The sequence below is a fragment of the Phodopus roborovskii genome, unplaced genomic scaffold (assembly GCF_943737965.1).
Source record: "Phodopus roborovskii unplaced genomic scaffold, PHOROB, whole genome shotgun sequence".
NCBI classification, from domain to species: Eukaryota; Metazoa; Chordata; class Mammalia; order Rodentia; family Cricetidae; genus Phodopus; species Phodopus roborovskii.
Window position 1 is genome coordinate 11,613,225 of NW_026126648.1, and position 144,179 is coordinate 11,757,403.

The 144,179-nt window shown below is 43.6% G+C and overlaps 3 protein-coding genes and 1 pseudogene across 3 annotated transcripts; 2 read left to right on the forward strand and 2 right to left on the reverse strand.

Annotated features, from left to right (window-relative positions):
• Positions 1-515: 515 nt before the first annotated feature.
• On the forward strand, positions 516-82,797 carry Fam184b (family with sequence similarity 184 member B). Its single transcript, XM_051174076.1, has 16 exons — positions 516-662; positions 34,438-35,199; positions 35,963-36,098; positions 37,238-37,368; positions 37,824-38,027; positions 46,929-47,039; positions 60,552-60,661; positions 62,247-62,376; positions 68,475-68,625; positions 69,973-70,136; positions 71,472-71,626; positions 74,099-74,245; positions 77,825-77,942; positions 79,230-79,334; positions 80,325-80,524; positions 82,610-82,797. Exons 1-16 carry the CDS (start codon positions 516-518, stop codon positions 82,701-82,703), a joined length of 2,865 nt encoding a protein of 954 aa, XP_051030033.1. The 3' UTR covers positions 82,704-82,797.
• A 4,059-nt stretch (positions 82,798-86,856) lies between these two features.
• On the reverse strand, positions 86,857-92,935 carry Med28 (mediator complex subunit 28). Its single transcript, XM_051174075.1, has 4 exons — positions 92,744-92,935; positions 91,164-91,230; positions 90,504-90,616; positions 86,857-88,694 (listed from the first exon to the last, which is right to left on the reverse strand). The coding sequence occupies exons 1-4, from the start codon at positions 92,900-92,902 to the stop codon at positions 88,497-88,499; spliced, it is 537 nt and encodes a 178-aa protein (XP_051030032.1). The 5' UTR covers positions 92,903-92,935; the 3' UTR covers positions 86,857-88,496.
• A 5,953-nt stretch (positions 92,936-98,888) lies between these two features.
• On the forward strand, positions 98,889-99,871 carry LOC127213631 (protein Spindly-like; annotated as a pseudogene).
• A 509-nt stretch (positions 99,872-100,380) lies between these two features.
• On the reverse strand, positions 100,381-118,612 carry Lap3 (leucine aminopeptidase 3). Its single transcript, XM_051174073.1, has 13 exons — positions 118,471-118,612; positions 116,673-116,788; positions 115,076-115,130; positions 114,574-114,679; positions 113,410-113,569; positions 111,813-111,977; positions 108,868-109,026; positions 107,567-107,691; positions 106,163-106,251; positions 105,281-105,383; positions 103,138-103,217; positions 101,366-101,475; positions 100,381-100,764 (listed from the first exon to the last, which is right to left on the reverse strand). The coding sequence occupies exons 1-13, from the start codon at positions 118,570-118,572 to the stop codon at positions 100,575-100,577; spliced, it is 1,560 nt and encodes a 519-aa protein (XP_051030030.1). The 5' UTR covers positions 118,573-118,612; the 3' UTR covers positions 100,381-100,574.
• Positions 118,613-144,179: the final 25,567 nt, after the last annotated feature.

Consider the following 144,179-nt stretch of genomic DNA (forward strand, 5'->3'; position numbering starts at 1 on the left):
TTTTCATTCTGACTCACCAGTCTGCTAGGGACTAAGACCAGCATTTTTTTCCTATTAGCCTGGGCAATCCACCTGGGGCTGGATCACTCATAGCGGAGTTAGAAGTCCCCACCCCCACCCCCGTGCCACCCGGCTGCCCACAAAACTACCTCTCCAGGGCATCACCCCCCACCCCGAAACACCCCTCAGAAGCTGTGCTCTTGCGAATGTCACCCGCACCCTCTTGGAAGCATCCGCAGACCGCGAGCCCCACGGGCAGGGCGCTAGCGCCACGCTGCAGGGTGCGGGTGCCCGTGAGCCAGCTAGCCCGCGAACGAGCACGAGCAGAGGAAGGTGGGTGCGCGAGTGGGCCCTGGAGGGAGACACCTCCGGAAAAGGGAGCCACGCGGCTGTGCTGGCAGGACCGCAGTGCCACCTCTCTGGAGAAAGCCCTCACGCCCGCGCTCGCACGCACGTGCACACGGCGGGCAGGGAGAGCAAGAGCCAGAGCCAGAGCTTTTCAGCTCCTTGAAGCGATGGCATCTGCCCTCAACAGCAAAATCCACCCACCGGGAACCTGCGCGAGCTCCAAAGCCGACACCCGGGCTGGCTCCGGGTGGAGAATGGACTGTGATCCTGAGATGCACGTGAAAATGTGCAAGAAGATTGCTCAGCTCACCAAGGTAAGGAGGCGCTGCGGGCGGACCAGCTGTGCGTCAGGGGCACCCAGGTAGGGGTGGGAGTGTGGGCGCACCCCAGGGGAGACATGCACTGAATCTCGACAAACTTTGTCTGGGAGACCAAGGGAAGCTGTCGGGTGAAGTGACCTTCTGGAGATAGCATTTGGAAGCAGCAGGCAGGATCTTTGCCAAGGAAACTCCCGCAGCCAGCTTGCTGGGCAGGTGGGCTGTGCTTTCCCAAGGTTAGAGTATGAGAGGATGTGTGTGCATGCATGCGTGCATGCGTGTGTGTGTGTGTGTGTGTGTGTGTGTGTGTTAGAGTATGAGAGGATGTGTGTGTGTGCATGCCTGTGTGAGTGAGAAAGAGGATGTGTGTGTGTTTGTGTTAGAGTGTGAGAGGATGTGTGTGTGTGTGTGTGTGTGTGTGTTTGTGTTCATGCTCCCCTTACCAGCCCTCTATGCTCTACAGCTGGGAAGATCATGTGAGCCCTATTTAAACACGATTCATTTATTCTTTCATTCAACAAATATTTGAGTCATTTGTTGAGTGCTAGCAGCCTTGTGTGGCATCGTACAAAACCTGGAAGACAGCCGGTAGGACTTACTATCAAACTGACTGCAGTCATGTGTACAAGCATGAAAGAGGAAAGGTGGGATTCAGTATATAATTGAGAACGGAAAAGACCTTGGGAGGTCAGCCAGCCCATCTCCCTACTTCATCTCAGGGTCCTGGTTGAACATATACAGGCTCTGTTTCTGAGATGTTACCAATGTGGGTTGCTAATCCCTTGCAATTTCCCAGTTAGGAACAGTTCCTCACAGATTCCCTCCACATGTTGGGAAAGGGAAAACATCCCTCCCTGACTTTCCTATAGAGTTTGAGTGAATTAAATTAGTTGTTTACTTGGGATTTTCCTTTTGGCCTTAAACTCCTAACCCAACGTCCCCAGTAGAAGAGCAGCTCCAAGTTTTGTCCAGTGTATAACGAAGGACATGTTCTGTATTCTTTCCTAAACATCTTCCTCTCACTTCCCACACCTGCTCTTTGCAGGATGGATAGGCATCCTTCCCGCACTGCCTTGCCAAAAGGAGTGCAACACAGGCTTGAAACAGAGAACCGCTGCTGTCTTCGCTTGCACTGCCATTACCTTCATATTCCTTTCACATGATCCTGTCTCCAAATAGTCATTTCTTGGAAGCCTTGACTTGTACCACTATGTGTAACACACACTTATAAAAATAGCACCAATAATAAACCTTAAGCTTATTATATGAAATTTATTTAAGTACCTGGAAGGGGAATTGGAGTATAACGCACCTCCCCTATCTTCAAAAGGCTAAAAATGTTTATGAAGGGGAGCAAGATTTGAAATAGCAAGAGAACTTTAAAAAGAATAACAATTGCTACATGTGATAGTTCAAATTATGAGTTCTATGAAAGTAAAAATGTAGAGTATGCCACTGTGTGCAGAAGCAAGGAAAATTTTATGAAAGAAATTATCCTTGACCTGATAGTCATGATTTTTAATCATGCTAGGAATGCCTGCTGTATTTAAAATATTTAATCTTTAAAAAGGGTTCTGTTATTTTTAATATATGTGTACATGTGTATCTGTATATATGCTCCATCGGGTGGGTGTCCACGGAAGCCAGAAGAAGATGTGGGCCGCCAAGGAGCTGGAGTTACAGGTGACTGTGAGCTACCCAATGTGGTTGCTGGGAACCAAACTCAGATCCTCTGGAAGAGCAGCAAGTACTGTTATCCACTGAGCCGTCTGTCTAGTCCCATATGCTGAATGTCATAAAACCTAGGCACCGCCCATCCTGGCTAATAGAGTCATTTTGGGAAAGGGACTTTTAATTGAGAAAGTGTGTCCATAAGATTTCCCTGCAGGCAGGTCTGTAGTGCAATTTTTAATTACAGTGGAGGGGCCCCACTGACTGTGGGTGGTGCTACCCCTGGACAGATGGTCATGGGTACTATAATAAGAAAGCTGTCTGGGCAAGGCAAGCCAGTGAACACTCCTCCCTGGCCTCTGCTTTAGCTTCTGCCTCCAAGTTCTTCCCCTGACCTCCTCGGATGATAGACTACTAACTGTTAAGATGAAATAAACACTTCCTTCTTCAAGGTGCTTATGTGATAATGTTTTATCACAGCAGTAGGAATCCTAACTAAGACACAGCCTGTTCCTCTGTAGTGTACTATGATTGTGAAATGATTCTATTCAGTAACACTTACGGAATACCTATTATTTGCAAAGTCACGAAGACCCCGCAGTGTGGAAGTCAGAAACCGCCCCTGGTACATAATCAGCAATGTTTCTTAGAGTACAAATCCATTACAAATCCCTTGATCCTTGCTGTGTCCTGCCTCTCATTACCACTTTCATGCTAATTGGCTGACAGTAAAAGTTTTGTTTCCAATAAAAAAAAAAACACTCTTCTTTTGTCTACTATTTCTACTGTGCACATTTTCCACATTTCATATTTCCATGAGTTTTTTTTTGATAGGTGAATTTAATCCAGGTGATTATTGATACACTTCATCATAATTTGTGGTTTTCCTTTACCATTTTTCTCTTTGCTTCCTTAGTCTCTATCCCATCATTGATGAGATGATATATATTCTATTACTGGTTTGAGTACTTGGGGCTTTATTCAACTCTGTCTCAGAATTGTCTTTAATATTTCAACATAGTTACTTAACTATGATGCTTTCTATTAAAGTTGGCTAAAAGGATTTTCCAAAACAAAACAAAACAACTTTCTTCACCTGTTAGTGAAATTCGACATATTTTTTGGTCAATGATCCATTGACATTGTCTATTTAGAGAAAGTCCATTCCTCATATACATTTGAAGTTAGTTCCTTTTCACACCCATCACTAAGCAACCTTTCTTCTTTTTCTGTCTGTTTCCAAAACTTTTCCTTAAATAATTATTCATTTGTATATGTGTCTGAGTAAGTATATACACACGTTTTCTGTGCACATGCTGATGGCCAGAAGAAAATGTCAGGTGTCTCTGCCCATTCCGATGAAGCAAGGTCTTTCCCTGAACCAAGAGGCTGTCGTTTTCATATGTAGGCAAGCATCCAGGGAAGCCCAGTTATCCTTTTATCTTCACCCATTTCAGAGTTGGTGTTACAGCTCATTGTATGGGTGCTGGAATTTGAATTTGGGTTCTCAGGTTGCTCAACAAACACTCTTAGCCACCGAGCCATCTCTCCAGCTCAGATCTCCAGGTTTGTCTCCTCTGGGCATTTCATACAGATGAAGTCACACAATATCTCATCCTTTATTTCTGGCTTTTCCTTTGAGGACTATCATGTTCTATCTAATCATCTATTCATACCTTTTTATTGTTTATGCATGTATCTCTTGTATAGCTATCTCATGCTTTATTTATCCTTTTGCCAATTGATAATTTTGGAGTCCATTTTTTTTTGTGGCTATCAGAAACAGTATTGCTATGAACATCATATATTCTTATGCAAGTCATTATGTGTCTTGGATACATACTTAATAGTAAAAAAACACAAATTTCTGTTTAGCTCTCTAGGAAACTAGGAAGTTTCCCAAAGTTACTGTCGTTTCTACACTTTGCAGTTCACTTTTTCAGCAAAATTTCCTACTCCACACCCCTATTCCAAATTCTGAACTGACAGTAACATACAACTGCAGGCTTCACTTTGTTCTTATCTCTCACTCTTAATGCTTATTTTTAAAATTTTAATTGATGCATAAAATATGTATGTGTTTGTGAGACACAGTATGATGGTTTGAGGATGTAATATGTAATGACTGTCTCAGGATAGCTAGTATCTCCATCACCCTGTTTCATTGTGGTGAGATTATTCAAACTCTTTTCTAGCTAATTTGAAAGACACAATTTTTTGTTGTCCACCATGGATTCCCCATGGTTCTCTGGAACATTAAAAGGCAGTCTGCCTACCTCAACTGTACCTTTATATTCAGTAACCAGCCCTCCCCTTCCTCTTAACCCTCCTTAGTCTCTGGAAACTACTATTATACTTCCTACCCTCATGAAATCAGCAATTTTTGCCTCATGTAAGTAAGAACATGCAACATTTGTCTTTCTGTACCTAACTTACTTCAGTTACAATAATGTCTACCAGCTCCATTCCTGATGCAGCAAATGGCAGGATCTTATCCTGTTTTATGAGTGGATAGTACACTGTTGTATATAGCTAGCCCACTTTTATCCATCAGAAGACATTTGGGTATATTTCATCTCTTAGCTTCTTTTGTGAATACACATTCATCCCTCTATTTTCCTTTTGTTTTCTTTCTTGAAATGGCTTTGTCTGTAAAAATTAGATCACATTTATCTTTTAAGTTCCCCTTCCTCTCTCTCTCAAAAAATAAGCTAGAAAACCTTTTCATTTTAAATGTGTTTATTATATGGCTATTCATTTTTCTTATCCATCTGCTTCTCCAGCAGTTGACATAGTAACTGGCACAAAATAGAACCTTACTAAGTTTGTTAAATTCTATTAAAATTTCCTCCACATATGGGACTGGAGAGATAGATGGCTCAGCAGGTAAGAGCACTATCTGTTCTTCAGAGGATCCTTGGTTAATTTCCAAACCCATGTGGCAGCTCACAGCCATCTGTAACTCCAGTCCCAGGGAATCTTACATCCTTCTCTGGCCTCTGGGAGTACTCCTCACATGTGGTACACATACTTCCATGCAGGCATAATAGCCACATATATTTTTTTAAAAATTCTTCCCATGTACTTGGTTATGATTTCTTTAATTATACTGATTATATACATATACACCCTAAAATAATAAAATTCTTAATTGTATGTATAGTAGCATAATGCAGGTAGTCTAGTAAGTAAATAATCATGTGATTCAAAATCCAAAATGCACATGAAAACCACCTGGAAAGCTTCTAAAACCATAGCTGACTGCTGGGTATTATAGCACATATCTATAATCCCTGCTACTTGAAAGGTGAGGCAAAGGTATTGCAAGTTCAAATCTTGCCCCAGCTACATAATAAGTTGCCTGGGCTACTTAGTTAGCCTTGTCTCAAATTTGAATTTTTAAAAGTCTGGGGGTGTACATCAGTGAAGTCAATGGTAGTGTGCTTGTCTAGCATATGCAAAGACCCAGACCCTAGATCAATTCCCAGTTACACACACACACACACACACACACACACACACACACACACACTACTAGTTATACACTTTACAACTAAATGCAATGGTGACTCTAAACTGGATTCTACCCTGGTGATTTGTCATGAGTCTTCCTAACATACGAGATTTTACAGTCCAGTGCCAGCCAGATCTTGGGCCTGGCAGCCCTTTGACTTCCCATTCTCAACCTAATGCACTGTAGAGGATGAACACAGCCCAGTAAACTGTTACTCCAGGAAACTGGCGTAAAGCAAGCTTTTCTCTGGCTTTGGAAGCCAGGAAGTAACCACGAGGTTAAGAGTGATGCCTTCTGCCAAAGGCATTGTCTGTCACAGGCTGCCACTTGAGCCGTGTTTTCTTGGCTTAAAGGAGTTACAGATTTTGTTACACCCTGTGGCTTGACTCCATCTACTTCTCTGAAAATATTCTTGTGCTCGTAGAAGCTTGTTTGGGGACAGATGTTTAAGCAGCTCTACTTTGAAAACTACAGATCTGTTTGAACAAGCCCACTCTGTTGGAATCTTCTAATTTAATGTGTAACCCGTGATGTAAACACATCCGTCCCTCACTATCCTTTGCATCATAGCATAAAAGGTATAAAGTGTTCCCTAACCTGAGCGTCCCTGAACCCTACCAAGACGTTTCAGTTTGGCATTACCATGCTAGTCCTCTCTCTCCTTCCCCATCCGCACTCCACAGCCTTCCTTCCGTGTTTCCTCCACGCAGCAGCAGCCCGAGTAACCTCATTGCTGGTAGAAATACAAAATGATGCGGTCCCTTTGGAAAATGGCCTCAAACGTTCCCTAAATAGCTAAACAGAATGTTACAGGATCCAACAACCTCATCCCTGGGTACCCAAGAGAAATGAAAACACCTGTCTCCATAATTTTTTACACGAATGTTCATAGAAACATTACTTATATTGCTAGGAAAAAAAATAGAAATAAACTAAATGTCTGTCAACTAAGTAGTAGGTGGATGAAATATGCAAAATGCATACAAAAACACATATACAAAAATTGACAGGTATAAGTGCTAAGAAGTGCAATTCAAATGTGATATGGAGAGTAACTAAGGGTTTCTTTTTCTTTCTCCTTTTCTTTAAGAGTCTCATTATGTATGCCTAACTGGCCTATAGCTCACTATGTAGACCTGGCTTGTATCAAACCCACAGAGATCCACCTGCCTTGACTCCTGAGTGCTGATATTAAATGCACGTGCCACATCACTCAGCCTAAGGATTTCATTTGAGGACAAAACATGTTCTCAAATTGAACAGTGATAGTTATGTAACTCAATATACTGAATAGTGTTTCACTGTATAAGGATAAGTTGCCTGGTATAAAAATTACATCTTTATAAAACTACTAAAAGCAGAAACAAAAAAATAAATGGAGTTGCGTCTGTCTCCTTTTTAAATGTAGTTCTGAATCAATTCCTTACGACTTTATCCCATATAGAAAATCAGTCTATTCCTGTTCTTTATGTCTATGCCCACACCATGGTCCAGGTTGTCACCTCAACCCCTGCTGTGGCATTCCCTATGATCACTCTCACCCCTCCCATTGTGGCAAGAACAATTTTTTAATGTATACCAAAGCGTGCAACTATAAAATTTAAAACCAAATGATGGCTTGTTTTGAAGTGAAATCCCAGTGTCACTTAGAATGACATTTGTTCATCTATATAAATTGTTTCCCATAATCACTTGAGGTGGCTCTTTCTCACCCCTAAGTGTTACCTTCTGTACTGCAACAGCCTTCCTTCTGGTCTCTGACTGTAAGATAACATCTCCTGTGCATTTGAATGTGAAATGTTGGCCAGAGGCAACCTCCTGTGTTGGAGCACTTGCTCCCAACGTGTTTGGCAAGTAGAGTCTTGTTGGAGCTAGTGAGTCAGTAGGGGCGGGACTTATGTTTTTATAGCCAAGTCCTGCTTTCAGTTTACTCTGTTTCCTGAGAGTGGGTGAAATGTGACCAGATAGCTTCCTGCTTCCTCCTCCATGCCTTCCCTGCCTGCTGCGTAATTGCCTGGATCCCTCTGGATCCAAAATCGACTTTTCTTCCTTTAAGTTACTTTTTCCACAGTGTCTGTCACAGTATTTTATCACAGTCACTTGAAACTAAGATACACGCCATAAAACATCTGTATTGTTTTTCCAATCTTGGTGTCTTTCATATGAAGACTAAGAATATAACACAAATATGAATCAGTCTGAGTTCTTAATACTTTTAAACCGTCTGCACCCACTTGCTAATCTTCTTATACTTTTTAGTAACACATTGATGCTGTATTGGTTTATTTGTTTGTTTGGTGTGTGTGTGTATGTGTGAGTATGTTGTTTTGATATAAGCTTGTCTTTTTTAAAGTCTATCCAAAGCCTACAACAAGGACTTCCTTTTACATAAATATATAATTGATGTAATCTGGCATTAATTTGCATAATTATAATAATAAACGAAGCTAGTATAAACATGCAACTCTGGAGCCAAAAAAAGGATGAAGGGTATCCATTTTTTCTAAATGGGGATTAAACAGCAACTTGTGAGAGATCATTTTTTGCTTGTGTATGGAAATAAATTGTCACATTCACGGTTTACTAAGGGAGAGCTGGGAAAGCCAGAATGATCACAAAGCTTCCTTGAAATAGTCCCTGCCTGCTTTTTGGTTGACTCACTTTCTCCTCACTACAGTCAATAATACAGAGGCTTCTCATTTGACACTCTACCTCTGCATACTTTCCAGAGTCTTTCCTGGAGATCGACTCCTTTAGCAGAGCTCATTTTTGTTTCAGGTAGGTTTATGTGAAGATCAGGAAGTTTAGAAGGAAACAGCCTAGAAAGAGAAATGCTTAATGATGTTTCAAACGATCCAATGGGAAACATGTCCTGGGAGCCTGAATTGTTCACTATAAACCTCACCTTTTCAAAAACATGTTTATTTCAATTCTCTTGTCTCAAAATCTAAACATGAGAACAGGTCTATGAGAGAAATACTCTATAGTTACAGAGGAAATAGCATCATTTTATTGTTGTTGATTTGTTTGGATTTTTGAGATGGGGTCTGTCTATGTATCCCTATTATCCTAGAACTCACTATACCAGGCACCCCTCCAACTCTGGGATTAAATGTGTTTACCACCATACCCAGCTGCCATAATTACTTTCAAACTACTTTGACAAAATCACAACCAGGCTGTTGGTTCACTACGACCCTTTGGAAACTACTTAGTATATTGTGAGCTCCAAGGAAAGAGAATATACCTGGAAACAAATGAAAACAAAAATGCTTTTCTCATATTTCAGAGGCCCATTAAAAGCAAACATACTAGCAAGTACCTGAGAGGTGAGTCATTGATTGACCTAGGTTTCCCTAGACAGCCTTTTTCTTAGCTGAAGAACCTTCAAAGCAAGAAGCAGAAAGCCCCACGCTTGCATCTTTGATGTCATCATTGAGAGCAGTGTTTTTCTCAGACTTCTGCAGAATAACACATGGTTTTTGTTGTCGTTGTTGTTGTTTGTTTGTTTGTTTTTAAAAGAGCACTGTGTATCTTTGCTCTTTGACCTTGAGTCTCTTGCTTTGTTGAGACGCAAGATGGTAAGATCATTCAGTATTCCTTCTCTCTGTGTTCTTTCTTGGTGGGCATTGTTTTTCTTTTGATACTAATGATAGAAGACTAAAATTCTCTCTCTCTCTCTCTCTCTCTCTCTCTCTAGCACACACACACACACACACACACACACACACACACACACACACACATGCACACACACACGCACACTGTCCATGTCAAACCTCTTTGAGTGCTGCATTATTGGGAGAAAAGAGTATTTTTAGATGCAATGAGGAAATGGAATGATACTGACTTGTACTACTTGCCTGGGCCCTGAATTCCATAACGTGCATCCTTATGAGAGAAAGACAGAGGGTGATTTAAGACAGAGTGGGAGAAGGTATAGAGGAGAGGGAGGACATATGAAGACTGGGAAAAGGTTGAGGTGACACACCACAGATGACAGAATGCCTGGAGCCACCAGAAAGTGGGAGAGGCAAAGAGTAAATTGTCCCTGTGAGGCTCAGAAGGGAGCAAATCCTGCAGCCATGTGGGCTTCTGGTCCCTAGAATTTGGGAAGAATAAAGTTGTTACTTTAAACTAGCAAGTGTGGCAACCACAGCGAACAGACAGTCTTCTCCATCTCTCTATCATCATCAAAGATGTCTTCCTTCCTACAACACTACTGAAGTTCTCTGGGAATCCTCAGAATCAGCCATGGTTGGAGAGCTCACATTTTAAGTACGCTCTTACACAACATTACAGACTATAGATGATTTTTTGAGATGATCAAGATTTTTGTTGTTGTTTTAATGTTGGTTTGTTTGCTGTGGTTTGGTTTTGACCCCCTTGCTCTTTAAATTACCCATAGTGGGGAAGTCACTCATTAGTGTGACCTGATGGCTTTAAGCTTCAAGATGAGGACATTTTTAAATACAACTTTAGCACCACCATTGATGCCAGAGCCCAGGGAAGTACCAGTAAGATCCAGATTAAAGAATGGACATGTAAGCAAAATTCTAACCTAAATGGGATGCTAAGTCACTCCTGGGTGCCAGCTCAGTGCAAACACCAGGAGTTGCACAGACAACAGAGGTCCTCACCCATGGATAGTGTGGGTAGTGGGTGTGCTTCAGTGAGATCTCCTTTAGGGGTACAACTTGGAGGTGCCTTGAGTGGTAAGTGATAATAAATATGCTGCTCTGTGAAGAGGGAAATCTCCAGTTAACAACAGGCTTTTTTTTTTTCCTGTGTAAATGTGCAGATTTGGGCCCAGAACTAAGTAGCTCTGGAAGTTAAAAGATTCTCCCCATCTTTCTCCGCTTGTTCTCTTCAAGCTTCGAAATGGGCATTGATCAAACCAGCATGAAGGACGTTAGCTTCTTAGTTTATGTCTCTTGGCCTAGTTTTACATTTTGCCCATGAAACTGATTTATGGCAGAAACATTTGTAGATAATGACACATAGATAGGTGCTAGGGACCAAGGAGATGAGGGCATGGTGCATGCAAATTTCGGAACCTAAGTTTATCTAGATAAGAATTTGGTTAACACCAAGGGAATGAAAATGGACCTGTTTCAGGTTTTGTTCATGTCCCTGCTGGGGCAGTCTGTCCTTGAAAACTATGCCCCTCAAGCATCTGCTATTCCTTGCACTTGCAAGCTCATTAATGACATGTTCCCAGAGACCCAGAAATAGCAAATTCCATTAAAAGGCTTATCATTAACTACAATGAAGCTCTTTATGTAGGGGAAGGATGGCCTGTGAATAGGAGTCCATTAGGGCTCTGGGTTGGAAAAATTAGGTCAGCTTTCTTTTAAGGGAGAAATTAATACAGCAGGCAAGAGCTAGCAAGATTGCCAACATTCGTCTTGCAAAGCTTCGCCTCCTTGTGCTGCGAAAGTGCATTCATCTCGACTTGCTATTCCTGTCCTCAGCCGCTGGGAGCAAGGCCCATTTGTCCTTGGAAGACTATCAGATTATCTGTTAACAGTCTACATAAATATGAGAGGGAGAATTAGAACCGAGTATAGGCTCTGTGTGTGTGTGTGTGTGTGTGTGTGTGTGTGTGTGTGTGTGTGTGTGTGTGTGCTCTCTTAAATGTAATCTAAACCAGGCCATAGAAAAGTAAAATTAGCCAATACCTGACCTCTCTCTCTCTCCTTTGGAAGGTCCTAATGTCAATCTCATTGCCAAATCCAGATATACTGTCACTAGGGAAGACCAATGAGAGATTATTTTCAATGCAGAGCATCAGGGTTTAAAAAGACTACATAGTGTCTAGTTTCCTTATTGACACTTGGACAAACTGAAACAGAGAATGAGGAGACATTGGCAGCCAAGGCCAACTGTCAGGAGGAAAACATACCAAACAGAATGAGAGGTGGGAGTTGGATTTAGAAGTGCCATCAATATAAAATCTCAAAAGTGTAGAAAACACATGAATGAGTCAGGCCTATGCCTGTAGTGGGAGAGCTATCCTGCTATGTCTACCAAAATAGTGGCTTCTGTAAGATGAAATGGACAAAAGTCAAAGGAACTGACAGAAGTAGACAGATTCCAAATTCGGAATGGACATGATGACCCATCTCCACTCTTGGCGAAAGCACAGATAATTAAGGAGATTGTAGACCGGAAAGTTACGCTAGTTTCAATGATCAAGTATTTCCTCCCTCTTACTCCCCTCGCCAGTCCAGAGGCCCTCCCTTCATTCCATTGATGGTAGACTTAATTTGTTCTCTGGGACATTAGAGAGTGTAAACATAGCCAGAGACCTTAAATGGGTTTGTGAAGCTTAACCACTGCCAGGAGAAAAGCACGCTGTGAGTAGCCACACCTGGCCCTACGCCAGCAGATACAGCGAGAATAATGAAAATCCAGAGACAGACATTGGGGTTAAAGGTGAAGACCAGAGAAGCAAAGCAGCCAGCCACTAGATAGTTCTCTCAGACCAAAGGGGCGATGGTGTCCTCTGTTTACATCCCCTCGGACTGCCTAGGCTGCACTGCTGCTCAGACTCACCGAGACTGCAATGCACTCCTGTGTCCTCCTGCCTTATATTCCTCTGTCCACCCAGACGTGTTACTCTTGTGTCTGCCTCCTTAGTGCTGGGGTTAACGGTGCGTACCACTAGGTAGAGAGTGGTACTTACCCAGGGCTCTTTGCCTTTATCTATTTATTATGTGTGACACTCAGCTTTCTCCCCTGCCTCAGGGTTGCTGCAAGAGAAAGTGAAATGAAATTCCTTAACTCTGGACACTTCTTGTTTCCTCGTTGCTGCAGTTGGGGGGGGGGGTCCTTCCCTAGAAGGAGGGTCTCCTACCCTCTGTTGCTCTTGTTCTCCTGGAGAAGGAAGGTATCTGTACCCTTTGACTTGCTGCTGTGTAGTAAAAGCCCTACATGCACTTACTTTCTCAAGTTTCTGAAAGCCCAAGCTGACAGCCCAAGACACCTCCATCTTGAGCGCCCTTGCTGCTGACCTGTGGCCCTGCATAGAGCCTAAGCATCACTCTCCACTTAAGGCAGGAAGTCTTAGCCTGGGTACTTTGATATTTTGAGCCAACTAATTCTTTGGAGTAGGTGCCATCTTGTGTGTGGGAGGAAGTTCAGCACAATTGGCCTGACACTAATACCCACAGCCCTTTCCCAGTGTCTAGAGACACTGTCAGATTTCCCCCTGGGTGGTGAGAACAGCCTATACAAGTCGAATAATGAGAACAAATGACTTAGGGTGAGGTCTTTGTCCATTCAGGGCTAAAATACTCTTGGCATTGACTTTGGATAACCCCCAGTTTCCTACCGCCCAATATGAGTCCCACAGTCCTGTGGAGGCAGGGCGTTTCTCAGGAAGATCACTCAGCTTGGACAATATATGCAGCAGGATGGTGACTCCTGCTTGTTAGCCAGAGCTTCTGAGAAGGACTTCGGGGTGAGTCCCATCTTTCCAAAAGCCCTTCAGGCCTCCGTGTGCTCTGGCAATTAAAAGAACATTTTATGCCTGACTAGCAACAGCAAATAATGTTACAAGAGTAGCCTGTGTCCAGAAAACATGTATTGTTGTTGTTACACATGTATGCACACGTATGCGTTGTTATTTGGAAACGCAGAGAATAGTGACATCCAGGGTACCTCAGATGCCAGGAGGCATGGATTGGGTTGAGCTGTGAAACCTCCACTACCCAAAGACTTTAGTTCTTCACTTCCAAAACGGATTAGGACAGTACTGGATTTCTCTTCACATCCTCCCATCCTCCCTGAGCTGTTTCTAAGCTTAGAAGACAATTGTGCATGAGTTCTTGTGAAGAAACCATTTCACAAAATACTGGGATGTTTAGGGACCCCAAAGAGATCCAAGAGAAGGATTCCAGCTGAATAGTCACACCAGCATTTGCCATGATCTGTCTATCTGGAAACTCTGAAAAATACCCACCAGCTTCCTTTGATTCCTCATCTGACAAGTGTTGGAACTGTAACCCTCTTGGCTGATAGAATAGTAACTAAATGGCATAGTTACCAGCTGTACCGCAGACAAAAGCTGGAGACTTTAAAATGACCTTTAAGAAGCCTGATACCGAGTGTCATTGCTTGTTGAGCTCTGATGGTTTACTGTCACACCCCACTAATAATGCAGGAAGGTTAGAATGATTTTTTTCTTTTTTCTTTTTTTTAGTTCTGCCCATTTGCCTGTGAATTTTAGGATGCCATTGTTTCTTACTGCTGAGTGGTACTCCATTGTGTAAATATACCACATTTTTTTTTTAATCCATTCTTCAGTTGAGAGCCATCTAGGCTGTTTCCAAGATCTGGCTGTTACAAATAATGTTGCTGTGAACATAGTTGAGCAAATGTCCTTGTGGTGTGAATCTGCCTCCTTCGGGTATATATGGCCAACAGTGGTATTGCAGGTTCTTGAGTTTGGTTGATCCCTAATTTTCTGTGAAATCGCCATACTGATTTCCACAGCGGCTGCACAAGTTTGCACTCGCACCAGCAATGGAGAAGTGTTCCCCTTTCCCCACATTCACTCCAGCATAAGCTGTCATTGGTGTTTTTGGTTTTAGCTCTTCTGATTGTGTAAGATGGAAACCCAGAGTGGTTTTGATTTGCATTTCCTTGATGACTAAGGATGTTGGGTATTTCCTTAAGTTTCTTTCTGCCATTTGAGATTGTTCTGCTGAGAATTCTCTATTTAAATATGTACTCCATTTTTTACGGATGCTAAGCAGACACAATTTTCAATCCTGATTTTAGAGTGTGTTGCAGACTGGGGAGCTGAAAATGATATATCTCCCATCCAAGTACTAACCAGGCCCTCTCCTGCTTAGCTTCCGAGATCAGACGAGATCCGGCACGTTCAGGGTGCTATGGCTGTAGACTCAGAACTACTTGCAAATGAATTTCAATTCTGGTCATAAAGTCATTTGCTTCCAGATAAGGCCATTGTTGTTTATATTCCATTTTGCTATGAGATTTAAAGTCTGATAGCATAACATTAGAGAGAGACTTGTAGTATATTCTGCAAGCCCCATTGCTCATCTCCAGAAGTTACCAGTACAGGTATTTGTTGCTTTGTGTCGATTAATATCTATTCCCTATATCTGTTATTTTATTGTAACCTCAATATCATTTCATCTATAAGAGTTTCAGTATATATAATGTGTGTGTGTGTGTATATATATACACAAGTATATACATGTATCTTAAGCATTCATCACATGTCTATAATACTATTACCATATTAAAAAACTAACAGTAAATCATAATGTGTAGTCAGTGTTCATAATTGAACCCATGTCTTCTTCTAAACTTACATTATTTTGTAGTGTTAACCTGTACACTAAGAGTATTCTTTTATTTAAACCAGGATATCTCAATTGGTATCTTTTAATGTATAGTTTCACACATATATAACTACCCATGCACCCTTTTATTTTTCTTATTTAAAAAAATGGAGCCAGATGTGGCATTTAACTCCAGCATTCAGGAGGCCAAGGTCTCCGTGAATTCAAGGGCATTCTGGACCACACACTGAATTCCAGGCCAGCCAGGAATTCATAGCAGCAGAGAACTCACATCTGATCAGTGAGTTGCAGACAGAGGCGAGACTGGGGCTGGCATGGGCTTTTGAAATCTCAAAGCTCACACCCATACTAATAAGGCTACACCTAGTCCTTTTCAAACAGTTCCACTGACTGCGGACCAAGCATTCAAACATATGACCCCATGGGGGTCATTCTCATTCAAATTACCACATTACACTACCAAAATTACCACATTATAACCCCCATGAGCTTATAGCCATACCATAATGCAAAATGCATTTAGTCCAACATCAAAAGTCCTCATAGTCTTTCACAGTCTCAAGACTACTTTAAAGTCCAAAGTTTCTCCTGAAATTCAAGGTAGCATCTTAACTGTGAGCCCCTATAAAATCAAAATTAAGAAGTACGTCATACACTTCCAACCTACAAAGCACAGAATGCACATTACCATTCCACAAAGGAAGAAAGGGGGCCATAGTGAGGAAATGCTGAGCCAGGGTAAGGCCAGCAGAGCAAGTTACCAATTCTGTCTGAGACGGCCCTTCTCATCTCCCATTTCTTCTGGCTTTGTTGATGATAACACTCCTCTGCACCAGCGTGCAGCTCTCTTTGGTAGGTATCCCACAGGTCTGGCTTCTCTACCACGTTGGTACCTCCAACACAATTCAAGTTTCATTTAATGGCTCTCTGGGACTCATGCAGGGACTCCCCTGACATATACCTAGGCTCAGTTGCTTTCCTTAACCACAAAGGAAGGTTTCATAACCCCTTTCCTGCATCCTTCTTGATGAATCCAGAATTGTATAGCTGAAGATACCATGTTCTGCTGTCTGCTGGGGCTGGAACCTGGCCCACTCCAAGTTTGATATTTGCACAAACTTTGTCTTGTTAATAGTTTCCTGTGCTGCATAAGATTTTGCTTTTTACAACTTGTAGGATTAGCTGGGTGGGGTCATACCCTGAGGGCACCTCTCTATTTATTATTCCATTTAACATTAGGCTTTTCTTTAAGCTTCTTATCTCTTTGAATGTAGGACTTAACTCCAACATTATATGCACTGGTGTTCTTTTTCTTTCCAGATTGTGCATTTTGTATTTCTCTTTGTGCTACTTACTTCTTTTTGTTGTAGAACTCCATAAGAGTGATCACTAATAACATGGTCAATATAGTAGGCTATCTTGAATCTCCTCTGCCAACAACATTAGTCCAGAACTCAATTTAGCCTCATGCAAATTCTTAGGACATTGGCCAAAAAGCAGCTGCATCTTTTGCCAAAATAGCACAAGAATGCTCTTCACCCCAGCTGCTATTATTACCCTCCAAAACCTCTTCACTTGAGTCTGCATAGTTCACATTGCTCTCAGCACTACTGTCTTCCAAGCTCATACTAGGATGGCCCATTAATTCCCAATTAAAGTGCTCAACAGCTTTTCTATTCCAAAGTCCCAAGTCTTTCATATTTACCTAAGAAACAGCATGGTCAGTCCTGGCATAGCAATACTGATTCCTGTTATCAACTTCTGTCTTAGTTACTGTTTTAGAACTGTGAAGAGACACCACAACCAAGGCAACTTTTAAAAGAGAACATTTAATTGGGGCTGCACTTACAGTTTCAGGGTTAGTCAAAGACCATCATGATGGAGAGCCTAGAGGCCAGTGGGCACGGCATTGGAGCAGTAGTTGAGAGAGTTCACATCTGATCAGTAAGTTGGAGGTAGAGAGAGAATAAGACTAGGCCTGACATGGGCTTTTGAGACCTCAACATCCCCCCCCCCCCCCCGACACACTTCCTCCAAGGCCACACCTCCTAAACCTCTCCAAACACTTCCGCCAATTGGGAACCAAGCATTAGAACGTACGACCTTAAGGACGTCATTTTCATTCAAACCTCTACAACTTCCTGTCCTGGTTTATCAAACCCTTGCTTGCTGTTCTGCCTCCTGTCTCAGTTATGAGAACATGACATAAGCCGGGCCAATCAGAATCTTTCTTTGGATCAGTCTTCAAACACTAGGAAAGAGGACTTTTCTTTCTCTAGGAAAGAGGAATTTTCTTCCTACTAGACTAGTGAAACTATTAGCAGTTGTCTGTGTTATGTGAAGAGAAGTAAATCGTGAACAGTAAAAGGAGAGGCAGACACTAGCCTCTCCCTGAAGCTCTATGGGCTACTGACAGCTCCTTCTCCTACTCTAGGGGCTTCCTTTGACACTGGGTCAGTATATTACTTTCACTTGGTATAGAAAGGCAATTTCTAAGATGGCCCCAAATTCCCAGCCCTCGGTCTTACACCCACTTTCTTCCAGTTCCTCGGTCACGCTGACCTAGAGTTGTCGTGGGAAGTTGTAATTAAGGTCCCAAATAAACTGATTTGAAGTGGAGCAGATTATCTAGGCCATCCAGCTTAATCACATGAGTTGTTAAAGCTGAACTTAGATATTAAAGACAAAGGAATCAAAGTATGAAGAAAAATTCAGAGAGGGAGATGGCGGGCAGGTCTCACTTTATGTGGCTACACTGGCCATTTGTCAACAGTGGAAAGAATACACTTGAATTTATCTTATTTACACCTGAAGAAGTCCTGACAGACAGAAACTTAAGTTCCTTTTAACTGCTGTGTGAAGACTCTTGAAGCTATTGTTCTTTACTGCTTTCCTTGGCCATGTATCTGCTTCTAGAACATCTACTGTTGACTAGAGTTGAGTTAAGAATCCAAAAATGGGGTCAGGAGAGATGGCTCAATGGTTAAGATCAGTGCATGCTCTTCCAAAGGTCCTGAGTTCAATTCCCAGCAACCACATGATGGCTTACAACCATCTGTAATGAGATGTGGTGTCTTTTCTGGCCTGCAGGCATACATGCAGGCAAAATGCTATATACATAAATAAATAAATCTTTTTTTAAAAAATCCAAAAATATATTTGGAATGGGGCTGAGGGAGCACAAAATGACTGTTGGTTCTGAAGTGGTCTGGGGACACTGAGGAATGAGAGGAGAAAGTAGCTGACTGGAGATCCAAAAGACAGTGTAGCTAATCTCCCACCTCCTCTGTTCTTAACAGCTGATTAAGTGATCAGCATCAATCAGATTCTGTTCTGCCTCAGACACACTGTCCTCCCTATGGAGCCCTAAATGCTCCTTTATACCTTAAGACAGCACCCTCCCCTCTCCCCCATCCCTTTCTTTCTCTCTTGTTTATTTTAAGGTATCATATTGCAGTAAGAACACTTAGCATGGGATCTAACCTCTTAGCAAATTTTAGGTGTATAGTTCATTGTTGGCTCTGTGTGCAAGGTTTACCACAGATCTCTAGAAACTTAACTCTTCTCTCTTGGCTGAGATTTTATATTCACTTCTCTGGATTTCCACCTGCCCCAGTAACCACCTGGTAACCCTGGTAACCACCATCCCACCCTTACTTTCCGCAAATATGACTCTTTTAGATTCTGCATGACTGGAACCATGTTCCTTTTGTCCTTCTGTAACTGGTCCATTTCACTCAGCATGATGTCCACCAGGTCCGTCCATGCTGCCTAGGTCTTAGCTCTTGAACTCTAAGGGCTAATATTTTAGATACTTCATTTCTTACTCTGTCACCTTTGTCAGAACTTCCCTGAAATACTTCTTTCTCAGCAAAGTCCTCCTTGACTGCCCTGTGTAAAAACATCACTCTCTCCTTGAATTATCCTTTCCTGACTCTGTTTGTTGTGTTGGCAATGATTGCTGCCTAGCAAATTGCTTGTTTTACTTCCTTAACTTGTACTTAGTTATTTTCTGATGTCCTCGCAGACTGTCAGCTTCATAGCCACATCAGGGCTCATATTAATTTTAAGCATGCTGTCTCCTCAACACCAAGAAGGACACCTGCCACATGGTGGACACTCAAATGCTTACTAAAGGACTGATCAAAAGGAAGACGTGTGCATAAAGAGAGCTATAGATTTCCTAATGGTGTTACCATCTTTCTTCTTACAAAGACGTTGCAGTGGGTCTATTTTAGAAACATAGTGAGGCCTTTATTTCCTCTAGCTCCAGGAATCCAGGGCAAGAGACAGGGAGGTTTAGAGGCTTGCTTTCTACGCAGAGCTGACAGTAAAGACTGCTGGGCTGGAAAGAGAAATGGTGATACAGAACATAGATCCCCTGTAAGGCTTAATGCTGCAGAGCACCTGGGGGCCTGAAGGTTGGCTCTCGATGACAGTTATCCTTTATAAATATTAAGTAAGGATAACCATAAAACCACTCACTCGCCCTGCCTCCCGTGGAGCAGCTGCCACTCTTTCTTGTCAGTCTATTGCGACCCAAATGATAAGACCATGAGATGATAGATTTCATTTCAAGGAAGAAGTGTAAACAACAGCCCAACCGGGTTTTAAAAGCTACAGTGAAACATCTACTTATGTTTTATACATGTATGCCTACTGTTCATTTTCTGATTTCTCTATTGTCTGGACCACTTGACCGAAACCCATTTGTTTGTTGTTCAGCACATGTGCTTTTTGAAGCATTTGCTTTCGTTGGTCATCATGCAAGGTACAGGAGATGGGGAAAATGAGCAGGATAAAAAAAAAACCTTTTTCATTTTATTGAAAATAGATTTTTTTCTCACTTAATATGTTTCGATTATAATTTCCCCTCTCTCTACTGTTTCCAGTTCCTCCCACCCTCTCCCCTCCAGACCCACCCCCTTTCTGTCTCTCATTAGGAAACAAACAGGCTTTGAAGGGGTAATCAAATATAATATGATGAAGTAGAAATTAACATATAGGAACAGGACCAAACAAAACAAGAGGAAAAGAGGTAGTCTCTGTGCTAAAGGGGTGCGGTTCTCCTATGGACCCAGCTTGGAAAATCAGCTAACCTTGATGGCCAGAGCTTGTGGTCTGTTGTGTCCTGATTATATGTGGATGGCAATGTTTCCTGGGAAAATAAAATAGAAGCCACTCCAGCTCCACCTGTTACGGGATTTTGCATGGCTTCACGGTTAATTGTGTTGACTACTTGTGTAACTTTGAGGTTCTGGATACAGAAGCCATGGACTCTTTGTCTTTGCATTCCCCGGTGCCTGGTGGGGTGCATCTTGGCAGGAAGGACCTTGAGAAGTGGTTGCTGAACTGCAACTAACTGGTTTCTGCCTATGAGTTAGGTTACAGAATCCTAATTTAGTAGATAATGCCCCAGGAGATGGCATGGGGTTTCCTAAAGTTTCTTAGACACTAACACTGAGATCCTTGTCCTTATGGTGAGGGACATTGAAGGGCAATAGAAGGAGCATTAAGAGGCCAGAAATGAAGGCCCAGCCCACATATGGCTCTTCCATGTAGGCTATGTGGAAAGCAGTGACTCGTGGGCAAAAGTCACCTCACCTATGCAATGAGAACGATGATTGGGGGTATCTTTCTGGAACATATTTCTTGCACTTTTGAGCATTTATCAGCTCCCTTTGAGCCTCTGTTGTAATCCGAGCAATATTTCACTCATGTACCGTTTTTATTTTTAAAGGTCCACTGTGTCTGTCTGGCACAATTGATAAGTTTCATGGTTTTCTTTTCAACTTAATGTGAAGACTCAATTTAGAGAAGAAACATTATGCTGAAATTCTTCCCTAACAAAAGGAAGGATGTTAGCAAAATTACCTGGCCTCTCCGCCCCAGCTTCCTCACTGGTACACAACAGAGCTAGCAGAGACTTGGCAAGAGGCTCGTTCTAAGTTTAGCTCTGAGAGGTTCCACAAAGTAACCTTTACTGCCTCAGTTTCCTCCCCTTGAGATGATGACAACCACAGCAGTGACCTTGGTCTCAGTAACAGAAACTTCAGCTTAAGGGTTGGTGAAATGGGGCAGAACAGAGTGGGCACACACTAGAGCTTTATATCTGTTTATGACCACGGCCACAACTTTGGGACTGTTCTGAGAAAGGGAAGAATAAATTTGCACCTTGCTTAACTAGTACAGTTAGCAAAATCATTTCTCTGCCAGTCTTAGAATTAGGAACTGCTTTGACTCAGTACTACGCAGACCACAGAATGACGATTCATTGATGCTTAAGCGGTACTCCTGTTTTCTTTAGCAGTGATTAGGAACCAGGCACTGGAATCACGACAGAACGCAATCTTGGTTTGGCTGCATTCCAGCCTTACATCCTCAGGCACATTACCAGTTTCTCTGATCCTCAATTTGCCTGTCTGTAAACTTGCTAAAATGATGAGACTTACCTGCTGGGGTTCTTATGAGGATCAGATCAAAGAGAATAGATGAATATGTTAGCACGATGTCTTGGAAACCCTAAAGGACTGTGAATTGATAGGATAGTTATTAGCACTGCTATCAGGATCATTATCACTGTCTCGTCACCATGATCTCTTCGAATCTTGTAAAACTGAGTTGATGAACACCCCAGACTTAGGAAGCTCACCATGAGCAGTCACTCATCCTTCCACTCTGGGATTCTCTGGGCATCTGTGAGCCCAGGAGGAGCTTCCTGCCGGGCACCGTCTGTGTTCTAAGGAGACCTACTGCCCTTACATTTATCCTCATGGTACGTCATCATCAAAATGATTAAACACTCCATGTGCCCGTGACATTGCACGTCTGGCATTCCCTGGGGAGCCAGCACACCTGAAAGAAGTCGGAACAAGTGGCAGAAACAAAACTGTTGAAATAAGAATGGATTCTTTCTGTCCACAATTCTCATTTGCATATTTGCTTCCGGATTATGAAAAGAATACCAGTGGGAAGAATGTGATGAAGAAGCCTTAAAAAAATTTAAAGCCCCTCTTTTCATCAGATATATTAGATATAGGCAAACAAAAGCTCTTCATGGTTGATAGTTTTAACTCTATATCATTCAAAATTCATTTTCACACCTCACTCAGTGATTCACCCACCGTCTGTTGAATTCAGGACAATATGCCTGAATAATTGTGGTCTGCTGGGTGAAGAGGCTACACTCCCACTGAGGGCCTACTACAGAACCTGCCGTAGCCTGCTAGTGTATGGCATTTGGACACAGGGAGATTAAGTTCTGCATTTGATGGGTCTCCCATCTGCAATGTTCTGCGTTCAAGTGTGGCTGATGCAAGGTCTTCAGGGAGTGCTAAATGAGAGTGTAGTCAGCCCTTTGCCTTAGGAAGAACACTATAGATAGGCAAGGAATAAAAGGAAGGAAAAGTGAAGTAGTTACACGTAGGGCTTTTTGGAGGAATAATTGCAGAAATTTCGGGGCAGTGTCAAGAGCAGGGTTGCCCTTCACTTTATGAAAGCCAAATGTCCTTACTAAGGCAGCCTAGCTCCTTCCCTGGAGAGGTCTATGTGAGGTCGAGTTCAGGAGCTCATTCCTGGAAGCACAAGGTAGCTGTAGTCAACATGAGCTCCATTATTTGTCTGTGGCCTGTGGTTAAGGAGCATTTTCATGCCTCATTATGTCTCAGCAAGACTCTCTTAATCCCTTCTTTGTGGAACCAAGTGACTTAATGCAAAAGAAAACACATTTACAGTAATTAGACTGCTCAGATCCAAACAGGCCATTTTTGTTTCTCAGCAGCCAGGCGGAAGGCACACTGGAGCCAAATCCTGCAGGTCAGGCCTCAAAACTTGGCCCTTCCTTGTCGGATTCATTTCTCCCTCCTGGACTTTTTTTCTCAGGCATATAATACTCGAAGATTAAGTGACACAAAATGTATGGCCTCAGCTTTAAAAAAAGGGACATTTTCTTCCTGATTGTATTTGAAGTCCATCTATCATAGTGAAACTGAGGAGTGCACAGGAACAAGAGAAGACAGATTAGGCGATAACATCCAAAGATATCTAGTCAAGTTTTGTTGTCTACTTGACCCTTCTGTTATAGTTGACATGCATTCGCAAGGATGAAAGCATGTATTTAGAACTGTAAACTGTATGCCATTGTTAGCATTAGCTTCATATACGTTTAAACTTTTTAACTCAACCTATTCTTGTAGTAGTTTTTTTGTTAGCTTTTTAAGTCCTCATCATAGTGGGCTGGCAAGGACTATATTCCTACAGATGTTCCTGGCAGCCAAAAGATGGCCTGGCCAATGAACTTAACCCAGAGGCCCCTCAGTTTCTGGGATACAGGTTAAATGAGCTGTGCAGCATCTGCTGTTATCCACACATTGAAGTTCTGAATGAGCATTTAGCAGAATTCTCTGCTGTTGCTCTTGGCCTCATGTGGCCAGAGCATATGAATCCAGCATTGACTGGGAAAACAATTTGCGAATGTGACCTGCAGGTCATAAGTGCATTTTTGAGCTTTGTTAAGTGATGTTTGAACAAAGGTATGTAGCTTGAAACATACTGCCTATCTGATGGTTTTGCAAAAGATACAGTAAACAGATTAGACAAATTTTAGAGAAATTGCTCCATGGAATGGTAGAGAAAATAATTTAGGATGAGCATTAACAATATTTATATTTAACAGACTCTGAAATTTGCCTTTAAGCTACTGAAAAAAAAATGCTGTGAAAGGCAATGTTTGCACTCTTCATTGTACCAGTTATATAACTGGAAAATTAGCTATGCATACCTGTTTAAGTATATAAGCAAAGTCTGTGTATCAGTTATTTTCTATTGTAATAAAACACTATGACCAAGGCATCTTATAGAAGGAAGTGGTTGTTTGAGGCTTATGATTCAAGAGGGATGGAGTCCATCACCATCATGGTGGGGATCAACTTCAGAAGCTGAGAGCACATATCTCAATCTACAACAGGAAGCAGAGAGTGATGGGGATATGTTCTTCTGTATGCTGCAAATATACATTTCTCCTATTGGTTGATGAGTAAAGCTGTTTCGGCCAATGGACAGGCAGGATATAGCTAGGCAGGAAGTATAGATGGGGCTACCAGACTAGAAAAAAGTTGGGAGGTGGAACTCAGAGAGTGGGCATCACTGGTAAGCCAAGACCGTGTGGACATACACAGGTTTATAGAAACGGGTTAATAATTAAGAGAGAGCTATCAAATAAGAAGCCCCAGCCATCAGTCAAACAGTTTTTAATTAATATAAGCCTCTGTGTGTTTATTTGGGACTAAATGGCTGTGGGTTGGACAGGACAGAAATTTCTGCCAACCAGAGAGCACAGTGGGAATGGCATGAGTCATTTGAAACCTCAAAGCCCACCCACTAATGGCGCACCTCCTCCAACAAGGCCACACCTCCTAATCCTTTCCAAACAGTTCCACCAACTGGGGACCAAGTATTGAGACATGCTTTTAAAATTTTAAATCTACAAAGTAATGTAGCTAACTGAACGTGAAGAGCTGTTATGTATACTTTTGTGTTTACATTATTATTTTTATAAATTTATTCATCTATTTGCATGTGTGTTCATGCATGCGCGTACATACGTGCCACATTGCACATGGAGGCTTAGAGGACAACTTTCAGGAGTCAGTTCTCACCTTCCAACTTGTTGAGTAAGGTGTCCCATTGCTACTGCTGTGCTATTTATTCTAGGCAGGCTGGCCCTGGAGCTTTCAACCAGTTCTGCTGTCTTTTTGCCTCACTTTTTAAAGGAGTGCTGGGATCACAGATGTATGCCACCATCTCAGGCTTATTACACGGGTTTTAGAGATCAAGCTTGGATAACCAAGCTTGCCCAACTAGCGCTTTCAATTGCCGAACCATATTCTTGGTCCACACAATTCTGTTTCTGTGCTTGTAGTTATAGGTTCTTATGACACTGCTTGGATTTATGGTAAAGGTGTTAACCTTTCTGTTTATTCACAATACAATTATCATTCACACATGTGCATATTGGTTGATCAGGTTGTACAGCCAAGGGCAAGCTATAAACAAGTCATTTGAGATTTGAGATGCACAAGGTGGTCCCTTTCCAGGTCTTACATCTTTTCAGCTTATGAAATCCCATGAAAGGAAGGAAGGCTGTTTCCGGGTATGGGTATCTCAATGGTGCTAATTAAGAGTCTTGCTGAGAGACTGTTCACAACTTGCAACTGAGTCTCATTCTAAATTGGTTTGGGAAGCAGTTGAGTTTCAATTACTGAGAAGCTTATACCTCACAGTCCAATGACATGTATCAGGCACCTAGCAACAGCTCTCTGGTGGATAACAGTGAGACTTTAATTAGCATCTTGGATCCATCTAGAAATTTATTCCAAACTCATTTGCTTGAAGGAGCCCAGCCTTGCCTAGGACCTGTTCCAACCTGTTTTCTCAAAGGAAGGGACAGCAAATTTATGATCTTTGCTTTTCTGAGCAGATCATCACCTAAATTCAGGGTTCCTTCTGGAGGATCGGCTAGTTCTTGTCCCTCAGTTGGTGCCCAGAAAATTCAGGCTTCTGTCTTTGTATGGTGTTATGAGTCAAGGGTTTAGTGACAAGAGATAGAATAGCCTTTTCTGTGATCCTTTGTCCTATAGTACTGCCCTTCCAAGCCGAGGTCACATAGTCATCTCTTCAATTATCAGGACAGCGAATGCTCGGGACACTCCCCTCTCCTCCACATCATGTCTGAGGGTCACAGCACTGTCACTTTTCCATGCTGGGAACTTTTGAACCCATACTTCATTCTTTAACCCTACTAATCTAACTCTCCTTTCCTGCCACCACAGATTCTAGACTGCACACAGCTGGATCACTAGTTCTAAAAACCTATGAAAGAGACCATTTTTGTTTTTCCTGTTCCCATGAGGCTGAGTCTTGTTAGAAAATCTTTCTACATGAAAAATATAGTACAGATCATCAAAGTATGCCCTCATGTGTCTTTCAGAGATCTCTGGCCTGGGAGTCTCTATGTTCACTATTTGCTACAAAAAAATAATAATAATAACAGAATAAAACCTAAGCTCCTTTAGGTGGATGTTGGACCCTATCATAGCTTTTGCTCTGTCGCCATGACCAAGTCTACTTATAAAGGAAACATTTAATTTGGGACTTGCTTACAGTTTCCAAGGGTTAGCTCATGAACATTAAGGCAGGAAGTATCATGGCAGGTAGGCAGCCATGACACTGGAACAGTCACTGCTGAGCTCTCACATTTGAGCCACAAGTTGCAGGCAGAGAGAGGGAGACTGGGCCTGGCCTGGGGTTTTGAAACCTCAATGCTCACCCTGCAAAGATACATCTCCTCCAACAAGGTCACTCCTCCTTCAACAACATCACACCTCCTAGTCCTTCTCAGACAGTTCCACTGACTGGGGACCTAGCATCCCAACATATGGCCTACGGGGGCCATTCTCATTCAAACCACCACTGACCCCTGCCTACCTGTCCGTGTTCTAGTGTCCCCAATAACTCTGGGCCTTACCATTTCACACTCCTTCCAACAATGTATGTAGGCTTCATTTCTTCATTTCCTCACCATCATTTTTTCTCTTTTGATGATATCCATACTATTGGATGTGCAATACCATGACCTTGTATTTTGTGTTACAATTCCCTAATTGTTACAGACATTAAATGTATTTTCATGCGCTTATTGGTCATCTCCATTTTTGTAACATGAAAAGATGAAGGAAAGGAGTTGCCCTGAAACGAGATGGGAGATGTTGCTGAAAGAGCCATCTGTGAAAGCCAAGTGCGCAATTAGATTCAGACGCACGTTGGATCTCTAAATTGAGATATGGCAAGCAACAGGATTCATGAGTAGCAGTTAGGAAGCAAATCCAACAGCATGGCCAAACAAACTGGAGAATCGCTAGCAAATAAAATATGCACATCTCATGAGATTGTTTGGAATCCCGAAGAAGTTTTCTAGAAAAAGGAAACATTTAAATATGGCCTGAGTTCTGGGGGGTGTCACATTTGAAAGATGGGAAATGGGGAGGAATTGACTAGCCCCATAAGGGTTTCTCTAAACTACTGTATTGTGTTGAGAGCTGCCTAGATAGCTCCTGGCTTTCCAAGGATGCTCATACTCAATCTTTCCTACCCTCTCTTTGTCCCACCTATAATGTTACTCATCTACCTACCCATAGATAGGACTCATAACCAAGAATGGTATTTATGCATGCTGTATTTTATATTGCATGTTATGTTTCACCTCATATTTGCATCTTGGTTTTTTGGTTTACTTATTTTGAAAGTCATGTCACTTCTGTACATAAAGAGATTTATCATTTTTGTTTGGATGTTTTGTATTGACTATGCTATAATTCATTTCTGTCTCTAAGGATGAGTTGTTTCTATGAAAATTATTCACATTTATCTGAAAATCGTCATTACAGAAATTTTATTTTATTTTTTGTGTTTCTATTAGTAAATAGAATTGCTTTGCAGCTTATAAATGCTAGTAAAGTATCAGAAATGACCTCAGACAAATTAAATCTTCATAACTAATAGAAGATCCTTAGGAAGAAATGAAAAAGGTATCTTCTCTTGTGGACAGGGGGTGATGGGTCATTTTCCATCACAGAACTATTTTGAGCTGCTCTCACTATTCCCAAAATGTCATTTTCATTGATATCTGCTTTCCTTCTTTGGGCTTAGAACTCTGGTGCATGTCAAGTAGAAGTCGTTTTCCTGAGCAGTAAAAAGCTTGGCTGCTACATATTTTTTTTCTTTTACTTTTGAGATTATAATTACAGATTCTACCTTCCCTTTCTTCCTCTATTAGAGTCTAAAGCTTCCCACATATCCATCCTTGGCCTCTTTCAAATTCATGCCCTCTTCTTTCATTAATTGCTGGTACATGTATATATGCATATATGTATTCCTAAGTACAAGCCTCTCAATTGGTGTGCCCTCCCCTGGGGAAGAATATTTCCCCCTCTCCACATTCCTTAATTGCCTGTTGTTCTTTCTCCACCCACCCTGGCACATCTATTATTGCCCTTCATCAGAGCTTCCTTGGCAGCTTATTTTACATATATCACCACAGCTTCTCACTGAGTGACTTAGCCCCTGTCAGAGGGGACACTTGGAAACTTGCCCTCAGCTTTACCCCCAGGCACCTGTTCCTTAGCTGACTTTACTGCAATAAATCACAGCCATTAGTGTGAATGTGTGCTGAGCTCATGACCCTTCAGTGAGTCACCAAACCTCGGCTAGTCTCTACAACCTCTGCCATACCAGGGGAACTAACAAATGTCATACCAGACAAGACCAGGCTGCCAGTGGATAGGCAGCCCTTTTTGGTCATTCTGGTCTCAGATGCTTTTCATCTTAAACTGGACCTGTAATTCTGAGTTTTATGTTTGTGAATGCCAACAGGAAGGCTAGGAAGGACAGGCACTTTTGGTAAACTTAACACCATTTGTCCCTAAGATGAAACTCATCATCCCATCCACTCAGATTCTACTCAGATGGTCCCACTTTAGTGCTTGTGACTAGGAAATACTGTCTCTCGTGACATCTGTTCCCAGCAGCAATCATTCTCTGTGAGAGGAGAGTATTCATTATTGATGATCTGTTAACAATTCCATTACAGACACTTGTTGTGAGCCTATCCTGCCCTCCTCCTCATGTAAAGTGCTGCGGATCAACACAGAGAAATGGGTTTGTTTCTGTGCATTCAGAAATTGACAGCAAAAGGGGACTTGATCACCTCAAGACTGAAGAGACAGGAAGGCTCACTTTTTTCTGGAAGGTGTTTCCTATCAGATTCCCGTCTCTGTTTCTATAGTAACTTGTAGTCCTCTCATGGGATTTGTCAGCATGTTTTCACACACACACACACACACACACCACATATTTATACTTGAATTTATATATCTTTTGTGTGTCTGTGTATTCTATGTATTGCACTGTGTGCATCAGTATATTCGGAGATTAGAGGTCAATATCAGGTGACCTGTCTCATCATGTAACTGGCTGTCCTGGAACTTTTGGAGATCAGTCTGGCCTGAACTCAAAGAGATCTGCCTGCCACTGACTTCTGAACGCTGTATGCTACCAGGCCTGACTTAACCATTTATTTATTCCTTGTTCTTTGGGATAGGATCTGTCCTTGAACCTGAATCTCACTGATTAAGCTACACTATGCAATGAGACCCAGGGACCCTGCAGTTTTTGGTTTTGTTTTTTGTTTGTTTGTTTTTGTTTTGTTGTTCTATGCTGGGATTACAGGCATGCTACCATACCCAGCTTTTATGTGGGCACTGGGGAGCCAATTTAAGTCCTCATGACAAGCATTTTACCAGCTGAGTCATTTCCACAGTCTGGTAACTATTATTTTTAAGGTTGCAAATTCAATTATGTGTATTTCCAGTGCCCAGTATGGACCCTTCCCAGGTGTGCAGAAAAATCCATAAATAAACGACTAAAAGGATCATTGAAGGATATTGCACTCCTGGGCAGTGAGTGTACATATTCCTGATTATACCTTTTTAAGCTTTCTAAAAGTTGTGAAACTTCTCTGCAACTCAATTATCAGTGGTAGGATAAGAAGAAAAAGTACCATCTTTGTATGGTTATCGTGGGGATTTCCTGAAATGAAAATGTCTATCCAGTACCTACTCATGTAGTAGGCACAAAATGGTCTTATTGTTGACACAAATCACAACCGGTGGGATACCAATTTCAACTGCACTTACTAAAGATACACTGTTAAACAAAAATCACTAGGAAACCAGAGAAACCACCAGAAGTAGGTAAACACTGTGCATAGTACGCAGTGCTATGAGAGAGGAATTAGAGAGACAGTAGCTTCACTTACCGTGGAGTCTTCCCAAGAAGGTACAGCGGGGAAGGGAGGAAGAGAGGCAGAAAGAGGGAGAGAGGTCGAGGACGAGAACAAACACGTAGGATGGTGGTTTCATGGTTTGTAAAGTGGATCTGATTCTAAGACTTCATGATCCAATCAGGCCACTTTACTCTCACTTAGTCATCTAAGAATCTCTTGAGAGTATCTACTTGGAGCCAGGCATGGAGATAGATAACAATGAACAAGAAACCAAATTCCAAAAGAAGAAAAGAAAGAAACCAAATTCCTCGCTCATGGGGCCTGCCTGCATTCTGTTAGTTTAGCAAAGGCAAAAAGTAAGTCAATAGCGCTGTCTTATGGATGTGATCAGATGTGAGCTATGTCCTGGGTACTTGCTTTTTCTTCAAGATCTGTAGTTGCTAGTCAACTCTTATTAAAGCAAGCTATGCTGTCCACCTCTGGTGGAGCATTTTACCTTCTTTATGAATTATCTTGTAATTATGAATATGTGCACACAGAGAGAAAGAGGGTAGCCAAACTTCCTCTCACAGACTTTCTGACAGGTTTTTCTCTATTTAACAAATGTTTCTATTTTAAAAAGAAAAGAAGAAGAAGAAGAAAAAAAAAAAAAAACAATGGAAACCTTTTGGTTTTTTTTTTTTTTTTTTTTTCCTAAGCTTCTAGTGTAAATGCTACTCTCTGCCTGAAGAAAGGGTCCCCATCTGCTTAGCCTCTACCAAGCACGCTGAAATGACACTCTATCTTCAAAAGAATTCAGGAGAACAAGGCCATGGTTCACAAGGCAGAGGTGAAGCACTGTAGGATCCCACTATCTGGCGACCTTGATTTGTTCCTGGCTGAGAATGTAGAAGCCACCTTCTCACTTTTGCATTGTGGCGGCTTCCTCATTCTCCTCTCGCACGGTCTGTGACCCTGTCCCATCTCTCCCTCCCTTCCCTCTCTTGTGGAAGACGCACCTCATCTCTGTGAGAAACCCTTTTCAGGGAATTCGCTCTTGTGCTGCCTTTGTTCCTGGAGCTTCACTTTTGGGTTCCCGGTCAGTCATCCTCGTCTTACACACAGATGTGTTCTGGACTCCTTTACAGCAAACAGCAGCAACTGTGCTTCTTCATTCCGTAGCCCCTCACCTCTAGCTCAGCTTCCGACTCTGAGATCTTGCCTCCGTGTCTTCTCCACCAGTTATATCTAGAGGTGTATTAAATACTGCCAGACACACTTCCCGCTGTTGTTGTTTGTTTTGGGTTTGTTTGTTGTTTTTTGCTTTTGTTTTTTGAGGCAGTGTCACTATGTAGCCCTAGATAGCCTGGAATTTACCAGGCTGGCCTCAAACTCACAGAGGTCTTTCTTTCTACAGATTTTTAAAATTTTGGTAAACATCTATCTGTTTTCCAGGTCATTCTCAATTCCTGGGTTTACACTGGGTTCTAAGCCCCTTCCATACCATTCTCCACTTAGCATGTCAAGCATCCCTTGCCTTGCTTTTAGAAGTAGAATGGACAGGTAATCCTTGCCTTGTTTCTGATCTTCTGAAGAAAATATTCAGGCCTTCTTATTAAGCATGATTATTTTCAGTTTTTTGAAATAGGGTTTCTTAGGTAGCCCTGGCTGTCCTGGAACTTGCTCTGTAGACCAGGCTGGCCTTGAACTCACAGAGATCCACTTGCTTCTGCCTCCAGAGTGTTGGGATTAAAGGCTTGAGCCAGCACTGTCTGACTGAATATGGTTATTAACCATGGGTTTTTATAGATTTGCTCTGTCAAGTTGAGGAGTTTCCCTTCAAGTTTATGGTTCACTGTATAAAACAAAACTGTCTTTTTTAGAACTCACCGCATGGGGGCAGCTGGGGTGGGGTGGTGGTGGTGGTGGTGCTGGTGGTGGTGGTAGGGAGGGAGGCTTGGAGCTGTCACATGTGGCACCAGGTGTGGACCCAGCATTAAGGTGCCTGGTGGCTGCCATGAGCCTCGAGACCATGAGGATCCACAGCAAAGCACCTCTCCCCGGTGACATCCAAGACAAAAATGAAAAGAACACTTCCTCTTTGAAATCCCTGAAAACTGATACTAGGCTGGAAAAAAGCCTCTTTGTGGAAAAATATTTTACCTTGACTGGACTTCCATCACCACATGGGAAAAACTACACAAGGGAGACTCAAAAAGCCTTTTTTTAAAGGTTGGAGATGTGAACCGGTCTTATAGGCCATTCTGCCTTCAGCTGACCAGTATGATTTCTATAAACCACTCTGCCCACAAGCCTTGCAGTCCATTTGACACAGAGAAGCCATCCAGCGTCCAAGAGCGAACTCAGCCTAAACCCAGAATTAATACAGATGGCGGGTGATAAACGTGGTGGGGCCCCAGTTCAATTCTAGATGAAGGAAGGGGGGGGGTATTGTGAATATTGTTTACAGAAATACGAAGATCTCAAAACTCACCTTCTCAGTGAGAAACACGAAAACTTTGCACAGAGTAATCAGTACCAAGTTGTTGATGACGTTGTATCTTGATGTATGTTGATGATATTGTAGTTAGTCTTTGATTTCGTGGAATATGAAAGAGACACACCTAAAAAGGGAAAGGTACTTAGCCTCCCTCTGACATGGTTTTGAAAGGGAGTTCACAATTTTTTTTTTTTTCTGCAAATGTCCTGAAAAACATTGAACCAGAGGAGAAGCTACAGTTGGAGCCCATTTCCCGGAAGGACACGGGAGAAAGTGATGGTCACCTGCTTGAGCAGAATTTTCAGTGTGAAGAAACCCAGAAACCTGAACAAAGGCTTGCGTTTGCTTAGGAACCCATGGCATGTGCTACTTGTCAACTGCATTGAAAGGATGTGATGAGAAAACAGTGGACATGCTAAATGCCAGCGAACCTGACATAAAACAGAATTTTACACAGCTACCACCATGTAACAATGAACAGGAAGGAATTCTTGATGTTTCGGAGTGTAAATTATTAATAGAAAATATTGAAAACAGAGGGTGGGTGCCTCAGTCATGTGTACAAGTTTCTTAGCACAGAAAACAGCAAAAGATTTACAGGAGAAGGCCCTTCATCTTGTGTTTGGCCATGATTCTGACCTGCTGACATAAAATACATCAAAAGAACTCCGTCTTGTGCTCCTCAGGAACCTGACGAATGTGACACAGATAATATGGATAACTTGCCTTGCGGGAAGATCCTGCGGAAAGTGAGACTATTATTAGGGCAGAAGAAAAAAAACAAAACTGTGGACCCAAGTGCTGAATTGGATAAAAAGAGAACTGAGTTTCTTCCTGTGTGTGTAGAAGACAGAACTTGTGGGTCGCCAGTAGCCTCTGCCTGACCTTTTCCAAACGGGGAGGGGGGGTCAGAATGCTGGGGTTCACGAGCTACACTGAAAACAGTGTAAAATGTGATCGTTTAGATGTTTGGGAGGAAGAAAATTCAAGTAGTCTGCTGTCAACATTTTTCTCTTCCCCTCCAGTGCCTACATTCATTGGATTTTAGTGTGTGCTGTGTTTTTTCAGAAGTGACAGTTTTATTCTTGAGACTTTTATGAACGCATATGTAATTCTTAGGAGCTCTGGGTTTTTATTTGGTTTTGGTTTTGTTTTCCTTGCCTGCTTGGTTGATGGAATCATACGTAAATATTAAGATGATGTTTATAACTTTTTACAGACTTGAGTAGCTGTTACAAATCGTACAATAAGATCTTGTGATTTATTTCATTTTTTAAAAAAAAAATTGTCTTTTTTAATCATAGAAAGAAGGACACTGGGTTTTCCAGTCGTGGCGATGCACACCTTTGATCCCAGCACTCAGGAGGCAGAGGCAGACTGATCTCTGAGTTCGAGGCTGCTGTGGTCTGTAGTTCCAGGACAGCCAGAACTACACAGAGAAACCTTGTCTCAAAAAAACAAAGATATTGGGTTTTCTCAAATGCTTCTCTTGTGTCTATTAAGTATATTGCTGAGTTCACTTCTCTAAGATTGTACTGGATTTTTGTATCCCAAAATGTCTTTTTTTTTTTTTCAACAAATGAAATTATGCAATAGCTCCCCTTTAAAACTCTTCTCTGGGTTCCCACTGTACTCAGGGGATTCTTTATACAGTTCCACCAAAAATTCCCTCCCAAATATTTGTGCTTGTCACTCCTTGATCTTGGTCCCACTACCTGCCCATCTGTCTTACTTCGCCACTCTCTACTGGCTTCTCCTGGGAACCAATTCCAAAATGATAAGGCGTTGCCACCCTGGAAATCCTGCTCTCGTGTAGAGCATGTGTGAATGGATCCAGTATCCTGGTGAAGCATCCCTGGTCACCTCACCCTCCCATGTACCACCTGCTTACGCTGACTGACGCTGACTGTGCTCTGTCCACTGTCCTGCAGGTGATTTATGCCCTGAATACCCGCCAGGATGAGGCAGAGGCCAGTGCTGAGTCACTACGGGAAGCCTACCAGGAAGAGCTCCAGGACGCAGTGGCTGAAACCAGGGCCAGACTCCTGCAGGAGCAGGGCTACACCAGTGAAGATGCAGAGACCCTTCTGGAGCGCATCCACACCCTGGAGAGCGCCTTGGAGCTGCAGAAGAGGCTGACGCAGGAGGCCCTGGCTGAGTCAGCCTCCTGTAAGTTAGAAACCAAAGAAAGGGAGCTGCGGGTGGAGGCTGAGCATGCTGAACGGGTCCTGATACTTTCCAAGGAGATGCTGGAGCTCAAGGCTGATTATGAGAAGAGGTTCCAGCTGCTGACTAGCCATGAGGGACCACAGTGGGGCCAGCTATCCCAAGAGAGCCCTGATGCCACCACAGCAGAGTCTGGCCAGCGACCGGAGATGCACCAAGTCCTGTTGGAAGTGGAGCGCTTGCGAGCTGAAAACCAGCAGCTGAGCCAGGATTATGCCCGCAAAGCAGAGGAGCTTCAGGCCACCTATGAGCGGGAAAACGAGGCCATCCGGCAGGCCATGCAGCAGTCGGTCAGCGAGGCCCTGTGGCAGTGGCAGGAGAAAGAATCAGGCCTTCGAAAGAACTTCCAGGTCCAGGAGTCGGCCCTGCAGGCTCGCGTCAGGAAGCTGGAAGGGGACGTGGAGCACAGAGGGCGCAAGATAAGTGACCTGAAGAAGTATGCCCAGAAGCTGAAAGAAAGGATTCAGGTAAAGTCTATTCTTCCAGGGCAGGCGGTAACAGGCAAAGCAGGACACCCACCCCTAGCCAGGCACTGCGCCAAGCGCTCTGCTCCCGCCGCCGGTACTATTGCTAGTTACCAGTTCTCCCACATTCAGTCAGCAAGTATTTATTACGTACTGAATTTGCACAAGGATGCATGGTGAGCTAGAATGTCCCTAGCCTCAGAGAGCACAAAGCCTCACAGTTTACAGATGAAAAGATAATGGGGGTGGGGGTGGGGAAGGGGGGACCGGGCAGAAGAGAGGGGAGGGGGCAGAAGAGGGGGGAGGGAAGGGGATGGTGTTAATTCCTGGCCCAGGTGGCCACACTGTAAAATTTTCAACTCTGGCTAGTCTAATTCTAGATTATATTTCCAAAATTATTTTAGTTTTGTGTGTTTGTCCTATAAAAACATGATGCTCTTAAAATCCCTTAGGACGTTTTTTGTTCAAAGAGAGAAACCCCATTGACAAGTCAGTATTATAAGCCCCACAGAAGCACAGAAACCCATCTCTCAAAGCTACTGCTAACATTTCTATTACTCCCCAAGTATTTTTTTTTCTGCATATTTTTTAACTTACCACACTGCCATTGCAGAGTGGGTAAGGATTTGCCACAGACCCTTGAGCTGCCATTTCTAGGTATCCTCATGACCCCTGCTGTACCCGCACCCCCAACCTCTCAGACCTAACAGCTTGTTCTGTGCACTTGGCGTCTTATTCAGAAAACTAAGAGCCTCCCTCTGTTTAGGACCTGGATGCCCAGCTGAGGGAGGCTCGGCGGGAGAATTCAGAGCTGAAGAGCACCGCAAGAAAACTCAGCGAGAAGTTGGCTGTTGCCAAAGACAGATTGATGCTACAGGAGTGTCATACGACAGGGAAAACTGGCAAGATGCCCCAAGTCGATGCCTTCAAAATGGAGGATTTGCCACCGGGTTAGTCTGGCACCGGGGGACAGTCTCAAGACTGAGGGAGCAGGAACAAGACCATTAAATCTGACCTGCTTAGTGGATGACTCCAAACTGTGCTGGACACAGAAGAGTCTACCTCATCAGCTCGACATCCGGATGGGCACAGGCCAGGCAGCTAAAAGATTCGATGCAAAGGACGCCTTACCCTCACAGTGCTCTCCGGATGCCTGTTTTCACTTTTTCTTCTCCGTGACTGAGCTGGGCTATGCTATTTTTAGCAGCATTTTGCACAGTTCCATTACTGGGTCTTCCCAATCATTTTGTGAGATGGGTGTTGTCATTCTCCCATGTTACAAATGATGACACGGGGGCAAGCAAGGACTGAAGGTTAGCTAAATGTCTGGTGAGAAAAGCTAGCGTTTAGATCAAAGGGCATCTAAGTGTCTTTAACTAGAATCCCACAAGCAAAAGTTCTTGAATGCTTGAACTATGACAGGATTGATGGCAAAGGCAGGAAACATGGGCTCTGCCCTTGGGATGCTTGAGACATGGTTCCATTGCAGCCCATTCATGCTTTGGGATAGGGATTTGGCCCAGGGAGCAGAGGACCAAGATATCTGGGAAAAGGAGAAAAATCCTTAGGCTGGAAGGGTGAAGAGGAGAGGTTTATTTTGAAAATAGAAGGATATCGGGGGTTTAAAACGTAATGTTTAGAAATAGGGTACAGGGAACAAAGAAAAAGGAAGGAAGGAAGGAAAGAAGGAAGAAGTTATAGTTATACTTATTGCTTCTTCTTAAACTCTCACGAATATATATATACATATAATATATATATTATATATTAGAAAGCAGAATCAACTCATTTAGCTCATAGATCATGAAATAACATTTTTTTTTCATTCAGGAAGGCAGATTGTGGCGATTATTTAAGCTCAGGACACTGTTTTGAATGAAGATGAGAATCACATTACATTGACCACACTTGAGGGCTGCAGGGACTTCTTCTAGCAGGGACTACAAAAAGCAGTGGTCAGCAAGATGGTTGAGTAGCAGACCTAACTTCAGAAGGCCTTGGGCATGAGCATCCCTATTGACGAGGAAACTTATACTTGCAGATAACATGAAGACTGAGAACGAAGCCCCAAGGAAAACAAACTACCTGGAAGCCTGCGATCCTCATCCTCAGCAGGACCAAGGCTTTCCCAAGTTGTGCTACTGCAGTAGAAGAGGCTCAGAAACACAGGTAGCTTCCCACAAAACTGGGGGGGGGGGTGGAAAAGTCACAGAAGGCCCGCCTGAGATAGTGGGGATCAAACCTGGGTCCTCTAGAAAAGCAGCTCATGCTCTTAACCACCGAGCCACCGCTCCAGCCCGGGACCAGTTACTTGCCATTTCCAAGCCATTCAAACTTAGGAGAGCAAGAATATAGTGGGATTTCTCCAAATTTGTATCTACAAGAGAAAATGGGCATTGCTTAGATACTATTTCCACTCGAAACAATCTGATCCGGTGACAGCTATGACATTCTAGAGAGCTGTCTTCCAATGGTATACATAGTGAAATCTCTTCCAAGTATCAAATGCGTGGTCTTGTACAATGTTCCACACCGTCTAATACTTGCTGTGAAATCGTATGTAAATGTAGGGAAGAGTCGAGGACCTCATCTCCAGCAATCTCACAAGGTCTCATTTCCCTTCGTAGGTCAAGAAAGAAGCAAGTGGCGAACTAGAACGCGTGAAGCAGAAATACGAAGAAGGCCTTCGTGAAGTCAGACATCAGACCGAAGAGGAGAAGCAAGAGCTCCGAGAGCAGCTAGGGAAGCGCCTGGAAGAGCTGGTGGAGAAACACACGGTGGAAATGAAGTCGCTGCGCTCGACTGTGGAAGTGGAGAGAAAGAAGCTGAAGGTGAACTGCGTTTGCAGATTGATCCAGGCCTGTCCCTTTCACCTACCTCCTTCCCACTTCCCTTTCCTCTTTCCTTACCTGAACTTTTGTTGTGCACGCTCCTACTGTGTGCGCTCCTACCCTACCAGGTGCGCATCTAGGCTGCTCCTCTGATGACTGCCCACAGAGGGTAGAAGGCCACTAGGGGGCGATAATGGGGAGCACCTGATGGAGCGCTCTAGCTTCTGGGGTCGCTGACACAGCGAAGGATTGTGTCCTGTGACATTTAACTTGGGGAAACTCAGTTCTGCTTGCACAATAAAACCAGAAAAAACTCCACTCACTGAGAATCAGGCCGCCAGTGTTTCCTAGACAAGAATCCCAACTCTGCTGCCCACGGTTATTTAGCTGCACCATCCACCTATTCTCAGAAATTCTGCATTGCGGAAGTTCCTCGCAAAGGCCATAAGGGAACCTCTCTGAGTGCTGTGAGGACTGAAGGAGAGAATCCATACGAGGTAACAAAGCATCTACCAGTGCCCTGTTTCAGTGCCTGTGCTGATCTTCACTCCCACACAAATGGGACACTTTCCACACAGAGTATGTGGGACCCTCCTTTGTCCTGTTGCTGGAAAAGGTGTCACGTGTATGTGGACTGTAGGGAAACTGAGGCAGGCGGGTCATGAAGTTCAAGGGCAAACTGGCCTATACACGGAGACCCTGCCTCAGAAAAGGGTGACATGTGAACCAATATTATTATTAACGCTGGTGAAGCCTTCACTTGATTGAGATAGGTGTCTTTGTGGTTTGAGAAGTACCAGTGTTGAGTGCTCACTGAAAGATTATCAGATATCTCTGTGGGACAGTGTTATACAGTGGTTAAAACAGTAAGTATTCAATAGGTATGTACTGAATAAACAAATATGAGCACATGAAACACCCACTGTATTCGTGGGTCTAGGCTTTCAGTCTCCACAAGCTCTCTGACTGTGGGCCTTAACCTCTCTGGAGATAGTGTTTGTTAGGCGCATTTAAATACGGTGTTGCCTATGAACCTGTGTAGTGTGCAGCAACAGTTCAACAGACAGCAACTATTGTTAATTACCATGTACCACTGAGTACCTTTATAATTTATTTTGAGTGTTCACAAACACCTTGAATCTTTCCAGTGTTAGAGAGTAAGAAACTGAGTCCAGAGAGATCAGAGGGATAGTGGGTACAGCAGTTTCAGTTCAGGCTGCAGAGATGGCTCAGAGGTTAAAAGCACTGGCTGCCCTTCCAGAGGTCGAGTTCAATTTCCAGTAATTACATGGTGGCTGACAACCATCTATAATGAGATCTGATGCCCTCTTCTGGTGTGTTCGCATACATGCTGGCAGAACACTGTATACATAATAAACAAACAAATAAGTCTTTTTCTTTTTAAGAGCTTCAAACCCAACAGCCTGTCACCAAAGCCTGTGGCTTCCCACTGTCACATGGAGAAGAAAGTCATTTTGAAAGCATTTTGCTTCTATGAGCTCTATGAGCTGTACATGTCCAGTCTTCAGACAACAGACTAACACTCATCCTAGGTCCCTATTAGCAGGAGGGACAGCTTGCAGGTTGCCCCGGTAACCTGATGGGCAAATCTGACTCACAGTGTACATATCTTACTTCAGTCTTGATCAGGCTTACAAGTCCATTTGGGAAGTAAATCACCCAGAAATAAGCTGTGTTTAGTGCTTGCCATTACTTCCCATATTTAAATCTGGAAATGTAAGTGCTATAAACAAGGCAAAATGTATTAGGGAAAGACAAAGCCTTGAAGAGGCCTCTGATCCAAGGTTTTATGAGCTAAAAATAGGCACAAGTTGTCCCTGTAGCATTAGAATTACTTTATTTCTTTAAGCCTTTAGTGTGGGAAGGATGTGGGCTGGGTTGGCCTGGAAGACTGCATATCTCTCCCGGCCACAGGACTAGAGGACATCATCACGCCATCTTGGCAGATGGAACTTAGTGCATGTCTTCTAATTAACATTTGCACAGTGCTTATTTGGGATGGGGCGTAAACAGATTTACTGAGCTCTCCTAAGATCTGCTCAATATGTCTGCATTTCCTGTTTCATTTGTAGACTGAAGATTCCTCCTGGGACTCAGCTCCATTTTTACAGTTTAGCAGGAAAACAAACTTAGTATATGGTAATAGGTAGCTTTCTGGAGATCCAGGAGACTCCAGTTGGCAGCTACCAAATGAATGATAATGTCCCAAATCCACCAAACAACTTAAGAGATATAGTTGTGTTCTGTTTGCGTGTACAGTTTGGCTATCTCTGCTTAAGCCTACTAACTTGACATTTTTGTTATATTTTCATATTTTGTTATATTTGTTAGCTGTCTCCACTTTTACTGTTTATTTTTGATGCACTGAATTTTTTGGTATTTCATTTTTACCTCCACTTTTGACTTCTTATGTCTCTTTTTTTTTGCAGATAGAAAACTAGTGTTTACTCAAAGATTAATAATAAGCATTAAGAATTTATCAGTCAGGGGCTGGAGAAGTAGCTCAGTGGTTAAGAGAACTGATTGATTGTTCAGGAGGACCCAGGTTCAATCCCCAGAACCCACTTGGCAGTGAACAACTGTCCATAACTACAAGACCTGACACCCTCACACAGATATAAATGCAGGCAAAACATGGATGCACATAAATAAAAATAAATACATTTAAGTCTTCTTCAAATAATATTATCTCTCCACAATGAGAACTATATTGTAATACTTTCCATTTCTTTCTTCCTGCCCTCTGTATGTTTGTTATCATACATTCTATTTTACACATTATAAATCTGATCGTATATTACTTTTGTATCAAGATAAAATTTTTGAGACAAGGTCTTACTATGTCATCCTGACTGGTCTGGCATTTTTTATGTATACCAGGCTAGTCTGAATCTCACAGAGATCTGCCCTCCTCTGCCTTTCAAGTGCTGCTGTGATTAAAAGTGGGTGCCACTATGCCCAGCCTACTGAGGACATCAGATTTTAGATTACCTTGAGCTAGAGTTATAGGTGGTTATAGAATTATAACCACCCAATGGGGGCTCTGGGAACTGAATCCCAGTTCTCTCTAAGAGCAATACATGCTCTGAACCACTGAACTGTTTCTCTAGCGTGGTGTGTGTGTGTGTGTGTGTGTGTGTGTGTGTGTGTGTGTGGTGTGGTGTGTGCATGCATGCATGCGTGTATATGTAGACAAAGAGACAGAAAAAAGGACTCAGTGATGCTCGTGTAGTGCTCCCATTAGCTGCAGGATTTCCTCCATGTAAATTCCTGCTGCTGGGTATGGAGATCAGGAGAGCATGCTGAATTTGATAAATCCTCAGTGCACAGAATCCTCTTCTCAGGGTACATCGACTCATATATTTGAAAACTGTCTCTTTACTCCATATTCTTGACCTTGTGGAAGAAGACTATGAATGCTTCTGTTGAAGTCCCCAAGGTCACTTCACCTGAGCGGGGGATGCCTGTTTCTGCCCTCTGTTCTCCAGCTGACTCAGAGCTCTTTTCACAGTAGCCCACATTACCCTGCACCTTTGAGGAAGCTTATTAATGCTAAGATTTACTGTTGATGTTAGTTATTTCCACTGTAGGGGATTTTATTTTTCACTCTAGGTCCTTCTGTCAAGGCACCAGCTAAAACTGTGATTGATTATGTGTACAGGAAAGTTGTGCTTCATGAAATTAGAAACAGCCCTTTTTTTTTTAATACCAGAAGCTATCATAGAGTGCTTTCACTGGCTGTTACAGTGTGTGACTTGGCAGACTCTGTTTGCACATCAGTGAGCATAGTAAGCTTTTATTCAATAAAAGCATCTGTGGATGAGAAGCTAATTGGTGAAATTAAAAATATTTTTTTTCTGAGTGGCTAAGATGGCTCCTTAATTTATGTCAATGTATTTAGTAGCAAAGGGTAATTTATATATTGTCTTTAGGAAGCGAGAACTCCCCAACAGGAATCCCTGAGGAAGACAGCATAGTTTGACTGGAGAGAAATCGCATACCATGTCACCTAGTCCAAACAATCTAACTGCAGGCTCATTTAGACTCCTTAAAAATGATTGATGCTAGGAACAGTGCTAAGGGATTACCCCAGGGCCACTTCCCTTGGTCCCACAGAAGATCTTATCCAGGTGATAAGTAGCACATGCTTTTAGATGTTCAAATCAGAAACGTGGGATCAAATAGAACTTCTCTCCACCCTTCATGTACAACACAGAAGTATGTGAATTCTGTTCTTCTCTGATGGCCCCGGAACACCTGCATAGATTTCTGTTCTCTCTCTTTTTTTTTAATGCATATAGAGTATTTTTTATTTAATTTTATATAACAAAGTCCAATTAAATGAAAACAAACATTTATACACAATATTTGGGAATTTGGGCGTCGTTCTTTCCAAACTACTTCCTGCTGGTAAGGGGCGCTGTCTTGGGGGATTCAAAGAAGATTCAGATATCCTAGCTGTAGTCTGTAGGGCTGTTTTGTCCAGCTGTTTGGAATGTAGGATCAGCTTGTACTCTGTTTCAGGCGGTCTGGTGTGATCAAACCACATTAGTCTGGAAGGAATCCACATCTTTTCATTTTCTGTGGAAACAAAAATAGAAATAATTTTCCCCAGTAACTTGTTCTTCAACTTAAATTTTGGAGTCAAAGCGGTTTTTTTTTTTTTTTTTAATTTTTTTTTTTATTATTTTACATGTCGATCCCAGTTCCCTCTCCCTCCCTCCCTCCCTCCCTCCCTTTTGCCCTCTCTACCCTCTCCCATGCACTCTAAACACCCTCCCCTCCCAACCCCCCACCACAATACAATATGTAGGGGAATACCATCCAGTTGGGGTCATGTAGATCTGACAGGTCCTGTGAAGTAGGGACTAGGGCTTCTCTCCTATCTCTAGAATAAGGCAGTTATCCCTCCATGGGGGATATGTTTGCAAAGTCCTTTTGTGCACCAGGGATACATCCTGGCTCCACTGTCTGAGGTCTCTTAGACTGCTCAGACCTTCTGGCTGAGACCCATATTCAGGGGGGTCCGAGTCAGACCCCTGTTGGCTTCCCAGCTATCAGTCTAGTGGCCCTTAGCTCCTCCTTGTTCAGGTAAGCTGTCTCTATGTACTTCTACCGCATGGTCTTGTCCTCTCCATCTGCTTCTGGGTTCTAGTTTGACTCAGTGTTTATGTATGGGTGTTTGCTCCTGTTTTCAACAGGCATTAGTTGAGGACTCCATGGAGAAGTTAGTTGTTGATCTCACTCTCCGGGAAGGGCATTTATGATAGCCTTTCCACGGAAGCTGAGATTGTTAGTTGGGAGCAGTCTTGTAGTTCCCCTCGACCTTTCTTTGTGTTCAACTTTATCTTCAAACCAATATTGGCTCCCTCTTTTATGTTCTCTCTCTCTGTCTCTGTCTCTCTCTCTCTTTCCTATTTTCCATTCCTAACCAGGCTCAATCCTCCTGGTCGCACATGCCTTCCTCTCCTCCCTCTCATTTTCTCCTACTTCTCTCTCCATTAGCTGTCCTCCCCCACTATACCTGAGGTCTGGGGGACTTGTCCCTTCCCAGTTCTGTGAGGGACTTTATATGAATCTCTTAGAATACAACTTGTATCCTAGTTCCTCTGGTGATGTGAATTATAGGCTGGTGATCATTTGATCTAGGTCTAAAATCCATATATGAGTGAGTACATACTGTGTTTCTCTTTTTGTGACTGGGTTACCTCATTCAGGATGGTTTCTTCAAGTGCCATCCATTTGCCTGCGAATTTCAAGATACCATTATTTTTTTCTGCAGAGTAGTATTCCATTGTGTAGATGTGCCACATCTTCATTAACCATTCTTCAATTGAAGGGCATCTAGGTTGCTTCCAGGTTCTTGCTATTACAAATAGTGCTGCTATGAACATAGTTGAACAGATGTCTTTGTTGCATTGATGTGAATCCTTTGGGTATATGCCTAAGAGGGGGATTGCCGGATCCTGTGGTAAACTAATTCCCATTTTCCTGAGGAACCGCCATACTGATCTCCAAAGTGGCTGTATGAGTTTGCACTCCCACCAGCAGTGGAGGAGTGTTCCACTTTCTCCACATCCTCTTTTCTGTTCTCAATACTCCAGGTTGACCTAGTCAGCCACCATGACTTGATAGACCATGCCGTAACCTGTCTGTTTCCATCCTGCCCACTCCATATCACCCAGTCCATTGTAGTAGGAGCTTGCGCCAGCTTAGCCTCGGCTAAGCTCCCTTTCATCACAACAGTGAACTTGAGTTCTATCCCACAGTTCTTCAGAGAGACTTCAGTTTGCTCCTCCCACCTGCTTCCAACTCTGCCCTCTGTTTGCTCCTCGTGTGCTCTGTTCTTTCCTTTGGGGCCCCTGTGCATAGATTTCCCTTGATGGGCAACAATTCCCTCCTCGCTCTCAAATCCACCCATGTTGTTCTTACTCATCTTAGCAATCCTGGCTTAAATGTCTATCTCCGCTCAAGTCTTACCCATCCAGCTCTGATATATACAATCACCCTGTCTATACATCAGCACTTATACCAGGGGATAACACGTGAACTGCTATTCGCTGTGTTCCCCTACTCAACTGCCTTATTTTCTAATACCCAGGATGAGTTGTAGCCAGTTCACACTAGCTCAGGAGGCAGCTGTCACACCCTCTTTCCAGTTTCATACATCACTGTACTAATTTGACATTGGTCACAGTAAAGGTACTTATATCATGAAAACCAAGAAATGCGACCGTGGATGTGGTATTAATCAGTTAATTTACATATTTGAGAAGTCAGCTGTTAAACATTTACCAGCATGCACTGACTGTGTCATTGGAATTCACATATTGTAGCTATTCCGTTAGTGTCATTTGCCACCAAGGGGCCTAGCAGCCACCTCCCCCCCCCCAGGAGGCTCTCAGCAGGTCTGAGAAACTGGGGAGAAGATGTGGATAGGCAGACTGTTAGATATATAAGCAAGTTTATCTGAGGGCCAAAACTTAATTCTTCATTTTGTTTTTCTCTCTGCTGGTTGTTTCTGTTCTGTTTCTTCATCCTGGGGTTGTTCTTCTTCTTTTCCTTCCTTTCCTTTTCGTTTCTAGTCCTTTTCTGGTGTTTTTCCTTCTATATCTTTCTTCTCTCTCATTTTTTACTTTTCCCTTTTCTTATAATTCTCTTCTCCCTTTTACACCTCCCAATGCAAAGATTTCTACTCAGAAGAAAAGGTTACCTCGCAACCATAAGTTACGTTTTCCAAGAACAAATTAAAATCTTTATATAACAAGAAATCTGTTCCAGGCTCTTGCTTTTACACCGCCACCAAGTTCCCAAAATCATGACACAAGGGACTTATTTGCAGTTATGAATGCTCAGTCTAGCTCAGGCTCGTTTCTGGCTAGCTCTTTTAACTTAAATTAATCTGTTTATCTACCTTTTGCTTTGGCGCTTTTAACCTTTCTTGCTGTATGTCTACTTGTTTGCTTCCTCCAGTATCTGGCTCACTGGTGCCGCCTGGTTCCTTGCCCCTTGTCCCTCTCTCTCTCTCCCTTGTTCCCTTCCCTCTTTTTCTCTTGAACCCAGATTTCTCCTCCTATTTACTCTTTCTTCCTGCCAGCCCCACCCATCCCCTCCTGCCTACCTATTGGCCATTCATTTTTTTTTTTATTAGATCAATCAGATGCCTCAGGCACATTTATTATGCCAATCCACTCTCAGACCAGAAAGTTCTGTAACCAGCATACAACTTCTGCTCTCCACATTCCCTTCAGATAGAGCACTGTCTTATTTACAGGAAAGGCTGGAGTGACCTGGGACTTGGGTTGGGAACTTCTTATAGTTGTCTTACTTGTTTTTGTTTTAATTTTATTCATTTTAAGGATGTGTGTGTGTGTGTGTGTGTGAGAGAGAGAGAGAGAGAGAGAGAGAGAGAGAGAGAGAGAGAGAGAGAGCACAGAGGCCAGCAAAGGGTGTCAGATGCCCTGGGACTGGAGTTACAGATGGTTGTGAACCACCATGTGGGCGCTGGGAACAGAACACTGGTCCTCTTCAAGAACAGTTAGTGTTCTTAACCACTGAGCCATTTCCTTTCAGTGAGTCCCATTGCCTACATCCCAAATAAGTCCGCTGGAATTTAAGCATGTAAGGGAGTTTTTGTTGTACTCCAGTTTTGAGACCGGTTCCCAGCATATGGCACAACTTAGTAAATATTTGTTTGATGAATGAATGGGGCTATCTAGCCAAAGGCCAGCCGGAAGCCATGGACGGCCTTCTCCTCTGGGTATTTGAGACTTTTTCCATAAAGTGAGCCATATTGGAAAAGCTGGGCATCCCTAGGAGTGACCACGCGCTTATCGTTTACTGAACTGTTGTTGTGCTAAGCATGTAACACAGTGAGCACACACAGGAGGGAACACGCTTAGGATGACAGAGCTAAGACGATGAGGCAGTGCTTCTCACATGGTCTCCAGAATGTTCCATAACTGCTTCATACTGAAGCTGGAAGGCTGTGGGAGGGGCTGTGGAGGAGCCATCATTCCAACTACTGTATAACTCCCGTTAAGATAGGAAGATGCCATGGAAATGTTGCTGGGTGTTCTTTGTTATTTTGATTTTTACTGATGGGACACTTCAGTCATCCCTTTTCTTGTTTGATGCTAGAAAATTTAGAGTTTAGGATCTACCTGCCATTCCCCGGTGGGTCTGTATATGTACCAGGCCGTGTGGTATGAACACAGCGTTTCTTTTCTCTTGATGGGCGATGTGCTCAGACTCCATGTGCTCCTATGGCACTTCTTTTTGCTGGCTTCTTTAAACTCCTTGAGGGATAAGGCAAGGTGTAGATACGTAAGCAGTCTGTTTTCCCTCCTTGTGTAGCTAACCCTTCTCATCTTCACTTAGGAAATGGAAGCTCGGTTGGAAGAAGTAAAGACAAAATCAGAAAGGGAAATAAAGCAGCTGGAAGATGAGAAAGCTGCCCTCAGTGTGAAGCTTCAGAGTTCTCTACTGGAGGTAAATCCCAAAACCGCATGGCTTGTAAATGAAGGCTGTGACCCCTGGGAGTTTCTGGCCAAATGGGATCAGAAGTTCACCACTTCTCTATGTCCTCTGAACAAAATAAAGGGCGTCCAGCCAGGCAGGAAGGCTGTCTGGGGAGGGAGCGGGGAGGGAGGGAGGCATAAATTTAGCTGCAAGTAACAAAGAGTCTGATTTATAGAGTCTTAAACAAAGAGGCCTTTAATGCCTCACATAATGGAAGGAAGCTGGAGGCCACTGCTATTGGTTCCTTAGCTAAGATAACAGGGTGATAAACCTCATATCATTCTACTCCAAGATGCATTGTCACCTTTGTGGGCCCAAGGCACTTTGTGGGCCTTCCTAGGCCCCTTCTGTTATGACAAGTATATTAAAACTGCATTGATAGATACATGTAATCCAAACTAAGGATATTCGTCTTGGGTTTTTTTTAAAAAAAAATCAAAGCACAGGTTTTTCAACAGTATTGAGAATTAGCGGAAGAGGCTGCCAACAGGATCTCAGAGCCATTTTGGAGCCTGGTTGGACCAAAAGTATAGAGAGGCCTCTTTTTCCTTGCTGTCCATCAAACCTCGAAGAGATGCATGTCTCCTAGTGCCCTCAGGGACCTATGAAGCTGGCTTCTCACCCCTACCTTGCACCGCAGCCTCTAGGGCTTTAGGAGGCAAGAGCTAACCTACTCAGCTACACACCCAACACACTTAACAACACTGAAGTGCTTCCTAGAACACAGAGACTGTGTGGGAAATAGTGTCAGTTGCTTAGAACTACATATCCAAGAGGTAGGTTTCAAGAATGCATGAGGTGACAGAGTAAAGTTTGCCATGTTTACGTCTGCGTGTGTGGTATATTATTTCTTCTGACCTGTGAGTGTTCAATCGCTGATCATAATTTTCTCTAGTTCTTTTTCCATCTCCGGAATGGCCATTAAAGAGGAAAACAAAAACAAACCAAATAACTACTGACCATGTGCTGCCTGAGGCCTGTTATTTCAGGATCTCAAGTTGGCTTTGGAAGAATCTCCGCAGGGAGTTTATGTCCTGATGCATTCTAAGGAGCTGCACAGCAAGGAGGTCTCTCTCTTCCGCCTCCCTCCCCTCCTCTGCCTTCTGTGCCTCTGTTTTTCCTTACTCCTTCAGCGCCTCCCATCTTCTCACTGTTCCTATGACTACTCTGCTCCACAGAGCTTACAGTGTGTGAGAGCAGCTAGCGCCATTAAAAAGTGGCTTACTGTCTCCTTAATCAGGGTACTAAGTTGTTTTGCATGTATTACCTTTCCACTCTTATAATACAGATGCTATTATTACCTCTAATTTGGAAATTGAGCAAGCAGAGACAGAAATGGTAACTCCACTTCCCCCCAATGCATAATTCATAAGTAGCAACCGTGAGAGTCATACTCTGGCTGGGTTGGCCCCAGTCTTCATCAGTGTGTCAGGGTTACCTGTGGTGTCAACTCCAACGGCTGAGGATCATCAGGACCTGTTGTGAGCCATGACCATGGGCAGAGCTGCAATCTGTTCTTCGGCTTCAATTCCTTTTGTCATAGGAACGGTGCCACTAACTAATCCCTTGTCACAACTGGAAATGGAAACATTCCCCTGGCCACATCCAGTTCTCCTGGCGGGTGGACTCCACACATGTGCAGTCTCCAGGGAAAGCGGCCACACGGGAAGGGGAGTTTTGGATTTTATTGAGTGGTTTTTGTTAGATGGGAGAATGGCAGAAGAGTACTTAAGGGGAAAGGTATCACTACACACAATACTGCCACTACTAATGACTGTTGTGAGCAAGATTTTTTTCAGGGGACTTCTGGTCATTAGGGTATCAGGATGTTGTGATCAAGCTGCTCCAATGAGATAAGGGTCATATGGTTTGCGAGAAGTGTAGAACATTCAGTTTCCATTTCCCTGAAAAGGCACGTTCCCGCATGGATTGTCCATCTTGGTGTCTTGGGGGACTCCATCTCCCAGATCTCTCGTTATCAGCCTCAGCCCCTTCCTAACCCCACTGTCACAGCCACCCAGGTCCAGCCATGTGGATGCTATGGCTCAAGCCTGTCCAGCTCCTCCCTGCTTTCTACACAATGTCTTGGGCAAGACTCTCAGAATTTTTCACCTCAGTAGGTTACTTAGAGGTGTTACATAACAGTTACAGGCTAGGCATTGGAACCGTGTCTGTAATGCTAGCTACTCAGAGGCTAAAGCATAGAGATTGCTTAAGACCTGGAATTTAAGAGCAACCTGGGCAATATAGTAGCACCATGGCTCTTAAAATAAAGCACAACAAGACAAAACAACAACAATAAAAAGTTGTATATTTCATAAACCTAGAAAGATCCTCTCTAAAGAGCTTCATAGAAAGCAGCAACTTTGCTGTGATACCATCTACATTCTGAAGGAGCATGGTCAGAAGTGTTCTCCATGGACCTATTCATTTTCTAACATCAGATCCTACAATAAGGGCCATCCCGTCTTCCCTAAAATCTGCAATCCCTATCTTTATTCCAGTTTTGGCTCAGCTTAACTTAGCACCATTATTCCACAGACTCCACCCGTCCTGTCTACTCTCTCAGGACACACTCACCAGACAGAACCTTACTTCAATGTCACATTCATCCCATTGTCACTGGAGATGTGGTGGTCCTTCATGGTTGCCAAACGATACAGGGGGAGGCTAGGGTCACCTGCAAAAAACATTCAAAATAGACTCAAATGGAAGCTTGAGGGCAATCTTATTAGAGTTTAAAAGAGGAAAGGCCCAGGGCAGGCAAGCTGCAAAGCACAGAAGCTGCCCAGAGGAGGAGGATGGAGGAGAGAAGGAAAACAGCCATGCCAATTAAATTGGTACAGATGTCAGATGCATGGTAGATAAGCAGCCACACAGCAGGAAAGGGAGCGTTAAAGAAAGAGTAAAGAAGGAAAAAAAAAAAAAAAAAGAAAAGAAAAGAAGAGTAAAGAAGTTGAAAATGTCAGGAAAAAAAGTACTTACAGTTTTGCCTGGCATTCATAAAAAAAGAAACCAGAAAAAGGAGCAGCTGAGCCTTTCGGATTGAGGCCTCTGATGGGCTGAAAAACCCAGCCCCAAACTGTGGTTGTTTGTAGAGACTGCACCATGGGAGAAGGTGAGTGGGAATTCTGGGAAAGAAAATACAGTGTCTCATTGAAGGAAAAATGATTCCATTTAACTCTTTGGTGTGGCTTAATGTGAGCCTGCCTTCCTAAGGTGGTCCTTGGCTAGGTAACTGACCCAACACAACTGGAATGTTGGGCCTTTACCCTAGCCAGAGAGTCTATTCTCTTGACCAGAGTTTCCCTTAATGGGTTTTTATTACTGCTTTAATATTAACTGCCGGCTCTCATTATACCTGCTAATATTGTTTCATAGAATGCCCTTTCCTACCTTCACTCCTGGAAGCCTCCTACTCATCCTTTCGTACCCTTCAAGTGGCTAGCCTCCCTTGGCCAGAACAGATTGCCTCAAGTGCAATACAATGGGAGTGTTGTGAGAACTAAAAGATTTAAAGTGGCAAAGATACTCTCTTAGTCACTTTTCTATTGCTGTGATACGACACCACGACCAATACAACTTATAAGAGAAAGTGTTTATCTGGGGCTTATAGTATCAGAGAGTTAGAGTCCATGGTGATTATGATGGAAACCGTGGCTGCAAGAAGACAGCCATGACAGAAGCGTGAGACATAGAGAATTAACTGGGAAAAGACAAACCCCACCCCACCCCCCCAGTGGCACATCCCCTCCAACAAGGCCACATCTCCTACTCCTTCCCAAACAATTCTACCAACTGGGGACCAAGGATTCAAATATATGAGCCTATAAGGGGCCATTCTCATCCAAGCCAGCACAAACACGTTCGTGTGTGACTGGCATGAATACACTGTGGTACATTGCTGTGTACATGTCTCCACCGAGTGTTGCTATGATTAGAAACCTGTGTCTCCCTCAAAATGACAGCTTAAAGACAAGCGGCCACCTTCAGTGTCTGCTAGTCTTCCCTTGCTGTGTTCCTTCCCTCCCCTTCTTGCGTCCACTGTGCTGATGACAAGTGTGAGAGCTACACAGGTTTACCAGCAGTGTCTGAGCTTCCATTGTGGCCGTTGGCTTCGGTTTCCTTCGAATCTGCGGGGGGGAGGGGGGGGGAACCAATCTGTTTAATTGACAAGTTGCAATTAGTTGGCTAATGATTTTCACCGCAGGTAAAACTTCGTAATTTAATAGTGCCTTCTAGACACTCTTCTCTCAATTAGTCTGTGCAGCAATTCAATGCTGCTTATTTTACCCACTAAACGTTTTTTTTTTTTTAAAGACATTAAGAAATCTCATACCTATGTGTCCTAGGCATGCGATAACTTTTGTCTCTTCTCGTCTTCATTAGGAAAGGAGAATTAGATAAAGCAGAGTGGCCGTCCAAGCCTTTCCCTCTTAGGGCTTTCTCTCTAGTTGTCTGGGTTATTGTACCTTCCTTCCGCCAAGTGGCTGCTTTTGCTTTCGTCCTTCCCGGTTTCCTCCTCCCTTCCTACGCTAAGTGCGTAGCTGCTTAGGTTTAGTCTGCCAGCCCTCTAAGTCATTAATGAAATTAAAAATCCCGTGAAGGGCCCCTGTTTCCTAGGTAAAATGTGCCCCCCCCCCCGGGAGGACTCCCAAAAATTCCCAGTCACCATCTTAGCAAGGCCTGCCCTAAGAAATAGTGTTAGGTCTAGTGCCTGGAGGACTGGGAGAGAAAGTGGCAGATGCCAAGGCACGTAGAAATGGGTGAACAAGGAGCCTGATGGTTAAGTTTCAGACTCTGCTGTATAGTATTCTCCCACCTGGAGTCTGAAGTTAAAAAAAATAAAAAAACCTGAACAGCAATAAAATAAGTAAAATTTAAGGTGTGGCTTTCTATGTCTCCTGATGCCAAAATAGGAATCAAGAGTTGTTCTAGTCAGGACCCTCACTGACCAGCTCCAGGGGAATTAGTTCTACTTATGAATTAGATGGGGATATTAGCAGTGCCCATTATTCACCTGCTCTGTGGGTTAAAGCTGTGTCTGAGGAAGGTATGTTGGAATCTTAAACCCCAATCCCCTGAGAAGGTGGCGTCATTTGGAAATAAAGACTGGGTAGAGGTAACCATTTGAGGTCACATTGGATTAGAGCAGGTCCTAGATCCAATGACTGTTGTCCTTAGAAGAAGGCTATGTAAAAACAAATACTTAGGGAAGGAAGCCATGAGACCACTGGCAGACATTAGAGTAATGTGTCTGACATACCAAGGAAAATCGAAGATTGCCAGCAGCCACCAGACACTAAGGGATGGGGGCCGGGGGGAGCAGGCTCGCCCTTAGAGCTTGAAAGGGGAACCAGCCCAGCCAGCACTGAACAGTTAGATGTTGGGTCTTCAGAGCCAGAAGAGAATAAATGTCTATTGTTTATGCAGTGGGAATGTCTCACTGCAAACCTAGGAAAGTAATACAGCTTACTACAGATACAACACACGACCCAGTTTCCACCCTTAGGGCCCCTGCAAGGACAGCTCCGTAAGCAAGACTGCTTTGACATGAAACAGGAACACAGATGTGGAGGGAGAGCTGAGCGGGGTCTGTGGTTAGTGCTGGGCAGATTCCCCTTTTTTTCCCTCTGCTAGGCAGCCTTTTTAGAAGATTAATTGGACAAGGTTTTTTGTTTTGTTTTGTTTTGTTTTGTTTTTTGTTTTTTTTTTTCAAGCCACAAGGCTAATTCCTCAGAACTTTATTTCCTTCATGATTTTTTTACTAATGGATTTTGTGCTGATTTTTCCCCCTTAAGCATTTGGCTTTGCTGAGGGGGCAGGTAAAGAAGCCTGCTACTATCTGCATGTATAACTTGGGACACAGAGGGGACATAAAAATAAAGGAAAAGAGAAATATTCCCTAATGAGTGCACAAAAAAACCTAAAGGTTACCTGGCTCTCCACCATACCACAGAGCTGGCAACTTAGATTCTGGGAGCCTGCCTCAGTTCCCCGTGGAGGTAGAGGTATGTTATGTTGTTGGATAAATGCCTCTAGCCTTAAAACCTGAAACAAAAAACAAGAGACTCTGGGTAATGAGACAAAGCCTCCTGAATGTGGTCATTAACCTGGGCACAGTTCTCCTGGGTCAGTTAGACACGTTTAAGCAGGCTGCTGCACAAGCCATGGATAATTAGAACCTCGCTTGGTTCTAGAAAAAGATCAGCCAGTCAGTAGCATTCTACATTTTTTTCTCAAGCTATCTATATACATCTCTATATTACATCTGTAAAGTACCTTTCCTCGACCTACCAAGTAGATTAATCCTTAAAGGGTTATTGCTGATATGTGGGAGAGCATGGCCAGAGGCAGGGACACCTGGGAGAGTCCAGAATGGACATGGCCAGACTGGGCTGTGTCACATGAGAAGATGGGGGAGGAGAGAGAGGGGACTAGGAGGCCCAGAGTAGGCAAAAGAGCCAGGTAACAAAAATGGTTGGATTATATGGGGAATGGTAACCCCACCCTTGGGCTGGAGAAGTTTAGGGCAGGGGCGTGGTATACCAAGCAAGAGGTCCCTGTAACGGTTAGGGACTGAAGGATGCAGGGAGGCCAGTGTCTGCTTTCATGTGTTAAATGGGTGCCAAAGCCATTTACTCCAGGTTTGAAACCTAACAAGTTCCATATCCCTAGCAGCTGAGCCAGGAAGGAGCCACTGGAGCTGGCCCTGTTTCATTCTAACTCAGTGTGTGACATATTAACAGACCTTCCACGGAAAAGGGCCTCAACTCTTTTGGGATTAAGGAAAGTGACCAGGACTACATCTGTTGCCTCTGACAATAGACTGGAAGAGAACCTTTTGCCTACATGCTGTGCTAGAAGAGAAGCTGCGGAATCAGAGGCTACTTCCTCCCTGGGGTCGGTTCTTCCTGCTCTCAGGCTGTTCTAGTCCACTGAGATTTCTGCCTGAGAAGCCTGGAGATGTTCTTATACTTCCTCAGTTCTTAGCAACTAGCCTTACATGTAGGAGTTCTCTGGTAGAATTTTTGGGATCACTTATGTATACTATCATATCATCTGCAAATAATACGTTGTCTTCTCCTTTTCCAATTTGTATCCCCTTGATCTCCTTCAGTTGTCTTATTGCTCTAGCTAAAACTTCACATACTGTATTGAATAGATATGGAGAGAGTGGACAGTCTTGTCTGGTTCCTGATTCTAATGGAATTGCTTTGAGTTACTCTTCATTTCATTTGATGTTGTCTATAGGCTTGCTATAAATTACCTTTATTAAGTTTAGGTATGTCCCTTGCATACCTGACCTCTCTAGGACTTTTATCATGAAGGGGCATTGGATTTTGTCAGACCTTTTCTGCATCTAATGAACTGATCATGTGGCCTTTTTCTTTAGGTTTGTTTATATGATGAATTATATTTACTGATGAGCCATCCCCACATCTCTGGGATGAAGCCTACTTGATCATGGTGGATGGTCTTTATGATGTGTTCTTGGATTCAATTTGCAATTATTGTATTGAGTATTGTTTTCATCTACATTCATAAGAGAAATTGGTCTGTAATTCGTTCTTTGTTTCCCTGGGTGTTCTGCCACAGAGCTGGGGTATGAGTCTTGGGAATTAGGTCTGAGGGAACAGAGGGGGAAAAGAAGGTTCTAGTTTCTTGCAGGTGTGACCTGTGGTCTCACAGGTGTGCCTGCCGGAGTTGAGGATTGGGATGCATCAATGAGTAGGAGGAGGGGACTTCTGGTCATTAGGGTATCAGGATGTTGTGATCAAGCTGCTCCCATGAGATAAGGGTCATATGGTTTGTGAGAAGTGTAGAACACTCAGTTTCCACTTCCCTGAAAAGGCACATTCCCGCATGGATTGTCCATCTTGGTGTTTTGGGAGACTCCATCTTGGGCCAGGCTAACATGTTTTAAAAACAACCTTTTTTAAGTTCTCCTTTATGAAAGAAACTACAATACATTTAATCTTTTTCTTATAAAAACACTCTGCAGTGGGCCTACATATGGATATAATACATGGTATATGCAATATATAAACAAGCTCATTGACAAACCAGCTGCCTGAGTTTTTACTGGCTGGATAATCTTGGGCAGACATTTGCCATACTTTGCTTTAATTTTCTTTCCTGTAAAATGAGGTTGATGCTACCATCTACTTCAGGCAGTCAAATGAATTGGTATATCTCCAGTATTGGAAACAGCACTTAGTATGTGTGAATAATTCTTCATGTTATAGAACTTACTCATTCTCAAGATAATGTTTAGCTTCAATAGATACCACCATGCACTTTCCCAGTGATGCTGAACCAGTACCTACTACCACTACCAGCATATGTAAGTGGCTATATCAACACACTTGTCAATACGATGATTTCCAAAACCTTTTGAACATTGACAGAGTTTCAGAATTTTAGTTCAAATATTTGCATGGCAACCCTGTGAGAAGCATGGCCAAGGTCTACATTTCATGTGCCTAACATCACTCCCGCATGCTGTCCTATAGCCAAGCCTACAACAACATGAATGCTACGTGGAAAAGAACCTGAGAGGGGCTGTTCTGATGGTGGCACATGGGCACCAAAGCAGAGTGTTAGGTGCTAGCCTCCTCAGTGATGCTCCTGCTAGATCAGCGTCTATAAAATTTAAGAGTCAGTGTTTTAAACTTGGGCTGTTGTTTGTCCTGCCCCAGTATCTTAGTGAGTCAAGAGTGATTAAAAATAACGATGTGAATTAAGAGCAGAATTTCCACTCCCTAAGCATGCAGAGAAGGTTGCCAGGCCTGGGTGTGGCTCTGGGGTGTGTCCCCACCAAAGTTAGCTAGGATCTAACTAAATCTTTGTCCTTGTTCAGACCTGGGTGTGGCTTTGGGATATGTCCTCACCAAAATTAGCAAATGTCCAACTAAATCTTTTGTATTGTGATTCTCTTAGGTCTATAGTGTCATTCATTGGTTTTCACAAAGCCTGTCTAGTCTTGGTAAAATTGAAAAGGAACCTTATTCTGGAAGACTCTTGGTACATAGATACCAAACTAGAGACAAAACGGGGAAGAGATTTTTATAGCAGCCCCTGCCTGGATGCTCTACAGAAGGAAAAGAGCTGCTGTTACAGCCATTAGTGAAGTCATTCCATCTCTGAGAGTGTGTGGGTATTTTCACTGTACAGCACTTGGAGCTGGATGCCTAGCTGATCAAGGCCCAGTTTTCTCCTTGGAGGGCTCAAGTTCAGCTGGGAGAAAACAGATATTTACTTAAAGAATACCATGGTGTGATGAGTACTACAACAGCATCAGAAAGGCTTGTGTACAGCCCTTACTAGAGAGGGAACTCACTTAGAGGGTTTAGAAAAGGACAACATCTGTTGACGTGTGCTGACATGGCCTGATCTCGTCAGACAGATGAAAAACACAAGACAGGAAATAAAAACACAAGATGAGATTCCCGAAGGCTGTGAGAAGGGAGAAAGGGGTACCATAGGCCTAGGAAGCATCCTTTGCTCACCAGAAGCCCTGTGTGATTACTGAATGCATACCTGAAATATTATATGAAGCCATGAGCTATGCAAGAGGAAAACAACTGTGATGTCTCAAGTATCGTCAGGCTGCGAGGGGCTGGCACAGTCCACCTGGTGTTAGTTGAGGGGTCTAGTCCCACCTCCCTGGGAACAAGGCAGGATTATTTCACCTGTTGGAGAGATTCCTGGTAGCAGTGGCAAATCTCTGGAACCCAAGAAAACAATCTAAAGAAGGGCAGGCAGCAGCTCCCATTTGGGATTGAGATGCATGTTCTGCTAGCCCTACCCAGGCCTGTTCAGGACCACAGACAAGTGTAAACACCTCCTCGAGATCAGTTCCCACATATATCATGATGGTAAACACAGGCAAAGCCCTGACTTGGTATCTACAGGCCCTACAATAACCTCCAGGCATGTGCCAGTATCCTCTTTATTTTATGCATAGAAAACTGAAGCCCTATGTAACTTCCTTCAGTGATATGGCAGCAATAGTCCCTACCCTCCATTCCTGGGAGACTTGTGGTAACAGCAGAAACCATACGATAGCATTTCTTGAAAGCATTAAACATTCTATAAATGTAAGGCGACTTTATAGTATCTATTACAGTCCCTAGCTGTCATTTCAGCAAAACATCATTGCATTAGGAGCTCTATTTTAAGATGAGCAAAGTGTTACCTCTGAAAGATGGTCAACTGGACTTTAAAATGACCTTGAATGTTCCTGTCCAGGAGATTTCCTGGAAGTGAGTTTTTCTTTAAAATAGAAAAACAAAACAACGACATCAACAAAACAAACAAAAAAAACTTCTTGATGAGGTTAAATAACTGACAGGTTTTGAAATAACCACCCTTGCTGGGGAAGAAGCTCTTTGGTGGATATTTTGGCAGAGTTGTTTATTTTTCTGTGTGCCCTATTTATACTTAGCCCCTTGTAGCAGTGGAGAGGCCACCAAGCTGAACCTGAGAACCCAATGGAGGGCCTAAAACAGAGAGAGATGCAGAGGCAAGTAACATATGATACCCTCAGTTCCAGAGGCCAGAGTATCCATTCCTGCTGGAGGGCTTGCTAGGATGACAACTACAGGATAGGGCATTCTGTTCCTGTTGGAATTCAAAGAAGTGGATGGCTGAAAGGTTTGTGCTCTGGCTGGAGTTCAGAGACGTGTACGATATTCTAACTAACTGTGTTTCTAGGCTTAGAAGTGCTCACTCAGTGCTCACCTGCTTATTGCTCTCCACAATAAAGTTCATTGTTTAATATTCAAGTGTTATCCTTTTAAACACTGTTTTGTGTTTATGTATAAGAGTGTTTGTGTGTCATGTATAACATGTGTGTCAGGTGCCTGCAGGGTCCAGAAGAGGGTGTCAGATTGCCTGGAACTGGAGAGACAAATAGTTGTGAGCCATCGTGTGGGTGCTTGGAATCAAACCTGCTCTGAGAGAGCAACCTGTGCTCTTAACAGCTGAACCGTCTCCCCAGCCCACCGCCAGCACCTTTGAATGATGTGTTTGACTTGAAATACCAGGTACACAAGGTCAGGTGAGAAAGGGGGACTTTTCATGGTCCGTTGGAATTGTCAAGCTATGTGTCACTTGCTTCCCCACGTGATTGTGGGGAAACAGTTGTGCCTTCTTAGTTACTTTTCCAGCACCTAATGTGCCTACAAGTGGCTGGTGCTCACCACCTCTCATGTAAACTGGCATCTGGCATGACAGTTGAGAGCTTCATTCTTTAGTCCCAATAATTAAGAGGTCAGATTAGGAAACTCCTAAAACAAACCTTTGTTTCAGAAGAACCCTGGGGTCTTTTTTAAATCTCTGGTGTTGGAGGCATGGCCTTTTCATTCTTTGAGGAAGATTCTGTGTTAGTCCTTTTGTGGTACTACAATGAAACACCTTAGGCACCTTTATGGCCTTGTAAAGTTTTTTCTAGCCCCAGTTTTGGAGCATGACTTGGCTCTGGCAGAGGGCCCCGGCATGTGCAGAAGGAATAGCTTACCCATGAAGCAGGGATCCAGAGAGAAGCAATTTTGGGGTTGTGTAACAACTTGTTCTTTCCAAAACTCACTGCATGAGACCAATATTCCCTTCTGAGAGTAGGATCTCAGTGACCTAGAACTTCTCACTAGGCTGCACTTCTTAAAGGTCCCATGAGTTTCTATGCCCCTAATGATGGACAGCCTCCCAACATAGCAACTCTTAGGGACAAATCACACCCAAACAATAGCAGATACCATCACTTGCATGTTCAATGAGGAAACTAAACAACATTCATCTCTCAGGTTTATCTGTCTGTCACTGTAGTGAGAATACTGTACTGTCCATCACTGTTGACTATAGTAAGTACTGCCTTGTACAGCAAGCAGATCTCTAGGTGACAGTCATCCTGTAGGAATGAAACTCTCTACTTCTATCTCTATCACAGTTCCTGTGCAACTTTATTAACTTGACCACTTTTTGTTTCCCTGATAAGTGGAGTGATAAACTATTTGTTTTTCTGTGGCATCCATATCCATGTGACATTTAAGTCAATGGGACCAGATGAGACTCTAAGTCAGGAGCTGATGCAGAAGCAGAGGAGGGGTGCTGTTTAATGGATTGCTTGTGCTGGCTTGCTTAGCCTCTTTTCTTATAGAACCCAGGACCAGCAGCCCAGGGAAAACTTCACCCACAATGGGCCGGACCCTCCCATGTCAATCACTAATTGAGAAAATACCTTAGAGCTGGATCTCATGGATACATTTCCTCAACCAAGGCTCCTTCCTCTCCAATGACTCTAGCTAGTGTCAAGCTCATACAGAAAATCAGCCTGTACAGTTGTCTCCAAGTCTACTGAGAGATCCAGTTAGCTAAGCCCTGAGAACTGACAGTGTGTTTTCCACGTGGAAGTTATCATTACCCTTACATGGTGGACTTTAATAGACAACACAGTACAGGAAAAGGCAGAAGGCGGTTTCATTCCAGGTCAAGTTGGGCATGGGAGCCCAAGGACCCACCTTCCAGCTCACATACCTCTTCCTAGCCAAGGTTCCTCATCCTAGGATGTCAAGCACAGTTTGGCAAATACAGGTGCAAGCCAACACATTTGTCTGCATTAAAGGAGGAGGAGGAAGAGGAGAAGAAATAGGTTCAAAAAAGGGAGGACCGTAACTCAAGGCCATCTAACTAGCTTGTGAAAAAAAGTCAGGTTTCAGCTTACCACCATTTGATGACAGTTGAGAATAAATCTGTTCCTGCCTATCTTATCCTCTGCTCTTTAAGGGCAGTTGTTTTCATGATGAACAGGGAAAGGAAAAAAGCCTTTGCTCCCTTAATTGCCGTGGAAAGGAGAGAAGGATAACATGAAAAAATTCAACTGATTAAGTAAGCGCTCTGAGGCCTCACTGCTAGGAATCATTTCCACAGTCTCCCCATTTTCCATTTGTCAAGATCCATGTTTCCTAATCCTGCATCTACTACAGTCTAGGGTATGAGTATAGCAAATAATAGTTATCGCAATCACCTTTGCTGACCACTGACTGACAGCTAGAACTGCCCTCTGACCTTCCCTGTGCATTCCTGGGTCAGGCCTAACAGGACCGTCCGTGGGGCACACTCAGGACTGTGTCGTATGTAAGGTAGTAAGAAGATCAGACCAGCATAGGAAGGCCCCACTGCTTATCCCATTTCCCAATTCACTGATGATGGGAACTGGGCGAGACATTCACTCTCTTGGGTTTGTTTTACAACCATGTGAATTATCGTGCAGACTGCTAATCAGGACGCAAGGGCCAGAGCCCACACTAAACCATACACCTGCTTGTGCTCTAGGCACTTCACTGTCCCAATCTTACTGTCCTGCATCTGCCAGTGGGGTTCCCAACCGGTCTCTGGAGGCCCTTTCTCCCCGCTTTCTGCTTTTAACAAGCCAGATTAAATTCAGGAACTTTAATTTCATCCTGTCGTTTTTTGCCTTAGGATCCATGCTCAACGCCAAAGGAACCTTCCCAGATACTGCCCAGAGAGGAGGACCCAGAGAAGCTGACAGCTGAAGAAGGAACCAGCAGCGATGAAGAAGAGAGCTGCAGGTAAGCTGGCAGCCTTATGAGTGTGCCAAGCATGAAGATTCAGATAGGACCGATGTGCTTGTTCATTCCTCCTATCCTCAAGTGGCTGCATTAACCTGGTGCTTAGCGCGAGAACAGACAAACCTTTCATGCTCTTCTACACAGCTATGGCTTCCCATAAACTGTCTTATTTAACTTTCACACCAACACAGAGGACCTTATAAAGAACCTGAAGCTCAAAGAGATTAATAATTCTGCCCAAGAGTCAAGCCTAGACTAGCTACAGCCTTTTCTTCTATTGTCGGGAAAGCAAGGGGAACACTGTTACCAGAAGAAGCCCCTGTGTATTCCACCTGTATGGCTGCTGCTGCTTTACCAGCCATCCTCAAGATAGGATATTTACCTCATGGTGGTCTACCTTTGAGCTTGACTTGGCCATGCTTTGCTGGGTTCACATTCCTTTGACCCCTAGCTGAGGATGGGGTGTTATGGCTCTGCCATACTAGAGTTCAAGTCCCATGCTGGGACTCAGGCTGAAGAAGTAATTCCTAACTAAGGCATATTGTTGTCGTGGTAACACGACATTATGATGGGTTTAATTATTATATTTTCATGCATGTATATCGTGTAAAGATTTTTTTTTAATTTTTTACATGTTTGGATATTTGCCTGCATGCATGTATGCATATCTGTGGAGGCCCAGCGTAGGACATCAGGCCTCATAGAACTGGAGATAGAGATGTTTGTGAGTCACCATGTGGGTGTTGGAAACTGAACCCAAGGCCTCTAAAAGAACTGCAAGTATCCCTAACCACTGAGCAACTTCTCCAGCCCTATACATGCATATCTTATACCTGTGTGTCTGGACCTGTGTGTCTTTTCTCTGCAAAGCAGAAGTCCCCACCCTCATGGCCCTTTCCCCAGGAGCTTTTACCACCCCCTAATGACTGGTCCCCTGGCCTAATGTTTTTGCCACGAGAAACTAAAGGCCTCTGTGTGACATCCCTTCACATTGTTAAACAAGGTAAACACATCCCAATCTAAGCATTTTAGTTTTTCAGCGAGTTCCAGAGTTCAGAGTGAGAAAGTATCTTCCTGAAAGACATTTGTCAGCATCTTCTTAAGATGCAAAATTATTTAAGTTTTTGACCAGGTTTTCAATCAGGAGAAGCCTAATTATCATCTCCCAGTTTACACCTGGGATAGCCAAAAAAAAAAAAAAAAAAAAAATTATGAGCATGCTTTGAAAGTATGGAAGGTGGGCAAAGTTTTGTCTTTCTTCTTTCCTTCCTTTTTTCCTTCCTTCCTTTCTTTTTCTCCATAAATATATATATATATATATATATATATATATATATATATATATATATATATATTTGCTTCTCAGTCCCTTAGAAGAACTCAAGCTCACAGTTGTTAAGTTCCCACTAAGATCAGGTAGTTCCTGTAGAACCTTATACAATAAAACTTATAACTTAAGTCAAGTTGCTTTTTGAAAGACAAAGTTTTCTTATCCCAGTGACTCCTCCAAGAGCTCCCTCCTCCCAGGTAGGAGCTGTTGAAACATCTACAACCTCTAATCATTGTATTGTTCATATCTTCAAAGGATTGGAGAATCCCTCAAGGAAGGAAGTGACCTGAAACCTCCACTGGGCTCTGTGCTAAAGGAGAAGGCAGTGGAGATTGGATATCAACCAGAGGAATGGCAAAGCCAAAAGGCCAAGCTACAAATCCAGGTAACACGACAGCTCTGGATAGGATATGGCTCACCCATCCCAGAGTACACCTGTGCCTCCTCCTGCAGACAGCCTTGAAAAGCACACAGGGCCAGTTTCCATCTAGCTGGTCAGGACGATTAGACTTCTTGGTTTTGCTTATTCATTAAAAACTTCAGCACCCACTCTGAGTCATGTGGATGGGATCCATCAGTGAACAAGTCAGATAAAAGCCCTTGTAGTTTAGCCATAGGGAGTATACACATATGCACCAGAGGTTGAGCACACAATTAAGAGTGTTTGTCCTTGGTTTCTGTATCTGTAGATTCAGCCAACTTCAGGTTGAATATATTTGGTGGAAAGTGCATCTGCATTGAATGTATGCATACATTTTTGTTGTCATAGTTTGTGTAAACAAAGCAGCTTGATGACTGTTAACATAGCATTTGTATGTAGGAAGGCTTTTTATACATATAGGAATGTGGGGTGTGTGTGTGTGTGTGTGTGTGTGTGTGTGTGTGTGTGTGTGTGTGTTATACAGACACTACCCTATTGTCTATGTTCATGGAACCAGTCCTCCACAGCCAAGGAGAGACAATTGAACTGTATTTTCTATCTTACAGTAGAGATGTTAAACACTAAACACCGTACATTAGAAGAGTTTCAGGAAGAAAAGCCTCAGTAAGGAGTCACTGGCCTCTCAACAGTTCCAAAGGTGGATGTGCAGCAAGGACGCAGGGGCTCTGGAAATGTCGCCTTTAACGGCAATAGTCTAGGGCAGGGAGGGACCTGGCCCTAGGCTGGGTGTTTGTCAGCTGCAGCAGGCTCTGCAGCAATGTGCCAGTGACTGTAGGGAGGACCTTCAGGCACTTCCACAGCTGTCAGACCAGGGTCACCAGGAGAGCCTGCAATACAGCCAGGACTCCAAGGCCCGGCCTGAGGTTGTCCACTGGCGAGCCCTGAGCATTCTTGAGAAAGCCAAGGCCCCGGAGTTCAAGGTATGGCGACCCTGTGAAGTGGGCAATTTGCTGGTAGTCTGCCCTACCTGCCCCTGCTAGGCTCTGATGTCCTGCACAGAGCCTTCCATTCACAGTTCCCAAGGACTACAGCAACGATAGGAACATTGTTATTCTAGCACCCCTTTACACATGAAGAAAAGGCTCAGAGAGATTCAGTACCTTGCCAGCCAGAGTCTGGTCCATTGCATACCTGGTTCGCCTTTTCTCATTTTTATATACTCTTAACAACAGAAAAACAACTATGTCAGGCCTCATAGTGGCACGTGTTTATAGTCTAGTACTCCGGTAGATGAAGGAGGGGACCACTGTGAAACTAAGGCCATCTGGACTGCACAGCAAGACTCTGCCTCAAAGAAAAGGAACATCTTGTGTTCCTGTCCCATTGAGTGGTGCTGTGTGTGATGCATGCCAGGAACTCAGGCTCAGCAAGGCAGCCTTAAGAGAAAGGGGAAGAGCAAGCTGAGAAGGACCACTCAGCTGGGAAAACCTTCCAGAGGGTAGGGGAAGCTGCAGCATGGTGGACGGTATTTAATCCAGCAGGCAGTTCAAGCAACTTGAGCACCTTGTACCTGCTACCTTCTGGCCAGTCTCAAGCATCACATCCCTTCCCATTATCTTAGACGGCCTCCTAAAGAGGTGTCTCACAGACAGGAAGCAGATTTGGGAGAGAGTAAAAGCGATCAAGGCCCCATGAAGGAAGAAATGTGAAGAGTTTAGGAACCACTGGACGGCTTAGAGGGCTGGGGTTCTGAAAGATGCGGATCCAAGCGAAGAGAGAGCTGATGGAGACGCCGACATTGCGTTGGACATGCTTTTCACTTTTGGAAGTTGTGACAGGGCTCAGTTAAAGAGCACTAAGCAAATCTGCTTTCAGTACAACAGTGAGTAATTCAAATGAAAGCCAGAACATTGGACACGGGAGGGCTCCTGTCACGACAGCTTATTAGGTTCAGCAGAGAAGGTTGTTGGCGTAGGTGACCTTGTGTTTTTAAAGTGAGATGACTGTGAGAACTGAAAGGGAGAAGTGAGATATAAAATGCGAGATGCCAAATCCTCTACTATAAAGCCAAGATCACCAAGACAGAGCAGAATGGCAACACTATTTTCTACGACGGTAAACACCCAGAAGCAACTACCAACAGTGAACGGCATGGGAGCAGGTGTGGGAAGAGAAAAGGAGCCTGCTTATTTCCCTTTTGCTTAGTACTGTGCGGTTCTTTATAGTATGGAGTGGATTGCCTTCATAAAAAAAAATACAAACAAAGTAAGCTTTAAAAAGATGATGGCACCGTACATACAGACTGTGTGCTAGGCACCCCAGAAAAAAGAAACAACATCAGTCAATTCCCTCCTGCTATTCTTCCATCTCTTCTTCCAAATTCGCCTGCAGTCTGTAAGAACAAGCGGGCTCACAAGATCCTAGGTCTGTCTGTCAGCTGCTGCAGCTCTAGCCTGCGTGTTTGCTTGGGCTTTCCCCCCTCAGTCTTCTACAGGCAGTAAAGGGAGTGCCCTGTGCCCCCCATCCCTGCCCTACCCCCTCCCCAGCAAGGGTTAACTCACCAGTGTAGAAGGGCTTCAAAGAATCTGGGGATTAGGCCGGAGGATGATACAGACAGACGCCCTGTCTTTTTTCCATCTCTACGTGGCGTGTGTGTGTGTGTGTGTGTGTGTGTGTGTGTGTGTGTGTGTGTGTGTGTGTAAGCTGGCGCTACCCACTTGTCTGTGAGAGCCAAGCCTACAGCTCACAGGCAGCTTGGAGGCAGGTGAGCGAGGAACGACAGCAACGCAAGGTCTGTGCAAACACCATGTGTGTTCCTATGGCCATGGAGGACAGCCGAGGGCACAGGATACCCTGCAACTGGAAACTGAGTACCGGGAGCTGAACTTGCATCCTCTGGCGGAGAAGTCATGGCTCTTAGCCACAGAGCCCTCTCCATGGCCTCAAAATCTTTTAAAGCCAGTTTTTGTGACTGTTATTAAAAACAGACCCATTCTTAAGAAAACCTCATTATTTAGAGTAAGGATTACATTTTAGTTTTATATCCATGCTCTGAATATTAATAACCTGCAATCATTATACATATATCAAACCTTACATGATCTATTGGAACCTTCTATGATATGCTTAAGTATTCTCATTTTGTCCTTATATTTCTTTTTCCATCTTGGAAATACTCTGTCTTTTTTCTTAGGACAAACCCATATTTTTCCATATAAGAGACTTTTATCAAGAACAGTATCTTTTTTACTTTTATTATCAAAAGTATATCCTGATGTTTACATCTTCTCTTAAATTTCTCTCTCTCATCCTTACTGATCTCTTTTTACTTAATCTCCTTATTTAATATTATGAGACAAAATACACATATTTATTAACTTATTTTATTTTATTAAGACAGGATTTCCCTGTGTAGCCCAGGCTATCCTGGAGCTGACTTTGTAGAGTAGGCTAGCCTCCATCACAGAGACCTACCTACCTCTGCTTCTGGTGGACAAGGACTGAAAACACACCATCATGACAGGCTTTAATTTACCAATTTATTAAAAGAAAGCTTGACCCAATTTACATTTTGAACATAATGTAACAAATTAAGAACACTTGGCCACACATTGTTAAACTATAAGATTCTTTTTTTTTTTTTTTTTTTCATTTTAAGTCCAAGCAGACAGGATCGCTTCACGGATTTGTAAAATGTTTTCCTTTAAGCATTTATCTTTGTCAGCAGCTCCATCAAGAGCTGTCCAAGAGTATAACTTCCAGTGTCTTTGGACAGTGAACTGTCTTGTATGAGCAAGACAAAGGCAGAAAATAAAATATACAGATGATCCCCAAATTGCAATTTGGGATACAAAAGGCATTTACTTCCTTCCAAACTCTGGGAGATCAAAACTAGCAACCTTTTACCATAGATGAATAAACATAGTCAGAGCATCTTGCCAGAACATGCCCCCAAGGAAATGTTGCCAGAAATAGAGGCTTTGCTACCCATTCTAACAGTCAGAGCTATGAAATAAACCAGATGGAACAGGGCAGAAAGATACTTTGAAATCAGAGGCGTGAAATCATGAATAAAAACAGAATGGAGCAGAACAAGCTGAGACGGAGGCCAAAACAAGGAAACCAAACCAAAATGTATAACAATTCAATTTGTTAGGCAAAAGCTCCAGAGAGTGCCAGGAATGGAGGAGGGGACAGTCCCGCAGTAAAATGCATATCTGCTGTTCTGGAGTTTCTCATCCTGGAACCAAACCCCAAGACCCAGCTCAGCAGCAATTGTGAGCCCTTGTTAGCTCAATGACATGGCAGAGAGACCAGATATGCTATGCTTGTAGATTTGCCAGAATACTGGTGTTCTTGTTACCAGTTTTGAGAAGCCGGTAACAGATAGAATTGAATTTGAGTCTTTCATTCTCACTTTCTTCAGAAAGAAAACTCCAGGAGGGCATCGGGCTAACGTCCTAAAAACTATCATGCCTCGTCTCTAGCCAGCAGATCACATGGGGGGAAGGAGGAGGCGGGAAAGAGGCAATCATTCCAGAGCTCCGTCTTGCCTGTCCAGTCAGATGATGAGCCACATTTCTGGGACCTGTGGTGTGTGAGCTTCTGCTGTTATTGTCCCCTGCGCTCACCCCTCATTCTGTGGGTGTTTGGGCTCAAGTACTTTCTGGAAGGCTGGGTCAAGTTAGGTTTTACTAATATCAGCCTTGTATGTGTGCTGGTGAGAAACAACTCATAACAAACTTCTAACAGCGTGTATGCGATAAGCTGTTAATAGAATGTATGTGTAGCTTCCTGTCCATGAAATGAAATATAAATGTGTCATTATGATACAGAGTATGAAAGGACCCCATCCATCCCTTCTGTTCTCTGTCAGACATACAATGTAGGACATGAAAGTAGAAAGCGAGGAAGAATCAGTCCCCAGGGAGGAGAAAGTGGACATAAGACAGGGTAATGGAATACATGTGGCATGAAAATAAGAAAAAAGAACTACTCCGGTGCAGGAAAGGGACCAGCAGAAGCATGTGTGTATGAGGAAAACAGAACAAAATAGATGGGGCTGGAGATGTTTGCCCAGCTGATAAATGAAGGGCAATGTTCTTCTGTGCATATGTTTCTCTTATTGGTTAATGACTGATTGGCCAGACAGGAAGTGGAGTAGCTGGGCAAAATCAGGATAATAAGCAGGGACAAACAGCCTTTGGAGGCGTGGGTTCGAATCCCACTTCTGACACCAGATATTGCGGTAAATAAGGATCAGGATAAACAAATAGGCCAAATAGATGTTTATTCAGAGAAAAATAACTTACAACCTAGACAGATGAACACCAGAAAATTCAACCCGATCCTCTCCTGTCCGAGTCACGCCAGAAAGAGAGCGCCTTCCTGGCCCCCTCCGACCTCCTTCCTCCGGTCACCTCCCCCCATCGCTCCACCCCCCAATGGGCGTGGTCAGTGCTACAGAAGGATTATCTCACTACAGCTCTCTTCTCTGTGGAGACGTTGAACAGTCATCATGTAGCAGGCAAAGGAGTTGCAGGTCTGGCATTCTCTGGTAAGCCAGGACCACGTGGAAATACATTGATTAAATAGAAATGGGTTAATAATTAAGAAAGAAGCTCAAGCCATCAGCCAACAGGTTCGTAATTGATATAGCATCCGTGTGCTTCTTTGTGGCTGAGAAGGGCGGCAGGACCAGCCGGGACAAAGAATCTCACGTAAGCACAGTATCCACCTTACATGTTTAAAGCCCTGGGTTCAATCCCCAGCACTTCATAATTAGGGTGTCTGATGACGTACGCCTATAATCCGTTTGGAAGGTGGAGGCAGGAAGACTGATGACTCGGGGCCATCCTCAGCTACAAAGTGAGCTTTAGGCCAGCCTGAGCTACCTGAGATCCTGTCTCAAAAAAGGACAAGGAATTAAAAGAAAAAGGAGCCAAGTATAATGAACAAACACATGATAACTTTATCAGCTAGCTAAAAAAAAAAATTGCAAAGCATGTGGTCGGGGCATTAGTGTACCCCAGCCTAACAAGCCCACAAAAGAATCCTAAATAACCAGTTTCACGTCTCATTCCTTCTGCTTCTGCCCACAGACCACAGAGGAGCCACTGAAGAAGGAGTCCAGTCACTGCCTCCAGGTCCAACGCCAGGCACACCTGCCAGAGGTCCAGGTCCTAGAGAAGGCCAGGCAAGAGCTGCAAGAGGAACGTGAGCAGATGCAAGCCCAGCAACTTCTGCTGCTTGGTAAATACCCCACTGTCTACCCGGGACAGCCCAGCTACTTGCGTGCCCTACAAATGGAAACCAGTGGCAATTAGGGCACAGAGGCTGTGGCAACAATCCCAGATCCATTCCCCACTATCTCTGTTTGACCTGAGGGCACACGTGGGTGGAGCTTCTAGGCTGAATTCTCCTTTTCTGTAAAAATGTAGCTGTGATTGTCTCTACCTTGTAGGATCATTGTGTGGATTAAACAGTATGTTAAATATAACATGTCTAGCATGCAATATGAGTCCAGTGAACATAGACACTATGGTAATCACTCAGTAGAACTCAGATATGAGCCTTGGCACAGGTTTGCCTCAATTCTGTGGATCTCCATTCCAGGGATGTATGCAAATTGGGGGCGGGGCTCAGGTTCCCACCATCCACCTGACTTTTTTCTATCTGCCCTAGCATGAAATTTATCTCTGCTTCCATTTCAACATCAAAACCCACCCTCTCAGTGGTCTAGAAGTTAGCAGAGGCAGTTAAGATTTCTGGAATTAAACTAGGTTTCAAACTGAATTCCTGTATGCACTGGCTGCATAGCCTGGGCAGTCCATCATCTGTCCAATGGGGGCAACGGAAGGGGCTATAATGACTTTTGTGAGTCAACTTCTCCCTACAGGTTCTGGCTTTAGTCTGAATCTGCTGGATATAATAGTCTTCTGCCTCCACGACCCAGCCAAGAGCCTGTACCCATGGCTGGGAGAACTTGTGAATGTTGTTTCTTTAAAAACTGACATAATTCTGGGTGGTGGCGACGGCACATGCCTTTAATCCCAGCACTCAAGAGGCAGCAGTGGGTGGATCTCTGAGTTCAAGGCCAGCTCGGTCTACAAAGCTACACAGAGAAACCCTGTCTTGAAAAAAAAATATAACTGACATAGATATCAAGATTCCTGACTTGAGACCCTTGACTCCTATAGAAGTTCTTTGTTCGTCTTCTTTTGATTTCCTGACTTGGTTCCCAGGCCCAGTGTTGTCTCAGGATCTGGTCTAGACTGAGGTCAGCACACCCTAACCTGTTACTCCTCCCTAACCAGCCATCAGTAGCCACACAGGTAATTCAGAACAAAGAAGAAACACTTGAAACATTGAATTCGGCTCCACCATGTAATAGCTGTGAGCTTGGGGATGCTTACCCTTTCTCTTGCTTACAATAAAATGCAGCTGGTATGGGTAGGGTCAGGGGAATGGCGGGGTGGAGGGATTAAGCATACCATATAGGGTGGTTGCGGGGCATATCATGTGTCCCTTATATCATACTGTTGTTTCTGTGACCCTGGAGTACGTTTAGGAATGATATCTCGCTGTTCTTCCTTCCAGAATCCCTGAAGCAGGAGCTGACAGAGCAGCGAGCTGCCTGCTCTGAGCATCTGAAGGCCCTGGAGATGCTACAGAATGAGCAAAGGGCCGTGGACCCTTTGGGGAAGTGGCAGGCCATCAATCAGTGTTCAGGGGATGGCACAGACCACACCTTTATTACAGAGGTCAGTGCCTTGCCCCTGTCCACACCATGTTCCTTCTAAGACAGCATTAGACTCACAGAGAACAGCCTCATACGTGTGGGCTTGGGAGCGCGATCTCTGACCTGCTGGGAATGGCAAGAGCCTGCTCCTCACCCCCAGAAACACTTGATCTGCAGGCTCCCATCTTTGAAAAGCAGAAAGCAGATCTGAAGTGTTTCAGGTTACTTATAGCTGTTCTTACCTCTTAGCCCTCCCTGTAGCTAGCTAGTCTGGCTCACCCTTCCAATCTGTGGCAGAAATATCTCAGAACACTCCCCAGACAAAATCCCTATTTAGAGCCCAGGGTTCTCTCCTTCATGTCCCTGCTCAGGCTTTGCCCATCAGCCCCTTCCATGCACATCCCTAATTCCTACTCTAGTTGGCATCACCTTGCGACAGTTTTAGCCTCCAGCTTCAGGTACTGAGGTAACTCATGGCACGAGTCTGTGGCTGTCAGTGGAATAAGCTCCTGATGCCACAATGTGTCATGGAGAAACCTCCTCCAGCACTGGTTACAAACTGCATCTGCAGCCCTGTTCTCTCTTGGCCTCCTGACATGGGCACCCTGCCTTTGCCTCCTTGTGATGCTCCCCTGCTTGATGTCCAGAGGGCTCCACACTAGGGTCTCTGTTCACCTAGACCTTCCACACGCAGAGCTCCTGGGGAACTGAGTGTTGGCATAGCACAGCTGACACTGGGACCTCCCGATCATCAGGACGATGACTGCGGGGAAGTGGCAAGGTGAAAGCATGCAAGAGCTTAGAACGGGTGCTGTGTGTGGATTATCTGATCTCTTATTAAACTTTCAGAGGATGAGACTGCACGGGAGCCCTTCATCGGGAACCTGATTCAGCTTTGACCGTTAGCAGCACCTCTGTAACTGACATTCCTCTCCCTCCTGCCAGTTCCAGAACAACCACTCAGAGGCTCAATGTTAATTACAAACTGCTCGGTCTATTAGCTCAGGCTTATTATTGGCCAGCTCTTACACCTAAATTAACCCGTTTCTATTAGTCTATGTTTTACCACAAGGCTGTGGCTTGTACCTCACATCTTGCTTCCCAGGTGGCTGCTGGCATCTCTCTGACTCTACAGTTTTTTACCCCTGTATCTCTGCTTGGATTTCCTACCTGGTTCTATTCTGCCTGGCTGTTGGCCAAATCATCTTGTCTATTAACTAATTGTAATAAAAGATATCCACAGCATACAGAAAGACAGCCCACATTACACCTTCAAGTCCCTAGCTCTGAGCTGGCCTTGGTACCTACTGGAAAAAATAAAATTTTAAAACGTCTCTATTTGCTGCCTTTCCCTCAGGGTGTGGATGTTACAGGGCCTCCTGGCTCTGTGCCCTGCACTGTAGAGAAAGGGCTCCTGGAGGAGAATGCTCAGCTCCAAGACACTATACTACGCCTGCGCGCGGAAGTGGAACAGCACCTTCAGGAGGCGCTGCAGCTGCGTGAGCAGCACCGGTGAGTCTGCTCCCCCTCCCCCCCCCCCCCCGCCCCACTTCCATTCTGTCCCTTCCCCACACTCCTCCTGCCTCTCATTCCCCTCTTCCCCCCCCCCCCCCCGCCATTGCTTGGAGCCTCTGAGATCTAAAACAGGACTCTCTTCTCCCCTCAAGTCTTCTTAGACCTAGAATCAGACCCAGAAGAGTCAATGAAATGCAGTATTCAGGCAGTGCTGTGCATGCTATACTAGCAATGGCTGCATCTTGACAAAGGGGCAACACCATCAAGGGTCAGGGGCTCAGTGCAGGAATACGCAGGCAGGAAGCTTGCCCTCCTCCCGCCCACACACACACACACCAAGCACGGAGGAAGCACCAGGCTGGGTGAGTTTCCTGCTTTGTAGGAAGGTTTATAATACAAATTCGGTATTGAATAGGACTTCTTAGGGTATCTGTTTCATTAGGAGAAAGTGTTGTCAGTTTGTTTTTGTCGAGGAGTTTGTGAGCTTCGTCTGTTTTTGAGTGTTTCACAATTTTTCCTGTGTCATCTTCATAAACAGCGGATCTGCTTTCCTCTGATTATTTTCACTTGTGTTTTGTGAACCCTCCCGGGCCAGGCCTTCCTGCTTTGGTTGTCCTTGGCCATTTAGCTTTTAAAGCACTTCTTTACAAGAGAGAGGGGAGACGGCTCAGGGATCACATAGCTTGCTCTGCCTCGCACTACAGGTGTGAAGAGACGCTGGTGTTTGCACTTTGGTCAACAATTGTTAACTTTCCTTTTCGTGCATAACCTTCACCAAATTTTTTAATCCAGAGGCCTCAGTTGCCCAGAGCATCAGGCATGGCAAAGCCCAGCACACGAGTAGAGGAGAAAATCAATGGAAAGAAAAGAGATGCTACATACATGTAATGCAGTTAGGAAGTAGAGGTGGAGGAATCTTGAGTTCAATGCCAGCAGAAACCTTTCTGACTCTCCCCTGACACCTCCAGAAGGGATTCCATGTCAGGCATTTAGAACAAGATCAGACACATAGCACTGATTTAAAAGGGGGGTCCGTTGTTAAAATTCATAAAATTGAGCTTAGACCTAGGCTCTGAGCATGTAGCCAGTGGTGGAGCAGTTTAGTACTGCAGACAAGAAGAACCTGCACTTTATTACACATGGAGACATGTGTGGACGTGCACTACTCTGAACACTTTACTAAACGCATCCACAGATCCAGGGGAGTTGAGATGGAGCCTGAGAATTCGCCTCTGGATTAGAATTAGACATAGTCTGTGTGTCTGAAAACTTCCCAGGAGACGCTGGAGTTGTGACCTCCGAACTTGGGAGACTGGGGCAGGATTGCCAAGAGTTTGGGCGAGCCTGGGCTACATAGTGAGCTCCGGGCAGAGTGAACTGCAGAGTAAGGCCCCGTCTCAGACAATACAAAACAACCAATGAGAGGGTGGGTACCCTTTAGTGGGATGGCCCTGGGTACTGGTCTCTCAGGCAGAGAACCCTACAAACCCCATGTTTAATAAATCTGCTCTGGGTCCCACCCCAATTACAGAAAAGCTGAGCAAGGACCTAGAACCCTGGATACTGAAGAGATCTTAAGTAGCCATAACGCCCACCGATGGCGAAGGGAGCCGACCACAGCAAAACATACCCTCACCACCCTGTGCACTCACTCATATTGTTCAAAAATGACTCAATGGCCATCTATCTGGGGTCATGGGGTGAACCTTTCAGGTGAACCTGAGATAGGAGTTCATCTAGGAAGAGCCAGGAGCCATCTGGCTGAGATGGAACAACATAGATCAAGAACTGTACCATGTGACCCTAGCTGAGTCTTTCTTCTAGTGAGGAAAGCAATGATCCCTCATGAGGGAATAAAAAGCAACCACATAAAAAAATGTACGTGTACTTCCTGAAAGTGGACCCAGCTTGGCCCATTAGAATCCTCCTCTAGGTTAAGAACAGTGATAGCTTGTGGTTGAAAGGGGCTTTGTGCCATGGACTACCCCAGGTATATATGAGCTCAATTTCTCCTTGCAATGACCCTGTAAGGTAGGTACCGCATCACTTCAGTCTAACAGAAGAGGACCAGGGTCACGCAGTTAAAAATAGCGGAAGCCAAGAACTTCAGCAGCCTGGCGGTAGCCACTATCCCTTTCACCTTTCTGGAAAGCCTGGAGAGTGTTCTCCTGGGCTTCAGAGTTCTAGGCCTGAGAGAATGCTACCTCTGCTTCGGGGACGGGGTGCAGGGGAGGGGGTTATATTCTGGGGCTCCCCCCAGGTCTCTTTTCCTTCATCCAAGGAAGGCAGCTCTTTTGATGCTGATGCTGGAGTGGGAAGAGCCCAAGAAGGGTTCCCATGGTGAACCCTTGGATACGACCTAGTTCAGGGCCTTTAAAAATAGGCCACCAAATGGAGGAATGAACCCCAAAGTCCAAGGGCTCAGGCTTAGCGCCTGGGTGACCCTGGCTATGCTTCCATCCATCACAGGTTGCTGGAGGAGAACCAGAAAGCCCAGAGAGCCATGGAGGTGGAAGCTGTCCACCAGGAGCACCGGAAGGAGATGCAGGCCATGGTGGCAGACTTCAGTGGTGCCCAGGCCCGGCTCCAGGCCAGGCTGACTGCTCTGGAAGCTGAGTGAGCAAAGTTTTGGGATCGGGTGGGGAGGGTCTAGCAGGTTATGATTTGGGGAAGTGACCAACTCATCTTAGTGTTCCAAGGCTTCATGGCTTTAAAACCTAGACATTCCCTGGATTCCGGAAGCTCTTCATTTCCACACAAATGAGGATGGTTGGCCATCCCTCATTTTATTTTATTTTTCTCGTTCTTATAGTTATTTGAAAATTTCATCAATGTGTTTTGACCATATTCATTCCCATCAAGTATAATATTCTTGAACGTGTGGCCATCCACTGGAGGGGCACGGGTCACATACCAGGGGCTATACTCATAAAGAAAATGACTTCCCATCCTAGAGCTACCATTGCCATCAGCCCCTCAGCTACGTGTGGGAATTTGTGTCCACCTCCCATCTCCATGCTGGGATTTTGTCTATCTTGAGTTTGTACAGATCTCATGCATCGTACATGCTGTCACTACCATTGTGAGTTTATATGTGACACTGCTTTGCTGTGTCATAATCATAACAGTTTTTTTTTCTTACCAACTGTGGCACTTACAGTCTGTCTGCCCCCTCTTCTGTGATGATTCCTGAGGAGGGGAGTATATTCCTGAGAGTACTCTCTCTCTCTCCCCCTCCCTCTCTCTCTCTCTCTCTCTTCTCTCTCTCCCTCTCTTTCCCTGTTTGTCTCTCTCCCTCTGTCTCTTTCTGTCTTGCTCATTCACTCTTGCTCTCTGTCTTCCTTTAACTGAAAATAGGTTTTTTTTTGCATACTATGTATTATTAGTTTTCCTGCCCTCTACTGTTCCCAGTTCCTCCTACCATCCTCCCCTACCCAGACCCATCCACTTCCTGTCTCTCATTAGAAAGCAGACAGACTTGCAAGGGTTAATAATAAAATATAGTGTGAGAAGATAAGACGAAGTCTTACCACACTGAAATAGGACAAAGCAAACAAACAGAAGTAAAAGTACCTAAGAAAAGGCATAAGAAATAGAAATAGACACTGCGACCCATGCATTCTCATACTCAGGAAGTCCATAAAACCCTAAACCGCAAGCCAGAATATATATATATATATATATGCAAAGGGCCTATGTGGTAAAACGAGAGAGAGAGAGAAAATATATGTAGGTGAAATAAAAATTAAAACTAAGATAGGGAAATAACAAGGAAGTGTTCTGACATGACATTATGAGACAAGGCACCTCCAAAGATGCTGTTGAGTGTGTTTTCTGTTGGCCATTTACTGCTGGGCATGTGGCCTTCCATTAAGAGGAGTTTGTTTCCCCAGTGAGACTCCCTTGGAGAAAACTAAAGTTTCATTTGCAAATGGTTATCAGTCGGAGATAGCCTTTGCGTTAGGAATGGGAATATGTGCCTATTCCTCCTTTCAGTCTAGGACACCGTCTGGTGCAGTGTTGTGTAGGCCATGCATATGCTCCTCAGTCTCTGTGAGTTCATGTGAGCATAGATCCTGTTGATTTAGAGATCATTGTTTACCTGGTGTCTTCCATCCCCCTGCTTTGAGCCTTCTCCTCTGCAGATTTCCCGAAGCCAGGAGGGGATTTGATGAAGGCATCATATTTAGGGGTGAGGGTTCAAAGTTCTCTCACTCCCTGAATAATATCTGTCTGTGCCTCTTTGCATTTGTTTCCATCTACTATAGAAGGAAGCTTCTCTGATGATGGCTGAGCAAGACACAGATATATGAGTATAGTAAAATGTCATTAGGAGTCATTTTATTGATGCTTTTTGCCTCTTTCTCTCTCTCTCTCTTTTTCTTCCTTCCTTTCTGTCTTTCTTTGGAATAGTAGTATTTGTTTTAACCTGGGTCCCTGAGCAATCTAGTCTTTTTTTTTTTAAATAGTTTTATTGATTCTTTGGTAATTTCACATTATGCATTCCAGTCATCTGAGCAATCTAGTCTTATGCCCTTAGTTACACTGCAGTGTTGGGGATGGGTTCCATCTCATGATGTGGGCCTTAAGTCAAATCAGGTATTGATTGACTATTCTTAAAAGCTCTGTGCCATCATTGCCTTAGCATATCTTGCAGGCAGGACACTATTGTGGAGTGAAGGATTTGTGACTGGGTTGGTGTTTATTCTTTTCCTTTGATGGCATGCAGAGTAGCTTCCTATACCAAAGACACTAGCAAGTAGGAGTGAAGGCTCTATGTGTGCACCAGCTCAACATCTCCATGGTCAGTGACTTGTGTAGGTGTTGACCTCAGCAATGGGGCTCTGCCATCAATCAGTTTGTGGAGAACAACTATATAGCAGTCTGTTATTCTCTGCACTTTGACTAGTTAATTGCCGTTTCCTGCAAACAGAAGCTTCTCTATGTGAGTTGGGGAATGCATTAATCTGAGATGTATTTTTATTTATTTGTTTATGTAAATGCACTCTCCACGTGTGGCAGTACCCTGGAGGGCCAAACAGAGCTTTCTTCTAGTTTCTGAGTGATAGTGAAGCTAAAAGAAGGAATGATTGACAGGGAAACCAGTCAGGATGTGAGGCAGAGGTCCTGGCTGACAGGTAACCTCTTCCCCGTGGTTATGTAGCAGGAAGTGAGTTTCAGAGCCTGTGCTCTTAAAAACCAGTCTTGACTGAAAACACTTGTAGTATGTCTTACCCAGAGCCACAGGCCTGTTCATCCTCAAGAGGGAGCTGGGTCAAGAGGATTGCAATTCCAAAGCCAGCAAGGGCTGTGGAATGAGTTCATGGCTGGCAAGGGCAATGTAGTGAGATCGTATCTCAGAACTTAAAAAAAGAATTGGGGAGATACCTCAGTGCCTGTTCGTGATGTTCACTCCTCAGTACTGAAAGAAAAGCTTCATGAACTGTATCAACCAATTCCCATCCAGTGGGCTCTTGCCATGGGCCCATCAGTCTTGTGCATGCCAGTCTTTACCTCACTGGCTCTTCACGGCCAACCACTGTTTCATGCTCACTTTAAAAAGGAAGGAGCTCCTGGGAGTAGTAGCACATGAATGCAGAGACAGGTTGATTTCTGTGAGTTTCAGGATAGCCTGGTCTATACGATGAGGCCAACCTGGACTACATAGTGAGACCCCGTCTCAACAGAACGACCACCTTCCTCTCCCCCAAAAGAGGAAAGGATGTTGGCTCCAGAAATGGTGTAATCAATGAGGCAAATAACTAGAAAGCACCAGATTCAGGAGGAGAAGAGGGGTGGGGTATTCTCACTCTGAAGCCCTCATTTGCTATCAGTGGTCCTCAGCACTGTCTCTCAGCATCACCATCCCTGGCCTACTTCCTTTATGGTGGTATCTCAAAGGGCTTCTTGACTCTAAGGACAACTCAGGCTGCACTCTATGTTCCCATCAGGTAGGGTAAGAGCCTCATGGGCATCAGGGGACCCAGCAGGCTTGGGTGGGGCAGGAGTCCTGTCCCAGAACCATGCCTGGTGCCAGGCATGCAGAATCTATGTTCATACCCTGTAGTTCTGAAGGTGTGGGAGAACTGACAGGAACCGGATCAGGAGTAGGTCCTGGGTGGCCATGCTGAGCACAGTCTCCAGCCTGCCTGCTGAGAAACCTCTGTCAAAGGACTAACTACCTACTCTGAACAGGCTGAAAGATTCTGGAGAGAAGCCAGGGAAAGGATCTTCACGGCCTGAGGACCTGCAGCTCATAGGCCGCCTGCAGACACGTCTGAAGGAGAGAGAGGACATGATCAGGCAGCTCACGGTGAGGCCCAGGTCAGAAGGGGTGGTACTGCCCAGCACACACCGTAAGAGTGCTTGCTTTGGACACAGCATTTCTGTAGCTGCCTGAAATGTTGCCCATCGACCCTTTGTTATTTCCCCCGATTACTAAGAAGTACTCATAAAAAAAAAAAAAAAAGTACAAGCAAAGAAAACAGCATTTATTTGATGTTGACTCTGTTTTTTAACCTACAAAATTTGATAAAAATCCATTCACTTACCTTGGAATTTCAATAGAATCACTCAAATTTACCATTGCTGAACTTCCTTTTGTAAGAAAAACCACCCGTTTTCTAGTAGCAAACCCATTCCCTACACCTTTTGAAGAATTATTTCCAACTTCTTTGATTTTGTACTTCAAAATCATCAAGACTTGATTCTTTCTTCTTTAGGGACCTCCCTCCCCTTCGTCTGTTTTTGACTCAGAATTATGTTAATAGGAATAACTACTAACTTGTTAAGTATAGGAAGGTATTATGGTATAATTGTTTTTTAATTCAATTATCTGTTATTTATTTATCTATTTATATTTAGGTGTGTATGTGTGCATGCCACGTGTATACAGGTCCCTTTGGAAGCCAGAATAGGGTGTCAGATCCCCTGGAGCTGGAGTTACTGGCTTTGTGAACTGCCTGATTATAGGCACTAGAGCTGCTCCTCCTCTGGAAGAGCAGTAAGTACTCTTGACCACCGAGCCATCTCCAGGCCAGTTACGATTATCTTTAAATAACAGTCACTCGGGTTAAGAACATTCGTTGCTCTCGCAGAAGGCTCAGGCTCAGTTCCCAGCACCCACATGTAGTGTTTCAGTCCTTAGCACCACACAAACCAAGTGTAGTCGCACATGCCTGAAACTTAGGAGTCAGAAACAGGTTGGAAGTTCAAGGCCATGCTCCTCCTTGGCTGAATAGTTATGTTTGAGGCCGCCTTGAAGAACATGAGACTGTGTTTCAAACAAAGGCAAGGGAGAGAAAGGTTGAAATTGAGTTGATTATGGGGAGGAGTGTTCATTGCTTAATCACTGTAACGTTTGGACTAGACTTTACTTTCAGATGCTCATATAGTTAGTTTTTTCCTTGCAAAGGCAGCTTGTTCTTCCCTTCACTGGTGATATGAAGCCCCAAGGTGAAGGTACTTCCTAGGTGACTGGCTGCTCATTGCCACTCACCTACCCTCTTCTCCAGGGCTTTCCTTCTACCCTTCTACTATCTGGACAAAACCGGTAGCACATGCCTAAGCTCTCTAAGATCTGGTTGCATTGATTTTCCAGGAAGAGAGAAGATTTCACTACTCAGCGTTCCCCAGTGCAATGTCCCATCGGAATCGGTCCTTCTCTTTCAATCCTCACCCGGGATACTTGACCCCTTCCATGAAGGTAAATCCGTTTTAACAGCCCACACAATCTGCAGGCTTCTTTTCTTCTCAAATGGCTGTAGCACATTGATAGGCTGGCGAGTATCAGTGGAATCGTCGCTAGGAAAATCCCACAGGAAGGGGTCTAAAATGCTAGCAAACAGTACTGGGAGATTATGTGGCTTGTACTTTCTATGGACCTTTGTGTTTTCTAAAACAAATATGTGTCACTATTAATATTCCATGTAGATGATGGGAGACAAGGATAATAGTAAGAATACTCCATTACTCCTCTCTCTCTCTCTCATTGTGGATTTGTAATGTTGAGCATTTTCACAAATCTCTCATTTACTACAGGATCCCTGAAAGTTGAAAAGAATCAGCATTTCATAACTCACAGAGTAACAAACCTAGACTGAGTGGACCTGACAAGATCTCATTTGTGGTTAACTTATCCTCGATTGTAGCAATGTAACTTGCACTCTAGAGGTTAATGAAGATGAAGTTGAAGATGAGGCAGGGCCAGTCCCTTCTACTATATGGCCTCTAAATATTTTTAAAATGATAAAGCATGTCTTTCCCCAAGTCTTGGATAGAGATCATAGACCTGTGGGGTTTTTTAAGGATGAAAAATAAAGATTGGAGAAAACATAGTTTGAAGGGATGGAGTCATAGTTCAGTGGAAGGGCTTTGGCATGCTAGAAGCCCTGGGTCTCAGCCCCAGCACTGCAATCAAATCATCAGTTAAATTTTTTAAACAATGAGGCATGGTTTCACTATGTAGCTCTGGCTGGTCTGGAACTCACTGTGTAGATCAAGCTGACCTTGAACTCACAGAGACCTGCCTGCCTCTGTTTCCTGCATGTTGAGATTATTAAAGGCATAGGTAATATGCCTGGCCCTCCAAACAGTTTTTTTAAGTAATATATAAGTATATCAATATTACCTCTTTTCCTTGTTGTTTGGCACTAACTAACTGGGTGGCACTAACAACTTTCTTCTAACACAACAGAAAAAGAAGATGGAGGAAGTGCCCAGCCGAGTGGTCAGTGTGCCAAACCTTGCATCCTATGCGAAGAACTTTCTGAGTGGAGATCTGAGCTCCAGGATCAATGCCCCTCCCATAACAAAATCACCCAGCCTGGATCCAAGCCCCAGCTGTGGCCAGCCTTACAAACCCACCCAGCTACTTGATGGGAAAACTGCCACAAGGTAGGTGTGTGCGTGTGTGCGTGCGTGCGTGCGTGTGTGTGTGTGTGTGTGTGTGTGTGTGTGTGTGTGTGTGTTTTGGGGGGAGAAAGGGTCTAAAGGTGTTACTTGTTACTCAAAGGACAGGAAAGAAATCAGTGTCTTCTCAGATACCTGCTAAGTATCTGGCATCTGATCTAAAGAGTAGGAGTCCAATTGGACAATGACACTCTAGTCAAATGGGAACACTGATGATAGAAAGAAACTGTTGGGTTTTTTTTTTTTTTTTTAATTTTGGTGCCAGATTTTAGAAGGCCTAATTTTTATGGAATCATTTAATTTAAAGTCTGTATTGGAAATACATTATTTTTTTTCTTGGCCGTGTGGCCTTGGACATGTGACCTCTACCATTCCCTGTATTTCTATCTTTAAAATGAATTCAGCACCTACCTGACCAAATTGGTGTGACTAAAGGAATTATTCCATAAGATATTCTCACCCTCGGACCTGATACAGAAGTGTGCTGTAAGGAGTATGGTTTTTCCGCCCACCGCCTGGTCATGTCCCGCTGCCGCGCCAGCCCCAAATAACACACTGAGACTCTGTATTAGATATAATTCTGTTGGCCAGTTACTTGTTTTTTTTTTTTATCAGCTAGTTCTGTCTTAATTATTAACCCATTTCTATGTATTTCCACATGGTCTCCTTACCGGGGAGTGCGGCATGTGTCTGGTCTCCCTGGTCTCTCCATCTTGGCTCTCCTTACCACTTCCTCTTTCCTCCTTGTCTCCTAGTCCCTCCTATCTTCCTTTCCTATTGGCCAACAGTGCTTTATTCATTAACCAGTATGAGAAACATTTACAGAATGGCATCTCCCATCAGTGTGCACCTTAGCTAAGGCTACTTTTTAGTGTGGATGGCATTACTGAGGCAGTTGCAGCCTTTCTCCATATCTGGGTGAGTGTGGGCAAGCTCTCTGTTGCACCTTCCTCATCTTCCAGAGGCCTGTGGGTTCACCTTTGTTCACTATTTCCCTCCTTATCAAGCCTTCCTTTCAAAGGGCATCCTTTAAATTCGGAGCTTGAGGTTTGCATTTGGAAAGGACCTCCTCTAAAATGCTGTGGTCCTAGAATCTCCCTGCATGCCAGCCTGACCATGGCAGTCTAGACTGGAGGGGATGTGGAGACCTGACTTGAGCCTGGGCTAACTTGCCACCCTGAATGAGTGTAGCCCCTTTGGGTCCTGCCTGAGGAAAAAGGTCTAGCACAGAGCATGCCAGTTTTCCAGCTCCTGACTCTCAATGGTGGGCACCTCTTTCTCAAGCTATTTTCTTTATTTCTTTTAATTACAGCACTTGTGGGCCAAGTGTGGTGGCACATGCCTTTAATCCCACCCAGCATTCTGGAGGCAGAGGCAGGTGAATCTCCATAAGTTCTAGGCCAGCACCGTCTATGTAATAAGTCTGGAACAGCCAGGGCTACAGATCCTCGGAGAATTTACATTATTTACTGGAGGGGGGTGGCACCTGCGATTGTACAACTTCCGGAAGTCTGTTCTCTCTTTTTACTATGTGGGTTCCAGGAATCAAACTTGGGTCCTCAGGCTTGTCAGGCTGTTTTAAATGAAGCTTCACAAACAAAGACTACTTAGCCAGGTGACAGTTTCATTCCCTGCTCTTTCTTCTTTTTGATTACGGCGAATTTCACAGCCTCATTAAGATGTTCACAACTAATATTCTACAGAAGGCTCATGTTGGAACACTGTTTTTTTTTTTTTTTAAGTTTTTAAAGTTGAGCCATCTGGTATGTGTCTCAAATATGATAACGAATGCTTCACAATGTATCTCTTTAGTACCATGCTTCACAATGTATCTCTTTAGTACCATAACCATGGAGTCATCAGTGAAAGAATGGAGAGCAGTTGAAACAAGAACTAGACACTCCCTTCCACTCATCCTTCACAACACATTTCTAGCTGCTAACAAAGCTGGTCGTGGTCTAACGTCTTTTGAAAGGATAACAAGCACTTAGCTTCTCCTGGAACAATGGCAGGGTGTTATTTTTTAGTGAATACGTTTCAAAACCATGCACATTTTTCCTTTGATTTTAGGGCACAAGATGGAGAGCCAAGCCAAGCCAAAGAGGCCCAGCAGAAGCAAGGCTCTGCACACCAGGAGTGGTTTACCAAGTACTTTTCATTCTAAGCTTGTCTTTGGAATCTGTTCCAAGGAGCTCATTGGCATCATTTCAACCATCTGAAGGAACGAATTAGAATCACCCAACCAGGTAACTAGCTGGTAGTGACTGACTTACGAATGACAAATAGCTAAAACAAAATGTGGCATTAATATCCCAGTTTCATTGTGACACCTGTTTACAGTTGTCACAATTCTTACAGTTGAAGCAGAAACAAGCCAATCGTTAGAAAGCATCCCTTGAAAAATGCTACTAATCTCTGATGACCAAATTACCCATTGTGTTTCTGGTGCCTGTAATGTCACACTCCTCTTAGTGGGATATCAGACTTGTGACTGCCATGGTCTGCTTTAAAAGTATTTTCATTTTTTTCTTGGTCATCTCCACTCAAGCAACTCTGCTATGTATTTCCACATATATAAAAACGATAATTTCAAAAGGCACATCTAACCTCAGTATAAAGAGGAATAAAATAAAGCCAATGGGAAACAAACAAACAAACAAAAAAAAAAAAAAAAAAAAAAAAAACCCAAAACCATCAAACCTTCCAGGAATGGACTGCAGCATGCTTGGAATGCATGTGTTGGCCTCGAAGCTCTAGCACAGGCAGCAGACTACAGAGGGACAACACCTACCTCAAAAGAGACTTTGTAAGATTAAGCAACATACTCTAGGTAGAGCCATCAGCCTGAACTGGAATGCTGGGTGAACAACTTTGCTTCACCCGCCACACATCTCAGCTTCAGTGACCATTGTTCAACAGTCTTTTGTGAAGGATTCTACGCTGTCTGTTCTCCCATGTCAAAGTTTGCTGGACCCCTGTCCTTTGCATCTAGGTCTACTGCCTCAGAGGTAAGGCTTCCCCACTGCATGGACTCCCTGGAGAGCAGGGAGCTGCCCATGGTGCTGAACTTGCACTCTGTCCACCAAGTCTTACCCTCTGACAGAGCAGATCTGACACAACTTTAGTGGGTAGATTTCCCCCCCCCCCCTCTGGTGCTGGCCCAGCAAGTGGCTTATCAACAGATGTTAATTCTATGCATTGTCAAATATTTGCTCTTCGAATAAAATTCCAAACTGGGCAATGAAAATTGGCTGAGCCTTGTATAATTAGATGAAGACAGAGCTTTGAAACAAATTTCACATTAAATTCAGATTGTCTACAAATAAAATGTAGACAACTAGATCAGTTTTTTTTTTTTTTTTAATGTAAGTGAAACACGTCAAAAAGCAAAACAAAACTATGGGCTTTGGTTTTTTAGTTTTTATTTTTGTTTTTTCTGTGTTAGAATTTGAGCACAGAGTCTTTCTTACCCCTGGTTAAGGAAGTGGTATACCACTGACCTAGACTGTCATCCCTGTGATAGATTTTTGAATGCAATCATTTGTCACCATATTTGAAGTGCTACGTTATTTTTCAGTGCCAGCTTTTGGTCCCTCCTGCTCAGGATGAGTGTCTAACATAAGCTGGAGACACTGCTATACTAAAACTTTCAAGATGGGGTAAATTTATAGATAATAGAAATGTATTACTCGAGGGCTAAGAAAACCATGAAGGTGCTAACAGAGTGAGAAACCATTCTTTATAACTCTCCACTATGGGACCTCATGTGCAACCAAGCTGGTTTAAGTCTCTTTGTAAAGGTCTCAATCCCATTCATGAGCACACAGCTTTCATTGCTCTATCACCTCCTAGTAATACAGGGTAAGTGTTCTCTATCCCAACACTCGGGACCAGGAGTGCTTTAGAGTGGTTTAGCACATGTGCAAGGCCCTGAGTTCAGTCCCCCACTATGCTAACAAATAAGTGAGGTTTTAAATATTTTCAGACTCATGCACATAGATAAATTATCTTATGGGACCCAAGTCTAAACAAGATATTCTCTACATAGACAGCTTAGCATTAGTGTATCTCCGTTTTAACTCAAAAGTAAGGAAGTTTCTACTTACTGTGTCAGATCAGTACTGGGAAAAGTTTAGATTTGGGAGACTTTTGGATTAGGAAATGCTCAGTCTGATTCCCACTACATATTTGACAATTAGCAGTGAGCACTGTGTTTTCTTGAGGACCTTAGGAAAATAACTACAGATGGTTCTGCTTTTTTGATATGGGCATTTCCCCAGCATGCCCAGTATATTATCTTTTTGCTGCTGAGACCAAATGCCTAACAGAAAGAATTCAAAACCATTTATCACTGTTTAGGTTTGGATGCTTCAGTCCACCATGGCAGGGAAGGTGTGGGGGGAGGGCTGAGGCAGCTAGCTGGTCACTCTGTATCCAAATGGAAAGCGGAGAGTAAAGAACCCTGATGGTCAGCTCACTTTCTCCTTTATTCAGCACTGGATCCCAGCCCATGGAATGGTCCTGTCCACAGGGTGGGCCTTTCATCCTCAATCAGCCTCATCTAGAAACTTTCTCACAAGCATGCCGAGAGACCTTTCTCCTAGGAGAGTCTAGAGCCTGTCAAGTTGAAAACAGCCATCAAATGGGGTAACAGTGGCAGTCATTCATTCAATCCAGCATGATGTCTGGTACTTCAAATGGCACGGTGACTTTATTTTGGACTGTAAATGTGTCCAATGATCATAAACTGACTTATCTCACTTCAGGGTGACTAAGGTTTGACCTTCTGACCCCATTTTCCTCAGCAGAGTAACAGGGCAAGCTCTGCTGAGTGCTTATGGTTATTTCTTTTTAGGTCTGTGCTATCTGAACAAGGATCATTCAGAAGTCTGGACTAGGGTGACTGGCACTGCTCCGGTGACTGGCACTGCTCCTGAGCAGACAGCTCACTAAAGGAGTCCAGGATTGGCCCCAATACTAACAGCCATGCTGGGCAGGATAATTAACACTCAGCACTGGCACAACCAGCTTAGTTTCTGTAACTGTGTTTCTTGCTACTACACTTTTGAAAGCCAAACTGAGAAGGGGTCTTCAAAGAGTGAGGGACCCAACTCCCAGTAAGTGGTTGGAGAGAAGCACATAGGAAAAGGAAGACGTGTTAAAGAGCTAAGTTCAGGTACAGAAGATAAGGAAGTGGAGTGTCCATCTGACCTGTGGCCAAAGATGATTACAAGCACAATTGTGGGATGGACAAACACTATGGGGGAAATAGGGCTGGAGACTGAATCAGGAGCTGGGAAAGATCATGAGTGTAAGGAGTAAGGTTTTTCCACCCACCGCCGCACCAGCCCCAAATAACACACAGAGACTCTGTATTTGATATAATCTGTTGGCCAGGTACTAGTTTCTTATCGGTTACCTCTGTCTTAATTATTAACCCGTTTCTATGTATTTCCACATGGTCTTACCAGGGAGAGGCGGCTGGCGGTTCTTCCTTCTCCAGACTCTCCATCTTGACTCCTCCTTACCACTTCCTCTTTCCTCCTTGTCTCCTAGTCCCTCCTATCTTGCTTTCCTATTGGCCAACAGTGCTTTATTCATTAACCAGTATGAGAAACATATATACATAATGGCATCTCCCATTACAAGAGTTATTTAAGACGATTTGAGTGAGCTGCAAGGAAGGGGCCAAGGACAGACAGTAATATGGCAGAATCACCACAGTGGTACATGTGGAAAGGCGGGTCTTATGCAGAGAGGCAGATGTAATAAACAGGGTTTGAAAACGCCTTCCTTCAGTCTGTTGGATTACATGTGGGAGCAGTCAGCCAGGGGAAATCCCTGGAAGACATGCAGTCTGGAGATTCTGTGTTCATCCACCAACTGGCAAGCTGCCGTGTAGTAAGAAAAAGACGGGTAGAACTGGGAGATAGTGGAGATAGTTCAGTATGGAACTTAGGTGCAGCTGGAGACCTGAGCTCAGATCTGTTGTACCAGAAAAGCCCAGCAGAGTAGCTCAGTCCTAGTGCTGGGAAGAGAGGGAGGCAGGATAATCACTGAGGCCTGCCAGCCATACAGTCTTGTCCAGTAAAGTAAGGCCCGTATTCAGTGAGAAATTGTGTACCAAAAAGTGAGGTGGAAAGAGGTAACACATGACATGGATCTCTGGCCTGCACAAAAATTCACATGTACCCCCCCCCCCAAAAAAAAACAAGTTCACAAATACATCAATACATAGAAAGGATGCTGACAAACTGACAAAATGGGAAAATCATCTTACCTGTAGAACACAATAAAAAAAAAAAAATCAACAATGATTTGTACATATACTAATTTAAAGTAAACTTTACTGAACACCAAGAACAGTTTCCAGTATTTTCACCATCTCCTTTAGTATTGAAAAACAAACAAAAATGTAATCAGTTTAGTTTTTAGCCAAGAAACCAACAAAATATAAAGCTGACAGTCAGTGCTTCATAAAGTGGGTGGTGTTTTGGTGTGGTTTTGTTTGTTTCCCACAGGGGTTTGTGAAACAGGATCTCATGTAGCTTACAACAGCCTCAAACTTGCTATGTAGCTGAAGATGGCATTCAACTCTGATCCTCCTTCTACCTCCTAAATGATAGGTTACAAACATGCCACCATGCCCAGCCTACATTTTCCAACACTGTTTAACTTACACATTCTAATTAAGGGGACTTGATGGCCTCAGGCTGGTTCTCATTGGTCCATGTGCTAAATATTATACAACCAAGCTCATACATGAAAAGAGTAAAATCACACATAATCAAGGAAATGCCTAACTCTCACAGGCATACTACAGAGCAAGTACCAGAGAGGGCCACAATTCGTAATGCATATGGAGAACCTAAGAAAGTTGACCAAAAAAAGAAAGAAAAGAGAAAAAAAGCTATGCAGTGAGGGTGAATTCAGGAGCTGCACAGACCAGATGGCTGTGCTAGGGAAGGCAGGAAGCAGACGATAAGAATCCAAAATGCACAAGACTAAACAAAGCTGGAAATGCATTGACTGTTCAAGAGGTATGGCATATTTTGTTTTGGGTAAAGAGAAGTACTCTGCTCTAAAAAAAGAAAAACAAATAAATAGCATGCATAGAAAACTCAGAGAGAATCCAAGGCAGCCCTGGCCCCCCAGACCTCACCCATGCCTTCGTATGACTCCATTCCTTACACCAACCATCATTACACAGACCGAGAGCACTCAGCAAATGCTTCTGATACATGTGCCTTCAAGTCAGTGAAGAAGGACCCAGATAAAAATCCAACATGAAGGCAAGCATCCTCCGGTAACACCACACTGGCAGCATATTTTAGCCTCTCCTCAACCACTTGCAAATATGCTCACCCTGTGCCACTATGGAAGCATGGCATTGTTGAGTCAGATGCCTCGTGAGGTAGTTCAAAAGGGTTGAAACAGCAAATTCACAGATTTGCTTCCACTACCATGGATGATTAAGGCTGACACCAAACTATATCCCCTGCCTTCTCAAACTATTGAAAACCTTTTCCTTCAGGTTTTTACCAAACTCACAACTAAAAAAAATCCAGAGATAAAGGCACAAAAATGACAAAATGTTACCAAAACAGATGGCAAAGGCCAAGTAAGAATGTGTGATTACTCTCACAGTCCAAACATCCCTAAAGTTAAAAACAACAAAAACAAAACAAAACAAAAAACAAACAAAACAAAACAAAACAAAAACGTACTTGCTTTATCAAAGCTTCAGCATTTTATAAAGTACTCTAGGGGTTTAGAGAACTAAGGAAGCTGAGGCAGGGGAATCCATAGGTTCAAGGTCAGCCTGGGCTTCATATTTAAATCCCACCTTATAAGTAACTAACACCCATGCACTATCAACGGAGTTCTTCCAATAGACCACGTCTCTAAGGAAAGATGTCTGGCAGTGCTGTAGGCTGCATGCCAGGCCAGTGTGCTCTTAGGTTGGCTTCAGAGGTGCAGGAATATTGGCAGACGCCTGCTCCAGGTAGGCCAAGGAGCCCTGGGGGATTTCAGCTGGCTTCTTGTGCTGCACACTGATGTCCTCCAGCACCTGCTGCCAGTGCCTCAGCTTTGTCAAGTGCTTCTGGACCAGCGCATCTTTCCGCTGCAGTTCACTCCTCAGTTCTGAGACATCCTACAGACGATAGGGGCGGGCAGGGAGAGGAGTGATGAGGTTAGTCCTAACAAACAAGAGTAAATGAATAAAGCTCTTTTTTAGTCAGGAGCACTAAGAAACACCCTGGTGGTGTAGGTTTCTAACCCCAGATACTCAGGAGGCTGGGGCAGGATCATGATCATGAAGTTTAAGGTCAGAGTGAGTTGAAGGTCAGTTTGGGTAACTCAGGTAGGGGTGGAGATATAGCTCAGCTGAAGAGCGTGTGCTTAGAAATGCTAAAACGGCACCATGGGCATGGAAAAGCAACACTAGGAAGCCAGTTCAAAGCAAGGGGATGCAAAATCTTTAAAGCCCATCACTCTGCTGCTCTATCTCAATCAGCCAGAGCAAATCTTGTTGTTTTTGTTTTCTGAGACAGGGTTTCTCTGTGCAGCCCTGGCTGTCCTGGAACTTGTTCTGTAGACCAGGTTGGCCTCAAACTCACAGAGATCTGCTTTCCATGTGCTGGAATTAAAGGCGTGAGCCACCACAGTCCAGCAAAAGCAACTCCTCCAACAAGACTTTTAAGATTAAATTACCTCAGAATCTAAAAGACCACTGCTGAAAAATACCAAACACTAAAAATACGAAACAAGTGTTAACAGCTATCTATAAGAATCCACATTACTGTTCCATAATTTCAGATTATTCACTGTTAAAATGGTACATCTTTTTCAAAAGCTATTAGCAGTGGTAAATCCTTTATTTAAAAATTGGTTTTGGGTCCGAGAGATGGCTTGATGGTGAAAAGCACTTACTGCTCTTGCAGAGGACCTGGGTTTAGTTTCCAGCCCCCACAAGATAGCTTACAACCAATTACAATTCTAGTTCCAGAGGATCCAATGCAGTCTTCTAGCCTCTATGGAAACATACATGGTGCACATACAAACATGAGGGCAAACACTCATACACATACATTAAAAAAAAAAAAAAAAAAAAGCAAAATGCTTAAATGGTAGCCTTAAGCATTTCCACACATTTGAGTATTCATATCGAGGTGACCTATTACAATAGTCTGTAAGATTACAATCTTCTTACTATTCCTGTTATCAACAGCTGGTCTTGTGGCTGAAAAGGCCCTTTCTGATTAACTGGTCATGGTTCACTTGTTATTTCAAAAGCTGCCAAAATCCACTACTCTCAAATTTGCATTTCTCAGGGGCAGTATCACTGGCCTTGGGGCTGGAAGTTCAGGATCTTGTATCCTGGGGTGTCAGGGATCATCTCACTTACCCAATACCATTAAAGCTTCTTAATTCTTGTGGCAACTCGTTTCTAAATATCTCAGTTTAAAGCAAATGAGACTAACTTACCCCTTTTCAGAAATTTTGGCCAGAATATTTACCTTCTTTAGTAAGAGGTTTGCCTCTGCCTCCTGAGAGCTGGGATTAAACATATACATCACCATGCCTGCTACAATATTTACTTTTTTATTCCTTAAGCAAAGTTTATAAACCATTTCCTACCAGGTAAGGTAATTAGGGGACACAATTACAGTTCCTGTCTAAATTACTGATGGCTTTCCAACTGTTTTCAGAAGGCAAAACCAACTCTTTAAGAAACTTTTTCATGAAAACCAGGGTGTGAAATAAGCAGGTAGAGCTGATTGCATTTCTGCTCCTTCCCCAATGAACCCCCCCCCCCATGTGTCCAGGCTGTCATAAACACTGGCATCCTCCTCTGACCTATAAAGACCTCTTACAACTCACAGGAAGAGAGTATATCTTGTTAAGACACAGTGGAATCTAGACACTTGTTCTCCTTAAAGTTGGGGAGGGCGGTTTGTACCTCTTTGATAACTTGATCTGGTTTCTGGACAGACAACTGCAGCCTTTTTTGTAAGAAAAAACATTCTGTCTGTCTTGCAATGTCCAAGAACTTCTGAATACACTGATCAACACCTTTAAAATAAAAAGAGAGAGAGAAAGCAAGTTTTAAGGAAAACACGAGATATGGATTTTAATCTGGATGACAGCAACAACAATCATCTTCAAGTTTCCATGTGTGACTAGTAGGAAGTCACAGATTTTACACAATAGAGAAGTCATGAAGTCTTCCAAAGAAACACAACCCAGACACAGCAATTAGGACCATAATTTCCATTTAAAATGGAATATTCAAAAGACAGTCAAAAGTCATGGACAATGGAGCTAAGAATACGCACAGCAGACTTACTCCTCTATCAGAGCTGTCAAAAGATCAACATAATTTGTGGGTTTTTAAATAAACAGTTCTCACTGGTTTTCTTTATGCACATGAGCAGCTCATTTTAGGTGGTTCATAATGACTCCTAAAACATGTCACCTAGGGAAGTGAACAGAGGCAACAACTTGTGGGGGCCATCCCCATCCATCTTACTCTCTGGAAAAGTTCTAAGATACACAACATACAGGGCTGAACATGAAAATATAACAGGAATCCTGCTATCCGCAAAGAGAGAAATCTCACCAGTTCGAATTTCTTCCTGATCGGTTCCATTGACATAATCCTGACTCACAAGGGAGGCAAAGCAAGCCTGTGTGATCAAAACATAAAAATGCACTATTTACACATCAAGCAATTACTTATGAGCAAGAGATAACCTCCCCTGAGGCCAGTCAACAAGGGGACACTTACTGAGTTTGTACTGAGAAAACCTCAGACCAGTGTAAATACTTGGTAAAATAAATCTCAACTGGTCTGGCATCTGAGACTCTGGTATTCACTTGACCATCATATGGTCTTATTCCTACCATCTGCCTTTTCCTCACTCTCTTATTCCACATCCTGGATGCCTATCAATCCCATCACAGCCACTGTGGCTGACCCTTACATGAAATATATATATTACTATCTCAAAAATGTTATGTCCCCTCTTTCTAAATGGTCCCCCTCTTGTTCATGCTCTGCAATGGAGCTTGGCATGCTTTCCACATAAATAACACATTATTACCCATTCTTTTCAGCCACTATTATTTGTCTCCTACTGACAGGTCTGCCTGTGTGGTTCAGCACTATATTGTAAGTACTTGGAATATATCTCTGGACACTTAATAAGGAACAGAGGTGTCTGTGTGATAAATGGTGTCACATGGAGAATCAAGTCCCAAAGAAGGAGATCTCCTGAAAGAGTACCAACTGAGCTACACATGTGAGTGCTCCACAGAGGCACAAGCAACCCTTCATAAAGACAAAATAGGTGGAAAATAACATGGATGGCAGCTGACAAATGAACACAGGCTGTGAGGCAAGAGCACCTGCAGCAGTGAGCAAACATACTTGTAAAACCCAAAGATGCAGAACCAAACGTAAGCCATAACTACATGTGAAGGCCCTCTCAAGAGTAATAACTCCTGCTTGGCTGCAGATCTGATAGACAGAAACAATCACAAGGACTTCCCAAGCTTGCAACAGCTCACCAAATCAGACTGCCCATTGTGTGCACTGCAAAAGTTAACTTTTTGGGGTGTGAGCAGGATGTGCATACTTCATGAGACCCATTGTCCCACAAAGCTTGGGTGGCTTCGCCAGAGTCAGTTGGCCACGCAGAGTTAAAAAACTAAGTTCAGACTGGGCAGTGGTGGCACACACCTTTAATTCCAGTGCGTGGGAGGCAGAGGCGTGCAGATCTCTGAGTTCAAGGCCAGTCTTGTGTACAGAGTGAGTTTCATTACAGCCAGGACTACACGTAAAAAGAACCCTGTCTCAAACAAACAACCAAACAAACAACGAAACAAAACCCAAAGAAACTCAGTCAAACAAACAAAACTAACTTCTGAAACTTTAGTTCATGGAACACCTTCCCGCCCCAATTATTCTTTATTGACAGCCAGTCTTATAAAAAGGCCATTTTTTTTCTTAAAGGGCTGGTAGGATAGCTAATCATGTAAAGATGTTTGTGTACGGCATGGGCTCCCGGATCCCCGGCATGGGCTCCCGGATCCCCGGCATGGGCTCCCGGATCCCCGGCATGGGCTCCCGGATCCCCGGCAGGCCCTGGGGGCCGGGGCAGCCTGAGTGAACGCTGCGCGAAGACGCCCACGTCTCACCTCGAAAGACGACTCCAACTCGTCCACCAGGGTGCTGCCGGACGGCCTCGGAGCCCCGGGCGCGGCCTGCAGGAGCGACGCCTGGCCTGGGAGGCCGGGCGGGGGCGGCGGGGGCCCGGGGGGCTGCCCGGAGAACATGCCGCCCAGAGACCCCGCCATGTCTGTCTGCTGCAGCGGCGAGCGGAAGCGCCACTGGGCCTGCGTGCGCCGCGGGGGTCACGTGACGGGGGCGGGGCTCCCGCGCAGCGGGCGGGAGACTGGAGCGCAGCCTGCGTTTCTCTCCGCGCTGGCGCTGCGAGTAGCGAGAGCTTGGGCTGCTTCAAGCCAGTCGTCACGTGCGTGCGGAGACCGAACTCGCGTGAGGGCATCCCCGCCGCCGCTCGGCTGCGTGCTGTCCCCGAAGGCTTTCGGGAACCGTAGCCAAGTCTTTGCAGCGGGCCCCTAGTAAACCGGGGAGTCATCCCTCTACTCGTCCCACGGTGACTGAGGGCTCGCTGTGTACCAGATGCCCATCGGTCACTTGTTCTAGCTGGAACAACACGCCTTCCCTCTAAATTCTGGCGTAAGGTAAGCATTAGCGACTGACACCCCAAACTACCCATGCTCCCGACCCCGTTGTTAGCATAGGATGGTAAAAACCGGTGAGAAAGTCTACCACTGTGCTCATGTTTTAATAACTTGGTTTTCAAGAAAGCAAATAACCTTTTGTGTTTAGTTTTACAAAACCTAACTGATTCCTTCCAGTTAGGCATTGTTTAATAGTCTACAAGTGATAGTAAACACCCCAGATGTATATTCTTATTTATTTGTAGAAGTAAGTACTAAGGAAAATGATGCTTGTGACAGGACAGCTAAGTGCTCTTTGGTAGGTGATTGAGGATACAAGTAGGACAAACTGGGTAAATGGGACATGGGATTTTATAGTATTTTTACCATTTCTATAATTATTATATTATTACAAAGTCTATAATTATGGTAAAATAAAAATGTGTAAGTGAAAGACCCCCAGAGACCCCAAGAGTTTGGAGCCTGTCAGGGGGAAGGCCCTTGCCCCCAAGAGACGAGACCAGACCACTGGATGCAAGTGCAAGAGGTTGTTTATTGTTTACACAGGTACCTGTGGACACTTCAGTCTTTCGGGGGACTGAGCGTGCTGAGGTTAAAACTCAGGCAGTTTATATAGGGTTGGGGTGGCAAGAAGCAGGCTTACAGAAGCAGAAGCATGGTTACAGGGATTTCATTGTGTCATCTAAATGTAGCAGTTGTAGTTAACCAAGGACAGTTGGTTATTCGGGTTGGGCACAAAGAATACAAAGAATTCAGTTATGACTATCTCAGCATACTGGACACTGTCCTGCTGACCTTGCTTTGGTCCAAGCTGCAGACCACAGATATCTGGTTGGCGTTGGATGAGAGCAGCACCTGGTTCCCTCCTGTACTTTTCTCATAACTTGACCTTGGCAAATTAGCAAGAGCAATTTAAACAGGCAATAAGCATAGTGGGGGTCTTTCATAAGTTTTAAGTAAACAGGAAATATGGTCCCATTTTATACGTGACTATAGGTGAGTCATGTATAGTGGCACATGTCTGTAATCCCAGAGCTCGTGGGGGGAAAGGGGGCAGAGGCAGAGGCAGCATAATTGCCACAAGTTCAGAGCCAGCCTGAGCTATATAGTTCCCAAGTTCCCAGCCAGTTGGGCTACAGTATGAGACCTTGTCACAGAGAGAGAGAGAGAGAGGGAGGGAGGGAGGGAGGGAAGGAGGGAAGGAGGGAGAGAGAGAGAGAGAGAGGGAGAGAAAGAGAGAGAGAGAGAGAGGATAAAAATAAAAACCTGAGAGGGGGAATAAAATTATTTGAATATTTTATAGGCCAACTATGAACACAAGTCTATGTTTCATTTTCATGAATAAAATGAGATTATAGTATGTGACCATCAAGATTGCTTTTTGGCCATCAGATGAAGGGACAGTGATATGCATGTGATGTGTGATTATTTTCCCAGTTCAAAATATTGCATTCCAACACACAAGCTTGTGTCCTCTCTGATTCTGCATTTGAGTCACAGTTGAAACTCTGATGGGAACACCTGGTCCCTGTTCTGGTTTTGTTGTTGTCTATCTGTTTTAAGGTTTTTTTTTTGTTTTTTTTTTGAGATAGGGCCTCACTCTGCAGTCCAGGCTGGCCTCAATCTAGCAGCCTTCTTGCCTCCTGAGTGCTGAAGTTACAGGCACATATCACCATGGCTGGCTGCTTCCTCATTCTTCATACATGGAACTCTCTGTATTCTGACTTTTGTGTACACTGCATTTGAAGCCACTACTCCAAAAGTCACCAGTGACTACCACATAGCCAAACTCATATGGTTTTTGGAAACTGTCATTAAACCTTTGGCTTGACACAGTTGGTCATTAGTCTAAATTTACCACTTTTGGTTTTTGTTATATTATTTTTTATTATTCCCTATTTCCTGTCTGTCCATTCTAACACTCATTCTGTGCAAATAGACAAATATACTTCTCTAAATATACCTCTGTCTGAATTCCAGACTTACATTTCCATCTACCCATTATATGTTTCCACTAGGGAGTCTTATTCCCACATTGAAGTTGATAAATCTAAATCTTAGCACATTTTTGTCTAACCTATGTTCTCTTATGTTTCTTACCTAAATGAAGAGAACATCCATATGCACAAACCCAAGTCCCAACAGGAAAACCCAACGTCTCTATTTTACACTACTTGCATTGAGATAGAGTTATAGCAATTTGAAACTCTTTCTGTATTTTATTCAGAGTTGCAACTTGTAGAATAGGTACAAGCGGGAAGGAATGGGCAGATGGGGTGTCAAGGTCACCTGGTGGCTGGGATTTTTGCATGAATGCATCAGAGTTCTTAGCCTTCTAGCAGCAGGACGGGGACAAGATCTAGTGATAGTTGTCCTGTGTCGGTACCCTCCGAGTGAAGAGGAGGCAATGATCTCTTGCAGTAAATAAAATGATTGAACAAATAAATAAATGTGTTGAAGAAAGTTGGAGCTCATTTTTTTTTCATGCTTGAGACATTATTTACAGATAGGTAAAAAGGAAGGAAAAGATTACCCATCATAGTGTTAGATGGAAATAGAGATAATATGTCTTTTAAAGAGAAGTATATGTGTTTATCTATTGAAAAAAATGTTCAGTATGTCTGTATATCTCAAGTCTTACTTTGCCTACTGAGTAGGGTTAGCAGTGGCACGTCAGTGGGCAATGAGGTAAACTTGTGACCGAGGTGCTGTACTTCAAATACTATTCTCTCCTAAGAGAGGATAGAATTGTATAGGATGTGATGAGAGGTAGAAATCCTGCCTAGCTATTGGCCATTCAGCTCTTTATTATACCAATCACAGCAATACATCTTCACACAGTGTACAAATATCCCACAACATCTGGGGTCACAAGAGTTGGAAAGCTAGTCCTGACCTTCCTTCACTGGCTGCAACACAGGACAGTGACCTGTGCTTCCTGCCTGTGTAGTACACTAGAGCTGACCCTATTGTTGTGGGTGTAAGAGAGCCAGCCCTGAGGGTATGAGAGCTGATCTCTCTTTAACCCCCTAGAGCAATCAGGAGAGAGGGCCCTGTACCTAGTAGGCAAAACAGTAGAGCTGGCCCTAGCCATATGAATGAGGGGGACCTAGATCTGAGAGCCCAAGTGAGAGCAGAACTAGCCCTGCTCCTTGCTGTAGGCTGTGTTGGGTGAGCTAATTGAGGCAGTGCTGGTGAGCTCATCTGGGTAGTGATGCTGAGGGAAAGCTAGCAAGCTGATCAGCTTCCATGTAGGCCCAGAACCTGGGATGAATTGACTCACCCTGACATCCTCTAAATCTATGAACTATTGGAGCCTGTGAAAGGGACTGACCTACAAATCTAAACTGTAGGATCTCCATGACACAGGACAACAGAATGTCCAAGAGGAGCTCCAGTGAGAGGCTGTAATTGGTGATGTAGCAGAAATCAGAGACCTTGAGCCAGACCAGTGAGTGACTCAAGCAACGAACAATTGCTAGAAAAGATGAATGTACTGAAGGGTAAACTATGTGACACATCAGACCACACTACAGCTTCCATAAAAAGATTCTTTTTGTTTTGTTTGTTTGATTGGTTTTTGGTTTTGACTTGAGGGTTAAGTTGCAAGAACAGAGGGCAGATGCAAGAAGACAGGAAGACAAGTAGACTCAGAATGCATGATATGAAATCCAAAGAATCAATAAAAGTTAAAAAAAAAAATTAACTCTGTGAGCAAATGTCATAGCCAATCCAGAGAGCACAAAACACTGTCTTATTTCTAATAACTAGCTAGGTGGGGTGATTTGAACGAGAATGCCCCCATAGGTTCATACATTTGAATAGTTGGTGCCATTAGCAGAACTGTTTGGGAAGGCCTTGGTGTCACTGAGGTCAAGCTTTGAAGGAACTCTCCCACCATCCCCTGTGTGTTCTCTGCTGTTTGTGGATCCAAATGTGAGCTCTTAGCTGCTTCTCAAACATCATGCTTGACTGCCCACAGCCATGCTGGTGATAAGACTCTTATTCTAGAGTTGTCAGCTCCAATTAAACTCTTCTAAAAGGTGTATTGGAAATGGGTGTTTTATCATAGCAATAGGAAGGTACCTGAGACATTAGGCATAATGGTGTTCCCCTCTAATGCCAGTATTTGGGAGATAGAGGCAAAAGGATCAGAAGTTCAAGGCTATCCCCAGATACATTAGACCCTCACTACCACCCTCAAAGAAAACCAAACCCAGAAACAATTACTTCTTGTAATTGCATAATGTCTTAATTTTGCTTATGCTCTTCTTCTTAGTACTACAAACCTGAACTTCCATTTTTCTTCTCAATTAAAAACATATGCTTTAGCCAGGCATGGTGGCACACTCCTTTAATCCCAACAATCAGGAGGCAAAGACAGACATATCTCTGAGTTTAAGGTCAGCCTGGTCTACATACAAATTAAGTTCCAGGACAGTTAAGGCGGTTACACAGAGAAATCCTGCTTTGAAAAACAAAAACAATAACTCAAACATATACTCTAAAATTTATCAGAAAGTTAAACATTTAATAGCTACATGGAGAATATTTTTATTTTTTATTGTACATATCAATCCCAGTTCCCTCTCCACCCTTCCCTTTCTCCCTCCCTCCCATGCCCCCCCCACCCTCCCATCCCATCCCCCTCCACTTCACATGGAGGGTGATGCCTTCCAGGAGGGGTCAACAAAATCTGTCAAGTCATTTGGAGTAGGGACTAGGCCCTTCCTCGTAGAGAATATTTTTAAAGTCTTGCAAAGCAAGATACCAGCTTTACAATTATTGCAGAAAATGAAAGTATACAAATTTTCATTTTATTCTGCATTTTAAAACATCATTTAAGCATTCAGGAACTGTTTTTTTTTCTCCAAAATTTATTATGCATATGTTCTAATGACATGTATGCCTATATACCAGAAGAGGTCACCATATCTCATTATATAGATGGTTGTGAGCCACTATGTGGTTGCTGGGAATTGAACTCAGGTACCTCCTGAAGAACAGCCAGTGTTCTTAACCTCTGAGCCATCTCTCCAGCCCCAAGAACTGTATTTTTTTTTTTTTTTTAAAGCCAGGGCTTACTTAGCAGTGATCTAATACTGCAGGATATTTGATCACAGTGTGAAAGATACCTTTTGATTGGTTTAACAAAGTGCTGAATGGCCAATGGCTAGGCAGGACTAGGTGGGACTTCTGGGGAGGAAGAGGGACTCAGGATGAATCCTGAGGGAGATGCCAGTGAAATACTGAGGAAGTTGGACATACAGAAAGGAGAAGGTAGCTAAGTGGCAGAACATAGATTAATAGAAAAATGGGCTAATTTATGTTGTAAGAGCTAGTTGGGAACAGGCCTAAGGTAAGCCAAGATTTCAAAATTAATAGTAAGTCTCCATGTCATTATTTGGGGAGCCAGTAGTAATGAAAGAAAGACTGCTACAGCCTAGTGAAATGAATGGGATGGTGTTTCTGTACTCAGATGGATTTAGTGTCATGAATCCTGCCACCCAGTGCTCTCAGGACAGGCCTCTGGCTGCAACAGCCAGGGAGCGTGAGGGGAGAGTAGGCTGAAAACAACATGGTGGCAGATGGCACAGGTCTTCCAAACAAGCTCAGAGAGAGTAAAAAGGAGCGACTGAAAGCTGCACAGTATGGCTTACAGCTATTCAGGAAGCAAACAGAAGCAACTGGATAAATGTCATGAAGAAAATTAAAGTTCATGACTGGAATTATCAACATGAGAGTATACTCTTCAGAGAAACTGAGCTCAATAGTCAGATGATACAGACTTTGAGTTGTGAATGTGAAACTATTAAACAACAGAAAATGCGGCTGGAACAGAAGTCATGGGAGGGAGGGAATGATCCAGAAGTGATAAAACCATGAGCAGAATTAGATGAAGCAAGGCTCAGTGACCATCAGCTAGAGTAGAAGCTGGACCACCAGGACTTCTTCACAAGCTGGAAGAACCCTGGCTAATGTCTGAACCACGTGTGCTCAGCATGCCTTCGGATGTGCTGGCTCTTCAGACTGAGCTAACTGAAATGGAAAGTGTGAAGACTGCCCTCAAGGAGAAAGGAGAGGAGATCAAACTGCAGTGCAAACAAGAGCAATAGAATGTCTCAGCACTTCCCTACTGCAGCAGACAGACCCACAGGAGGGGGGGGGGAGGGAGGGAGGGAGGGGGGCAGTGTCTTACTGTAACGCCTTGGAGAGAGCTCATACAGGAAGATCAAGACCTTAGCTCATACAGGAAGATCAAGACCTTCAGGTGTAGATGGGTCAGCTCTTCACAAGCCTTGGATCCCGACAGTGACTGAAACTCTGTTTGCAGAGGTGGAAGATGGAAGGTGGCAACAGCAGCTCAACCTCATCAGAGTCTGGTATTAGTCACTGAAGAAGCAAAGTCCATCCACCAGAGAGCAGAAGAACAGAATGAAGTTACAAATCTCCACACTGCTGAGGAGAGGGTCTCAAACTGAATTTGAAAGGCAGGAGCAGTTGTCTGCCACGTTGGAGAGCCAGCAGTCCCTGTATTTGGTGGAAACTGTTTGCAGATAAAAGACGCCTGCAGCTTTCACAAATTAAAATTTGAAATTGAGAGCTAAGCTAGATGAATTAAAGCTGAAGTATGAACTCAGCTTTACTCAGAAAATAGAAGGACCCATACTCAAAAAGATGTGTGGGGGCGCTGCCACTGGATGTAACTGCCCCAGAAGAAACCCCTGCTGCCAGTGCCAATGGGGTCGTGTCTAGATTCCTACTTCAGGGAGAGAAAAATCTGTCTTAATAGCTTAAGAGATAACACTTTGCAATGGGAACAGTCAGCTTCTTCAGGCATTCAGCCAGCCTGTCTCTCTCCTCACTAGATCCTGCCTCTGGATATGCTGCCAAAGAAGGAAAATGTGTAAAGCTTGTGAATGAACCAGCAGCCAGCACTGCCAGCTCTCCCAGCTTAACTGCTGAATCAGGATTCTAAGAGAAGTGAAGGAAACTACAAGTAAATTGGAAAAGTTTACTTACTGTTATCTTATAAAAGTAATATGGCTCACAAATACATATTATTATATGATGTTTTATTGGTTTACTTCACAATATAAAATTTAGATTTTCATGACTCAAGCATACTAAAATAATTTTGAAAATTAAAATGAAAAAAGAACACCATTCATTTTTTATTTTAAAAGATTTTCATTCATTCAAAAATATTTTGAAGCCCAAATAGTCAATTCAAGACACATGGAGAAATTTCTTAGTGATCAAACTAAGAGCTGTCTTTACTGAAGCGAAGTAAGAACTCAATCAGGGTCCTTGTGGGCCGCCCACTCATGCCTTTCCGCAGGTAGGGAACCTCGTCTTTGTTGGTCATCACACCTGCTATGTCTAAATGTGCCCACTTGGAATGAGTCACAAACTCGCGCAGGAATGCAGCGGCTGTACATGCACCTGCAGATCTGAAGAGAAAGGCAGAAAAGAGTTTCTTCACCTCGTACAAGCCTCATAGGCTGAGCTCCACCTCTGGAACTGACATACATATGGAAAAGGACAACCTATTCCACAAAGCTGTCGTCTAACCTCCACATACATGCATGCTACAGGGCCACCCATACCCAATGAATGCTTTTTAAAACTAACAGTACATTTGTGCTGGCTAGGTCTACTACCAAAAAGGAAAAGCTAAGTTCATGTAACCTATTAAGAAATTAACAGAGAAACCAATTCCAGAATATTTGTTTTTAGATAATGGCTTTCTGGGATAAATGACAAATTCTAGATTACTTTTCTGTATAATTACAGAAATAATTCAAGAATTATTCATTAATTCCTATAGTTCCCATCACTTTTTCTTGTCACTTGCTTAAAATAACTTCTAAATTTGAAAATGTCTAACATTAAGAGGGCCTGCTAGAGAAATACATAGTACATCAGTAGGCTCAGAAGCACTGCATTGGAAGGGAACTGGTTGGTGTTAAAATCTGTAAGAAGAAGGAGGCTCAGGCCAGTGTGGCAGAGCCTAGGATGACTGGGTAGAGACGTTTAGATCATTTTACATACCGGTATTTTCCAATGTTATTGACATCAGCAAGCTGGCAGTCCACAACTTGTCTTGTATAATGCTCGAAGAGAGGCATCCTCCAGACTCGGTCACCAGAGTCTATGCTGGCCTAAAGAAGACAGTATGAGTGTAAGGGTAGAAACTCTAGTTTGATGACTGAAGGAAAGAGCTGTTGTAGCCTATGACTGCAAAGCAGGGCTGTGAAAATGATGTCTAAGAAGAATGCTTTGGGTCACTAAAAGATTCATTTCAGAATTAGGAAACAGGAATATTGCAAAATAATGCACACATCTGTAGAACATTTAGTAAAGGCTCAATTTGAACCTGTAGGCTTTGTGGGCTTAGCTAGGGTGGAAGATTCTGAACAGCCTGGTTGGTCTGCTGGAGACATGCATGCCAGGCCTCCATCACTGAAGACCAGGTCCTGATATAAGATGACATCTTCTATGCCTTGCCCAGCCTCTCACTTGCTTACACTAACCAAGCTTTAGAGCACCACCCAGCCACAGTGATAACAACTCCTCCATCAGAAGGTATAGGCTCTAGGGAGAGCCAGACAAGTAGCCGCTTTACTTTACTCATTTTTAGAAGTCAAAAATGAAGCTTCAGAGTGAAAGGCCAAAAAAATAGCAGGAGAACCTGTCATTTTAGAACCTAAGTACATATCAGATGATTGCCACCTCTGGGAAGACAGACTATGGGCTACTGATGGTTGACTTAATTATGCCTGTGAACACGTCATTTTAGTTAGGAAAATAAATAACTTGAAAAGTCAAGTGTTGTGTGTGCCATGATGATAGAGGGACACTGGGTAGTGTGGGAGGCCAGGAGAGGTTCCTGGCTCAGCCTTCAGGAGAGGCTGAGAGTGAACATTATAAACAGAAAGGCAGGGAAGGCGGGAAGCACTGTCAAGTGAAAAATAAATCAAGGACCTTAAATAAACCTCACAAATGTATTCATGGACTGTGTGTCTATTGCCTATGGTGAGCTGCCATTAACTGGTTGTGAAAGGGTCCCTGAGCTGCCAAGCAGACCCGTGGAGCATGACAGACATGGCTGTCAGCAGACGTGGAACAGACAAGTTTTACCATGAGCACTCTGAGCGTGTATCGGGACAGAAACTAACACTGTTCAAAGAGGAGGACAAAGCAAACCGCTAGCAAAAGAGCCGAAGCAGGACAGTCACATAAACGAGCCAGAAGAGAAGATATCACAGAAACCAAGGACTGGGGACACCAAGGAATCACTGTCACCTGCTGACTAGAAACAGACTAGGTTAGGCCAATAGTGGTACTAGCAGGTGCAAGCCAGCAGCAGTGAGTGACAGGAGAATGTGTAATGGGGAAGCAGGGATGGAAAGGGCACAGAGCACAGCAGTGAAGGGACTCCTCACCACTGACTCACTCAGCAGGGGAGCTGTGCTTACAATGCTCAATCCACACACAGTCACTGCAAGGCCATTCTTTCTCAAAGCTGGCCTCATACTCTGCAAGTCAGGGATTATCAGTCACAGCCATGTAATTTGTCAGTTGTTTTAACATCATTCTGAGGCTACAGGGACAGGGCAGTGGTGTCAGACCCATAATTTTAAGAATATCTTTAGAAAACCCAAAGCCACTGAATCAAGTTTACTGCTATGACCTATTTCCAATTCAACCCAAGGCAACACAACAGGTAGAAAATCTCTACTTTAACACAGGGCTCAAACAAGCATATTATTCAAAGGCCACAACAATTACTATCTCTCTAACTCATGAGTATATAGACCTACCTCAAAGAGTTTGTTCCACAGCCAGGATGAATTGGTAAAGACTCCAGTGGCGCCTGACCCTAGGGCTATGTCCATGGCACCTGTAAGACATTCCAGGGTCAGCGCCAGTCTCTCAAGGCCAGGAGGTTCCTGTTACTTAGACCACAACTGTGGTCTCTAAGTCTGTAAATGGCTCCTTCATTACAAAATGTAGATAGGCTTGGGAAACTGAAACTGTCACTGCTATAGCTGGTTATGCCTCGACAACTAGAATTCCCCTTTATTGTGGAAAATGCAGAAAAGGAAATGATATCAATTATCATCAACAATCCCATCCCAGGATAATTGTCACTTATTTTTGATAGTTCTTTCTAGAGTTCTACACAGCTAAGAATATGACCTCACTGTATGTCCTACATTCTTAGCCATCAGCACATTCTTGGCACACAGCAGGAGCTAAATGCACACTGACTGTCATTCATTTGGCATCAACTATATATATCAGGTACTACAGCAGGCAGTAATTATTCGATGCCTCCTCTGAGCATCTCTGTGGGATATGTGTGCCATGTTTTAGTCATTCATTTTAATACCTTATTTTTAAAGTTGGTAGGTTTTGATAATACTCATTTGTCCTCAAACATTTTCTATTAAGCTTATGAATATTCCCATCAGTTTTTAAATTTCTCATAAAAAGGATAAAAAGTAATTATAAACAATAGAAAATGATAGGCATAAATATTTAATGTAATTTAAGAGGATTTCATAATACATATTTTACATTACTGTTTTCTAGAACTCTAGAGCTAACGTCAGTTGCAGACCCAGCAATACTAAGTGACCCTTAATGACAAGCACAGTACAACTGGCCAGCATTAATTATCACAGTGGCTCTAGGTCACCCATCTCTATCACTGCCCCTACCTTGTTCTGGATGCCCCTTGAAGCTGAGTTTTTAGAAACTGAATAGGGAGACCAAAAGCTACAGAAATAATATAATGCCTACTTAAAAACATTTGTGAAACTGCCATAATGAAACTGTATTTGTATGCCAGCTTTAAAAATTAATTAAAAAGGGCAGACTTCCAAAAATTAGAAATAAAAAGGAATTCTTAGTAAAGTACTGTGTACTGTTATTACAGCCACATATGAAAGGAACATGAAATGACTTCTGCTACAGTAAAAAGGTTTTCAAAACTCAGGAAAGAGGAAACTGAAGGACACAAAATTATCTGAATTTTAATCTCAAAAGAAGTGCATACAAATTCCTAGGGAGAGATTTTGGACGGAAGACTATTTGTTTTGGAATTGTGCAACAAGCCACCATCCGTTTCCCCCAAGAAATCTCTTCACTCTCTCCAGAGCTTCTATATCAAGGCCTGCTTTCAAGGAATGCCTTCAAGGAGCTCGGAGTTCCTTCCAGACCTCACAAATGTGAAGCAATGAGAACTGTCCTCAAGGGCTGATGCTGGAGGCCAGGTATAGGCAGTAAATAGTGTTATACCCAAGGTGGTCCAAAGCCAGGGTTTTCTTTGCATACCTATCACACTGCTGTGTGTCCATTAAACAGACCTGGCCACCACCATGTTTTCTTTACAATAGTTTAGAAAATCGATGGGATACAGATAGATTATGATAAATATGTTAAAAAATGCCTCTGACTTTGAAATGTATCAATATTTTCAGATTTGTATTATGTGGCAATCAAAACAAACAAACCCCCCCCCCTCTCTCTAGCTCCCTCTCTCACTCTCTCATTTAAATCTGACTGAGCTGATTTGAATGATTTGTTAAATTGCTACTGGTGAACCAGAAAGATAGAAAGATGGCCTCGTGCTTGATAGCAAGTCTGACAATCTAACTCCGATCCCCAACACCCACAGAGTGGAGGGAAATCAAATCATACAAGTTATCCTCTGACCTCCACACATACACTGTGGCATATGTTCACATGACAAAATAATGTTTTTAGTAACTTTGGAATGCTTTAATGAAATAGAACTAATATTGAGAAAGTTTTGTAACCACAGAGGCAATTCCTTTGGTGAAGGATCTCTGAATGTAAGTGGAGTGAACCAAACTTCAGCAAAAGAACACCCAGAGTACAGTGTGTGCACTGCACCCGAGATTCCCTTCAGACATGAGGGGGAAGATGTGGCTTGACCTGTTAAGGTGGCAGCATTGATGATGACCTTGGGATTGAAGGTGTGTGCATAACAGAGTGCATCGGCCAGGATGAGCCTCCCCTCAGCGTCCGTGTTATCAACCTACAAAGAAGATCAGAAAGAGAAATGGTCAGACGACCTAAGGAATGAATATGAAATCCAGACACAATAGCATTTGATTTGAAAGTGGGAAAAGGTCAGGGTGACATCTGTCATAAGCTAGTAAAAAGAGGAACATATCTAACCTGGAGTGTGATGCAGGAAGTCCCTGCCCTAGCTAATGACACCACAGTGAATGCTGTTAACAAGAGGAAAACTGGGAAAAGAAAGCTGAAAGAGTCAGGCTGAGCGTGCAGCAAGCCTTAAACACCAAACAAAACAGACCTTAAGGAAGTTAAAACTAAATGGCAGCCTAGAACTCCAGGCTCAAAACTCTTAAAACTCTGGCAACCCTTTCTAGCCCTATTTCTATCCTTCAGAAAAGGCCCCAGTGTACAAGTGTATATTTGTGTTCCACAGATGCCAGAGTACAGAGCCCAAGTGTAGCGTCATGTTTTCCAATTGAAATCTAACACGAGAAAAAAAGTTAATCATGGCACAAGACTTAGAAAATAACCCATGCTTTACTGGTTTGCCATGCTCTGCAGGCCAGGCCGAACATTTGTGATTTGTATGTATAGCACCATTAGTGGGAAATACAACAGGGGATGAAAAAACACCCAAAAAATTTACAACAAAAACAACTGTACTTTGCATGCAAAGGTTCTTAGCACTAAAAACATCACCCTGGCCCCACATTCATGGCATGCTGCGGTTGTGTGGCCAAGACAGGGGTCCTGGAGAAATGCCCGACGGCATGTTTTGTTGTCCCCTTCACAAACCTGAATGGTCTTCCCGTTCCTGGCTCTGACAACATCCCCTGGTTTGTTGGCCTTGCCGCTAGGCATGTTTTCACAAAGAGGGGCCAAACCTATTGAGAAAACATAAAAAAGAATACTAGACCATGCTTGACTCAAAAATAACTTCCAAGATACAAGCTTCACTTTCACAACTGACAAAACTTGGTATCACAAATGGCACAACTGAGGTCAGCAGGAACATGTGTAGCATGGTGTAACCGATTCTAAACCAGAAGAAATAAGTGCAAGTTATAGAACATCACAACTACCTGGACCTTTCAGCTGCCAATGTCATAAAGGAAAGAAAGGAGAAGGAATGGGTGGGGTGTGGAGGGCTTTTGGCAGGAAAAGTAAAGGAACATGACAACCAAATGCAATGTGCTATCTTTGCTAGAGACCTACACTTTAAAACTAAATATGGGCTAAAGAGATGGCTCAGAGTTAAGAGTGAACACTGCTCTTCCAGTGGACCTGAGTTTGATTCCCAGCACCCAGCCTATGACTTCAGTGTCAGAGGCTCTGATGCAATCTTCTGGCCTCCATGGGCACCTGCATTTACATGTCCATAGAACCACACACTGACACACATAAATACACATAATTAAAAAATTAACCCTTAGAAAATACAAATATCAACAAAATGAACTTTTTTTGGACTATTGGGAAACTTATTAGGCTACTGCATAGATTCTTTTGAAATGTAACTATTACCATTACATAGAATGTTTTTTCTTGGGAGATATGTTAAAAGTACTTGAGAGGCAGAAACATGTTGAAATGTCAGCATGTTGACTTCTAATAATCATGTTTTAACAAAAGGACTGATTACAGAACAAAAAGACTATGATTCTGGAATGGCTGGGTAAGGGAGATTCCAGACAGATTTAAAGTACCATTTTACTACCCCACACAATGGATGAAACCCAACTCCCTCTTCCTCTTAATCTTGGTATCAGCAATGCTATAAACTCCCAGCACTGCTTCTGGAGGTTCACATGTGTAATACCAGGAAACCCTGTGTACTAACTGATTATTCTGTGTTAGGAAACTAATCAAGCACAGTCCTGTGAGGCATTCGGTAAATGAGCCAGAGATGATGTCCTCCACTCCAGCTGCTTAGTTTTTCGTGCTGGAGTAAAAGTACAAACGTGACATATATGCTCCTGATGGCTAACCACTTTTGACCAAGTAAAACAAATCAATACAAAACACATTTAACTCAGTCACTGCAGACAGAAAACAATTAATACAGCCAAACATTTTCTGCTTGATGAAAGGCTACTTTAAAATGTCGTTTTTAGAAGGAAGGAAATGGTTTGATGTTCCAGTTTTGCCACCTGACTAGATTTTGGAGGCATTTCAAAGTACAACCCTTATCCTACTCACCTATGATGTTAATAGGCAAGTTGAGCTTTGCTGCAGACACAATGGCCGAGCATATTGTTGCAGCTCCTCCCATGTCAGCCCGCATGAGGTCCATATTTGCAGAAGCCTTGATGGAGATGCCTCCACTATATGGAAAAGGAGACAGTGTGAAACAATAATAACAGCAAAGTTGAAAGCCCAAATCACTTTCTTAGAAACAAAGACATGGTCAGTGAGATGACTGAAGATAAAGGTGCCTGCTGCCAAGCGTGATGACCTGTGTTCAATTCCCTGACCTACATGCTGGAAGGAGAGAACTGATTCCTCTGACTTCTATATGACTGCTGTAGCACTTGGGTCTTCACATGCATACACACCTTAAGTAAAATATATAAATAAATAATAAATCCCATGTGGTGCTGTATGCCTGCAATCCGGAATTCAAGAGGCTAAAGCAGGGTTCCAACTCTGAGACCAGACTGGGTAACATAGCAAGACTGCCTCACAATAAAATAAAGTCCCATAGAAACTCAGAGCCCACTACCACTAAAGCACCGCACCCCTGCCAAAAAAAAAGTCAAATTTCTAAACGGGTCATCAGGATTACCTCAATGTTATAGTCTTTACAAATATAAAAAATAATTCCAGAAATATGGGTAACTGAGGCCTTCCGTTTGGATGAAACTTGACCAGGTGCCACAGCAAACATCATCATAGAAAACCAACCCACCTAAGATCCATCTCTGCTTTCTATCAGTGACACCTGATACCCAAAGATTGTCTTTGAGGGAAAAAAACTTTTATGACTTCATTAACCCATGAAACTGGAAGGCATTAGCTATTAAGGAAAGCTGACAAGCTCCCATAACACTGGAGCATTCCTCTCAAGTATGCAGGACAGAAGGGTAACAGCTCTTCTGACACCTGCTGGTGGCAGATGGCTACTGAACGAGAAAAGGGCATAAGGAAGGTATCTATGTGTGATGTGCGTGCATTTTTGTGTAGGGCATGCTTGCATGTGTGCAGACACGACAAGCACTTTACCCATTGAACCATCTCCCCAACCCACTGACTTTGAACAAATAATTTCTGAACTGTGGTCTCCTCACCTGTTGGTCACAGAAGCTCTCAGGGATAAGATCAGGACCATGATATATAAAATTCCTAATTATCTTTGGCATACATGAGCATTACAATTCAAAGCCAGAAGCACGACATGTTTCCTATAATGTCCATGACCTGATCAAACCCCATGCTTATGAATCACACCATACATGCACAGCATTCACTAAGATAGAGAGCACAGACACCCCAAGAAGTACCTGTCAAAGGTAATTCCCTTTCCCACAAACACCAGGGGTGCTTCCGTTGCATTGGGGCTGCCTGTGTAGTGGATTTCCAAGAAGACTGGTGGTTCTTCAGACCCCTTGGCCACACTTAGGAACGAGCCCATTTCTTGTTCCTCTATCCAAGACTTGGGTCTAAGGGCAGAAAGAGAGAAAGGGAAAGATACAGTTATATATTCCAAAAGAACTTAGAAAAATTTCAACAGTATGCTAAAAATATACAACACACAAGTTATTCAAAATGCTGAAGAGGACCTGCAAGGGCACTTGCTTGGTATGCACAGGCCAGGGGCTCCATCCCCCAACATCAGGGGAAAACACTGGACAAAGGCTGAAGGCGCCAGTGATCAGAGCCTACTGTGTGCTTCTGTCTACTCACAGGCACAAACAAGACTTGACTCTGGGGATTCTTCAACTGAAAAATGAGATCAGGCACTCCCCTATCAAGAATTACACAACTACTCAGAGAACTTATTCATAACTAATGCAGTCAGGTAAACAGTGTTTAGTCAATAAGTAACAGTCCTCCCCAACCTACTCAGGTGTTTCTGTTTAAATTTGAAAATGAAATTTGAAATTAGCAAGGCTGTGGGTCAACAAAGGGAGATTTAAAGATTGGTAAGGCATTCCGCTTTATTTTTATTTTACTAATAATGACACAGACAAAAACTCATTAAAGCTATCCTACACCAACAGGAATAAAATATCCTGTATCTTTGTTTATCTTTCAACACTGGCAAACCATTTCTAAAGCTCCAAGTGTAATTTGAGATGTCTCAACGGGAAAACTACTTAGTTCTCAATAAACACAGGTTCAGTGCAGGTAACATGAACCTCCACCTCAGTGTTAAACTAGAACTCACAGGACATACTGCGATTCTTTCTAGGGTGAGCAGTAAGAGTTCTGTGTTGGTTTCTAGTCTGTACTGCCAGACAGATCAACACCAACCAGATCCAAGGACTACTCTTATACTTGCCTACCCATTTAGTCAGGCTGTCACACTAAAATTCCCATCATTATTTCAAAGGGAAACCCGAAACAAATTTTATCAAAAGAAACAGGGCAGTACCCTGTAGGCATTTCTAATCCTAAGCTTAGGACTTGGTGTTTTATTGCTTTCTTACCCTCCTGGAAGAACTGTATTTCTTTGATGCAGACCCACCTATCATGGACAGACAGGGTGTGGTGCAGCCACATCACAGCATGAGTCACAGACTGCCCATGCATCTTGCTGGTCTCTGAACTCTTCTTCCCTCTGCTCACCCACAAGCCTTGTTCCCCAAGGTGCTACTGCACACCTCACCTGAAGCCTGCTCTGTTAACATTTAAAGTGACCTTTAGGACTCTGCCATTTTCACTCACAGCCCTGCCTGCTCCTGCTCTTGCAAACCTTATGCTTTCCCTGACCTGGCAGCATCACCACTACTCACTGACAACAGAGTACTGGTATCTCCTTCTGAGACAGGACAATGCTCTAGAGTCTACCCACATACTCACACTCAACACACAGAAACTACTCAGGAGTGCCCTGTTGTAACACATTATTTTTGTCTTCATTCTGTCTAAATACAGCCTTTCCTTAAAACAAACAAACCCACCCCTCTAATCACAATTAAGGGCTGAAGAATGCCCTTGTATTAAAAGATCCCTTGAGAAACAGCTTCGAAAATAAAATAAAACAAGTATCTGTTAATTTATTTTAGTAAGAAGCCCCCCAAAATCTCAAACTTGGGTGTTTAACAGGTTGAAGAGAATTTTCAAAAGGGAAATGAAAACTAGAGGAATTAAACTTCAAGTCCCATCATCCAGCACTGACAAGCACTTGGGAGGCCTGGGAATGCCTCCTCACAAATGTAGCCAAGGTCATGGGCAGATGGGTTCTCGCCCTATACCTAGTCAATACTCTGCATTCTTCACTTGCATCATAAACAGAAATGTAGAAAGGATAACACATCAAAACATGTAAGCTCCTTAAATGTTAACCAGGGAATCAGGGGCTGGAGAGAGGGCTTAAAGAGGTTAAGAGTACTGGCTGCTCTTCCAGAGGACCGAGATTCAATTCCTAGCTCCTATATAGTGGCGCATAATTGACTATAACTCCAATTCCTGGGGATTCAACACCCTCTTCTGATCTTGGGTATGATGCACACACACACAGTACACAGACATACATGCAGGCTAAATACCCACACACATAAAATTATTTTTTAAAAAAAATTTAACCAGTTACCATGTGACCTAGGAATTCAACTCCTAAATCTTTACTCAAGAGAAATGAAATATATAGTATGCAAATTATGTCTTAACCAAATGAATTTTAAAAACCTCACACAATACAATATGAAGTCATGAAACTCTATTAAAGGTGAGCAGGAGAAAAAGCACTCAATGCAACTCTGTAGCTCTATCTGACTTTGTACATAGATGCTACCGGGCTCAATTTACTCCTCTGAACATAGAGTTCAATTTTAGGTTCTCCCTTGTGTCAGAGTTTCTATTGCTGAGATAAGACACCACAGCTATAAGCAACTTAGAAAGAGAAGTTTATTTCATCTTACACTTCTAGGCAGTAGTCCATCCCCAAGAGAAGTCAGGGAAGGAACCTGGAGGCAGGATCTGATGCCAAAGTCATGGAGGGATGCTGCTTACTACCAACTCATCATAGCTTGCTCAATTTGCTTTCTTATAGAACCCAGGACCACCAGCTCTGGGAAGGTACCACCCACAGTGAGCTAGGCCCACCCACATCAATTGTGAATTGAGAAAATACACCACAGGTTTACAGTATGATAGGGGCATTTTTGTTTCAGTTGAGGTTCCCTCTTCCAAAATGACTCTAGCGTGTGTCAAACTGACCTAAAACCAAATAGCACACACTGTCCTTTTGGCTGTATGTCCCATGAGTCTTATCATAAATTACCTGATATGGACCTCTGTTTTACTACTGGCACTTTTGAGAGATTTTTCAATAATTTCAGCGAATCTGGTTGGTGTCATCTCATTGGCTGGAGACTCCATCAGCTGGCGGGCCAAGTTCTGCCCAGAAGCAAAGAGGACCCCTCTCTCCCAGGCTTCCTGATCGCCACTGTGGAAGAAATGAGTTATTCTAAAGCAACATCAAGCACACTGACCTTCCCGCTGCCAAGTAGGTACTTATCTTAAAACAAAATCAAGATTATAAACAAAGAATGATTGCACAAGACCAAGATCCATTCTGTGAGCAGAAAACAGGCCCCACTGAAGAAGCAGGAGAGATCTGGCTAAGCAGTTAGCGTCAAGGATCTCCCCTGAATAATTAAAAATGTGTAGAGGGGGGGGCTTAGTTGCATATTTGTAAACACATATGCAAAGGTTATGCAGAGTTTCCTCCCTAGAGTCCAGACTACTACAAAGAGATGGCAATCCTGAGTACTAGCTGTGAGTTCAGTATGCAGCAGATATGCAGATGTGGAGTTGTAGGATCTGCAGCCTCACTGTGCCAGGATAAAGGCTCTAAATTCCAACCCACAGGACAGCAAGGATTAGCTTTACCAGAGAATGCAGTAAGGTGAATGTTGCATGGTCCTAGCTCTTTGACAGCAGTTAATGTGGCAACATGGAGATAGGCAAAACAACAGCTGGCACCTCAGACCACTCACCATGTGCCACCCACTTGGCATACTTTATCTGTGGATTATCATACAAACCATGGTGTCAACCAGGAATGGTAGCATGTGCCTGCATTTGTAGCACTGCTGAGGCTGAGGCAGCAAGACTGTGAGTTCAAGGCTACTCTAAGGCTACATGGTGAGACCCTCTCTCAAAACACAGAACTCTACACTATGATTACAACTCTCCTACACGAATGAAGAAAGAAATACAGATTTGGGTCACCTAAATTAGGTTATCCCAAGTAAGTGACAGAGACAGAATTCAAATGCACAGGTTGACTGGCTGGTGAACCTTCATTCCCAAGTACTCTGTAACAGATGCTAACCACTGTTCTATGCCAAGAGCAACCCACTGGCCTCATGGCTCCTGGAACTGAACATCTCTTATTGTCTATTCCTGATAGTGGAGACCTGTTCCTTCAAAACTAGAATAGGGCTGGAATAGTTATGGTCAATTATCTTCTGAAAGTGGCTCCCTTCATGGGTCATAAAGACAAAGATGGAATAATCTCATCGGTGTAGATCTAACATTTAGCATAATGGCAGGAGATGTGAGTTCAATGGGAAGTATTTGGATTAAAGCTCACTAGGATATTGTCAAGTCCTCCCTCCTTCTAGGGAAGAGTCAACATTGTGAATGCTTCTTAGTAACCAGTGAGCACATCTTAGTAACCATCGAGCACAGAGGATTCTTAGGGGCCACAGAGGAATCAACATGGCAGAGCTGGGGGACAATTATCTCACTGTAAAGAGGGCTGAGGCAGTAGGTAGGACAGACAGAGGCACACAGCACTGCTGGACACTGGGAAGCAGGCATGATGTCAGAGTGCATGGGATGTCACCCGTAATTCCGGTCTCCTTCATCACCTTCCATAGAGCTTCGCTGACACCGCCACCTTCTTTTTCTGCTTTAGGTCATCAAACTCATAGAGACCAAGCACGGCTCCTTCTGCAGCAGCCTGAGCATCTCCACAGGGATCCACCTCCACTGAAGGCAGCTCCAGGTCTTGAACCTGCCTGCATCCCGCTTCAGAATGACAGCAGAAACAGAAAAGTGAGTCAGCACAAAGCAGGCACAAGCTGGTGTGCCAGGCGAACAGAACTGGCAACTGATGGTTCTGGTTCTAAATTTTCATTTCCGCTTTCATTCAGTGTGGATGGGTATGTGCCTCACAGGCAGAGCTGAGGACAGAGGTCACAGGCACAACTCCTCACAAATGGGGACGCCCTCAGGGTGAGGCAGGTATTACTAGTAGCATTTCTGAAGCACTGGAGTTTGCTGTTAAAGCTTTCCTACTGCCAGATTAAAGGGACCAAGAAACGATGACACTGACTTTATATCCAGGAGACTGAGCAAAGACCATCATTAACAGCATTTATTTAGAGTGTGTCAGCAAAAAAAAACTCTCAAATAAAAGTTAGGAATACCTACTTAACTCTGAAAGTAAACTTAATGAGCATTTATGATATACCCAGGGACAAGGATTAGTTAAACAAATTACTGCTGCCTCAGAGTGTTTCTCCAAGTGCATTTGGGGCAGTTGCCTGTGGGAAAGGCTCTCCTTGCTGCTAAGCAACAAAGTGACTCAATGGCATTGACCTCAATTCCCCCAACCCACCTATGAAACCCACTGGGACAGACCTGTGCACTTTGCTAGCAATAAGTGTCCTACATTCTGCTCCTGTTTTCTTCTGATTTGTAAATATGACAATTCCATGTTATCTAAAAGTTGGGCAATGCCACAGTTACATTACAAAATGGAAAAGCATCTACAAATCAGACATAATATCTGATAGAACACAGTTTTAAGAACAAATGGTAGCAAACCTCCCAACAGCAAACAGAAATGCTAAAAATAAAAATGCCATGAGCTAGCCTCTTTACCTAGCTAAGGTCCGGCATATTCATATAAACTGAACTTGTTGAGCCACTGCATGTGAGCATGTGGCGAATGGACAAAGAGAAGGAAGACTGTCTCTAGGAAGGGACCCCTGAGAGCGCCAGCCATTAAACGTAAAGAGCAAGCGAACCTGCAACAGCAGCTCTGATGTTTTCTTTGCCTTCGTTCCAGTTCTCCTGGTCATCAACGCCGGCCGATCTCTTGCCAAGGCCGACCACCACCACACTGGGGAAGTCCTGGTCCACAAACACACCTAGTTAACCACTTCAGATCCTTTAAACAGCCCCTTTCCAAAGGGGAATGACAGAGGGAGATAGCTACCACACAGCCACCCTAAGTTCAGCAAGGAGGAGCCCGGTGTGCTGGTAAGTACAACAGATGTGGCAGGCAGAGTGAGGGTAATGCTCTAAATAACTCTGCGTGAGGGGTGGTCTTCCTCCAAATTGATGAAAACAAGCTACTTTGAGACAGCCATTCCCTTTTATGATCATAAGGAATGCGTCTGCTTAACATAGGAATGACACTGTAAGGCTAGACACAAAAGTTCTAGCATGACGAGGCAGCCACAGCAATGGGCACATGGGAAGTCTCAATATGGATTTTGCCAGATGAATATGACTTTCATTCCATACCTCATGCAGACCATAGAAGGTTCGGGTTTTGCCTGCCTTCAGAGGAGGTCCAGATCTAAAGCAAGAGGAAATGGGTGTTTTAAACATTACAGTTTGTGCTGGTCTCTTGGTAAATGACCTAAGCATTAGTAAGACACCCTAGCTAACTGTTCCAATTCTGTCCTTCACTTATCACCTTTACGAAATTCATACAGACCAGACTCATCAGATGCATCACTCCTACCTCAAAAAGTACAGGACCAATTTCTAAGTTAGACGGGACAGGAACATCAGTTTAGAAACAACAGGGAAGCCAGGTGAGGTGCCTCATTCCTGTAATACCAGAACTTGAGAGGCTGCGAAGGGACTGCCATGAGTTTGAGGCCAACCTGGATGATACAGTGAGTTTGGTTCAGTATACACTAGGAAATGTGGCCATGTCTTTTTTTTTTTTTTTTTAAAGCAATGTTATGGATGGGCAAGGGGGTCTTAGCATTGGATGGAGACTGTACTAAGTGATGGAAACCTTTCTAATAAAAGAACCAACACCAAAGTGAAAACTAGAATGGAGACCAAAGTGGTTGACTTGACAGCACGGTCTCCAGCTTAGGTGTTTCCCACTTGCATGAGGGACATGGCAGTTTCTAAACAACAACAACAAAATGGACTCTACGGTAGCCAGGGGCTCAGGCTGTAGCCCATGGTAACCCTGCAGAAAGACCCATGCATTCTGGACTCTTTACAGGTCAACTTCTGGATTAATGATTTAAGGTACATATGCAGGGCTACCAACCAAGAGGAGGTAAAAGTCCTATACTATCAGATATTACTATAAATATCAGGTGACACCTGGTATACTACAGTCTACAACCTGAGTAGCAGGTGTTAGTTATAGGGGCTTATGTTGCTCTATTTCTGCCAAATATGGCCAGCAACTCTAAAGTTTCCCTACTTCCTCCAGGACTTTGCTAATCTAGGAGAGGTCAAATCTCAGATCCTCCCCAGACCAGCTGGATTTCAGGCTGTATTCTTGCTAATCAGATGATCCACTTGTACTTTAACATTTGAAAAGCCATCAAAGTCCAGCCATGCAATAAAAGGGCAGGACCTTAGGCAGTTGTTAAACTAGTTGAAAGACATTTAGGGGCTGGTGCTAGACAGGAAGGCAGGAATTGTGAACCCAAGCCTAGGAAGTGGGCTGAGGAAATTGGTTTCTTTCTGCATCCCTGTCAATGCTGCACAGTAAGTTTGTGATATGGCTAGAAACCATGTGATTTCCCAGAACCCACTGACATTGAAACAACTGCTCAGCTTCTTCCTGAACCTATTTTCACTTCCAGAGAACCAGCTAGCGGGAGCTCCATTAACTTTACCTGACACACAGAGAAGAATCTCTTTCAATCTTGGGGCCTTTAACAACTGGAACCCTACCCTGTGCCATGGCTCACACATTTAATCCCAGCATTCCAGAGAATGCAGTGGGTGGATCTCTATGAGTTTGACGCCAGCCACCTTGGTCTACATAGTTCCAGGACAGCCAGAGCTATATAGTGAGACCCTGTCTCACAAAATCGACAAACACAGACACAAAAAGAACCCCAAATATAGTAATACTTACATGTTCAACATTTCTCTCAGCTTTCCAGCCACCAACGTATTAAAATTCTCTGCTGCACTTGTAAACTGTGGTGTGTCGCCATCTTTGTCTTTGGAATAAATTCCCAAAACAAGACCCTGAGGAAATTAAGAAAGAGGAATACAATCAGAGTGCATCCCTTAGAAGGCTATGAGTGCCCAAACTCTAGCAGGGGCAAACAAATTCCATTAAAAGTGTGTCTTCCCCAAGGGAACAAGAACAGAGGCAAACAGCAGAGCAGCAGTCCCTACTTCAGCAACTAAAATCCCTGCCAGGGCAACACTGGACCCTGGGGTATGTGAGACATTGGGCCCAACCCCAAACACGAAAAGCACTTGTTACAGATACACTGTCTCAAGGTTACAGTCCTTTTAAATACTTTGTGTTTTGACTATGACCAGTCACTGGGTTGGCCGCAGGACTTCCTGCCTTCAGAAGTGTCGGGGGAATGCTCAGAAAACCTGAGATTTTTGGAGCACTTCACATTTCAGGTTAGGATGCACCCATTGTCTAGAAAGTAGCCTGTCAATCAGGGAGGGCAGGGAGGGCAGAAGCAGGAACTCCTGCGAGGCACTTAGTGATGTGACCCTTTCTTTATCTCCCTTGCAAGTGAAAGAAAGATGCAAAACTGCTTTTGCATGGCCATCCATGACTTAAAATACTGTTTCCCATGCTGGGCAGTGGTGCCGCAGGACCTTAATCCCAAGCACCCAGGAGGCAGAGGGATTGAATCACACAGCCAAGGTGGACTTCTGTGAGTTCAAGGCCAGAACTATATACAGAGAAACCCTGTCTCGGAAAAAAATCTGAAACCTAGTTCCTAGCTCCTGGGTAGTAAAATTTTGACAATGCACATGCCTTCTTGCTGGCCTCCTTGGTCCTTTCCAAAATCCCCAAGTACTCGGGGCACATAGTGCCGCATGTTTCTGCCTTCCTTGGCACTGTAACCATCAGGTTCTAGCTTTCCCAAAATTGTTCACTCCTGGGATTCCAGGAGACCAAGCTGAGGGTGTCCACAGTTACTGGGCAGATGGGTCACAGAGTTGGAAACCGCCAGGTGTCAGCCTAATCCCTCTGCTATCTGTTACACCTGAAGGGGACCAGAGCCCAAGCCCATCTGAAACATTCTTCCCTCGCCAGGTCCTCAAAGCAAGACGCTTTCCTATGAGCCAGCACCCTTCCAGACCCTTCACATCTAAAAGTGTCCTTCACAGTTTCTCACAGCCCAGCTAGAGGAAGAGGACGCTCTTTCAATTTCAAGACGACCTCTTGGACAAAGCCCTCTTCCCTAGAAAGGCACTGCTATTCTCCAGAAATCCAATCCAGCTGCTCACTCCCCCGGGGCCTTTTCTGACATTTCACTTCGGGTGGGGCTACTCTGGAACCTTAGCCGACTTTGGGACAATCCTGCCGCTATCCCTTCTCGGGTTTCGACAAGGATTCAAAGAATCGATGAGGTGGGCGCGTGTTCATTTTCGAGAGCTCAGTTGGATGATGGAGGACTGAGTGAAGACCGCTAAGTGGAGCGTGCGGTTGCGATCGGGCTTCCGAACACAGCACTGAGCAGGCAGGAGGAGAGGGTTAGCAAAAGGCACCGGCCGTCCTCGCCGCAGGCCGGGCTCGGGCTGGTGTCCCGCAAACTCTGGGAACTCTTCCCGTTTCAGCTCACTCACTTGTGCAACCCGGCGCGTCCGTCCCTGTGCGCGGCCTGGGCCAGCCCGGCCACCGCTCCGCCCGCGGCCAGGGACGCGCGGCCGCCCCGTGAGTCTCCGCCACTCACCTTCGTCATGTCTGCGGTGGAGAGACCCCGATCCCAGGCACGTCTCACTCCCAGGCGGCGGAGGGCGACTCGCGCGACGGCCGGAAGAGGCAGCAGAAACATCTCAGCTCGGCCCACGTCACCGCCCTCCGGGGAGAGCACGTGGCGCCGGGCAGGGCGCGCGCCCGGGGGCGGGGCCTCCGGGGTGTCGGGCCCGCGCCCGCAGAGAGGAACAGGTGCCGGGGCGGGGCTTTCGGCAACTGGGCGGAGTCGGCGTCGTGGGGCGTGGTTTCGGCGTGCTCAGAGGCCCGCGGGTCGGCGTGCGAGCAAGCGTGTGCTAGAAGCCCGAGAAAGTTGGTTTAAGACAGATTAATAGAAGTGAGTTTTTTTGTTTTTAAAACAAATTTGTGCATACACGGAGACCCTTACTGAAAAGTGAGGATCCTTGAAAGTGTCCAGGTCTAAGTGGTTATATTGAACAAAGAGTAATGGTTCTGAAAAAAAAAATAGCTAAGGGTAAAAGAAATCTAAAAGAAGGTAAGGATTAGCTAAACAAGGTTCGTTTGTGCAAATTTCTATCTTCCTTAACTCCTCGCCTCTGGTGATAGAATTTGGGGATACCGCCGTTTTCATGGGACTTTTATGTGCTGCTTTGGGTTTGAGAGACCCAAAGACGGCTCTACTTGAGTTTGCTCCTGTTCAAGTTGCCTTTAGAGCAAAATACTTATGCCCAAATGGCATACTTAGGGTAGCACATCTGCCATCCTTTATTATCTAGTAGGGGTATAAAGTACTGTGATTACAAACACTGTTTTAAAGATTGTCTTATGCAGACACATGTAGATATGTGCCATCATCCTACCCATCCTGTGTGTCCCATTCCCACCACCACCAAGGCTCATTCAGAAGCTTGCACTACTAGGAGGTGGTGAGACATTTAGGTCGTTGGACCTAGTACAAAGAAATTGGAAGGTTTTGTTTTAATCCAGACAAACCTGGCACCGTCCCTTTGGGACCTAGAAGAATATGCCGCCCCTGCAGCATGGCAAAGTTACTCCTGGCTCTCCCTTCCCTCCTTCCCCACTCCCTTCTCCCACTTTCCACATAAGTTATGTCTGCAGGTGTCTGTCCGTCTCTCACCCGCCGTTGTCCCTCCCCCTCACCCACCAAGGGTTCCTCCAAAGGGCCCACCTGGCAGTATTCCTCACAGGTTTCAAGTGTGCTCCTGAGACAAATGCTGTGAAGGGGGCATCCCACCTCGTGCTTTCAGCACAATTGCTATGCTATCGATGGCTCAAAACTTTAGAGCCAAATGACGATGGGAACCTCTGGATCTATGAACTAAAGAAAATCTTTCCTCTTTTTAACCTTTAGAAATTTCTGTCACTGTTGACAAAATGGTTACCAACACAATGCACTCAAGTTCCTTCAGCCTCCTTCATTTTGTCCAACGTCATTTCTTCCAAGCAATGTCTGCAGGGAGACCTCTCCCTATGTGGATTATGTGTCTCCTACTCCCAGAGCAACCAGTCTCAAAGTGCTGATTGGCTGGGATTTTAACCTTTGTGCACTTGTGCCACGATCTGGCATCTGGTCCACGTCTAGGGCCTATACAAACAAGGTGCTCATAAATATTTGAATGGATGTGTGATCTAAGTCCAGTTGAGACAGCAACACTTAATTAAAGAACAGGACAGGTGCCAGTGTGGCTCCCTGATAATAAACTGCATGAGAAAGCAATAGATAATTAAAAGGGACATCAGCATCAGGAAGAGTGTCAGAGAGTGTTGGCTTGGCATGGGGTGCAGAGATCAGGCCTGACTCGAATAAAGAAGAGTAAAGAGAGTGTGGCTGGATTAAAGAGACTCTTGAAAGGCAGGAAGCAACATTTGTTGTGGATGAGGGTGGCAGCAGGGAGCCAGTGAAGATCTTAGCAGTAGGTGCTGCAGGGAGAGCTGTGTTTTAGGAGATGCATGGATTAAACACACTGGAGCAGAGGCACCAGAATGTGTCACTGCCACATTAAGGAAAGCAATCAAAGCACTTCTCTCTTGGAGAATGAGCCCAAGTTTGAATTCCTGGCTTCTCTCCCTGTGTCTGTATGTTTTCTGGATGGTCTCCAGCCTGCCTGTTGTTACGAGCCTGAATCTGTGTCTGCCTCTGTGCCATCTTGTGAATCTGTCCCTATCGTAGCTCTTTGCTCTCTCTTTTATTGAACAGTGCAGAAAGCATTACAGGAGGAAGGAATGAGGGATACTTTACAAGACTCTTCCCGCTTTACAAGGAATTGAAGTGCACTGATTCTACGTGACCCGGGAGCCCTCAGAAAAGTCGAGATAATAAAACAGTCATACAACTTTTATCCATCTTCTTTTCAACACTTACTTGTTTTGTAAGGTCACTTTTGACCTCTTTAATGTTTTCAGCAAATGACTATCATAGCACACATACAGACACATGTACATTGCTCTCCGGGTCAGGGGCATGGAAGCAAACATAACTAACATTAAAGCTATGTGTTGGCTTGCCTTGTGCAGGTGGTCACCTGAGAAATCCAACATAAGTAAGGTTAATTGCTACATGGTTCTTTTAAAGGCAGGTTAAGCAAAGATGCTATTATATCAGAGAACATAAGTCTTAAATGATTTCAAGGTGAATTAGCTGGGCTGTGAGGTTCAGCAACAGTTCCAGTGTCTTAGAATGTGTGGTGGTCTGAAAGAAAATGGCCCTCACATGGAGTGGCACTATTAGAAAGTGTGGCCTTGTTGGAGGAAGTGTGTCATTGTCAGGGTGAGCTTTGAGCTCTCCTATGTTCAAGCCATGCCCAGTGTGGCATTCTCTCTTCCTGTTGCCTGCCAGTCTGGATATAGAACTCTTAAGCTTCTTCTCCAGTACCATGTCTGTCTGTACAGTGCATGCTTTCCACCATGATGATAATGGACTAAATCTCTGAAAATGTAAGGCAGCCCCAACTGATGGTTTCCCTTTATAAGAGTTGCTATGTCATGGTATCTCTTCACAGTAATAGAAACCCTGACTAAGACAACTTAAGAAAGATTTTCATAATAATGTACTACCACATAGAGATGACAGGCACTGGTATCCAGGGTAAAGAAAAACAGGTCAATAATGGGTAGATCATAAATGGATAATTCTTTGTCATTCATACACTATGAAAAGTGGTTGATCTGTGAATTGTACACCTACTATTGATCTTTCCTGTTACCTTTCAGTAATAGAAGCTTTTTAAAAAATACAATGATATCCAAATAAGACTATATTGTCTAGACTCTTGCAATAAGGATGCTTCTGTGGTTTCAGGTCAGAGGAAGAAATGCATGTCTGTTCCCGCCTCCAAGGCAGACCCCAACTCCATCTAGCCACTCATGCAGTCATTTAAAAATACTTATTTACAGACTGGGTGGACAGGTCTTCAGGGGGAAGATGAGGAATATCAACCTCCATTAGACATCAAGTGGAGTTGGGAGGGCTGGAGATACAATTTAGCTACAGAGCATTTGACCAGTATCCCCAAAGCCCTCGTTTTAATCCTCAGCATTGAAAAACAAGGTCAACAGTCTCATCCTCAGCTCTGTAGCAGGACACCCATGGGTGACAGCCTTACCTGCCCCCTGCTCCCATCTCTTAGGGATACCAGGGTTCTTCCCCTTCTAACCTTCCTCCACACACTTATTGCTTTCTCCTAGATCTCAACCCAAGGACCACTTCTCCCAGGGCAACAGTAGGCTGAAGGCAGACTCTCCCACCTCTCCTATTGTTCCTGAGATCCAATTACCCCCTCCTGCCTCCAGTCTCATCTCCAGCTCTGTAGCAGGAAACCCACTGAGATCTCCCTTTCCTTTTTGACCTTATTCCCAACTGATCTCAAAGACCTTCTCCCTTAATCTCCCTTCCCCAAATCATCCCATTATCTTAGCAACTAAATAGAGAAACTCAAAGCAATTCTAATAAAAAAAAATCAGCCTGTCTATTCAACATAGTACTTGAAACTTTAGCCAGAGCAATAAAACAACTCAAGAAGATCATGGGAATACAAATTGAAAAGGAAGAAGTCAAAGCAGTTATTTACAGGTGGTAGTATTCATAAGTAACCCTAAAAACTCCATCAGGGAACTCCTACAGTTGATAAACACTTTTAGCAAAGAAGCTGGATACAAGATTAACTCAATAAAACAAAACACCAGTAGCCTTCCTGTATACAAATATTAAACGGGCTGAGAAAAACAAACAAACAAACAAAAAACAGGGAAGCAAAACCATTCACAATAGCCTCAAATAATATATCTTGAGGTAACTCTAACCAAGCAAGTGAAATACTTGTATGATTAAAAACTTCAAATCTTTGAAGAAAGCAATTGAAGAAGATATCAGAGGATGGAAAGATCTCCCAGGCTCAGGATTTAATCCATAGGATTAAAATAGTAAAAATGGCCATCTTACCAAAAGCAATGTGCAGATTCAATGCAATCTTCACCAAAATTCCAACTTGATTCTTTGCAGACCTTGAAAGGACAATTTTCAGTTTCATATGGAGAAACACACACACAAAAATCTGGGATAGGTAAAATAATTCTGAACAATAAAAGAACTGCTACGGGTCTCACCGTTCTCTATTCCAAATTATATTACAGAGTTATGGCCACAAAAACCACATAGCATTGGTATCAAAGCAGATGTAATTGAATGGGAGGCGCAGACATAAATCCACACACATATGAACACTTGTATTTGAAATGCACACTGGGAAAAAAAGACAGCATCTTCAACAAATGGATCCAGAAAAAGCAAACAGATCCACCCTGCACAAAACTCAAGACCAAGTGGATCAAATACCTCAAAGCAAAACCAGATACCCTGAACCTGATAGAAGTGAAAGAGGAGAACTAGACTTGAATACATTGGCTCAGGAGATGACTTTCTGAACAGGATATTGACATAGCAAGCACTATGATCAACAATAAATGGAACCTCATGAAACTGAAAAGCTTCTGTAAGGCAAAGAACATCATCAACTGAACAAAACAGCAGTCTTCGGAATGGGAAAAGATTTTTTTTAAAAATAGAGGATTAATATACAAAATATATAAAAATTTAAGAAACTAGATATCAAAAAACCAAACAACCCAATTTTAAAATGGGGTACAGAGAATTCTCAATAGAGGAAACTCAAATGGCTGAGATATACTTAAAGAAATATTCAACCTCCTTAGCCATCAGGAAAATGCAAACCAAAACTACTTTGGGATTCCATCTTACACCAGTCAGCATGATTAAAAACAAACAAACAAACAACCCACAATCGACATCTCAAGCTGACAAGGATGCAGAGAAGGGGAACACGCCTCCATTGCTGGTGATATGGAAGCTTGTACAGCCACTTTGGAAATCGATGTGGCAGTTTCTAAGAAAGTTTGGAATCAATCTACCTCAAGATCCATCTATACCACTCTTGGGCATGTGCCCAAAGAACACTCTATCTAACCACAATTACGGGAAAAACAAACAAACAAACAAAAACCCCCAAAACCAACCAAACAAAACAATAAAATGATTCCTAATGATATTCTGGTGTACTCATAGATCAGTGCCTTCTCAAGTCATCATCAGAGAGACTTTCTCCCGCAGCAGATGGGAACAAATGCAGAAACCCACAGACACACATTATGAAAAGAGGGAGTCTAAATGGGAGGTCCTCATCAAATCCCCTCAGAACACAGGGAATCCTGCAGGAAAGGAGGTTGTAAGAGCCAGAGGGAATGGAAGACACCAGGAGATGACGGTCCTCTGAATCAACCAAGCAGGGAGCATATGAACTCACAAAGGTAGAAGCACCAAGCACAGGTCCTACAAGGGTCTCCACCAGCTGTCTGTGTATAAATGATAGCTATTAGCTTAGTAATTTTATGGATCTCCTGATTGTGAGAATGAGTGCCTGCTGTTTGTGCCTACTCTCGGGACTCTTTTCCTCCTGTTGGGTTTCCATGTCTAACTTCAATATGATGGTTTTTCTACATCTCGTTATATTTTATTTTGTCCTGTTTCCTTGTTATCTATTAGAAGTCTGTTCTTTTCTAATGAGAGACAGAAAGGGGGTAAATGGATATGGAGGGAGGAACTAAGAGAAGTAGAGGGAAATGAAGTTATAATCAGGATATTTTGTATGAGAAAAGAATCTATTTTCAATAAAAGGGAAAAATAATACAAAAGAAAGGAAAAAAAAAGCCAAACAACAAAACTCCAAAATAAAATAAAATAAACCCAGAACTATAACATCAACAACAAAAAATAAACAATGACAACAAAAAAAATGGTGATTTGGAAGTTCCTTTACAAGGATACACTCTGGAGAACCATTGCCTCCAGGTTAGTCTCGGGAACCCTGTATGGTGTACCTTGCTAGCTGAACCTCAAGAAAAAACCCTAGGAAAAAACACAAAGAAGAAAAAGAATGGATGGATACATTGAGATTTGGTATCACAGACTGGCTATCAGAAGTATATGCCTTAGGTACCTAATCACCCACAAACCTCAGGATTTCCCATGTGTTGGAGTGCAGTGGATTAGTGTTCACATTGCCATAGTGCTGTGTGCATTGGACATACATTTGTTCAGTAGCATCATTGGCCTGTGGATGACTGGGTACACAGCAAGTCCATTGTATTCCTAGGAAATGCACTAATTATCTGTTGCTTGGGAAATGAAACCTGTTCCACAGCTATTGTGCAGTCTCAGGGTTATCCAAAATCATGACAGGAGTTCTCGAAGGTGGTTGGGTTATTCCAGGATCCTCATAACAAACTGAACTAGAACTGTCCTGCCCTGACAGTGGCACTGAGACACCATTGATGGTCACAATTAAGAGGTAGGAGTTAAATGGGGTCAATCTGTCAGATCTAAGCATGTCCTAGGCCTTCACTTCTCTGCTTGTTTCTCTCTTTGGATGATTGGGGTCCATCAGTAAGAATCACACTTGCACTTCATCTTTTCCCATGTCCCATTCCACAATCATCTTGCAGGCTTTACTCTGTGTTCACATCCAAAGTGGACTTCCATATCCAGCCCATAGCTGTATTAGGTGAGCGATCATTGTTCATAGAACATAAGCTTGACTGGCACAAAAGTTCTATTTACATTTATTTCAAAAGCTTTTCCTATGACCATTCTTATGAAGGACATATATTCATCCTTCCAGGCACACAAACTGCTTCTACAGAAGTGGCTGCCACACCCGAGATTCCTTAGTGGTCCCTGTATCCTTTTGCCACACCAGATGGTCAGGCCCTTGGCAAAAGCTCATTAGTAAGGGCACTCACTGTACAAGGCACCACGGTAACAGTAGGCTTCACATCTATTACTACTGCATAGAGTTTGGTTCACTGGGTGGGGAGTTTATATCCAGTCTCAGTTAAATGATGTCTGTGCACTGAGCAGTAGTCACCGGTAGACCGGTAGACCTCACCTACTTTTAGTTTTTCCTTAATCATCAGTAAATGCGGTCATAGTGCTGGCTGGCACATCTTTAAATCTTGAGTCCCAAGGTGGTTGTTTGTATATGGAACACCTCTCCCAATAAAAAAGGCTTGTGTGCCGAAGGCTTGAACTTTGGCTAGTGACTGTATTGAAGCATGGTTAGATCATGAGGGAGTTAACCATCTACAGATTATTAGGTGGTAGAGTCTGGTTGGAGGAAGTAGGTCACTGGGAAGATGACTTTGAAAGTTATTATCTTGTTCTGACTCTTTCCCGTCTGTCTGTCTATCGTTGCTTCCTGCTTTCATGAGGTGAGCATCTCAGCCCACCCATTCCCTTCCACCATGAAAGACACATCTTTCTTCCTCTTAAATTTCTTCTCTCAGGTATTTGTCAAAGTGATGGAATACTAACATAACCAGAAAACAAGACATCTTTTGTGGTCTCTTGGACCCTTTAGGTAAGCTGTCTGTGGGTGCTACTAGTCTCAAGGGTCCTGGTAAAGCCTGATGTTGAATGTACTATTTCTATCTGCTAATCAAGCTTGTTGAGCCTACCCAATTTTACTGATTGGATTTATGAGTACAAGTGAGAATGAACAGCTGAGGTAACAGTATCACATGTGTCATTCTGCTACAACATGTTCAGATGTAGCCGTGCATGGCTAATCTTGTTGGGAAGCCTCCCTGATCAGATGTTAGCAGCTCTCCTTTGGCTCCGCACAATATGGAGGGCCCCCTCCCCTGCCTGTGCCAGAAGGTCTTCCTGTTCTTTACCTAGCCTTATCTGGAGGATATCTCTAGGTCAGGATGCCTAACTTATCTCAAGGATGACCCTTGACACCGTTCCCTGCAAACACTCTTCTCCTGCTGCGTACAAGGTAATTAAGTAACAAGATGTAGCCATTTTCATAGGGCCATACTGCCGCTAATCCAGCTGTATGGCAGGAGTGTGGTGCCTAATGCAAATGGGGGTTTGCCTAGCTACTATCCCCAACCCTGTATATCTGCTATTCTCTGGAATAAAAGTGATCTGTCTCACTGAAGTCATCTTCCTGCCATATTCACAGGCCATCCAAGGCTTTCTGGTGTTGCTTCTGCCCCTTCATTCTCTTGGGCTAGTGGCCAGCAGACTGCCAGTGAAATGGGGGCCTCACAAAACCCTGACACCAAGAAGTAGAGATAGGAGAGTCACAAATTTGGGACCAGCCTGGGGTGTATACCACAACCCTGTCTGGAAAAACCGAGGGGTGGGCATGTTGCTCAGAGGTGGGGCCAGCCTGGGGTGTATACCACAACCCTGTCTGGAAAAACCGAGGGGTGGGCATGCTGCTCAGAGGTGGGGCCACTCGCTTTGTATCCACAAGCTTGGCCCTCATGAGTTTCCCACTCCAAGAAACAGCCTTCCAGTGCCTTAGCCACAGAAAACATAGGTTGCAGACACAGTTCCACCAGGCTAGCAAGCTTCAAAGGTCCCAAAGGCAGTGACAGGGATTCTTGAAGAAGCTTCTAAAACCTCTTGCTATGAAGGACAGTGTCAAAAAAGTGCCATCATCTTTAACTGCCATTTGGCCCGAGACACTTAGGCCTTGTCCCGTTATCACACAGATGCACCATCTATAGGCCCTGTGAGACTTCCTGGGTTTTGTTCTATCTGTCCTTCGACTTTCATCTTTCTTTTCCAGAGAAGGATCTTGTCTCAGTTACGTTTCTATTGCTGTGATAACATGTCCAAGGCAAGTTATAGAAGAAACAGTTTACCTGGGCTTATGATTTCAGAGGGTTAGACTCTGTGACCATCATGGCAGCAGGCAGGTAGGCCTGGAGCAGTAGCTGAGAGATTCCATCCTAAACCACAAGCACAAGGCTGAGAGGATTGGATGGGAAAGTGATGGGCTTTGATAAGGCCACACCTCTAATCCTTTCCAAATAGTTTCACTAATTGGGGACCAAATATTCAAAGATACGAGCCTAGGGGGCCATTCTTCTTCTCCTTCTCCTTCTTCTTTTTGGTTTTTTAAGACAGGATTTCTCCTTTAAACAGTCCCGGTTGTCCTGGAACTTACTGTGTAGAACATGCTGGCCTCCAACTCCTCCTGCCTCTGCCTCCCAAGTGCTGGGATTAAAGTTGTGTGCCACCACCACAGCTATTGCAGGGCCCATTCTCATTCAAACAACCTCATTATGCTCTTCAATCCCCATGTTTCCTTTTCAGAGATGGACATCATTTCAACAGTCTTGTTTTCAACAATGCCAATGGCAGTTTTATTTTGAATGACGATAGATCTTCCGAAGAAGACTTTGTTTTGTTTTATTTTACTTACTTCTGCTTGTATTTGTGTGAATGTATGCTACATGTATGTGTGCCTGTGTAAGCCAGAGGAATGTGTCAGATTCCCTGGAACTGGTGTGACAGGTGGCTGTGTGAGGCTTGGTATGGGTGCTAGAAACCAAACTACAGACGTTCAGAAGAGCAGCAAGCACTCTTGACTATTGAGAAGTCTCCCTCAACACCTCCTCCTTCCCTCAAAGCAGGCCTTTAAGATCTGAAAGTGACCCGGACCAAGAGGGTATGCCCTCTTCCCATTCACATTGTCTGTATGGCCTCTAGGATATATGCCATTGTGGTGCTATCCCTGTATGGCTAGAGATGCCAACATCTCAGGCAGCTCATCATTCCCTCCCCAGGGAAAAGTTAACTCCAGTCTGGAGTAGTGGTGGGTTCCCTTGGAGACTGGCTCTTGCACCAGGAGACTTGCTGAGCAAGTGGCTTCTATTGCTTGTTATCTCTGTGCCTTCAGCAAAAGTAGACCCAAAGTTGGCAGAAGCCATGCTGCCACCTCTGGGGATGGCACATAAATGTTTTGTGAACGGGGCTCCTTATGACAATGTCCTTTGGAGACATTGTCACCTGGAAGGACCTGTGGAGGCAATGCTGGAGATCGTTGTGAGCTCATGGCCTTCAGGCCTCTCTCACTTTCACTATGCTTATTCATTTTGTTGTTGTTTTGATATATATATATATATATATATATATATATGTACATATGTACATATATATATGTACACACACATATATGTGTGTGTGCGTGTGTGTATATGTGTATATATGTATATATGTATATGTGTATATATGTATGTTTAGAAGCAATCTTATTTTATATATCAATCCCCCCCGTTCCTTCCCCCTTCCCATCCACCCATACTCCCCCCCAACCCATTCTCCAAGGATAGTGAAGCCTTCCATGGGAGATCATCAAAATCTGTCACATCATTTGGGGGAGGGCCTAGGTCCTCCTCCGTGTATCTGGGCTGAAATAGTATCCCTCCGTAGGGAATGGGCTCCCAAAGTCCGTTTGTGCACTAGGGATAAATACTAGTTCAACTGCTAGAGGTCCCACAGACAGCCCAGGCCTCCTGATTGGCACACACATTCAGAGAGCTTGTTTCTGTCCAATGCTGGTTCCCAGCTTTATGAATGAGGTTCATGTGTTCTTACTAGGTCAGGTCAGCTGTTTCTGTAAGTTTCTCCAGCATGGTCTTGACTGCTTTGTTCAACGCCCCCCCCCCCTCCACTCCCTCTCAACAGCTGGATTCCAGGATTATGATTCAGTGCTTAGCTGTGGTGTCTGCTTCTGCTTCCATCTGCTACTGGATGAAGGCTCTAGGATAGCAATTAAGGAAGTCATCAATCTCATTATAGGGGAAGGGCATCAAAGGCGGCCTCTCCACTACAGCCATATTTGTGGATCTCTGAACAGTTCCCTGATGCCAGATGTCTCTGTAAACCTACACTGGCTCCCTCTGTTAAAGGTATCTCTCTTCTTGCTTTCTCCTTTCCTCTCCTGACTCAATCTTCCTGATCCCTTTTGTTCTCCCCCCCCCCTTCTCCTCTTGCTTATTCTTATGGTAACTCTTAGTTTTGCTTTGTCAGCTGTGATTGTGGCTGAGTTCACTGGGAACAAAGAAATTATGTCTCTCTGTAGTCATTCACAGAAACCAGTTTCTCGGGTCACCCCTGGCGGCCTTTGCATCATTCTGAGTAAGCAGGAGGAACTCACTAAGGTTAATGATTCTCGCTTACTTAACTATCCTAAAAAAAGATGAAACTATATTACAAAGAACTTCAGAACTTGGGAGATGATTTTTTGAAAGATGACACTAAAATCTTAAAGGAACAAATAAAGAAAAGGTAAAGGTTATGAATGCTCAGACATCTCTCTGGCACCAGGGTGTGAATGGTTAGATATTTTTTCCAGAGAAAATTCCTAGTTCCCTTAGAAGTAAAAGTACATGTAGAAACTGCCAGGAAGAAGAGAAACTCAATCCTAACAGTTAAAAAGTTAAATAATCATTGCCATTTTGAGAATTTATAAAGAGGATTGCAACTGTTGTTTACATAAAATTAATATACTGGTTATATGAAAGTAATAACCTAGGCATGGTATCATACACTCAGCTGATCTCATAAATATAAAAATGTCACATTGCTAAGGACTAATCATAAGTCTTGAATCTCTATCTTGCTCTCTCTCTCTCTCTTTCTCTCCTCTCTCTTATAACTGCATGTTTGTTGCTGGCTAGGGCACAGTGTGAATAAGGTTGCCTGTAGATATAATAATTTGGCTTGTAATATAAGATTTACTGACATGGGATAAAGATCAATGATGTCAGTGGAATGGGGAAGAGGGAAAGAAACTAAAATGGGTAAATGCTATTGGTTCTTTAAAAAACGAAGAAAGAGGAATGTATTGCAATTGCTCATGTTTGACTGCATTAGGACTTGTATAAATAAAAATGGCTTGAGCTATTTGATGTCATCTATTTGAAAGACAACCAGTGGTCAGACTCCTCATTTTTCCCCGACATCACACCTCCATCCTCTGGCTCAGAACCCTGCTGGAGCTGGACTCTGGCACAAAGTGAAGACTGTGATGCCCTCATTCACACTGCTCTAGGCCCAGGTGAGGGGTCAATACTTTAAACCAAACCAAACCAAAACAGCTTTCAATTGTCTGTTTCAAGTTCAGATCTTAGTTTCCCAGAGAAATGATTTCTTGAGTCCCTGCTGGGTAAGATCCTACTTGGATATGACTTTTAGCATCTTACTTGGGTTTTGCTTTCTTTCACAGGGCTTATTGCCACAGCTATTAAATTATTCCGGTGGCTCTCCTGATTCTTTGTGGGTTGTGAGAAAGGGTGCTCTATATTCTTTGTGACTGTCTTCCCAGTAGGGAAGCTACTGGTAACCAGTGTGTTCAGCAAACATTGTTGACTATATCAGAAGGCAGAGTCACAACATAGTTATTTTACCTGTCTGAATAGGTTTTTATTTGTAACTCTAGGAGTTCTCAGAACCATCACTTTATAAAGTAGATCATGAGTTTCTGTTACCTAATGTCCTGCCAGGAATGACAAGCCACAGGCTTAGGAGTAAAAGCATTTGCCAGGCCAGACATGGTGGCACATACCTTTAATCCCAGCACCAGGGAGGCAGAGGCAGGAGGGTCTCTGTGAGTTTGAGGCCAGCCTGGTCTACATAGCAAATTCCAGGACAGTTAGGACTACATAGAGAAACCCTGTCTCAAAAACAGAAAAGTATTTACCAGACCAGACTAAACCAGATTATGTATGCATATTGTATGCATATATGTAAGTATATAATATAGTATAACAAAGAATATAGGAATATACATTACAGGACAGAGAGATGTGGTGGGTAAATTCTCAGAGAGAGAGAAGGAAAGAGAGAGAGAGAGAGAGAGAGAGAGAGAGAGAGAGAGAGAGAGAATGTCCAGGAAGTAGGAGGTTTTTTGTTTATAACAGTTAAGGGACGTTACTTGGATTTTTCTTCTATGCCACTTCTGAGGAGTCTGTATCAACGTACATACGTGAAAATCTCACTATCTTTATTTTTTTAAATTATTTCTCTGTATAGATTTGTGTGTGTGTGTGTGTGTGTGTGTGTGTGTGAATTACATTTGTCATGTGGATGGAGCTGCCCAAGGAGGCTGGAGGCTGTTGGATACCCCAGGAAGTTGTGAGCTGCCTAATGTGGGTGCTGGGAACTGAATCTGTAGCCTATGAAAGAGCATTGAGCACCCTTAACCACTGAACTATTCCTCAAACACATCATCTCACTGTCTTATAAAGAAATAAATGTTGCAATACCAGCTGTCTTTTCTTGAGATTGACCATTTGGGTTAGGTGCTATGGTTTGTTAGGAATTAGGCTTTACATGTTTTTGTTGGTAGTGGTGGTGGTGGTGGTGGTGGTGGTGGTGGTGGTGTGTGTGTGTGTGTGTGTGTGTGTGTGTGTGTGTGTGTGTGTTTTCGAGACAGGGATTCTCTGTGGAGCCTGCCCTGGAACTTGCTCTGTAGACCAGGCTGGACTTGAACGATCTGCCTGCCTCTGTCTCCCAAGTGCTGGGATTAAAGGTGTGTACCACCAACGCCTGGCTTAGGCTTTACATATTTTTATAATATCACAAGTCACTGTGCTGAGGCCCCAAGTAGTCAGGGTCTGGTTGCTAGTAGGGGACAATTTGGGCTTTTTGTGTGTCTGTATCCCTTTCCTCACCCAGGCTAGCAGCTTCAGAGCTGAGAAGGGGGTGTTGGGGAGCTCCTGTTGGCATTGCTCATCTGTCATAGAATTTTAGAATGATATAGAATAAAAACCTGAGTTGTGTTTTGGAGAAGAAAGGACGTGGTTTTTGTAAGAGAATCCACTGGCTGAGCAGGGACACAAAGGAAGGATCATCAAGGATATCACCTGAGGCAGAATTTAGGGAAGATAGGCTATTGTAAGTAAAGCACATATGACATGTCTCACATGTCTTACAACTAAGGGTTCTATGACAAAGCCATGAAGGTTTGGATAGAAAGAATTTCAGAGTCTTTCCCTAAATTATATACACCCCAAGGAGGATAAAAGCCACCCCTTGTCCTTATGGACTCCTGAGGCTTGGCTTCTTTTTCTCTTGCCTTCACTTCCCACCAAAGTGTGGCCGGCTCCTCACTGCAAAGGGGAAATAAAGCTGTGCACAATGAGTCAAAGGAACTCCTTACTGTGGTGGGTTATTGTGGCCTATGTCACATCCAGGAGGTTTCAGGTTTCACAGGAGGCTGGTTCAGTTGGCAATCAGCCAACCATTACAAGTTGTGAAGAGCGAGAGGCAAAGGTGTTATAATTTAAAAATAGCGGAACAGAGATTCACCCATGCTATAGAGCTCACATAGAGGGTTTATTGGGGGGAAGAGGAGGGGGCTAAGAGAGAAACCTCTGGAGACAGGAAGGGGTAACAGGGGAAGAGGAGAAGAGAGAAGGCCCACCTTTATGAGGGGGGTGTAACATATGTGCACAGAGGCTACCTAGCCACGTGGAGGATGATGTTGTCTAGACCCTGACCAGGTCAGAGTACTGTCTGAGTACTGGCAAGTGCATGCTGGCAGGGATGACATATCCTGCCAGGTCCCCAAGGGGCAGGCCAGCACATTGCCTGAATACTAACAAAAGAGAGGAAAGGAGAGTGTTTTCTGTCTGGGTCTCAAGATACTATGCAGGGAAGGATAAGCTAGAGGTGCAAGGAGCAGGAAGTATAAGTGGGCCACCAAACTAAGGATTCTGGGTAAAGGAAGGATGGAGTCAGACAGTTGCTTGCAAATGTTGAGAACCAAGATGACAATGCCATACTAGGAAAAGGTACCAAGCAATGGCTAAACATAGATAAGAATTATGGGTTAATTTAAGTGTAAGAGCTAGTAAGAGCTACCAGCTGAGCATTTATAATTAATGTAAGCCTTTGTGTGGTAATTTGGGAAGTGGCTGCTAGGTATTTGGGAACAGGCAGTCAGGACAGGAAACGTCCATTTATATAGGGTATTAACTGTGCCAGAGCCAATCTAAAATAGACTTAATAAAGAACGTGTGCTGTGGGGGAGATAGGGACATAATGGAAGAATTATCAAGGGAGGAGAATGGGAATTACACCTCTGGTGGATTGAATGAGAATGATCCCCATAGGCTTATATATTTGAGTGCTTAGTCACCAGGCAGAGGAACGGTTTGATAGGATTAAAGGGATTAAAAGGTGGGCTTTAATGTTTCAAAAGAACTTGCCATGCCCCCCCCTCTCTCTCTCTCTCTCTCTCTCTGCCCAGAGGTCTTAGCTACTGCTCCAGCATCATGCCAATTTGAATGCTGCCATAATGATAATGGACTAACTCTCAGAAACTGCAAACAAGCTCCCAATTAAATGCTTTTTCTTATAAGAGTTGCCTTGGTCATGGTGTCTCTTCATAGGAATAGAACACTGACTAAGACAGTGACTAAGAGGGAATGGGCATTCTTTCACAACAGTTGCAGGAAAATGGAAAGTTGCTTGGGTCTGCCTTGTGTGGACCACATGTCTGGATAAGAAATAAATCTGTTGGGTGGTAAGTCTCACACTACCAACTTTAGCTGTTGTTGTTTTTGTTTTTGTTTTCCTTTGTTTTTTTTTTTTGAGACTGGCCATTTGGCTTAAGGCACCAGGAGTCACTGGGATTAAGTTTTTAACATTTTGATATTTGTATAAACATTACAAAGTCATGGGGATCTGGCTCCAGGTAGCCAACATCTTTTTGCTAAATTGCTGCCTCTATTTTTGTTTTTTTGTTTTTAAAAAAAATCTCTACACTGAGCACTTAGATTCATAAATTCATAGCTTTAGTGTCCCTGAGTAACAAAGAAATTAGGACCTGGACCTGATGAAGAAATTTGGGTTTGTTTACAATTTAGCAAAGCCTGAGAAGGAAAAGATTCTCAATTTCTCTCTACCTTCCTTGTGGCAGTGTAATAATCTTGTGGAACAGATGGGCAATCTGAATATGCTAATTTAGATAGATGGTCAGCACTTCCTGCTAAATATTTCTCCTTGTCTTTCCTTCAGATTCCAGGACTCCTGGAGAAAATTTAACTCCTTGGGGTCCACTTTTATAGGAGACCTGCTTTATTCTGAGATACTGAGCTCAAGAAGTGGTTTTGAAGATAGTAAAGGTCTGAAGGCAGCTATAGAAAAATTTGCAGTTGTTTCAAAGTTACTTGACTTGTAAAAGTTAAAGCAGAAGGGATTTTCTTGTCAGAGTACTCAAATTGGCCTGTGTAAAGATTCAGCTATCATCTGGGATTCGGCTGTTATCCCTCCCTGCTTTAATTTCTTATAAGGTAAAATAGGCTACTTGGTCTCTGCTTCTGACTTGGGATTTATAGTGTAAATTGTTGAACTGTTGGGCACAGGGTAGGAGCTTAGTCCAAACCAGGAGCCTCTGAGGAATCTGTTAACAAATGAATGAAAACCCAGAAAGAAAAAAAGGAGGGAGGGAGAGGAAGAAAGGGAGGAAGGAAGGAAAAAAGGAAGGGGGGGGAATATTTATTATATGGTACCTGATCGCCTGGGAGGAGACAGAAACTCACATTCCAGTCCTTTCTGTTGTCCTGTGACTGGGTTCTGGCTGAAGTGGATGGAGTTCCTAGTGGCATCTTGGGCTGGGAAGTTGAACATACACTCTTGGGAGGGTGGATCAGGGTAGGGGTGTACATGACAGCTGCCTGGATATGACATACAAGTCTTGGATGTGACCTCCACATTTCCTAGGTGTCAAAGTGTAAATCCTACAACATTTCAGCTGTGTTGACCTGGGCTTGTTGTGTACTGCCACATAAAGGACTGAGGCTCAGAGGTGTGGCCTGTCCAGTCCATGGATGAACTATAATCCCTGGGACAGGGATTTGGATCCTGTTGAATTCTAGAGTCCAACCCTTCAACTCCTAAGTTCTAGAACTTCCAAACAAACAAACAAACAAAAACAACCCACAAAAATAAGAGGGAAAAAAATCAAAAAACTTATATTGGTTGTGGAGAATACTTTGAACTTGTCACCAATAGTCAAGGTTGCCTTTTATTGCACGGCTCAGGAAGAAAAATGTTTGGCCTTCTTAACTTTTATTATTATGATGATGATGATGAGTCTAAACTGTTGACTACTATAAGGGTCTGAATAGGCCTGCTTCAGACCTTGGAGTGACTTGAGTGTCGACTAGTTCATGGTCATCCTGTAATTGTGATGGCCAAGTGCAGTTTCAACCCAGAGCCTCCCTGCTCAAGCCCCTGGATCTGTGGGAAAGCATCATAAACAAATGTAGTTACCTAAGCTGTGTTTTTTCTCTAATAAATGCATGTTTTGTTTGGGGTTTTAATCTTGCATTACAGTATTAGTTCTTTTCTCCCAGAAGAAAGAAAGGAAGACATTTTAGTAAGTTTATAGTCTTGTGTTGGGCTATATTTTTAGTTGTTCTTGGCTGCCTGTGGTCACATGGTACCAGGAAGCCACAAGCTGGACACCCTGCCAGGAAGCTTGATGGGGGCTGTCCTGCTGTATATTTTTCTCTTATTGGTTGATGAATAAAAACAGTTTGGCCAATGAGGTAGGAAGATAGGCAGGATGAGGAGATGAAGAAAAATCTGGGAAAGGTAGGCAGGAGAGCCCATCAGAGACAGCCCCCATGGAGACCACAAAGGAGGAGCAGGTCCAGTCCCTTCTCCAGTAAGATAAGACCACGTGGAAATACATAGATCAATAGAAATGGGTCAATAATTAAGACAGAGCTAGCCGATAAGAAGCCCTATCCGTTGACCAACAATTTAATAATTAATATGGCGTCTGTGTATTTATTAGTGGCTGAGAAGTGTGGCAGGACCTGGCCCGACAAGATAAAACTCCGCATCTTGGAACTTGGAACTTGTGTGTATCTATTAGGACAACTGATTTGCTCTCCAACAGAACAGGGACAAGATGATACAAAGGTTACCAGAGAAAGCAGGAGGCATGTCAGGTCCTGTAGAACTAGATAGTCTAGAGCATGTAATGTTCACAGCAACTCTGTACAAAGTTTTCATAGTTAAATACTAAGATTAAATGTTTAATTTTATCAGGAGAATCAATCTGGCAATACAAAAAAGAGTCAAGGGTTATATTAAATCTATTTTCTATGTTCTTTATGGGGAAAATTACAGGTTTTTAAAAAAGGAGTTTAATCTTGACTAATAATATCGATACTAAAAATTGAGATTAAAAAATAATTGACTTTAATCTTCAATCTAATTAATATATTAGGCCCTTTTAAAGTTACACATAAGGCTGAAGGGAAATTTCTGGATGTTCTTAGAAACCAGATTCCTAAATATGATCTCAGGTTAGTGCACATTGGAGTTATTAAAGCTAGCTTATTTGGATAGCTTTTGGAGATCCATCAGAAGGGCTACAAATGTCTGCATTTATCATGTTTAAATCAGTGCAATGGCACCATGAACTGTAAATGCTGAGTAAGTTCCCTGCAGCGTGTAAATTGAACTTTGCCATTCTGAAATAATGTGTGATAAGCTTCATGGTAAGCATTTTGCTAAAACAATCATGTAAGTTGTTTTTCAGTTAGAAGAAATCTCACATGCAAAGACCTTTGGCAACGTGCCTTCTCAGTGAGACCAGACCCAGAGGCTACAACATGTTAAGTATCTAATCCAAGCAAATTAAAACAAGACATCGATTTTAATATCAATTTTCTTTCTTACTTTCCACTTGACCCTCTGGCTAATGAATAGGCCATTGATGCTATCAAAGGTTTAATTTTCATGAGCTTTACTTTCTTGTTCATACAGTGTTTGCTATTATCTGTCTATAAACAGTTATACTTTTTCTAAAGATTTGTTCTGCTCTCTGAATTGTCTATTTCTTCTTTGTTTTTGTTCCCAACTTTGCTGTTGGAGCCCCTCAAATGAGGAGTTATCTTTGACAGGTAAAATTTAAGAGTGAGGTATCAAAGGTTAAACCAACCATTTTTATGCTTGGGGAAAGATTGTGGCAATAATTACCACCCTGGGATGATTACACAGAACCTGGTCATCTCACTAGCGCTCACCAAATCATCAAAATAGACAGCCTTTCCTTTTGGCCAGTCCTTTGCCCTAAATGGGCTTGTTTTAATCTATCTGTGAGTCAGTGAGTTTTTGGGGCAAGTCGGGAGGAATGCGCTTGGTTTGTATAATCTAGTTTCTAGTCTTCTCCCCAATTTCCCTACATCCATCTGCGTATTTCATCTTTCTCCAGCTGTTTGCAGGGCCCTCATATCTGAGCAATTGCCAATCTATTGACTAAAGTAGGAAACCTGATCTGAGAAGTTGGGGGAAATACATTTGCCCAAGGGAGGACGAACAAATGTGTAAAAGTGTAAATGGGTGGGAAGGTAGCTCAGTGGGTAAGTGCTATATATGTAACAGAGACCTTGATTACTGATTCTCCTGCCTGCACTTTCTGAGTGCTAGCATTGCAGGCATGTGGTGCTGAACGCTGAACCCAAGGTTTTGTGTGCTCTAGGCAAGCAAGCACTCTACCCACTGAGCTGTATCCAGCTCTATGTGTCCTGCCTTTAGCCCAGACAAGGATTTTCTCAGGAAAGCTGGGGAGACAGCCCCGTGTTTCTCAAGTTGAGTATGAAGGACCTTGGGCCACCCACGAGGGAGTATGCAATAGGCTCATAGATGAGTAGGCGGCAGCTTGGGTGAGCCATCCTGTTGTGTTGCCAGTGTTTGAAGCATGAGATCATCGCTGGAACGGAGGCAGGGAGCTCGGCCAAGAGAGCGCTTATACTCATAGACTGTGAGAACCACCGGTGTAACCATGAAGGCAGGTGAGGGAAAAGCCTGGGAAGTGATCTAGACAGGTAGGCGGTAAAGACATGGATGAGAGAGCAGGAGGCCGAGCGAAGCCACCCAGCAAGAACAATGATCCCACAGGCTTGCAACGTGGTGGTTAATCTTTACCTCCGCAAGAGAGAGTGCAGTGATGGATGTCTTCTCCAAAAGGCCCCGTAGAAATGGAAGGCAGACCGATACTACTTTTCTGTTCAAAACTCAAGGCCTTTTCTGCCACCTGCCTAGCAGATGTACAGTAGCTCACCCATCCCTGGAGTTATCTGACTCTGATGCCTTCCAGTTGCTGGAAAAGCCAGTTCCCTGCCACAGAGTCTTTGCACCGGCTGTTTGCTCAGTCAAGCACGATGCTCTTAGGTTCTGCTAAGCTCACATCTCTCGCTCCTGCAGGTTTTTCTCAAATACTACCTTTCAGTGTGGTCTCAGTTGACGCTTTATTTAAATCACAGGTTCCCTGAAAACTCTATCCTTATTTGCACTTTTCTTTTTCATGGCACCATTTTACCATTGCTTTGAGAATTTACCACCGAGTGAGTCTCCACCACAGTATGAGGACAGTACTCCCACTTTATAAAGGTTATAAGAGTGAATCAGGGCATCAGAAGCCCTTTGTATAGAGATTTGCACATCAAAGGGGCTCAAGCAAACTGGCAATAACTATGTTTCCTCCTAATCTTCAAAGACAGGCTGAAGGATGATGCCGAGTTTAGTGTTTGGTGTACTTTTACTATCTGTGAGAACTATCTGTGGATGTAGCTGGCACATGTCTATGCCTGGGAAGGTGTGAATACAGCGTTGGTAACTGTGGCTCAGCCTTTCTCCAGCAACTGAGAATTATTTTTTAGAATTGCCTCCCTTCCCCCAATAAAACCTTCACCATATTCTTCACTACAACTCTGGCGTCATTGGCAAACTCCTACAATGGAGACTTCTACTAGTCGGACAGTTGTCCTATAGCTAGGTTCGTACAGAACGGCAAGGGAATGGTGTGCTGGCATTTGGTTAACGTGAGGGGTTTGCATCCGCATAAATGTATCTCTCTGTCTTGAGAGCATGCTCTCCTGTCATGTAAGTCATGTTCTCCACTGTGGGGGACAGAGACTAAAGATCAAGCCCCCCAGTAGGGAAGCATTTCCCTTCGGTGCAGTTCAATAGGAGGCTTACACTGCATTGTGCTCTAGCCTGGCCTTGCCTGTGCAGTGGGGATGTTTACAAAGCCATCATGTCTCTGGGGTTGTTAATTAATCCGTCTCTACTCCTTGGGAGGTGATTCAGGTGTGTGTGGAGTGATCTTTACTAGGCAGAGCCACGTTTCTCACACAGTGCTACAGCTGTAAGCATAATTCACCCGGGTGTTTACTAAAGACACTGACGTTCTGGTTTCACCGTAGGCCAGCTCTCTCTGAACCTCTACCGCGCAGTCTGAACGTGCGCTCCTCTAAAATACTTTTAAAGGCCAGTTTAACACTTGGATACTTGGTAACTCTGTCCTTAGTGCCTTAGAATATGGCTCTAGTTAGAACAATCAGTTCCAGACAATGGAGTAGAATACAGCCATAGAGAAAAGTTGCATGTGTGCACAGATTCAACCCAAGGGAAAGGGAAGGTGTGGAGGATGCGTATCTGTAGTGCACACTTGGCAAGGGGCACCCTGGCTACACTAGAGCACAGGGGCCGGTACAGGGACTCTGAGAAGAGAATGGCTCAGATAATAAATAGATCCCATTTTTATTGCAACCCCAGTTTCCCTTCCGTAGTCCTGAAGATCTGTGTGTTTGGCTGCCTGCTGTCCTTAGTAGAGGGGTCTACTGATAACACCAGATTCAGGTAATTCCGTGCTTACATGGGCACACACAGACTGTGGTTCCTCCTGGGCTCAGGAAGATGTTCACCACAGTCAGCCTTGGTGTGGCTCACACAGCACTACCCTCCTCACCAGGGCAGCACTTCCCAGGCCTGGGAAGACCTAGGATGCTTGACTGCAAGGGTGTATGATTGTCTACAGGTCCTGAGAAGATGTGATGACTGGGGTGGCCCAGAGACTCGGTTGTACCAAGGTTTTTGCTGCCATTGTCGCTCCTGCTGCTGCTGCTGCTGCTGGTGGTGGTGGTGGCTCACAGCCTCACTGAATAGTGGCCTTGCCTTTTCTTTCTCCTTCCTTCTTGCTTTCCCTCCTCCCTCCTTTCCTCCTTCCTTCCTCTCTCCCTTCCTCTCTCCCTTCCCTTTTCTCCCTTGCCCCCCCTGTGTGTGTGTGTGTGTGAGTACACAAGCAGTGTATTTTGAGTGCACCCATGGGTGCACACCAGGAGCCCAGTCCCTTCCTCTCTCAATTTCTATCTTGTTTTTCTGAGATAGAATCTCTCAATGAACCTGGATTAATTTTTCAAAACAATTCATGGGCTAGAATGTAGCTTAATGGTGGTTCAGCACTTGTCTAACATGAGTAAGGCCTTGTGTCTGGCTTCTAGAAACAAAATGACTCCTGGCAACTTTGAACTTGGATCAGGTAACTTTGAACTTCGCCACTGGGGTAAGTCCTTGTACATGCTTCCGTCTTGTTTTTCTTACTCACCCACAAATGATGTAAGGTATTGAGTAGTCATGGGGATTTAAGAAAATAAATAGAAGTACAAGCAGTGTTTTAATCTTTGTTTCCTTCCTCATATGTTTGCATTTTACAGGTTTTGTGTTATTAGAATGGCAGTAACTCTCAAGAGAGGTGGACATTTATAGGCCAAATGTCAAGTCCTGTCATTTGTCAGAGGTCCCCAGCCTGGGTCCTACCTTATGCTTCATGGGTTATCATTTTAGGTCTCTCTGTTGCTGCAGAAGATCACAAAGACTTTTCTCTATGGGACTCCTCTGATAAAGGATAAATTGTCAGATCTCTACAAACCTTTTTCTGTTCCCAGGACACAACAACACCCTGAGAAATGACCCCTTAATATACATAGAAATAGTGCATAAGATGTGAAAAGGGTATTTCTTACTCAGCCGAGCCTGGAAAGTGGAATTTAGCATGTTAGAATTGTGATTTAATGTCTATTGGTCAACCAGCCATGAAGGCTATCCTTCCTGCAACCCAGGCATGAAGGATAATGAGTTGATAGCTGGTAGACTGCTTCCCCCTAGTGGTGAAGTCTGTTGTAGTACTTCAGTTTTCACAAGTGCTTAACATCAGAATTACTCATGAATTATTCTGAATTCGTGTCAGGAATTCATTTTTGCCATGACAGTGACAACACATACATTTGTGATACTATCACACAATGCTAAATCCGTTACATAGTTATGTTAACAAGATATTAAAAGCTCGAGTCTTATCTACCTTCTTTCTGATCCGCCATTTCAACTCATGAAACAAATTAGTTCTGATTTGCTGTAGAGAAATCAGAAATAAGTGCATGGGATTATGTCACTTGTTTTCCTAGTTAGCTGTGATTGTTACCTTGATGCGGAGTTGGTTATCCAAGAGAACAATCTGAATTGCCAAATCTCCTTCCCTACCTTTCTCCATCCTCATCCAGGCTGTTAGCAGGCATTTCTTAGGGGACATTTGTTGTGCCCAGTACCCCTGACCAAGTTCAAGGAAGTGGCCTTGTTTTCACATTTGCTCAACCCCAATCTTGCTGTAAAAACTGTGCCCATCCCTTTCCTACTTTGAAAACAATGTCAGCTAAACACTTCCACACTAGCAATTTCCCTAGAAACTCTCTCTGGCCCCGCATGTGATTGCTGCTAATGATGTTATTTATAAACCTACCACTGCCCGAGCAAGCCTGTGTCAGGATGGGGCTGGTCCTGCGCCAAACCTTTTGTTATGATCCAATGAATTATTTGTGCTTCTGCCTCCAAACAATGTCATATTCATCTGTGTGTCCCCAGGGCCCAGCGGTACGATGGGGATGGTTAATGCTCCCAAGATTTCTACGGAGGGGAAAGCTGGAATAGTTGGGTCTCAGGGAGGCAGATCCTGTGATGCACACACCTTGCATCGTTTCATTACGATCATCTTGTTAAAGGGGGGGGCATGGGGGACGGGGTTCAAGGTTTGGCTCAAGCATGATTGGATCAAGCTGACAATCTTAAAACGTGCTCATCAACACACGGGCTGCCCTGTTGTAGTCTCCATGCTTTTAAATACATTTGAAATGTTCCCCAGCAAGAAGAAAAAACTAGCCCACATCTGTTTGAGATACACAGGTGCAAGCAAGAAGGAAGCAGTAGAGCGCTCATGGCCCAGGCTGTTCCTTCTGCAGGAAACAGCTCCTTTGCTTTGACTTTTGTTACATCAGCCCTTTGTGGAGAACAATGACTATGACACCCACCTCTTTTAGGGGAGGAGCCCAGACGAGGGTGCTGACTGTCTTGGCTCATCAGCCTTTGCAATGAGTCTTAGTTTCCCAGAGATAAAACCCCCATTCAACAATAAGAAGTAACAATTGGCTCCTAAAGCGGCTATGGTTACATGTCACCTTTTGGCTCAGATTCTGTAAACTGATTCCTCCTTAACAATGGCCTAAACAAGAGGTCACAGGAACTGATGGTATTATCCGATGTGAGAAGCCTGGAAGTTTCCACTACAGGGGGTTGATGTCATGGGACTTGATACCAACAGAGCCATTAAAAGAATTCAAGAATGACAGAGATGTACAAAAAAGAATAGGGGGCTGGAGAGATGACTCCGCTGTTCAAAGGCTAGGCTCACAACCAAAACACACACATACACAAATAGGTTTGATTTTTTTTTCATGTTGAGAGTATAGACTAAAAATAAGCACATGGTGGATCTATAGACGGGGAATACTGTGAAGGTTTACCTACAAAGGACAAAAGGTTGAGGTATAGTGCTATACCAATAGACGAGCTGTGCAAACATTAGGCTAAATGGAAAATTATGACCATATAATCATACGCTTATTATTGTATTTCTTTGGAATGTCCAGAATAGTCAGATCTGTGGAAACATCTGGAAAATGAGTGATTGCTAAGGTCTATGCAACACACACACACACACACACACACACACACACACACACACGGACAGACAGACAGAGAGAGAGAGAGAGAGAGAGAGAGAGAGAGAGAGAGAGAGAGAGAGAGAGAACTATTGAATCCAAGATTTGCTTGGAGGGTTATGTAAATGCCCCAAAACTATGGTTATGCTACATGATTCTACAAATATACTGAAAACCATGGACTCATCTACTTTATTTTTTATGTAGTTTTTAATTATATGTGTGCATGTGGTCTGTATGGGGTGTGATACGAGTGTATAGTTGTCCTCAGAGTCCAGAAGGTGGTGATGGATTTACTGCAGCTGGACTTTGAGGTGTTTGGGAGCCACCAGCATGTGTACTGAATCTGAAGCCTCTGCATACATATAATACTAATTATAATGAGAAACGTAGTAACTACAGTGAAGAAATATGTCTGCACCACTCTGCGAATGTCAGCACCAGTAGGAATAGGAGTCGAGGGCTCTGTGGGTCTTC

Bases quoted from the DNA above. Each gene is read 5' to 3' on its own strand.
- Fam184b (XM_051174076.1), top strand. From the start codon at position 516: ATGGCATCTGCCCTCAACAGCAAAATCCACCCACCGGGAACCTGCGCG. The intron at 36,099-37,237 runs GCAAGATGCCCC...TTATACTTGCAG, and splicing joins TCATACGACAGGGAAAACTG to ATAACATGAAGACTGAGAAC. The intron at 47,040-60,551 runs GTAAATCCCAAA...TTTTTGCCTTAG, and splicing joins TTCAGAGTTCTCTACTGGAG to GATCCATGCTCAACGCCAAA.
- Med28 (XM_051174075.1), bottom strand. From the start codon at position 92,902: ATGGCGGGGTCTCTGGGCGGCATGTTCTCCGGGCAGCCCCCCGGGCCC. The intron at 91,231-92,743 runs GTGAGACGTGGG...TTGATCACACAG, and splicing joins AGTTGGAGTCGTCTTTCGAG to GCTTGCTTTGCCTCCCTTGT. The intron at 90,617-91,163 runs GTGAGATTTCTC...TTTATTTTAAAG, and splicing joins TCAGGAAGAAATTCGAACTG to GTGTTGATCAGTGTATTCAG.
- Lap3 (XM_051174073.1), bottom strand. From the start codon at position 118,572: ATGTTTCTGCTGCCTCTTCCGGCCGTCGCGCGAGTCGCCCTCCGCCGC. The intron at 103,218-105,280 runs GTCAAGCCACAT...AATGTCTTACAG, and splicing joins CAATGCTGCCACCTTAACAG to GTGCCATGGACATAGCCCTA. The intron at 101,476-103,137 runs GTAGGTCTATAT...TGTCTTCTTTAG, and splicing joins TGTGGAACAAACTCTTTGAG to GCCAGCATAGACTCTGGTGA.